This window comes from Cygnus olor, chromosome 1 (assembly GCF_009769625.2).
Source record: "Cygnus olor isolate bCygOlo1 chromosome 1, bCygOlo1.pri.v2, whole genome shotgun sequence".
Taxonomy (NCBI): Eukaryota; Metazoa; Chordata; class Aves; order Anseriformes; family Anatidae; genus Cygnus; species Cygnus olor.
The window spans coordinates 42,924,694-43,068,872 of NC_049169.1; the positions used below are offsets into that span (position 1 = coordinate 42,924,694).

The 144,179-nt window shown below is 40.7% G+C and overlaps 3 protein-coding genes and 1 long non-coding RNA gene across 5 annotated transcripts; 2 read left to right on the forward strand and 2 right to left on the reverse strand.

The window, feature by feature from the left end:
- Positions 1-968: 968 nt before the first annotated feature.
- Positions 969-16,964, reverse strand: LOC121068705. 2 transcript variants are annotated; one of them, XR_005819043.1, is made up of 5 exons: positions 16,756-16,964; positions 13,641-13,697; positions 12,587-12,652; positions 11,466-11,594; positions 969-1,809 (listed from the first exon to the last, which is right to left on the reverse strand). It is a non-coding gene; the product is annotated as an uncharacterized LOC121068705 (long non-coding RNA). The 2 variants fall into 2 exon arrangements; XR_005819044.1 differs by lacking the exon at positions 969-1,809 and adding an exon at positions 8,884-9,619.
- On the forward strand, positions 15,328-17,047 carry MYF6 (myogenic factor 6). Its single transcript, XM_040554089.1, has 3 exons — positions 15,328-16,113; positions 16,266-16,350; positions 16,445-17,047. Exons 1-3 carry the CDS (start codon positions 15,595-15,597, stop codon positions 16,561-16,563), a joined length of 723 nt encoding a protein of 240 aa, XP_040410023.1. The 5' UTR covers positions 15,328-15,594; the 3' UTR covers positions 16,564-17,047.
- A 3,243-nt stretch (positions 17,048-20,290) lies between these two features.
- On the forward strand, positions 20,291-22,891 carry MYF5 (myogenic factor 5). Its single transcript, XM_040548720.1, has 3 exons — positions 20,291-22,202; positions 22,507-22,582; positions 22,694-22,891. The coding sequence occupies exons 1-3, from the start codon at positions 21,696-21,698 to the stop codon at positions 22,876-22,878; spliced, it is 768 nt and encodes a 255-aa protein (XP_040404654.1). The 5' UTR covers positions 20,291-21,695; the 3' UTR covers positions 22,879-22,891.
- Positions 22,892-39,997: 17,106 nt separating this feature from the next.
- Positions 39,998-96,286, reverse strand: LIN7A (lin-7 homolog A, crumbs cell polarity complex component). The gene is given in 8 exon segments (XM_040554116.1): positions 39,998-48,995; positions 51,153-51,361; positions 52,798-52,818; positions 57,247-57,284; positions 57,287-57,419; positions 57,421-57,435; positions 78,631-78,749; positions 95,962-96,286. Coding segments are annotated over 8 exon segments (894 nt in total). The 5' UTR covers positions 96,278-96,286; the 3' UTR covers positions 39,998-48,952.
- Positions 96,287-144,179: the final 47,893 nt, after the last annotated feature.

Below are 144,179 nucleotides of genomic sequence, written 5' to 3' on the forward strand. Positions count from 1 at the left end.
CAAGGAATAAATTCTTTCTCTTATCAGCATTATCCCAGTACAAACAAAAGGCACGGATATTGTCAAGAGATACTGTAGACAGTATCACTGCTACACAGTGCTCATGCTTTGCTTTGTGTTCATCATCCTGTCAGTTCTTGCATCTTGATAGTACAGAACTTGTGGTAAGCAGCAGCTCTTGGTGTGGAAAGTGGACATTAGCTAAAATAGTATTTGCAGAGAGCTTCATTTCTGGAAAGGTTCAAATGAGTACCCCTGGAGCACAGCAGGCTACTTGTGACAAAAGGCACCTTGCTTCTTACTCAGTCTCTGGACATAAATCTCTTGTCTCTGTGTTTAGAATAATAGCAAAATGACAAGAATTAACTTATTTGAGATGCCAACATTTTTTCTAACTTGTGGTCACTATTATGATATACTACATCCACGTGTAGTTTATACCACGCACACACACAAACACATACTCAAGCTCTTAAAGGGACATCTAAATTTGTCAAGTATAACTATCTTCCTTCAGGCTAACAGAGGGAAGTATGACTTGGATTAATAGTTGTCATGACCATTAAGTCTTCATCTACAGAAATAATCGATTTTGATTTTTAACAGATTGCAAGGGGTTAGACTGAAGCTTCATTTTCTTGACTGGCCACTGGAACAAGTGGAAAATTATTCTGATAGAGCTGTGAAATACTTTGTGCCATCATATTATATGGTTCTCCAAAACCAGGAAAATGTTCAGTGGGGTCTTGTAAGGAGACGTTGTAAAATATAAAATTGCTACAACAGCTGAAAGACAGAGAATGGTTCCATTGAGAGAAAACTAATGCGCAAGTGTCAAAATGGACAGTTGGTGTCAGCTCCAGAAGGATTTAAAACTTAGACATAAGCTTGAAGAAACCATGTTAACAGAGCCAATGTCTGTATGAAAAGAACTTTGTACTTAACAAAAATCCATTGTAAACAACATATTTGACACAGCCTTTATTAAAGTGCTTAGGAGAAAAGAATGGTTCATTAATGAAATACTTAAGTACTATATTCCACTGATATTCAACATTATACAACGTTTTCCTTTTTCCTGAAAAAGAAATTCCGAACATAAGTGAGAGTTTGGTATATTGATAAATTTTGGTAAGAAGTTCATGTTTCCAAAAAGGCAAATCTATGAGAAAGTCCTTAATATTTCATTTATAATGAAACTGAGATTACATATCAAATGAAACAAGATTTTCTGTTACTATTTTAAAACAGTTCTTTATGATCTATATAGAATAGTCTCAATCACATTTAGGAAATCAATTGTATATACTGTAGAACTATTTATAGTTCATCTCAGAGGACTGCAAAAATAATTTTAGGCTTTATATTTCAGCAGAGGCTAACCTTGTGTTGCACACGGCTTGCACACAATTCAAATAAAGTTTCCTTGCCAAAGATGTATCACATGGCTGGTCTGCTGGCATGGCTGCATAATCCAAACTCCTGACTTTGGGAGGAAGTGAGCCAGTGGAAGCTGTTGAAGCCAACACCTTCAAAATAGCCCGGACACTCAGCCCAGTCCTGCTTCACAAAGGAGCAGTGAGATCGCAGGGCAACCATTGCCATCTCCTGCATGCGAGCCTTTCTAAATGTAAGCTCCTCTCTGGCTTGTCTGCATACTCGAAGCACTTGTGACTTTTGAGGACATGAAGTTTTCAGTAAACAGACCACACCAATTACCATCCACCCCATGTTCCATGAAGCTGGAAGTGTGTGAAATTCTGTTGGTTTGTTTTTTGTTGTTATTGGTGTTTTTTTTCTTCTTCTTTCCTGAAGGTCAAAGAGAGAGAGGCATTGAGAAAGGAGTAATGATGTTGAATAGGAGTTGGCTTGTGCTCAAGGATCTCAAGGACATTTAAGCGTTACAATGCTTAACTCTGGGACATCCTGCTGTGCAGCAGAATCCTTAGCTGACAAGTGCCCAACCTCAAAGCATACAGAAAAACTGCCATTAAAAAAAGCAGCTCTCAGAAATTGTGGAATTTGGAGTGGAATTTGGGAGACAGCAAGCACTGACAATGGAGACAAAAAGTGGCAAATTACACATGCCCACATAGCTCTGACTGTAACTCATGCTGGCTTGGGAGTTATCATCTCATTATCATTGTTGTCAAATAATAGGGAATTGCCAATTTTGATTTAGCCTCTAGAAGGAATCCAGGACTAAATCTCAAGGCTTGTATTTTAAACATTCAAATAACACTCAGGAGGCACTAATTTATTTTCATCCTCTGCTTGGTTCAGAACAGGGATCTGTTTATCCGCGTTTATCACATCAAATATGCTGGTCCCTGGGCTAAGGCTACTGAGGAATCACTGTCTATCTGCCATACTCCAGTAGTGCAACTTTCAACAATATTTGAATGTCCATTCAAAAAATGATGTAGCCTGAGGGGGGCAGGCTCTCACATGAAATGTGGAAGGCAGCTGTTCACACACTCAAGTACAGTATTAAAAAAAATTACGGGAGCCTGGCTGAATCTTGTCCCATCCTACAAGAGTTCTGATACCTAGACTGCCTTCCTTTTTTCCATCTTAATTTTCCTCAGTTAATATTGTAGAATCCATTTTAATAGGAAACAGTGATAGCATAGATCATGGGAAAATAAGGCAAAAAAGGAATCTTAGGAAGTCCCAGATTCTACCATATTCTGCTTGAAGGCTACATCGTTGCTGGCAGAGGTCTATATAGCTGTTGCTCTGCAGGCAAGCCAGTCTAGTATTTTTCCTTCCGTCAGAAGACTTAGCCAAAACTGCCATGTTATAACTAATTGTATAATTTATTTTCTATCCACATAATCACAAACATCAGTTTACTGCTTACTCAATCACTGCCAGTACTTCCTATTAACATCTCTGTTCTCTAGTCTATACAACATTCATTCAGCATTTATTCAGCTGATGTTTCTAAGCCTCCCAGTTGTTCTTTTTAACATTCTGCATTTTTCCTAGTTGTACCAGCTGTATCTGTTTTGAGATACAGTGCCTGAAAATGGGCACAGGATTGCAGCTAAAGCCTCATCAGCCTAGAACAGGACAGAAGGACAACCTCATGTGCCTCCTGCCTGCTTGTGAATCCCAGTCCCTTCCTTCTTTTGAAGAATTAGCATTTACGTAGTTAGCCTATATTTCTGCAGTTCATTAGGATTTCCGAAGTGCTCAGTTTTGTCCTTGCTCTCATCAAAATGGAATTTATTAAAGAACATATTTCTGATTTGTCACAATCAGCTTAAAATCTAAGCATGCCCTCCAACAAGCTCATAATTCATATTGTTTGGGATACCTGCAAATTTGATGGACATATTCTCTATACCTTCATCTGAGATATTAATTAAGACATGAGTTCCCAGAGCAGAACCATTTGAGAGTTCTTTGAGCAGTTTCCAAACAGTTGAATACACACAGAGGGTTCATTTTCCTGTTTTTCATATGAAAATGTCATGTGAAGCTATAAAAAAACTACATTAAAATCAAGATAAGTGGTTTCTCCTCATCCTATAACCACAAGAATTGTTGACTTGTTACAGGAGACTAAATGGATTTGGCACAGCTCCTTCTTGAAGATTTTGTAATGAGAATAAGACTACTCCATGTTAGCATTATTTACTCCTTTGTATTTTTCCAGGAGTATATAAATATTCTATCATTTTCCCAGCATTTTTAGAGAAACTTAGGTTGAACTACTCACCTACAAGAGCCTTTTTTTTTTCTCCTGTTTAAGAATATACATTCCATTTGCCCATCTATAATCTTCTGCAATTTCATCATCCACAATCTTTCAAAGATATCAGGAAACAACACTGAGATCAGTTCAGTCAATTTTCTAAGTATGCTGAGGCTGAACCAGTTTTAATATGTACAATAATCTAATTACTTTTACCTCTTGGTTTTCCTGTCCTGACTCCTTATCCTTTTGTCACTAATGTTAATTGTGTTAACTGGTTAAACCCACTTCACCTTCTTGTTGTAAATTGAATTTACAGAGGCATTAAGCACAGCTTCATCAGTTAAAGTCTTTCTCTCTATTCAGGATCCCTTAGTTTTCTTGCTACTATAATATTTGTTGAAAGCTTCTTCTTACTTTTTGTGTCGTTTGATTGTTGTTTTTTATTTGTCCTTTGCCTTTCTGATTTTGTCTTAAGATGACTATGCCATTCTTTCTTTCGCAGCCTTAGTTCTGTCTTCTGGTTTTTGTTTGTTTGTTTGCTTTGGTTTGGTTTGGTTTTCTTTTATTCCATTTGGTTTGGTTGGTTGGGTTTTTTCCTCCTCTTACTTCAGCAACATGACTTTAAGAGCAGCTTAAAACTTACCCGAAACTGTCAGCAAGTTCTGTGCTAATTTAACCCAGCATCAGGACATAATCCCAGTATTGAATGGTTAGAATTCTGGAAAATAGTTTACATAAAGTGTTACAAAATTCCTGGAACCATGGAAACCTCAAATTTGAGATGCTTGCCTGAGAAAGCTCCCAATAAGATGTGATAATCTGAGCTTCTGCAGACTCTTGTTTATAAACCATTGCTGCTGCCTGTGTAAAATCAAATTCTGCAAAGACACATCCTCTAACCAAGAGACAGCTAATTATAAGAAGCCATTGGTCATTGATGTTGCTTGATTTTGCTCGTACATTACTTTTCAGCATGTGTAATGAATGATATAGTTGGTAAAGAGTGCCAATCATGTGATCACTTAATAACTCCTTGTTCCAGAAAATACTAAGCCTTAGCATCAGCTGGCAAAAGATACATAGTCAATTTACAATTAACTTCGCTTTTGGATCCAAATGGAGCAACGCTGGTGATCCAGAACCTTCAGGGATCTCTCTTCTCCAGAAACAATTTCAATTAATTAGTTCTTAATTAGTTGGCAATCTTTCTTGGTCATTCTTCACTAATGACACTAATGACACTAATACTTTGAATGCTGATACCTAATTCTCTTGTAATAATGAAAAGTGATTTCCTTGATAAGAACTGTAGAAGTCCATGTAAGGTTTCTCATACTCTCAATTTCTTTACCATAATGACCTTGACTGTTAGTAGACTGTGCGGCATGGATTTTGCAGCTTGAAAGAGATGCAAAAAGAAAATCTTGACTGTTCATGGACAATCGATATCACAGACAACTTCTGTCTTACCCATGTCACTGTTAATGATCAATCTTGTAAACATTTCAGAGCCCTTATATTCTTCACTGGGAACCCTCTAAATATGACAAACTTTCTTTACCCTGTTGTTAAATACATGTTTGATGCCTACGTATGAGAATCTTTGTCAGGTTATTCTCTTTCATATTGTTACGTTATTTTAGTTTATAATGTATAATATAATAGTAATATATACATACACATGCATACTGTGTGCTCAACTGATTTTTTGGAACACTACTCTGAATCTTTAACTTGTTTTGAAAAATGTTAAAGCTGTCCTCCACAACCACAGTTTACAGACTGGTGTTCAGTTCTGAAATACAGGTTCTGTCCTGTGTAGCTATTATTTATTTCTAGTGATCCTGATTCCTCAAAGCAAGACATCGCCTACTGATGACAACAATGTGAGTGCAAGATGAAAGTAATCTGTGATTGGACTTGTACCCTGAAAACTGCTTTTCTGCTGTACACACAACTGCTCTCATTATCTCCACTTGCTATTGAATTTGCAACTTGCTTATTAACATAGCTGCAAGTAACCAATTCTGAAGGAAAAGAAAGATAAGGTGCTCTAACATGAACTGGCAAGTGCCATGCTATGAACTTACCTGTCCCTTACACTACCATCCCTTTTCAGAAACTGCTTGCAGACATTGCTAGTTGCTTTTTAGTGCCGTTCCAATGTTGCTGTCCCAAGCTGAAGACAGTAGTTCCAGTACAAAGCTTTTACATGAAAGTGTATTCTCATAAAATGGCATTTATAATATATAATTAGTCATCTAATTCAAGCACTGGGGTTTTTAGAAATACAAAGTATTCAGTAGCTCCCACTGAAGAGAATGTGACTAGGCTACTATGTGTGGACATATCTAAAATAAATTATTTGTCACTTGGAGCTTGCAGCATACATAGCATCTGCTTATTATTCATGGTGCACAGTTACTTCTGTCTGTTCTGTCTATTTTTCAGTTATTATAGTAATCAATAATACTACAAAATGATAATGACACTGCTTAGCACTTCCAGCCAAACACTTCTGTTAGCCTGCTGTAATGCACAAATGTTGTTTAAAAATACTGGCACTGCAGGTCAACAGATTCTGTTATAAGCCAGCTGTTTCACACTTCACAAGAAAAATATTTTCTCACTATTTTCTTTAAGTCTAAACATAGCTATGTGTTGTCTAGATACAAATTTCAGAATGCAGATCTAGGATTCGTCTTCCAGGGATTCTCTATATAATCAGAATACATTCTTAAGATATTTCTTTCTTCTAAGCTTTTCCTCAATGTTTAATTATCTTTTTTTTTCTAAGAAACATAATTAGTATAATTTCTCTAAAAATCCAAACACTTCTGTCGATTCAGTTTAAGCCATATTTTGGTGATTTTTTTTTCTTTCAGGCAGAGCGCACTTCTGGCAATCTTTTAGTCTATGAAGTTTATCTGAAATGTTCTCCAGCATGGTCTGGTAAAATACAGATATTTTTTGAGTATGATTGTGTAAAGTCTGACTAGAACAAGACGGGTAAGACTCATTTTGTCAGGCAGAATTTCTGAGTACTATTCCTTTTTCATTCCTGTATTGTTTCCTACATGTGAGATGAACTGCATGGGGAAGAAAGAATCTCAACTAAGACAAGGTTCTTCCCTGACTGTGAGAAATTTCATGTTTTCTTTTAGGGTGACCATAAGACTCCTCTGTACTTTTGGAGTATCACAGAGGTGACTTAACATGGTACAGAAATAGTGGCCAGAGACATTTACTTATTTAAAAAATCTCACACAACAAAATTGCATATTTTCTTTGGGCCACAAACCCACAGCATGTTCAAGAGATTGTTACAACCCCTAGGTCCTGTTGTACTTCAAAGAATACATTTCTGAGCCTAAGGAATCTTAAAGAAAGTGAAACCTTGCATATAAAGATGCAGAAGTTATGAAGTGAAATGATGTGAAATGAACAGAACAGACAGATGAAGGAATACAAGATAGACTGCTGTATTCCTTACACTGACAGATCACAGGTAACCTTATTTACAAAGCACGTACCTTAAATGACACACAGTCAAATAACATAATGACCTTCACTGCCTAAAAGAGTTTTGCAGCTGTGCAACAGGTTCTGATAACAACATGATATGATATATGTTGGATTCAAGGTCATTATTGCTATTTAATTCAGAGCAAATTTATTTTCAAAAGCCTTTCTCTTAATGGCTTCTATTTTCCAAAAGAAGCAGCAATTTTCCTTTTGAAAACCTGTGTAGATAAGACATATGGGAATTCTGCATTAACATTTTCTCAAGTCCCAGATATATTATACAGAATTTAAGTTTGCAAGAGAGTCTATCTATCATGTTTGAGGATGTACATCACTGTAACTACAGGAATTAGGAAGAAACTTCCCTGTTGAAACCTTCAGAGCATGCTGTATCTTCAACTGAAGCATCTGATACGCGTCTTTCTCAGAAAATACAGATAACAGATTTGGTGGACAGCAGTGTGACAAGTCATTCCTGGCACCCTGAACACATCTTCCCTATATTTTGGTGGGAGACAAAACTTTAAGGACTTTTGAGGTATTTTCCAGGTAGACTACTGACTAAGTTATAGCCAGGAAGGGACAGACATATATTTGTCTTTTAATGAGTAAAAGAAGCCAGCAGATGCAGGAGACTGTGAGTGACACAAAATGGCCCCAAAATACAGCAGCTTGTGTATCAGCTCTGTCCTAGTGGAGAGGGTAAGAAGATATTAGGATGAATAATGAAAATGTTTGATGATCAGTGTATTCTTCAGAGGTAAAGAAAAGTAGGTCTGTGAAAACATTTTTTTTCTTTCTATACTACAGAAAGAAATTGAGAAAATGATATACATATATTTAATAATAAATATGCAAACCCAGTTGTTTTATTTTTGGATTAAAGCCCAGTAAAGCACAAGGATTTTGCATATGCAGGGAGCAAAAGACTTGGGAAAAGCTGCAGAGAGAACAGAATCTGACTGGTGCTTAGAAAGGAATGGTCACATCAGACTACCCCAAGTTCATGTTGTGAACATCACGTTCAAATCAGTCAGCAACATATTTATGGAAATTCAGATGATGACAGCAGTATGACAATAGCAGGAGTATAAAAATATCCAGCACCAAATATGAGTTAAAAAAAAAAAAAAAAAAAGTACTAAATATCTAAATGATAAATAAACAAAGGTGTAAACTAAAACTTCATTCCTCTGATGGTGGGAAAGAGCTCTTTATAAAAACAAAGAACAAAAGTAATCCAAATGTCTACATGAAAGGGTTAAAGAGAACAATAGCTAGGCCTTGAAATTGACTGGTTCACAGAAGGATTCAAAGGTAAATTTGTAATCACCTAGAGAGCCAAAATTCCAGTCCTAGCAAACATGTTTTATATCTAAGTACACATGAATATACATGTATATTCAAAGTTGAGTCTGACTTAGCAAAGCCAATTGTTGTACCTAAGCAAGAACTTGGAAGAGAACACTTGAGATGTAGCATTTATGTCTGCTAAGGCTGAAAACATGGCAGGACAGAGAAACATCATTCTATATTTACCATATATTATGGAAAGATTGATGACATGTCACCCAAAGGATCTCAAGCAAGCCATAACAATGTATATGAGACAAGCTTTATTTGTTCAGTTGGCTGTAATGTGGGTAGTGGAAAGAAAAAGAGGTAATGATGATGCACGGAGAACAAAATCTCAAAGTATAAATCATGCAGAATGTTCAAAATACAAATCATGGAGAAATCAACACTTCTTCCAAATTATGAGCTAAATTGTTTGTCCACAAAGGCAGAACAATGCTGAAAATATAATGAACAAAAATTTGAAATTATAGACAACAGAGAAAATGTATATTGTTTCATGATGAACAAGGAAATCTACGGGACAATGAAAGGATTGCATTACTTCCAATACGTTATTTACATTTTAGAAAGGGAACTATCTCAGGAGATTCTCGTTTCAGTTGTTTCCGCATTTTAAATCCACAAGTGCATGGAATAACTGAGGAGTATATTAATGCAGCACCAGGAAATAAGTCAAGACCCAATAATGCCTACATGTGACTACAGCTTATTAACTTTATCTTAGTTATCCAGTGCTATGTATCTCTAATCAAGTGGCTCATTGAACTGGCACATCCATATGTCAAAGAGCTTACACCAGGAAACCAAAAAAGTATATTGGCAATGGAGAATGAAATTGTTTAATGCAATTCGTGTATAGAAGATGATCATTCAGCATAAACACTTTGTGGCTTTGTGATGTGCTGTTTTAAACAATCCCTAGGTTATTGCTGGGAAGAGAGCTCTGTACATCCATAACTTCCATTGTACCTTCATGGTTTCCAGACTCCAGGGCACTGTCATCCCATTTTTCCATGAAGTACCGTGGTTCTGCAAAAATCCCTTGTGAGCTCCAGAAAAGAAAGCTGTCATTTTTCCACTGCCTGAACACAAAGCTCTCTTTCTGTCCATAGGCAGCAGGGATATGATTAGACTAAGTGCTGAATGCAGAAACTGGTTATCCTCCAAGCCTTTCTTTACTTTCACTTACAGAATTAAAATTAGTATTTATTTTAATTAGTAGTAGCATCTATAGTTTAATTATTGTCCTTTTGACTGAGTCGGGTTTAGATATCATTGTCATTATGTTCTGAAACTGTATAGTGTGAAAATGCACTTTCTGCTTATAGTCTAGACAGATAAATAAGTATATAACTATAAAATGATCTTTCATGTACTTACAAAAAAAATGTGATGGCAAAAAAAATGATTATAAAGCACATGATGTGTCTTGGACTCATGTCAAATTTCAAGTCCCCTCTTTTTTTTTTTCTCCTTCCTAATCAAAAGTAGAAGATGACTGTAATTTTTATTGCTTTCCTTCCTGCAAAGAATCCCAACTTGTGGATAGAACCACGGAAAATGCCTGTCCCAGCCAGCAACAGTGCAATGGGCTTCTGGTTTCTGATTGGCACTCCCTCCTCCCCAGGAAAACGTCTTGTAGTAAAATAAATGTGTTTGTGCAGTGGTGACTATTTGTCACTGTAGACCCTGACACAGGCATTAAAGCATCTGCCATTTAGAACTGTGTCTCATAACTGCCCAACATGAGAGCTGTAATGAAATCCTACCTTACCATCTTGAACTAGAGGAGTCTGTTTAGTTAGCAAGGTTGCACCTCTCAGATACTAACAGGACTGTAACTGATATGAACACTAAAGTCCATATCCAATCAAAGGAAAACAGCAGTGATTTGGAACAGCAATAGAGCCAAGGCCACTGTGAATGAGACTTTTTTTTTTTAAATCTTCCCCTACAAAGACTGTATAGTTATATGAAGTTGTCTTTTTCATATCTCTACCTTACTGACTTTCTAGCCCCACAGCATGCATTACGATTCACTACTCCACTTGCCAAACTTGCATTTCAGGGATGGTGCTCCCACTTGCTTATAAATTCTCTGAAATGGCCATATACTTACACACAAGCACCAGCATGCAGAGTACACACACTTCCTCTAGTCAGTTCCCAAATTTGCAGTGAGAGTGCACGTGACATTGTGGATACCCAAATAATATAATTTCCTTGGAAAAACAGAATTTGAACAGAGTAAAGTAAATAATAGAATCTAAGTTAGCAAAAGTCAGTATAACAACATATATAAATGAAAATTAGGAATTAAAGCTGTTCCATGTTCCATGCTCCTGCATGCCACTCCGGAGTTCATATAACTTGAGGCAGGAAGACATAATTGAGTTCAGAAAAGCAGTGTCCCTACATACCACAGGCCATGGAGTCTGGTATGCTCCATCCCAGCAGCAGGAATTATTTTTCCATGAATGACAGTTAAGTTCTTTTGCTTAAATTTCCCACAGGCCATTGTCAGCATAATAAAATCTGGTCCCCTATAGAGTCACCATTACTCAGACTTTCAAGAAAATTCATGGAAATTATTTAATCTCTCTTCACCAAGTGTTTATCTGACAAATTGTAGATTTGGGATAAATACATGTTCTTTACCAGCTTGCACGTCTTTTGTGCACCAGCTTTGCCCTTATGATGTCCACATCAATCAGACATTTGAAACATCTCTAGAAAAGAAAGATGTCTCAGTCCTTCTCACCTGCTTAAAACTTCTTTCCATGTTTCATTCTTTTTAGCTTTTGCAATGTTTGGCATAATGTACTATTTCAGCAGTGAATGTCATAGACACATCAAAGTTTTCTGTAGTTCTTACCAGTGAACTGTGACCATCAGTAGATTAACAGATAGTGTAGGTTCATCAGGATCAGATCTGTAGAAATTGGTAGTGCGGGTGACCTAGCATCCACTTCACATTTTAGGGTGCCTTCCAGCTTAGTTTCCCCTGAACAAAATCCAGATGACACATTCTGAGAGCACCCTCTAACAAGTATCAAAAATGCAGTAAGTGGGGGCTATGCAGAGATTTGCTCCATAAAGGCATTCCTGACAAATGAAAATGAGAATACAAACACACCCTATATGGGTATTTGAGTGCACCTCTTGACACTTCAGGAGGAATGGCAAAAAATTAACCCTATAAAAGCTTTGACTGGTGTCTTAATTATACAACATACGGGTAATAATAGACAAAAAAACATGGATGTTAACATATATCCCCAGATATGCTGTTGAGCCTAATCTGAATATACTAAAAAACTCAGGTGAGAAGGTCTTCTGTGTGAATGGGAGGTGACTGAGAACAGGACAGGAGAACGAGCCTAGACGTCTTCGAGGCAAAATTACTCTAAGTGGTTGCCTTGAGACTATAATGAGGACAGTGTATGAATTTTTCTGTTGAGAAGCTAGATGAAAAATTGTAAAATTGAAACAGGAGGTGATACAATTCACACACACAAAAAAAAAAAAAATAAATAAAAAGGGACATATTAGAAATAACAGCAGGAGACCAAGTGAAATCATAGAGTGATTTCAGAAACTTGTTGAAACACAAGTTTCTGGTAAAAAAAAAAAAAAAAAAAAAAAAAAAAAAAAAGGAAGACTAGCATTGTATATTAACAATAAAATATATTGGAAAGGAAAGTTTCTGTTAAGAAAGATGCAATTGAATATGAGTGTAAAAGATAAAGAAAAAAAAAAGGAGAATGGGAATGTGAGCAGAGGCATGTCCATAACCGAAGTGCAAACAAACTCTGACAACCCCAGTAGGCCCACATCTGAGCCTATCCTAATAACCTGCACTTCAGAAATTGATAAAAAGCAACTTAAGAGTCATTGCCTGGTAGCCAAGGTATTGAACCATCTCCCAGAGCAGGAGTGGTATTGTACGAGTAGAATAGGGCTGCAGCAAGGGCAGGCTGAAAATTTCATCCTTACCTAGGTACCCTTTCAGAGTGCTGAACAGGAACAGATATATCTGATCCCCTCTGGTTATTGATGCTGCTGCAAAGAGTCGAAGAGATAAAAGGTTAAAATTCCATCATGCCTGTGGCTGAAGTAAGCGAAAAATAAAAAGGAAGCATTTGGAGTGGTACTCAGGGCCCTATGGGTCCAAGATAAGAAAATATTTCTCTATAATTCCAGACTAAACTTCTGCTCAAGTCATAAGGTGTCCATTCCAGACTAAACTTCTGCCCAAGCCATAAGGTGTCAAGAGCAACCTGGGCAGTTATGAACTCACTATTCAACCATAATTATACAGAATATTTTAGAATTAATTTGGTGGAAAGGGTGATTGAAGTTCTAGTGACGATTGAAGTTCTAGTTCAGCTGTGACGTAAAACCAATTGATTACAGGTAGAGCTTTGCAGTGATCCCCCTTCCGATTCCATGTCCACTTTTTCTTGTTCTTATGCTTTTACTTCCTCTTAGGTCCTTGTGCTTATATCTAACAAGATCTGGCATTAAGGTGTAAAGAGAAAAAGACAAGCATCAACATATGAATCCTCCACTTGGCCCACTGTAATGGAGAATGTTGCTAAGGGCATGTTGTTCACATATACTCTGGTTTCTTGCTAGCTGTGTTATTTTATGACATTGGTTATGACCAAGGAGCAGGAACAGGGCATGCAGTGTGATGGCTACAGCAAAATCAAAGTTGCTTGTGTGGAGGGGGAATGGACAACTTCATCAAACTAAAAATCAGTTGCAGCTGATGAAAGTTCTGCTCAATACAGAACTATGTTACGCCCACATTACTCTGAGGAACTAGGTCTGTTTATTCCAGCTCTTAATGAATGAATGCTGAAAAGACAGAAGTTTTTCTTTTGTTTCCTGCTTGAAGCAAAAATGCTGTTGAAAGCTGAAGGAACATCTGGCTCCTAAACTTCCACTTTTGAAACTCCCAAAGTCAAGCTAAAACTCTCTGAGAGGACAACCACATTTTAGTAGTATTTCTCCCGCAACCTAAGTTTTTATTTGTGCACCTCACCAGTAGATTGATCTTGTCTGTCTTGTTCCAAACACCACCAGAGCAGCAGCAAAGAAGCTAAAGATTAAAAGAAAAAAATAACTGTAGTAAAGGTGAAAAGTTTTAAGCAATCAGCAAACATTATTTTTTATTTATTACCACTGCCATTACCGTTATGGGGAAAACATCCCTGAAAAGCACTGAAAAGCACATAATGCCAAGGGGCAACATGAGAAACACAAGGGATGGGTAAAGGCTGGCATTATATCCCTTTTTAAAGGTAGAAAATTAAATCACAGGGAAATTAAATGACTGGTCAAAGGTCAAACAGCAAACTAAGTACAGAGCGTGGAAACTGTGCCTTATGTTCAGCTCCTTAACTGTAAGGCTACTCTGAAAAGAAAAAAATACCTCAGTGCTGGAATATTAATATCAAAATTAGTTTCACTGAAAACAGGTTGAATTTCTCTGTCTCATTCGAAACTGGATTTTGTTCTGCCTAATTAAAACTGAAATGAGATCCATTTCAGCAATACTGATTTGGTCAAAACAAAATTGCAGCTACTCCGTAATATATTTGTACTCATAAAAACTGGTTTGCAATCAGTTTTGGAGAAAGTCAAGCTAATAATCAAGGTAATTGCAGCTTTTAAGAATGGAACAAAAATGCCACAGTTCCTTTCAGAAAGAAGTCACATGCTAGCTTTGAGAGAGACCCTGGGATTCCAGGGCTATATGCTATATATATATATACATACATATATATATAATATATATTTTTACATAAGCAGAGAGAAATTACATGTGATTTAAGGAAAGCAAGGCAACCCAGGGAAAGAAGCAGACAGGACCTTTTCCCATAGCTTCCCTTCCATGAGGTGAGAGAGGCCTAGACATGATGTGACATTACAGTATATGCTAACAGAGAGTGATCACAAGCTCCGTTTCTGTCTCGGGGGGCCAGGAAGCTCTGGAAGTCTTGCCAGGCCCTGGGGATTAAACTGCAGTTAGAACAGATGCCTGAGCTTCGATTGCCCTAAACACTGTCAAGGACAGGGGCTGTCCGGAGAGCCCCATCAGACCGTAACCCAGTCACCTGGAATCACTTCTGTCACCTCATGGGCAACATGGGAAAGTTCAAACGAAAACGCCGCACCGAGGTGCACTAACTGGGTGCTTCGACACCGCAGCAAGGCTCTGCCTTGGCAGAGGCACTCCGTGTGTGTGGAGGAACAGTGAGCTTGGCTCCTAACCTTGGGCTGGCCCGGGCAGCGTGGGTCACAGGAATGGCATGCCTCAGGGGGGGGGGAAAGGAGGGGGTGAATAGCAGGGGCTTCTTCTCAAAATATTAACCCTTCTATTTGGAGAGCCATGGCTGCCTTTGAAACCTCTCCTTGTAGACCTATACTTAGCACTGGGTAAGAAGCGTGCAGCGTGTATGTGTGTGTGTGCATGTGTGTGTGTGTGCATGAGTGTGCGTGTCTGCGTGTGAGCCAGGGAGGGCCGGGGGCAGGCTCCACCCGCAGCCCCCCACCTTTGTCCTGCGGCTGAGCCCCTCGAGCTCTGCAGCCGGGCCTCCTGCTGCGCCCAGACACGGCTCCAAGAGCCCCCTCCACATGTCCCCTCGCACATCCCACACTCACCGGTTTTGGGGTGAATTTTTCTACTTCATTTGTTTTCATTTTTTTAAAATAATTTTTTTTTTTATTTGCCTATGCCCCCTTGTTCTGCCCCCTTTCCTCCCCCCTTCTAAATTGGAGATGTTCTCAGGACAGCGCCCAGGAGACTGGCTGGAATCAGTTTTGGAGGGTGATGCACCGCGACAGCTAAAAGTTGGATAGGGTTTCAGCAGCTCCTATATATAAAGCAGGGGGGACTTATGTCACTGCACTAATTAAATTCCAACTGGGTTGTTCCTCGGGGTGTTTTCGAGCCTGCCACCCAACTCGAGCAGGCAGAGGGGCCGAGGGACAGCATGATGATGGACCTTTTCGAAACTGGCTCCTATTTCTTCTACTTGGACGGGGAGAATGGAGCCCTGCAGCAGCTGGAGATGGCGGAGGGTTCCCCGCTGTACCCAGGCAGCGACGGCACCTTGTCCCCGTGTCAGGACCAAATGCCGCCGGAGGCCGGCAGCGACAGCGGCGGCGAGGAGCATGTGCTGGCCCCCCCGGGCCTGCAGCCCCCTCACTGCCCCGGCCAGTGTTTGATCTGGGCTTGTAAAACCTGCAAGAGAAAGTCGGCCCCCACGGACAGGCGGAAAGCGGCCACCCTGCGGGAGAGGAGGCGGCTGAAGAAGATCAACGAAGCCTTCGAGGCGCTGAAAAGGCGGACTGTGGCCAACCCCAACCAGCGGCTGCCCAAGGTGGAGATCCTGAGGAGCGCCATCAGCTACATCGAGAGGCTGCAGGACCTCCTGCACAGGCTGGATCAGCAGGAGAAAATGCAGGAGGTCGGGGGGGACGCCTTCAGCTTCAGCCCCAAGCAGGCAAATGTAAGCACGGCCGCCCGGCACCCGGCTGCGGGGCCGCCGCTCCCCTCCCTCCCCGCCCGCCTCCCTCCTTCCCCCGCAGCCCCGGGGCACGGGGGGGCTGCCCCCCCGCTAACGCAGGCACCTTCCCCTCTCCCCCCGTCCCCCTGCCGCAGGGCTCGGACTTCCTCGGCACCTGCGGCTCCGACTGGAGAAACCTCTCCGACCATTCCCGGGCGCTGGGAGCCAGCCCCAGAGCAGGTAACACCCCACTGCCCCACTCCCAGCCCCACCGGCCGCAGCCGCCGTCTCCACGAGGCACCCCCCCCGTCTCTCTTTTTCTCTCGCCTGGCAGGAGGCTCCGCCGTCGAGTCGTCGGCTTCCAGCAGCCTGCGCTGCCTCTCCTCCATAGTGGACAGTATTTCCTCCGACGAGCCCAAGCTGCCCGGCGTGGAGGAAGCGGTGGAGAAATGAGGCAGGGCCCGCGGGGCTCGGGCCGAGGTACCGCCGCCCGCCCAGCCTGACGGAGCGGCCCTCGGCGACCCGAGCCCGAAGGACTCCTTCTGACCCCCACCCCCATTTCACCCCGAGTTTTGTTTTCTTTACGCCTCGTCGCATAGACCAGCCTCCCCCCCAGTTTTTCCGTTTTTAATTTAAGAGACTTACTCGCGTGCCGGTGATCCGCTTTGCCCGAGGCTCACCGAAACGTCCATTCCTGTCTGAGTGGAGCTGCCGGCTGCCTTCCGTGTTAGTGGCGTTCAGAGAGGTCCCGCCTCGTTGCGTTTCTGTAAATACTTTTAGTACTGTCTTTTCTTTTGTAAACACGGAAAAAAAAAAAAAAAAGAAAAAAGAAAAAAAAAAAAAAAAGAGAATATATATATATTTAAATGGTGGGATGTGATATTGTATATAAGGACGGACGGATTTCCCGGGTTGTAAAATAAAGCCCTTTGTGTTACAGTGTCTCTCCTCCCGGTCATTCAGTCCTAACCCGAGCCTGGAGCCCGAGCCCGCCGTGCCCTCAGCCGGACGACCCCGCAGAGCTCGAGCTGCGACAGCGGGAGGCAGCTGTGGGGACACATTTCTCTCCGCTCCCTCCTCTAAGGACCGTCTCTCCTCGCCCAGGACCGCCCCGGCGGTGCTAATTACCCCCTCCCTCCCCTGCCGTCTCCCCGGGGAAGCGGGGTCGGGCGCTGGGAGCCGGGGGGAAGGAGCCCCCCAGCAGCGCCGTGTGCCCCTAAACGGGCGGGGAGAGGGCACCGCTGGCCGAGAGGTGGGGGCCTCGGCGCCTCTCGCCTCGTCTGCAGCACGCTTTATGGGCCCCGAGGGGCAGCGGCAGGCTGTGACGGGAGCCGGCTCCCCCCGGGGCCGGAGGGCCGTGATTTCTCCCGAGGAAAGGCGACTCCCCTTGGCTTCCCTACTCCTTGAGGGAGAGGGGTCCCTCGGGGAGGAAGGAGTTAAGCGGCGAGAGGAGGGGGGCAGCAGCAGACGAAGCCTCTCACTCAGTGATGTGAAAAAAAAAAAAAAAAAAAAAAAAAAAAAAAAACAGCTTCTCCGAGGATGGCGGAGCGGCAGCTCCTCGCGGCCAGGACGTTCCGGTTTGTAAGGGATTGTTTGTAATCCCAGGAAGGGGCGACCACCGGGAAACCAGCGCGCCCTGCCCTGCGCGCACACACAGCGCGCTGCGGGACAGCTGAGAGAGGCACCGGCTTCAACTCAAAGGCTCTGCTGCAACTCTCTGCCCGTGGGCGCTCTCCTCGGCAGCTCTAACCCCTGATTTATTTTTTGTTTTTGTTTTTGAAAGGTCACAGCCACGTTTCTGGAAGGTCTCACCCTTCCCGGCCACACTGGCACGGCTGCGGCAGCCCGAGGGGGAAGCCCTTGAAGGAGACGCGCGGTGCCGGTGCGGTCCTTTCTCCCTTTTTGTTCGCCGTGGCCAGCCCGGTTTTAAACCTGCTAAGTAATTGCTCTCCGCTGAGATATTCGTTGGTAACACCTCATTGCGGAGGTACGGTGCGATGGGCATGTAGTGACAGAGGACATACGCTTCCCCACCTTTTCTGGTTCCAAATAAACCCTTTGCTTTGGGGAACTCACGGCCTGCTAAGAAAGCGGCGCCTCGGGGAGCTCGGGCTACTTTCTGCGCGTAATTTGGAGCTCTGGAGAAAGAGCGACGAGCCGAGGTCCCGGGGGCCCGCCCCAGCGCCCAGCACCGCGGCCCGGGGGGCAGGACCCCGGCAGGACCCCCCCCCCGCAGTGCCTCCTTCGGCGGCCGGGCAACTCGAGCGGTTACTGGGAATAGATTTGCCCCAAGGAAGTTTTTTCGTTAAATAAAGAAAATACCTCCCGAAGAGACGCTCCGTGACCCCCGTGCGGCCGGCGTGCCAGGCTTCCCGGCGAACTTCTCGGTGTGTTTGCAATTAAACTGTTTGCGTTTGATATTAATAACGATAATCTTCGCCTAAATCCGAAGCCAAAGCAAACAGGGCCGTGGAAGCACAGAACCAGAGGGCAGTCAGCGGGTGAGGCTGGGGATTTAACCCAGCCTTTCTCCCCAGGCGCCCCGCAGGGAGCCAGCGGGGCGGACACGGGGTGCCGGCGGGCACTGCGGGGCGCTCCCGCAGCTCGCCACCTGCCCCGCTCCCCTCGCCAGCCCTCCCCGCAGCCAGCCACCTGCTCGCCCGCCAGGGCGACCCGCACGGAGCTGTCACTGCCCTCCCCCGAGGGGAACCCGCACGGTGGTTTTTTTTCAGAGCTTTCCTTCCTGCAGAAAACGAGCTGCGGGAACGGGAGCGGGGGGCAGGGGAGAGAGGGGGGTGAGTAATTGAGCCATGTGCTCGCCGGGCCGCCCCTTCGGTAGCAGGAACTAGCAACTTTTCCCAGTCTCAAGGCTGCTAAAAATCCCCCTCGCGTCCCTTTGATCTCTCCTGGGAGTCCCAGAGTGCCAGCAGAGGCCAATGCCTTCTTCAGCTGTCTTCCATACAAATCCCTCTGGCAGGTACTAATGTGTTTACTTAGGTGTGCGCCGTTCCCAGCGCTGGGGGGAACCAAACGTTTCGCACCCGGCTGCAAGCGCCCGTCCACACGAGCCCAACTGGGAAACCGCTTTGCGGGGAGCCCCGAGGGGTCCCCGCCGCCCCCGGCCCCAGCGCTGCGGTCCCCGCAAGGTCAGGGCACAAAAATCGCCCCCGCAGCGCCGAGCCCCGGCCATGCGGGCCCCCGGTGCGCCCCAACCCCCCGGCACCGTGCCCGTGCTCCAGGTCGGATGCTCCGGTTTCGGCTCGGTTTGTTTCGGTAGCAACTCTGTGGGTGTGAAAAAGGAGATTGGAAGCGCTGCAAACGGGCCGAATCCATGCAGAAACGGGAGCAGCGCGGCAGCGGGGAGGAAAACCCTCTGAAGAGCTCCTGGGCACCATTTCCTCCCCGCCGGTGCCCGGTTGCTCCTCTTGAGCTCCGGGTCTTGAGGCTCCCGTCTCCTGAAATGCAGCGCTGTCACACACCCGCACCCCATACACACACCCCGCGACCAGCAGCCTCGTAGCTGCTGTTTTCTCTCCCCTGTCTTCAGTTCCGCTCGCCTACCGCACTTTTGCAAATTTGTTTTGAGATCACTTTACCAGAGGAGCTGGGGGCTCTTCAGGGACACTAATTGCGGATTTTTTTTTTCCCCTGAGTGACAGGCTGCTCCATCCTTTCTTCTCCTTCTCTCCCCCACCCCCAGATACTCAAGGAAAAGGAAACAAATTTTCCTAGGTCCTCAAGGACTTTTGGGAAAAGGCACGTTTCTTCCTAGCCCCAACCCCGCGGGATTAAGCGTTAAGCTACAAGCTAAAGCCCTGCCCGCAAGGACAGCAGGAGCTCGGCGGCTGGCATTGTGATCCACGGGGCAAGCCTGGAGAGAAAGCCCTGAAAGGTGATCGGAACTCTGCAACCGGCACGGTAAAGAGCAAGTTTATTTGTGCACAAAGCATAAATCTGTAAACAGGTCTATTTTAGCCGGCGCAAACGTGGTAAATCAAAGTGTGTGTGTGCGTGTGGCACAGCCCAGTGAAGAGTTCAAGTTACCGCCGAGCAGAGCCCTCCTGACTGGCGGCTTCTTGGGAAAACAATAGGGCACCGCCGTGTTTCAGATGTGGCCCAGCTCGGCATCAACCTGCACCTCGGAGCGGCAGAAGCCTGACATTCTGAGCTTTCCCCTTTCTGTAACTTTACTCCTTTTATCAACTTTCTGCTTTTCCTACAGTATTCATTTCAAAGGGGGCTCCCCCCGTTTATGGCCCCAAATAAACCAAAGCAGCGCAGATGTAGCTTTCCCAACCCTTCAGATAATCAGGCATCCTTTCCGCCGAAGCAGGGTGCGCAGCCGCTTGCATTTTCCTTCAGGCTGCCCGGGCAGATGCGAGGGCTCCTCGGCGCCGTGCTCCCCTCTGGGGAAGTGTCCCCAATGGCAGTGTTCACCGCAAGGCTCCTTGAGCTGAATTTCCCAGGGCTGGAAATGCCCCGCATCGCCTCCTCCCAGTCCCAGACGCCTTTCCCTGGGCGCACACACCGGGCGTTTGAACCGCTGCTGGGTCACGCTCCCTCTCCGTCTGAGTTAACCCAGGGCGCAGGATTTTATTCCCAGGTAGGGAAAGTTTCCTTTGCCCTCTCGTAGTGTTTTCCTCAGCTACAAAAGCCACCTGGATGAAACCAAAGGATTCCTGCGCGTTAGCAAATGCCTGTTAAATGGCTTCATTACCACTCTAATGACCCTTGCACAGCTCCACTCGGCTACTGCTGCGGCTGGGTCTCTGCAAAGCTTTTGTCCCTGACTTGTGTAAAGTTACTTAGGGATTGCGGGGTTAGAAATTTTACACTTCCAGGAGGGGTTTGTTGCGCTGGCAGCTGGGACGCATCTGTAACGGTACAAGATTGCCTGAAAGCAGAAAATTAGCAAGCTCAGGGCGCTGCTCGACTGTTGTGTCTCTTGCAGCACCGGGTCACACGAGTAGGAGAAGGAATGGGAAGGGGATTTGTCTCGGAGCAAACGCGTACATTTTCCTTTGTGAGTACTTTTTCGTGTGACCCGATCCCAGAGCACCCAAATCTGTGTCCCCCCCGCCTCGCCTCACGCAGCCGTGCATTTTTGTCCCCCTTGGTGAACTTAAACAGTCGGTGACACTACTTCAACCACAGGACAAAGCAGCCGAGGGCCAAAGAGAGGAGCAAACCCTTTCGGCCTAGTACAGGGCTGCGGGGAGCGTTTTCCCCTTTCCACCCCCAAATCGCAGGCCCCCAAGGCTTGGCCAAAACGTCTCCAACAGCTTCGCTTTTTCCCCAGAAGCGGCCGGCCCAGCCGCCGGCCAGAGGCGCGGTGCGGAGCGAATTTGTCCCCTGGGGGCTGGAGGGGGCTTGCCCAGCCAGCCGCGGCAGGGGATGCGGGGGGATATGCTAATGCCGGCCGGCCGCCGCGGACCAGCCCCCCGGAACGTGGAGATATAAGGGCCCCCCGCATCGGGGAAAGGACACTTCGGCTCAGGTCGCTAATTAGGCAGGAAACCTCCCCGGCCAGCTCGCTTGCCCGAGCTCGGTGGCTGCCGCCCCGCACCGCCGCCCGGGCTGCAGGGATGGAGGTGATGGACAGCTGCCAGTTCTCCCCGTCCGAGCTCTTCTACGACAGCTCCTGCCTTTCCTCCCCGGAGGGCGAGTTCCCCGAGGATTTCGAGCCCAGGGATCTGCCTCCCTTCGGCGCCCACCAGCCCGCCGAGCCCGCCTGCTCCGAGGAAGAGGAGCACGTCCGAGCCCCCAGCGGCCACCACCAGGCCGGCCACTGCCTGATGTGGGCTTGCAAAGCCTGCAAGAGAAAGTCCACCACGATGGACCGGCGGAAGGCGGCCACCATGAGGGAGAGGAGGAGGCTGAAGAAAGTGAACCAGGCGTTTGAGACCCTGAAGAGGTGCACCACGGCCAACCCCAACCAAAGACTCCCCAAAGTGGAGATCCTGAGGAACGCCATCAGATACATCGAGAGCCTCCAGGAGCTCTTGAGGGAGCAGGTAGAAAACTACTATCACCTGCCGGGACAGAGCTGCTCCGAGCCGACCAGCCCCACCTCCAGCTGCTCCGACGGCATGGTAAGAGAGGGGCAGGAGCTTGGGGCCGCAGGCAGGGCCCCCTCGGCAGCAGGACGTCAGGAAAAGGTGGCCGCTTTGGGTTAAAACAGGCCCTTTTCTCGGAGATAGCGCCGAGCGTGCCCGGGGACCGTCGGGGCAGGCAGGGGGCCACCGCCCCGCCAGCTCCCCATGCCCCCGGGGATGTCCCTTGTGTCCCCCCTCCCCGCTCAGTGCAGCCGGGGGGGGGCCGTGCATGGGGTTTGGGGACGGGGGGCGGCCGGGGGGGGAGCGGCGGGGCCGGCACTCGCCCCTCGCTGTCTTGCAGGCTGACTGCGGCAGCCCGGTGTGGCCGGCGAGAGGCAGCAGCTTCGAGGCCGGTTACTGCTCCGAGATGCCCCACGGTAAGGCCGGCAGCGGCGGGCGGGGGGACAGGGAGGGACCGGGGGCCCGTCGAGACCGGGTGGCGGTGCGGGGGGCTGCGGTAATGCGCCCCTGCCTCGCCCCGGCCGCAGGGTACGGCGCGGAGCCGAGCAGCGCCCTGTCCAGCCTGGATTGCCTCTCCAGCATCGTGGACCGCCTCTCCCCGGGGGGGGAGCCCCTCCGACACCCCGGCTCCCTCTCGCCGGGAGCCAGCATCGACTCGGGGCCCGGGACGCCCGGGACGCCACCGCCCCGACGGACCTACCAGGCGCTATGAGGGACGCCAGCGCTACCCTGCAAACCTCGCTGCAAATAAAGCGTGCTACAACACGGCCGGCTCGCCTGGTGCTTCTTTGAACGCATCCCCCGGCGTTACGGGGGGCGGCGGGGGGCCCGCAGCCTGCGCGGGGACGGGGCCGCATCCTGCCGGGCTGCGGGGGCTGTGCGGGGCGGCCCAAATCTGCCCCCGCTCCCCTCCGGCTGCGGGCACTTTCCTTTGTCTCCTGTGGTAGTGAAAATAACATTTCCTAGTTATCATCTTTATTAATATTATCATTACTACTACTACTACTACCACCTCTACTACTACTACTACTACTACTACTACTACTACTATTACTATTTCTTGCAAAGCCCTCGTTTCTTTCCATGGACACAAAGACCAAATAAGTACGTCAGGATTTGGCCCTAATATTGCCTGGTCACTCACCTCTGTAAAAGAACTGCACGATCCAGGTCTGATACCCTGTAGGGGAATTTTGATCCCAGTCACTCTTGGTGCTCTCGCAGAGACAAATTTAGTAGATTTGGTAAGAACAAACCACAACTATCCCTTTCGCAATCCACAAGGTACATTTCACAATATTCAGAAAGCGATGTAGAAGTATTTGCTCCTAATGCCTCTTGGTCTCACTATGCAGGATGAAAATTCATGACTTAGTATTTGTAGTTGTGTGGATCTAGAAACAACCAGGTCAAGTCTTTGTGAGTTTCAGGGTTAACAAATACTTCCTTCCAGGCACTATATCTAACTATTTCTACCATGAAAAATTTCCAAACATTTACACATTTTACAGCTGTAATCCAAAACTTTTCTAACTCCCACAAAACAGGCAGGGATGGGAGGGAGAAATGGGATCCTTCAGTGCATCCAGAAATGTCTTCTCCGATAAATACTCCAAGTGGGAAGGGACGTACACTTGCGTGTTTGCCATTTGTGTTTATGCTGCTATCAATGGGTGGCCAAGGGGCCTGGAAGCAGTAATTCACCTCTGATAAACCTTCCACTTGAAGCCAGCGCAGCTCAGCCACGTCACCAAGAGTTGCCACCCGCCTGCTCTTTGGCAGCGGCTGCGAAATACGGGCGAGGGGAGCGCAGCTTGGGACGGCCCTGTCCTCACAGCACACCCCTGGCAGACTGCAGGAGGCGAGGCGGCACCTGCCTGCCCCACTGAAGTGGCTGGGCTGCTGGCCAGGACCCCTCTAGCACAGCTCCCCCCAGAAAGGCTTTTTGCTTGTGCTATGTCACCTCGAGGTAGGTGTTTCCTTTCCTGCAGCGTAATTCAGGAAGAGCTCTTTCCAGAATAGGCTTCCGGCCTGTGTGGGTAGGTCCCAAATAATCATCAAGCCCGAGAAAGTGGTTTGAAAGCCCTGGACTTAGGCTATGCAGAGGCACAAACAAGGCGTTAGCACACTCTGGTCATCAGGAGCACACAAGTGCCCAACTCACGTGCAGTCTTTCTTGGTTATGGGTGGTAACATCCTCAGCCCTCTGTTCATAGAAATCCCTACACAAGACCTTGAGTGTCACAGGTTTTATTCACTACCTCTCACAATTGCTGCACTGGTGCAGTGCTTGCTCCTCTCAAGCAAAATACTGTCTCAGGGACTCCACTTATGGCTGGGACACAGTGCAGAGCATTTTAAATGACGGTTTAAAATGAGCCAAGTGGGGAACTTTCTTGCATTTCATTCTGCGTAGTGCTGACCTTGGCAAGCAATCTCCTGTGAAGCATGCAGAGCAACACCAGCAAATCACATGTTGGTAATGTACACCTCTCTTTGGCTGGCAGACATTTTGAGAGTTGCAAAAAGGTCAATACTTCTGAGAACTGGCTTTTCAGAGAGTGAGCAGAAGTATCCAGCCTGTGGGATGTTTGTCCATAGCCTCCCCAGCCCCGCCAGACTCGATTACAATCTCAGACATTGTTAAACACAGCAAGAAGATCGACTCTTGGTTATAGTACATCTATAAACAAAGCTCCTACGAACCTAACCATGCGATAATCCTCAGGAGTGGAAGTTAGCACTGTGAAAACATCTTCGGCCTGTGGATTGGGAAAAACAAGGTGTAAAAGGCTGCTGTCTTGGGAGATAGGCTGTTGTGGTCAAATTTTGCATAGTCAATAATAATGGCAAGTGCAACTGGAAAGAAAGATTAATGTTCTATGTGAATCATGCTCACTTAAGGATGGAAGGCTGTCCCCACAAATACTTAAGAAGATGATGGTCTAGAGAACCTGAGCTCCATCTCTCCCAGCTCCTGCTGCCAGCTGAGTGTTGCAGCCTCGGGGAAGGCATGCAGAGACCTCACCCACAGGCAGGCAGGTGGAGTGATGCCTCATGGCCTCAGGTTAATGTAACACAGAAGTTGGAAGTTTTCTGACTGTTACTCACTGCAATAAAAGGCATAATTCTGTGCATTTTTAAAAATAAAATTCATGTTATATTTGAATTTTAACTCTGAAAGTCATGCTTTCTTGGATTATATTCTGACTGAAGGAGGCAGCTGGGCTTATTTTGGTGATGAGTTTCTTGTATCTTTCACTAAGAAACCAAGCAGAGATCTTCAGAGAAATACTTATTTTAAACTCAGATCAAAATGCCTGCTGTACACTACAAAGCTACTACAGGAACCTAGCAAAAATCTCCTAAATATAACATCAGGAAAATTTCTGCCCAAGGGAGTAAGAGATGTAAGGAGCACTGAGTGAATCCCCATGTGTGTGAATCCACTTCATGTGAAGATCTCCTTATATGAAGTTACAGATATCCAAAAAAAAAAAACTGTCATGGATTACTTTTCTAACATCAAAAAAGATGCAAAACTGAACTTTAGGCTTAATCCTAGGAAACCCTGCCTTGCAGGGCCTGTGTATTCAGGCCCTCCTCTCTCTCTTTAGTATGCTTGCAAGTTTCTGGAAGATTTTTGTTGTTGTTGTTATTGTTTTTTGTTTGTTTGTTTGTTTGTTTGTTTTGTTTTGTTTTCTGTGTGATGTCCATGTGTTACTGGTGTGTAGATGGCTGATAATCTGTCTGTGCTTTTTATACCTTATGTGTTATGAGTATGTTTGTGAATCACTGGGTGTTAGAAGTGCTAGTGCATGCCGCCCAGAATTTCTAGCTGCTGTTTGTGTAGCTGTGTGCCAATTTCTGGAAATCTTTTCTACCTGATATATATATTTGTTTTTCTAGGAATGCTTTCCCATCTGAAGTGTGTGTCTGTGTATTTATGAGAATCCATTCTGTGCATTCGTGTGTTCTGTAATGAGCTCTTGCAGAGCTTCCTATAGCAAAGGTTGAAAAACAAGTGTCATCATGATGTTTTTAGTCACTTGCATCTTTTTAAAATGTAGATCATGTGAGTTTATGCATTTCATGCTTGTCTCCAAGTAGGAAAAATCCTGTTTGCTCTATGCTTGCATTTCTGAAGGAAAAGATCAAATCTTCTCCTTCTGTGATGAGGCTTGAAAGTGATAAACTTTTAGTAATTAAGGATGAGAATGAAAGGATCTTAATTTATAATGTTTGTTAAAATGCATATTTTTATGGAACTGCATATTTTCCAGGAATACCCTGAACTCACATCAGCAGGCAACTCTCCTCTCCCCACCCCAGGCCTGCTCCCTCCCCTTCTCCTCCTCTGCAGAGCCCCTGGCTCGCTCATCACTTCTCCTTACTCCTTTCAGCTGGACCTTGGTGTGCCCCAGGAGGACCTGCAGCTGGCCAGCTGATGACTGCTGACCTTTGGCAGGCTCTGTTTGGGGTATCAGCCTTACAGCTGGCCACAACTGCCTTCCTGGCAACCAGAGCCCTAATGAGCATGGCCAGATGGAGCCTGGGCTGGGATCCTGCTGGCTAATTGCACCCTGTGTGAGGAATGGAGGAGCTCACCCCCAGCCGTGGAGGGGTCGAGCAGTGCATCCGGGCACGTGCTAGGCTCCTCCTGCAGCCAACTGGATGAGTGAAAAAATGGACAAGTAAAAAAGGGACTGCAGAGCTGTTTTTCTTGTGATCTATTTGAGTTTTACCTTGGGTATTAGTTTAGGCTTCAGTAGTGGCCTTCTTCTCCCTCCCTCACTTCACGTTCTTCTCACCATTCAGTCCAGGAGAGATCCATCTACCAGACCAGGATAGGACTGCAGGAATTATTTCCCTTCCCAGATACAGCGTGATATATTTTCTCTTCAGTCAGCTGGTGTCCCACTTTCCTTCCTCCAGGAGCTTACACATCCCAAATGCTCATGGACCTCATGCCAAACCCACTATACCAAAGAGTCCAGCTACTTTCTGAAAGGTCTTTTGCTTTCTGCTCCCCAGACCAGCTGACAGGGACCATCTAGTGCTGGAGGCTGGCTGTGTTTTGAGCATTAGTAACATTTATGGACTGCCTGGCAATCTGCTGGAAGATGTTAGTGGCTATGATGCCAAAGGCATTGCTGAGCTATGCTTGAAGAAGGTGATAGCGGGCATGATATATGAGGGTCAGCAAGCCCAGTGAGAGATCACAAAGGTAGCTCAATGTCTGCATTAAACCAAGTGCATTTGAGTCTTATACTCTCTTATACTCTCTGATAGGCCTTCAAAACTGGAGTAGCAGCAGAGAATAAATGTGTGGTTTTTCTCTTTATTTCTCTGACCTTCCTCTATTAGTGTAAGCTTTTTAGCTGATATTATTTTCTGCTTTAAAAATCCATACAAAATGTATGCTGAGCAAAAGATAAAAACAAAAAAGAAACACTAAAAGCTTGAGCTCTGATTTTTATTTTTTTTTATAGTGCCAAATCCTACTGCTTGCACTGGGACTCAGCCACCTAGCAGAGACTCCAGTACCCAGCAAAAGCTCAAGCTAGTGTGCCTGTCATACATTATAGGGAGACAAAATGTGGATTTAATCAAGTCTGAATTCAGCCTATTGCCTTTAATTGTTTGATTTCACACAATTTATTAAATTAATAAATGAATAACTCTGTAATTAATGGTAAGCAAACAATGATTATAGCTTCAATTACACCTGGGTATGGCTCAGTGCAAAGACCTCATTAACAAACGCACCACTGCTCCAGCAAGAAAACCTGCTCTGCTCCCCTCATTTTCACCTTTTAACTAACCATATATGCCAGCTGTGGTCATGTATTGTTTTCGTTTGTTTGTTTGTTTTAGCATGGAAAAATATTGTATGTTTGTTTTCCTTTCCACTTCATAATGTTTTGAGGAAATAGACAAACAGTATTCTGAATTTCAGAAGTATTTCTTTCTACAACTGCTCTTTTGGAGCATCTTCCAGTTGAGTTTATAGTGCAATTCTGAATCTTGTTGTCCGAGTATGTTGAAAAGCAGAGGGGGAAATGTCTCCGCTGGACATGATGAAGGTATGTACAAAGTATATATCTGAAATCCCTTCCCCAAATGTAAGGCTTATGTAAAGAGTTGTGGCAAATATAGACAGCAGCGACCATTGCAAAAATTCTTAGATTTAGCTGTTATTTCATTGAAAAAGTAGCTTTAAAAACATCACAGGCCTATAGAGGTGACTGGAGTGGAGCCAGTTGGTCACCTGGGAGGTGGGTGCCTCTGCTCTGGTCCTCACTCACCTGATTCTCTCTTCTTTGGATAATATTGACTTGCTGTTAGGAGCAGACCACCAGGCTCCCTTCTCTCCTGTGTATGCCTCTCAAAGGTTGTCTTTCTGATCATATGACTCCTACATTTCATTAAAGTTGTGTCTTAAGCAGCTAGGGTCCTTCTTTTCAGGCAAGTGTAATGCTGTGAGTTCCCCTAAGTGCAAGTGAATGGCTTATCTGCAAAGCTTCTGCAAATGGGTGAGGACCATCCTCTCGGGCACCTGCAGGAGTGAGCAGTATCTAAGGAGTAAGATGAGTTCATAATCCATGTATTAAAACATAGTGTTTTGGGGGGCTTCATCCTGAACTTTAAGCATTAAATCTTGTTTCCTTGCAAAACACTAAGAGCCTGTCTACCTGGTCACAGCAGAAGGCAGGAGCTTGCCCCTGTCATAGGAGTAGCCAAGGAAGACACAGCCTGTGGCTGGGATGATGCCTCATGCGCTGGGAAAGGAGGCACCTCGGTCGTCTGAAGCTTTTTGACTGCTGGAAATGTAGGTGGCTTAACACCCAGTGACTGTCTCATAACTTGGGAATTCCCTTTGGAAGATGCACCTGGTGACAAGAAAAAGGGCTCCTGCAGAAGCCAGAAAGGTAAGCACTGAAAACTGGGAGGGCTGTTGTTGGATACATGGATGCTCATAGGGAGTAGAGGACTTGTGACTCCAGGCAACTGGGAAAAAGTTTAACAACTCTAAAATCCCCCATGCCGAGCATGAAGTAGAGGAGAAACCAAGTAAACAAGGGCAAAGACAGCTGTATCCTACTGGTGTCTGAAATGCACATTTTTCACAGGGTACAAATTTCTCACATGTTTATCGCCCGGGTGAAATCCAAAAATGACTGAACTCTGAAATACGAAACTTATTATTTCTGAAATTCCTAATAAGTAGGGCAGCAAAAGCTTGTTTTAGGAAACTGCTCATGAAGTGGATCTTCTCCAGCAGAAGTGGTCTGCTCTGGGGGCTCTCCTGGCCACATCTGCTTGTCACAGCCCGTGTCCCCACCTCTCATAGGGCTTATCTCACCTGCCAGACAGAAGGATCAGCTGCACACCTTTACTGTCACCTCCCTACACCAAGCCTCCTCCTCCCGTACTCCCACAGGACGCCTGTTCTATGTCCCCACTTTCTAAGTCCCCCCCGCAAGTGTTGCTCCCACTTGCTGCTGGTGTGTTCCCAGCCCAAATTTCGGCACCGCTCCTGCCAAAATTCAGAGTGGGGAACATGCCGAATCCCTCGCCAGCTGCAGCAATGCCTGCAGCAACTCTGGCTCTTGGCGACGGTGGTGGCCACAGCCTTGCAGCCCACCTGCACAGTCCCTCTTTTCCCAGGCAGTGGTTTTGAAAGCCCAAAGGCAGAACCAGCTTCTGTGGGAGCACTTCTGCAGCAAAACAGAAAGAGCTGGGTGTTGTGGGGAAGAGAAAATTCCAGAAGAAAAAAATCTCTGCACTCTCTCTTGCTTAACATTCATCCTAAAGGTACAGATGTCTATTCTGCAGTTTACAGCACTGGCTTTTAGTGGCTAAACTGCATGTGTAGAAGTGGCTAAATTCCACATTTACAGTGGAAGATAAGAACTGTGAGAAAAATATGTATTTTGCTGTACAGTGTTGCTTTAATGCATTATTTCACCAATAACATACATCCTTACATTTGCATTTATAAAATAAATAGTGCTATTGTTATTACTGCTCTTTATTCTCAAATTTTTCAATCTATAAAATGTCTTCATTGTTCATAAATGATGAACTCAGTTACATGAAAAAGATCGAATGCTATTTTGGTTTCATATGTATGGAAACAAATCTTTATCTTCATGTATATCCCCTTTTAATCAGAAATAGTGCATTATAAAGCACAGATAGGCAGTGAAGTTTATTCCTGACGTAACTCTACTGAAACCCCTGGAGTTTCACCAGGAACAGATTCAGGCCAGAAGGCCTAGAATATAGTTACAATATATTCATTTTCTCATGCCTCAGAAATGGACTGTTTATGTGCCAAGCTGTAAAGTGATATCCATGATGACTGAAGCCCGAACAACATTAAAATATCCAGATCCCCCGCTCCAAATCCTCTGGTATCCGAAACTGTTCCTTTCTTTTCAAAAGGAGGGGGTCCGGCTGCCGAGGGCAAGCGAGGGCAGAGCACGGCCCGGCCATGGGCAGCGCTGGTTGGCGCGGCCTGCTGGCGCCTGCCACCCGTCTTGGTGGGCTCGGCCTCCCCGCTCTGCTGCCCCTCACACAGCCACCCCAAAACCTGGCCTGAGCGTCTGAATCTTGCTTGAAATTACAAGTGCTGTGGAAAATTGCTTTTTACTGTGATTGCAGTAGTTCACACAGCTTGCTAGTGCACTTGAGAGCCAGGGCCTGCTCTCAGCTCACACGTGATGGAATACCAGGTACAGTCATGTTTGCTGTTTTATTTGGCTGGGCTTTCCACAAGTACGAGCTTGAAGCTGCACTCACAATAACTGCAGTAATTTTTGAACAGTCTTCAATGTCAGGCAGCCCCTACTGAATACCAGCAAATTAAAGGAATTCATGAAAAACTCTTGTTTTGGAGACTAGTTTTTTTGTTTGTTTTTTGTTTTTTAAAACTTCATCCCTCTGTGTAGGTAAGAATGGAGAGAATGTTTTGCTGAACATAAGATAAAACCACTCACTTTTTAAAAAGAAATTTTAGAACCATTAAAAAGAAATCAGTGTATGAGATCTTAAAGGGAGATGTAGACAAGCCTGGTTTTCTACGTCCTTTTGAAACAATGAACCTGGAGTCCTGCATTCAGCCCCCTTATGGGCAGGGATGCCACCCACTAGCTCAGGCTGACCAAGACATTGTCCAGCCTGGCCTTGAACACCTCCAGGGATGGGGCATCCACAACTTCTCTGGGCAACCTTTTTCAGTGACTCACCACACTCTAAAGGAAGAATTTCCTCTTAACGTCTACTCTAAATCTCCCCTCTTTCAGTTTAATATCATTCCCTCTTGTCCTGTTATTATCTGCCTGAGCAAAAAGTTGCTCTCCATCTTTTTTATAAGCCCCCTTTAAGCTGCAACGAGGTCTCCCCAGAACCTTCTCTTCTCCAAGCTGAACATCCCCAGCTCTCTCAACCTTTCTTCATAGAGGAGGTGCTCCAGCCCTCCGACTGCCTTTTTGGCCCTCCTTTGGACCTGCTTTAACAGAGCCACATCCTTCTTGTGCTGGGGCCTCCAGACTTGGATGCAGCACTCCAATTATGACCTCACAAGGGCAGAGCAGAGGGGCACAATCTCCTCCTTCACCCTGCTGGCCACTCCTCTGTTGATGCAGCCCAGGACACAGTTGGCCTTCTGGGCTGCAGGTGTACACTGCTGGCTCATGTCGAGCTTTTTCTCCACCAGAAACCCCAAGTCCTTCTCTACAGGGGATGCTCTCAATGAGTTCTTCTCTCAGTCTGTGCTCGTGTCTGTGATTGCCCCAACTCTGATACAACACCTTGCGCTTAGACTTGTGGAACCTTAGTAGGTTCACATGGGCCCACTTTTTTAGCTTGTCCAGGTCCCTTTGGATGGCATCCCTTCCTTCTGTTTTGTCGACTGCACCACTCAGCTTGGTGTCATTGGGAAACTTGCTGAGGGTGCACTCGATACCATTGTCAATGTTATTGATAAAAATATGCATGGGCATATTTTATATATGCAAGTTTTATCAAGTTCAAGGCTTAAAAACAGAGGAGAGGAGGTCCTTCTTTATGGCTATAGTGATTTGGAGGAGGAAGAAAAGCAGTATATAGGTATTGCCAGATTGTTCATATAAACTGACATACGACAATTCTGGTGGAGATTAGTCACCCTATGCTTGACTGATTCTTCAATGCCCAATTCATTATTATGATAAATAATCCTGGCATGTAGGGAGTCAATAACCATAGCACCTCTGGGAAAACCTTCCCACAGCAACAGCATTATGATACTGCTGTGGGCAATCATCTTGGAAAGCTCAGGAGCTCCATCGAAGGAGCCAGGGGCTCATGGCAGGCAGTACTAAGCTAGGAGATGTTCTGTATGTTTTAGGCACATGAAGGGCTCCATTTGGTTTGTATCTTGAAGGTTGCTTGGCCTAAGGCTGTGGGCAACACCTACAGCTCTTTACCTAATTCCAGAAGGAAATGTGCCTGGTGAATATTTTGTGTTTTATGAATGCTTTTTAGGCTCCTGTTTCATGCTTCCTTGAGAAAAAAAGAGAAAAGCAATCTACAACCCAGTTGAAAGCACGAGTTGCGTGGGAGCTCCTGGCACAGCAAGAATTAGAGCAGCAGATGGGTGCTGTTTCAACCTTAAACAACCCTGGGGCTGGCCCAACCCCTGGTCACACACAGTTGGAAGCTGCTGAGCATCTGCATGCCACACAGGCTTCCCCACTGCCGTGCTGTCGGTGGGTGCTTACCATTATGCTACTCACCTGTCACTGGGGAGTATTTGGAAATGATAAATCTATTCTGGGCCCAGCAGCAGCTCTAATCATGGCAAACATCTTTTTAACCTGAATAAAAAAAAAAAAATAGAAGTTCAGGAATAGGCCTAATTTGGTCAAGAGTTCTGAAGTTTAAGGGACAGATTTTCTGAAGAATGTAAGATTATTTGAAAAATCCTATTTTTCAAAATGTTGCAGCACAGAATTTTAAATATGTGACTTTTATTTTTTATTTTTTTTAATCAACCTTGTTATTTAAAGCCTTGAAATCTATAGGACTGGCACATTTTTCAAAATCCTGCAGCAGGCGAATGTTCCAACCCTCCAGTGGGATTATGTGCTCAAATATATTTGAGAATCAGACTCTAGATCCACAGTGGGGATTTACAGATCCCCAGTGCCAAGTGTGTTGCATAACTTTACAGAACATTGTAAATAAGGGAAATTCAGAGTATACAGAGAGGCTCCTGGGTTCCCCATGTAGTGTCTGGGTACACATTATGCAAAGCAGGACTCTGCCTAAATACAAGAATATGATGAAGCACTTGTTTTGACTTAAATGTCTTAATCTGGTTGGAAAACAACATCTTCCCCCAGTCAAGATTTGTATTTCTTTCGTCTCCCTGAGCCCTTCATTTTATGGTCTAAGTAGGACTCAATACTTCATGTAACCAGCAAAAGGGGTGTGTGTGAAGTTTCTCCCCTTTTTTTAAGCAGGTTACCACTTAACAGCTCTCACTCATGGTGCAGAAGACAAGTCATGGCCCTTTTCTGCCTGTATCAGATGTAGTGCCTTGATTAGGAGAGGAAAGGGTGTCAACAGCAGTGACAGGGAGATCTCAAACCAGCACTGCTGCCTGCCCAGTGACTTTGGCCTCCTTGCTTTGTAGAGGAGGTCTCCTTGCCAGACCTGATTCCCCTGAGGCAAGCTGGAGCTCTAGGATGACCGTGGCAAGGCTCCTGATAAATATCAAGATATCCTGATAAATATCAAGAATACATACTGGAATGGCAACGCATGACAACTTATTCTCTGCCTTTGCCTAGTATTGGAGGAGGTGTCTTTCCAACGGTGACCAGTGGTGTTTGTTTATTACATGCAGTATCTGCTGCAGCAACCCAGACCACTGAATGAGAAATGCAGAAAGAAAAATCTGTTTTACCTCCACGTATTTGTAGCATCTGCTGTTGAATCAAATGGTGGCTATGTGAGAAGCAGATCAATGAACTTAGGGTAAAGTGGCATCAGTGGTTGGCTCAGGTACACACACTGGAGCATGTTGTGTTATGTCTGCTACACCACTGGGAGAATGCAGCTGCAGTGCTGCTGGGGCTTGCTGTAAGGACTGGGGTGCGCCCTGTGATCCCGCAGCAGAACACAGCATGCATCAGTCTTTTTCCAGTGTTCAAGCTACTTTGAACACCCTCTGGATAAATGTGTGTGGGCAGCTGTTCACAGGGTATAGCTGAAGGGAACTGCAATGTCCAGGCAGAGCTTTTGTCCTCTCTGCACCACAGAGGGTATAATTTGGCATGATTCCCTATATGCCTGTATTTTCCTGGTGCCAGGTTTCTTTTTTTTTTTTTTTTTTTTTTTTCTTTATTTAGCCTGTATCCTTTAAAATCCTGTGATGCAATGATGAAGGGACTCAAAGCAATGGCAGTCACCCACATCAGATTCCTGGCATGCTCAAGGATGCTAACGCAGCGTGGTTCCTCTTGCAGTACACAGGATGCTTCAGATGCTTGTAACTGCCTACCCTGCTGCTACCTGCTTATCTCTCTCCTTGGAGGAAAAACTGTTTGAAAAGTGTGCGCTGCCTTAATAAATCCATCTTCCATTACTAATGCCTGACAAAAAGCCAGGCTGCTGTTCATACCTTTCAGAGGCTGTTGTGATGTGGAGTGGCAGCAAAATGCCCAGAACAATTTTCTGTCTGAGTCACTGAGGAAACAGTCTAATGAATGTGGATGATGTCCTCATGTGTTTTAACTGAGCCCTTCTTTCTGCTGTTCTCAGTCTTCTCAATTATGAATAATACCCATACACCAAATGGTGCCATCTCTCCAAATTATGGTTCCATTCACGGTCCTATTTTGAAATTTTGGACCTCATTGGGTGGAAACGTCCTTTAATCTCATTCTCACATTTTCCAGGACTTTGTTCTGCAAGCATTAGGAATTACACTGGAGTAAAGAAGGGCAGAACCAAGTTCATTACATGGATCCATTCTCACTAGGAAATGTCAGCATCTACAAATAACTTAACAGTCAACCCCCCAGATGACAGGAATATTTGAAAGAACAACCACCACCAACAAAAATCTCACCAACCCTGGCTGTTTAGATTATATATATATATATATATATAATATATATAAAAAATATAATATATATAATACATATATATTATAAATATATAAATATATATATTTATATATTTGTATATTTATATATAATATATATGTGATATATATATAATATATATATATATATATAATATATATAATACATATATATTATAAATATATAAATATATATATTTATATATTTATATATAATATATATGTGTTATATATATATATATATATAAAATCTAAACAGCCAGGGTTGGTGAGATTTTTGTCGGTGGTGGTTGTTCTTTCAAACATTCCTGTCATCTGGGGGGTTGACTGTTAAGTTATTTATATTTATTATTATATTTACATATTAATTATTATATTTATATATTATTTATTATATTTATTTATATTATATTTATATATACTACATATATACTATACTATACTATACTACATATATACTATACTATACTACTATATATATACTACAAAAAGGAAAACAGTTAATAATGGACACTTTTCAGGGAAATAAAGAAAGTCACATTTTTTTTTGAATGGTGAATTAAAGGGCATTTGCTGTCCAATCCCATCTCCAGATTGTTCTAACCATCTGGCTTGCTGCGGCCCATTGAACTGTAATTGACCAATTTAAGAATTCATATTTGCAATTTCAGTCATTGCCTTGGTAAATCTGTGGTCAGTTCTACCGATATTGTCATCCACAACTTGACTTTGCACCCAAACTTCCATAAATTGTCTTTTCCCATGCACCTTACATTTACTGATTTCATGCCAGGCTATTAAATAATCATCTTTGTAATAGATAGAGCAGTTGTCCGCAATAGAATTGCCTAAACAGTAGCTGTTTTAGCCAACCAACCTTTTCCTGGGCTGTGTAATAGTAGGACAGGGTAAATCACGCCACACTTTGCAAGCGACGCTGTCGCCCAAGGGGTAAAAGGGCCACACAAAGTGGCTATGAACATGGGCTGAAGTGGCCACTTGCTTCTTCTGGGGAGGTGGGTGATGTGGGGGCTTCTGTGGTTGGGATTCAAGGTCACCAGGGAGAGTGCAGCAACGCTGAGATGAGACAGTGTGCTGTCAGGAGACCAGGCTTCCAGGAGTGTCCTCGTGGAAACTGAGATACTGGTAAATGCTGGTACCCTCAGGGTTATCAGCAGCTGGATCGTTATTCTGAAAAATCTAATTTGGGGTCTTAGATTGTTCAAAGGAAGGATTTTCCTAGCTCCTGTAGGGATCTAGTCCTTGGATCTTGCCTCTACTTACAGACAGATTAATGTCTTAGAAAATCTGTAAGACCTCACTCAGTTCAATAAGATATCATGGTCAGCTTCTATTGGCATGCACTCCCTGGTGAAGCTCGCATTATACATCCAGGTGTGTGGTTGTGTATTTGGGCTATAGATGGCAATCATTTCTCCTATTTTTTGTGCTGATCATTGTAATGAAGATTTGGTCTGTGATTGTAGCTTTAAGAGATAATCAGTATCTAATAAATAAGAGCACTTCAAAAGTGCTAAAAAGCACAGTTAGTCATATGCTGGTTGCATAAGTGTAATTTTGTTACCTTTTTTAGAGTATCTTAAAATCTGTACATGAAGGGTTTCTGTGATAATTTGCTATTGTATCTGGTTTTATGCTGGTAAACTTTCAGCAGAATAACTTATGGTGCTATGTGCCATCTGCTGTGAGCTGTCATAAAATTAATTTATTCTGCCTAGCTATGGATACTGTCTTCTGTAGGAAGTTGGTTTCTGGAGTGCTTTCTTTTAGCGAGAGGCAGGTGGTGCTTCCACCATCCAGGTAGTGGATTTCAGATAGAGATGTCTTCAGAGGATTTCAGGATTTAGCTGCAACATACAACATTGGGTTGCCATTTTGTGAACAAATGGTTCTCCAGGCACAAACCCTGCTCACCTGTGGCTTTCTTAGAAACTTCACAAACTCCTCAGCTTAAAAATACAACGTATGGTGACTGCAGGTGTCCTGGAGAGCAGACAGTGCCCTCTGCCTGTTGCGGTGGCATCGGGATGAGTCTATGGGACAGAAAGGAGGAGGCTGACGCTGCAGCAGTACTGGGCAGCACATGTGCACATGCTGTAGGTGGGTATGTGTGCGCAGCACGTAGAGCACCCTGGGGGCAGCACTGCTTTGGTGGCTCCCAAGGGGACACCTGCCAGGGGATTGGGACACGGCAGCAAGGGTGCTCCCAGGCTCCCAGGTGACACGGTGACAAGGAACAAAGGCACGTGCAGCCCTGAGAGACACCGGGTGCAGCAACACGTTGGTGACAGTGTGCTGTGGTCTCACGCTGCTTGTGGTGGTTGCCGTTTTTCATCATTCCTATCGGTTCTTCTTCAAGCAACTGCTGGAAGGCACCACACAAGTGGTTGAAGTAAATCGAGTATTTTTGGCAATAAAAACATTTGTTTTGCTGAAGTTTTAATGAAAGAAGTTCTTATTTCTTTTGGCCATATGTCTCTTCGGTCTGTAAGACTAAGCAATGCTTGTCGTGTTTGTGTTGTGTTGCTGCTTCGCAAATAACAGAGGGAAATGCCCATTACACAAAGCAAAACACGTGTAAAATGCAGAGAGCTATTTTGTTTACTACAGAGATTGCCTTTGTTTTAACAAATCTTCCTTTCCATATTGCTTGGGAAACTGCCAGGTAGCCCAGTGACACACAGGTCTTCTTCAGCCTCTGAAGAAGGAGCAGGAGCACAGCAGCAGGGGCTGCTAGAGGAGGGGGCAAAAATTGTTCTGCCCAGTAAGTGAGCAAAGGAGATATTTTCCCAGCTTCTTCAAAAGCAGAATTAATTTGACATTAAGCAATTCAAATCTTATTTAGGAATAAGGCCTGAGGAGAAGGACACCTCCCTGGAGGTGTTGAAGACCAGGTTGGACAAGGGCAACCTGGTCTAGTGGGTGGCAGCCCTGCCCATGGCAGGGGGGTTGGAACTAGGTGGTCTTTTAGGTCCCTTCCAACCCGAGCCATTCTGTGATTGTATGACTCTCTGAATTGGAGACTGAAGCCCAGCCTCCCACTTGAAGCAGAGCAAGATGGGAGTAACCAAGCTGGGAGGTACCAGCCATACTCCCCACACAGAAGCAGGAGGAGTTCAAAGTCCTGCACATCTCCTGGGGTGTTCAGATGTTCAGCCAAGCCTCAGTGCCTCTGGGAGCTTCGCTAGTGAAGCCCTGCAGGAACCTGCACTGTATAACATATTCACAAGTGATCTGGACTGGCAAAGAAACAATGTTTATTGATGTTAATAAATCAGGATAGTAAAAATAAGGCCTGGCTGTATGAATTGCAGGAAGATTTCACAGGACTCAGTGACTATGTGTTAAAATGGCAGATGGAAGTCGATTTTGATAAACGGAAAATGAGGCACACAGGGAAAAAAACACCCCTAACTTCACACACAAAATCGTGGTTTGTTTTACCATTTACCACTTGGGGAAGAGATCTGAGAGTTGTAATAAATGGTTTTGTGCAAAATTCAGCTCTATTCTCAGAGTGGTCAGAAAGGCAAATTAGATTTTATGTATTATAAAGCAGGAGATAATGAAGAGTCAGAAAATATCATTATGCTATTATGCAAATCCCAGTGTGCCGTCAGACTGCATTGGCACCTCCGGTAATCTCATCTGAAAACTTACGTAGCAGAATGGGAAAAGATTCATGGAGAGGCAACAAAATGTGATCAAAGATTCCCAAATGGCTTACTCTACTACAAGCAAGGTAGCTTGCAGAGTAACCTAGAACTTTTGTTTAATTTTTAATTCTTACCATTTTTCTAACACCAGAAGAGTGATAACTCAAGGAAAATTTGGTTCTACATCAAAAGCCCTAGATAAAAGATAAAGTCTCATGAATGGCACAGGAAGGTATAGAGGGAATGATTGTTCAATGTCTGCTCCAGTAGGACAACCAGAGGGCACCAAATTAATTAATTATTTAAAAAAAAAAAAAAAAAAAAAAGTAAGTTCAAGCTTTTTACACTTAATGAGCAATTCCCTTCTGTTCTGAACATACTGTGAAACTCTGCTGCAGGACAGGTGGATGCTGAAAAGAACTGGCTTCAAAAAAACTCTAGAAAAATTAACGAAAGAGAAATTCATCAAGGGCTCCCAAATATAGTGACACCAATTTTTGGTTCAAGAAGCTTCTGAGGAATCTCCAAGTTGCTGGAAGCTGGAAGAGAGCTATGGGGGGACCTCAGTGCAATGCTTGCCCCATCGTTTGCTCTTCAGAGGTGGATTACAGGGCTCCCCAGCCCTCTGGTTGCACCCTGTGGCTCCCTCTTTCTCTCTTTATGTTCTGTTCTCTTGAAACCAACGGAAGACCTATCACTGGATGTTTTTATGGCCAGGCAGCATGCTATTTCCTAGAATTATATCCATAGCAGTTGTTGATTCAATAATGTCTCTGTGTTACAGAAAATGTGCAGACATAGTTCTTTGTCTTAGTTATTGCCCATTGGCTTCACGCAGTCTATCAGTTTGCTTAGCTTCTGTGCTCTAATCCCTGGCAGTTACTGCTTTGGCAATAAGCATTTTTGTGCTATTTGTCAGCTAGATTGTTGCATTATGCAGCATTTAAAATGTAGGCTTCTTATCTGGCCTATTCATCTAGGTTCCCTTTGTAGTGAATAAAGAAAAATAGTCATTTCCCATAAACGGCTTTATTCTGAGGTGGGGGAGATGTAATAAACCAATTTATTTTCTTCAGTGACAAGTTGGGAATAATACATTCTTACAAAGGAAAGATGAAACCGTGGTGCTTCCTATGGGGAAGGCGAAAATTTTTATGCTGCTTCAATGGACCTAGCAGAAACCTGCAAAGCTGAGGTGGGAATAAAGCCTGGCATTACAGAGGGGAGAGGGGTGAAAGAGGATGATTAGAAAATTCTTCTAGTGTCTTCACTGAAAAAAAAAGAAAAGTATTATATTGCATCAGTAACCTTTACACAGATGAGATGAATCACCCTTTGGAGATAATTGTCTCTCCATTAACTGCAGAGGTTTACACTTGGATTAGACCAGAAACCTCAATTTCAGACAGCTAATGTTAGCTGTGATGAATATCACCTTCACTGACACTGGCCTCTGAAAACAAAAAGTCAGGTGCTCTGACCGACTTCTGAGTCACTTCAGCCACTTTGATAGTTACTGTTACAGTCAGAGAAATCTGTCAAATCTTCATCTAGCTTCACATTTGGAAGTGTTCTTTTTTCCTCGTTTCTCCAGCTTTGAGGATTGTCATCTTTGACTCCTCGCTTGCAGAGCAAGTTTGTGTTGATTGCAAGACAGATCAGTATTACTCTTGAGTAGCTGAATAATAAGCTGAGTGAGCTACATAATTTACTAACAGCAAGATGAGTGCTTCAAAACCATGCCTCTGAGGTGTACTCATTGTTATGCAGATAGCTGCTAAAGGTTCCTTAATTCAGCAAAGAATCTGGTTGGAAACTCTTCAGCATCTCATGAAAGTCACTTGGCCTTGCATTAGAGCCAATGACATTTCTCATCTCCTTGCTCTATTCAGATGTAAGCTAAACATCCTAGGCTTTGACGGGGCACATGGAGAAGAAACTGTACCAGCCTCAAGGAAGACCTGTTTATAGATGTCAGGAGATTATTATTTGAAGCTTGCAAGCAAACAAATTGTGTTTTGTCAGAATTTGGGTTTGGCCTTACTTAGACTTAGTCTTGGGCTTTAAATTTGTCCAACTGTTACGTAGTCACATTGGTTCAGTTCCAGGATAAGCATAGCTCTCATTTTACCCCTCTTTGTCCAGGACTGTAGCCCTTATCAGAGTGTTTTTTCTAACAGAAGATTTGATCCTTGCCTCCTGTGTGCTGCCTTTGCACCTTTTATATCATGGAGCAAATGTGAAGGTTGTTGGTGCTTGGACTTTACCACTGGAGCTTGCAGAAGGTAAGAATGAGTTATCATCCTGGGGGATGTCTTTTTTTTTTTTTTTTAATACTGCTTCCAATTATCTAAGGCTTCCTCTATTTGTCAAGCTGGTATTTCCTGAATATTGTCTTCTCCCAGGTATTCCAGAGAGGCAGCTGCCTGAGAAGGCAAACCATCGTGTGAGGAACCATATTCTAGCTCCTAGCTTGTCATTCCTACTTAAGGAAAAAAAAAATTAGCTGAACACAACAAGCTGAATATCAAAACCTTTGTAAGAGTTTGGGGCAGGGGAAAAAAAATATATATACATATATATATATAGACTCTCCAGAAATGGAGAAATAAAATGTCTCTACAGCTAGTAGATACAGCAGCTAGATCTAATGATCTGTGACTGTCTGGGTGTCACTCTGAGTAAGGCAGTGCCAGGCAGTGGTAGAGACCGCGAGCATCATTGAGAAAATCACAGCTACAGGGAAACCCACTTTGATGCCTGTTTTTGGCAACTTTCCCCCTGAAAGCAGAGCAGCTGCTGCAGTGTGAAAGTCCTTACTTGCATCAAACTGCAACCACACCTGGTCACGTGGCTCCCTTCAGCAAGGCACAAAGACTCGTGCTTAATGTTTCATTTACTTCTAGTAGGGCAAGCACTTGCCTAGCAGTCCTTTGCGGTATTGCTCATCAGCACAAGCATGAATTGAGGAGCAGCTGATGAGGTATGATCAGACCTTGACTGTGCGCAGCCCACTGATCATACTGAGCAATTTTTATATTACCAGAGAATTCTTTCCCAGGTAAGAATATTGCTGCTATCCTACCGCTATTCACCATTTGGAGGGCACAGAGGGTTTGCTCATTGGTATAATGGTAAATGGAGCCTTTTGAACTGTCCATTCACTGTGAAATGTGTGGAAGTGTTCTGAATAAGCATCACATACGTCCGTGCACATCTGAATTTTTAACGCTAGCAGAAAGCCAACTCTAGCACTGGTAGGGATAGCCAAAGATGCTATGCACATCGTTAAACACTAGGCGTCTCCCTTGGTGTATTTATTCATCTCAGAGCTGTAGGGTGCCACTGTCCAAGGGAAATGGAGTAGTTGTGATAGCCAATTCACAATTCTACGCATAGTCAAATATGTGTAATGATAGCTAGATTTGTCCATACAACAGACTTCCGAGTTTGCTGTGCATACAGAGGAATCCAATATAACATGTCTGGGATCGAATTAATTATACTGCAGTATTTGGTGCAAAACAAAACAGTAGAGATAAATAATGCTACATAGGAAGTTACCAGCACCCACCTGTTAGTCTGAGTTAATTGATGGTCAGATCCCCTTCCTGTAAAAGAGTGCTCCAAGAGGTGGACCTGGCTAAGTCTGAATGCTGCAGCCGGCTGAGGAGATTGTACATGCAGGAGATGGTATGCGGACAAGTGTCAGTGCTCAGCTGAAAGAAAACTCACGTGAAGGAAGAAGAGGGGATTTCTGCAGTGGTAGAGTTGTAATAGCATGGTGATAGTGAGGGGCTAGTCAGAGGAAATTTAGGTGACAAAACTGGGGGAACTGGGAGTAGATTTGGGATATGAGAAAGAAAAATAGTGGGAGAAGTTTTTCTAAGAGATACTCTGATTTGAGGTGCACTCACCCTTAGCACTAAATTGTCCACAGCTACCTTACCATACAGTGTGGGGCTCTTCCCACACTGTTCCTTTTTTTTTTTTGGCTAGGCCTCTTGCCTTATTCCTACCAAAACCTGCTACTAGACAATTGGATTGTCCTCCCAACATTGAAAGGTAATTTACTTATATAGAGAAAAAAAAGTATTACTGAAGAAGATTTAATGAATGTGAGAAAAGTCATAAATATGACCCCCTTTCTGTGGCATTGCACTGGCTGCTCTCAGTAATTCGAAAGTTACACTTTGTGTTTGTCTTTTTCATTTCTTTCATCATGACAGAAATATTTGAGAAGTGACTCCTGGGATAAAGTTTTTACTTGGATCAGTTTAAAAACAAATCCTAGTCTCCCAGCTGGATTATTACAAGTGCAATAGTTGGTCTGCCAAAACGAAAAGGCTGGGAAAGACCTATATCTTCAAGCTTAACACAGAGTTTCCTTGAAATAATCAGGAGCCTGCAAATCTATAAAACACATCTGCTTTGTTGAAACTTATTGAGAAATGCAGGTGTGGAGGAGCTGCTAACAGTGGCTACAGTAGACAAAGTATCAGCAGCAGGTCAGGAAAGGTGATCCTTCTCCTCTGCTCAGCACTGGTGAGGCCACACCTGGAGTGCTGTGCCCAGTTTTGGGTCCCCCAGCACAAGAGAGACTTGGACATACTGGAGAGAGTCCAGCAGAGGGCCACTAAGGTAACAAAGGGACTGGAGCATTTCTCCTATGAGGAGAGGATGAGAGCTGGGACTCTTCAGCCTGGAGGAGTCTCACAGGGGATCCTGTCAATGTGTATAAATACCTGAGGGGAGGGTGCAAAAAGGATTGAGCCAGGCTCTTATCAGTGGTGCCCAGTGCCAGACCAAGAGGCAATGGGCACAAACTGGAACACAGGAGGTTCCCTTTTCCTCAACACCAGGCAGCACGTCTTTTCTGTGCGGGTGACGGAGCAGTGGCACAGGCTGCCCAGAGAGGCTGTGGGGTCTCCTCCTTGGAGACCTTCAAAAGCCTCCAGGACATGGCTCTGGGTGGCCTGCTCTGGGTGGCCCTGCTTGGGCAGGGCTTGGTCCTGGTGGACCCCAGAGGCCCTGCCAGCCTCAGCCACTTGGGGGAACTGTAATTTGACTAATGAAGAAACTTTCTGTAGGACTGGGATGTGTTCGGGTGTTACTTTCTTGCAGACAGAACCTAGCCTTATGCAAGTCTCAGAGAAAGAAAGGAGGAAGGAAGGGAAGAGGTATTCATCTACTCTTCATCTACTATTCATCTACTATTCATCTACTCAGCTCTTTATAGTTTAGACAAAAGTAAGTGCAATTGCTGAACCATACGCTTCCCTTTTAGTCAGATGAGTTAATAATGAAACTAACTGTAAGAAAATAAATTAAAGCAGATGGGAGATTAAATTCCTATAGTTTTGTGTTTTTTTTTATTATGATGATTTTGGCTGCTCCTTATAGACATCTTTCTTTTTGTCACCTTTTTAATTTACCCTGAATTGCTGCAGGTTTCTAAATTTCAAAAATGGTTATGCTTTGCTATGAATTTTGGTATCACAAATTCCTACGATTGATGGATTTGATTTTTGTGCATCTCTGTCTGTAACCAAAAATCAAAAGCAATTGTTCATATTCTGGACTGGAGCTATTATAAAATACTAGCCCAGTGCTACTGGTGGCAGTATAGACTTCCGTTATTAACACTCAAAGACTGGATTTTGGTGTAGTCTGCTGCTGGATATAACACAGACCAAAACAATTGCTAAGGATAGCCCTGAGCTCTCAAATTTCTCTTAGAATTATTGCATATTGTTATGTTGGGAATTACATGAAACATTTCTGAACGTTTCAGAACAGACAACTGCATCAACACGAATCTGCTTGCAAATCAGATCACACGTAAGGCGTATTAGTCATCTCAGCTACATGGGTAGAAATTTTAGACTAGGGAATTCAACACAGGCAGCTTGCTTGCTTATTTATTTATTTATTACATGAAGCTGTGCATGAGCAGAGCAGCAAAGAAAACAAAAGACACTGCTTACTCCAAACTAGTTAGTCATTTAGGCTCTCTGTTCAGTCAGGGGATCTGCTTGTAAGCCCTTTCGCAGGGCACATTATCCTGTTTTAAGATAGATGTCAGAGACAGGTGGAATGAATCACATTCTAGGGATGCCTCTAACTCTCCACTGACCATAGAAACAGTCAGCTTAAGCTCCACAGCTTGCTTTTAGACAGCTGAAGGTAGAGGCAATTAATCCATCAAGCATATATCTAAATCTTTTTGCTGGTTCAGAGCACAAGATTACATTTCCTTCGTGGAGAAGCAGGGTGAGCTTGGGCCTGCTGGCAAGACTGTCTGAACGTGTCCCTAATTCGTCTCGACCTTCTCCTGGTTAAGCGTAATGGGTTGCATTTCTCACAAGACATGTATTGTAGCATGCAGCACATTCTTGCAAACCATTCCAGAATGCTCTCTGCTTTTGAAACCTGTAGTTTTGTTTTCTTTAACGCTAGACACAGAAATGGTTTTACTAATGCTTATGCAGGGACAGTACTACTTCTAGCTGATAATCCTCTGCTTATATATGCACAGATTCCCTTAGCTCTTCTAGACACAATTCTGCATTAGAAGATTGCTTGGTCCTTTTTTTTTTTTTCTTTTTAAATCTCATACTTTTTAACATAGTTGCTACTTTCTGAAACAGTCTCTCATCTTGTAATGAAATACGTCTTGTATGCACACAATAACTATTTTTACTACTGTAATTATGCTTAAAATCCTGCATTATTTCAAGCACAGGCAAAAATAACCTTCTTCTTATATGGCATTTTTTATTCTAGAAACCTTGTTTGCTCATAAGATCTTAGATTTCATATACAACTCTAAAATCTCTAAAATCAGTAGCTGAATAAACAGGTTCTTATCCAGCAAATGTGGCATATATTTTTGTGCCTGCTGCAAGAGTTCCCAAAGGTCAGATTTGTCACATTGGCTGTGACAAATACGTACAAAAGGTACAACACATAGGACTAAGAGGTCTGCAGTATTATTCACCAAGGAACTGCAGACAGATTTTTATGTCATTGCTTCCACTCATGGGCGTTCATTGACCTTTCATCTATGATTTGTCACTGTAGAAGGAGAAGAGGCAAATGCAACCTGGTGAGCTTTTCACTTTGTCAAGGGATATAAAATCATTAAATCTCCTATAAACTGCCAGTCAGATCAAATGGCACAAATAGAAAAACTATGGCTAGAACAGCAGATCCATCAACTTCCGTAAGTAAATGACGCCAACCCTGAATGTCTATTATTATCAGTTTTTACATCTGAATCTTTGGCATAGGTGAACATAATGCAGCAGCTCGTAAAAATCGCAACACCCTTTTGGTTACTGTAGTAATGAGACAGAAAAGACTTCTTGGATCTCCTAGTTCGATTTGCTGCCAGTGCAGGGAAGCACATGAGGGAGCCCCAAGGGTAAATGTGAGCAATAAAAGTCACTCAGTTGCCCGAAGGAATGTCAGTCTGTGTAGTGAAACAGTAAACTCTGTGTAGTGAAACAGCAAATGTCAGGAGACCAGTCAGTTAAAATGTGATGCACAAGTACCTGCAGACCTGCATGTGGTAAATGTTGTCCTTCCTGCACTACTTTTAGGGCCTTTGAAGTACCTGTGTGTAAATGCCTTACTGCATCAGTACCAAAGGCACTGAAATCACAAACAGAAAGACTGTTTATAACAAAATGCAATGATAGTTTTAAGAGACACAGATTACTCTGTGATGAAGTGGCTATATGTTTTATTGATCAGTAGGGGGCATGAAAAGTAACCCTTAAGGAGTTTTTTCTCCCTGCTTCTACTTCACATTTGTTAATGGTTATATTTTACTTGCATTTGTCTTTCATCTTATTTTTAAATGCTGGCAAAGACTGGAGTGTTAATATTAGTGTGCATAAATAATTTATTGAATAATAATATATGAAAATGAATTTGATATGCTTCTCTATATGAATGACATTCTATTATTGAAATTTATTAATCAGCACATTCCACTCCATCAAACCTAAATTTTTTGAGGAAGAGGAGGGGAGGAGGTGGAGAGGCAGTCTGGAAAAATGCAGTACAGTGGGCTGACTAAATCTGAATAATATTTGGTCTCTGAAAATGCACAAATATCAGTGTAACTCAAATCATACTGATGAGATACAGAACAGTTTTATGAAGTCATAATAACAAGTTATATACTGTCAGTATTAACAGCAGTGTCTGTTTGAGAAAACAGCTTTAAAATAGGTACATACAATTTTATTAAGTATAAAAAGACACTGGGCAGAGCACAATACAATATAATTCTGGTAGTGCTCAAGCTCCACTGTCTTAATTGATATTGTCACCAACAGCCACTGGATAGAATTACTTTTCTGTATAAAATGAGCTTTTTCTGCATGTATTCATGATGTCTGGCTTTAAAAATACAGTAATTTCTTTTCAATTGCTACTTATACTAATAAAACACTGTCAAGACCAGTGGCCAGCCTCCATCTGTTTTTTAACATACATATGATACTGCCCATTACCCCTGCTTTGCTTTGCCTCCCTCTGAGAGTAGATCCTTCAAAATAATATCTGTTGCTGACTTTTTTCCAAGTTCAGAACCAGAACACTGGTTCAGACTATTTCTACTTTCCTTGCATTGCTAAACGTTCACTAACATCAGCTAGAGTTTTCAATATGCAAGGGCTGTAGGGCTCTGCCCTAAGCTCTTTTCTCCCCCAAGTGTTTCCTAATGTAGCACAGAAGGCATGCTTTAAATGATCATTTATTAGAATATGGGGATTCCACTTTCTTAATTTCTTGAAAGTAGATGACATTTAAAGCCTTCCAGCTTTGACTATTTTCTTTGGAAAAGCAGACATGTAAACTTAAGAACTTAATTATGTGTTTTGTTTGTGCATTCCAATTTGGTTTGTTTAAAAAAAAAAAAAGTCAGAACTATTAACTTCAAATTGATTTAAACAGTAACGTGAGGGTTTTAAAAGAAACAAGTTACACTTCCTCCTCTCTAAAATATATTAACATTAGACTGGAAAATAAATTAAATAATACAAAAAAAAAGCTTAGATTATGCTATCACAAGAATATCTGCCAAACAAAGCTTGGTCTTTTGCTAACATTAGCTTACTACATTTGCAATACATGCTAAGCAAAGACCCTACTTCTCTAACAGGTACATTCAGACAATATATATTTTATGGAATAAATATATAATATATCCAGTTATAGATTTCTGAATAGTAGCTATAATAGATACAAGCAATGCCTACATTTAAAAATACAGTTCTAGGATTCCCTAACTTTACTACTAATAAAATTAAAATTGACCTAAAACTTTCTCACTCTGTTGATGCATAATAAAATATATGGAAACACCAAGAGTAAAAAGCTAATTGCTTCTACAAATGGAATACTTTATAAATATAGTAAATTGCTATTTTCAGAGGGAAAATTGAAAATTATAAACAGGAAGTTAGGTTAAAACAGCTCTACAATATAAATTACAAAGTGGCTATGAAGCGCAACGTGTGAGTTTGATGTCTGTGGCAAAATTCTGAAATGATGTAGTTTATTTCTGGAGATAACTGTAGAGAAAGATTTTGTCCCCCAGAGCAGCCAATCTTGATCTCCTTAAACCAAAACTTTCACTGACTAGAGAAAGCCAACTGGCCAATTTGTAGGAGTAAGGAGTGCAAGATTAGAACAAACAAAATTATTTGGAAGCCCTGGACTTCTCTGTCTCATAGTGTTTACTTACCATGCTGTTCTCATTAGGCATAGAGTCACAGAAGTAGTATGTACCTGTGACTGCCATGTTCTGAAAAGCCTTATAATGAAAGTACCCTCTGTATGGCTGTCTTAACTACATTATTCTTGAACTGTACGTTCTCCAGATGAATTCTGTTTTGTGTTCCTGTAGTTGTTCCCTTTTGCTGGAATACTGAAGTACAGCTCTGGTTGCTTGATTACTGCATTCTTGATCGAGGCTTTTTTTTTCTTGAGAATAACCTAGAATTAAAGAAACGCATTTCTCAGAGCAAGCACAAGGAACTGAGGAATTAAATTGCTGGCTGTTTCTGCCTGCCTTCCTTCCCTTTCAGTTAAAAAAAAAAAAAAAAGTAAAATCAGGAAAAATACCTTACTTGCTAAAAAAAGATCTAAGTAATTGGAAAAACTTTATGCGAGACTGCTGTTTTGGCTCCTGCAATGGGCCTATTTTATACAGAAACCCAAAACTTACATCACAAAACACTACTCCTTCCTGAGTTAAGGCCCTGAAGTAGTATTGAGATCCCACTTAGAATCTTCATAAGCACTTCAGTGTCTGTTTGCATCAACAAAACTGGAATTCTAATAGTCACAACAGGCTGTCTACATGGTTGTTTTTTTTTCCCCCCTAAATATCAGCAGAGGTCAGTGTCACCATGAGTAACAACACCACCATCACTTGGAGCTTCAGTTTCTCATCATTTAATCACAGAATGGTTTGGATTGGAAGGTACCTTAAATATCATTCAGTTCTAACCCCCTTGCCATGGACACCTTCCACTAGACCATGTTGCTCAAACCTGTATCCAATGTGGCCTTGAACACTTCTCAGGATGGGGCACCCACAACTTCTCTGGGCAACCTGCTCCAGTGCCTTACCACCCTCAGAGTAAAGAATTTCTTCCTAATACCTAATTTAAATCTACCCCTTCTTTGGTTTAAAGCCATTACCCCTTATCCTATCACTACACTACCTGACAGTCCCTCCCCAGCTTTCCTGCAGGCCCCCTTTAGGTACTAGAAGGCCACTATAAGGTCCCTCTGGAGCCTTCTCTTCTTCAGACCAAACAACCCCAGCTCCCTCAGCCTGTCTTCACAGGAGAGGTGCTCCAGCCCTTTGATCATCCTTGTGGCCCTCCTCTGGACTTGTTCTAATACGTCAATGTCCTTGTGCTGGGAGCCCCAGAGCTGAATGCAGTACTCCAGGTGATGTCTCACAAGAGCAGAGCAGAGGGGGAGAATCACTTCCCACCATCTGCTGGGCACAATTCTTTTGATGCAGCCCAGGATACGACTGGCTTTCTGGGCTGCAAGCATACATGTTGAGCTTTTCATTAACCAGCAATTCAGGGACTTTATGAGTTACCTGTAGACTACTACTGATACAACTGATACAAATGTCCTGCTTTGGGAACAGCTGGTATGAGATGTGGAAGATTAGGATTTAAGTCCTTGCTTTACCACATGCTTCCTATCTGATTTCATTTGGGAAAACTGAGCAGATCTGTAAATGTATTCATGTCACAAGCTCTCACTGATTTCAGAAACCATGCATCTATGGAGAATCTGGGTCTGAACCTCACAAGCTACCTGTTTTGACTACACTGGAAAACGTGCAAGCCTTTTGGAAGCTACTGTAATACTGAATGTCAGTCATGAATAAATACTTCCCATCAAACTGTAGAGGAGAAGTAAGCACTTGTAGGGTCCCTGCAGAGGAACCATGGGCTGAAGTTTGGGGTTCCTGCAGCAGGATAAGGATTAGAAAGACTTTTCTTCACATACCAGCAGAAAATATTGATGCTCTGTTGCCCAGTAGTAAAGGAACAATTGAAAATTTGTTAAACTATGTCTAAATCTGGTAGCATTTTCTTACTTGTCACAAATGTACCCAGGAAACACAGATTTTGTATGCAGTCTTGCTTGCACATAAGCCCATGCTGCATAGTGGGTATTGATCTACGGGTTATTAATGGGAAATTGGCTCCAGAATTTGTTATTTTCAAAATACATTTCTAATGGGACAGACCACATGGAAATGTACCAAAGAATGACCTCTCCTCATCCTCACTGTGCTAAGTGCTTGCGGGACCCCAAAGGCACACCCAGCCCTGTCACTGCCCACCTCCATGGCTCCCCCACCCGCCCCATGCCCAGGACTCCTCGTCACCCCCAGGGCTGCCAGCTCCTGCCCTGTCTGGCCACGGGCTCTGCTCAGCTGGGCCCACCCATGGGCCATGGCCTTGCCTGGCCGTGGCCTGTTCCTGTCCCCAGGAAGGTGCCCGGTGCCCGGGCTGGGGCTGCCCCGGTGCCCCTGGCTGGTGGTGGGACAGGCCCTGGTGTGCGGCCCTGCCCTGCCAGAGGGCCTTAAGGAAGACAATGAATACTCTCACCTACGACATGTGATTTTGCTGTGTAGTTTGCTGCTGTTGCTGCTGCTGAATGAGCAATTGCTGCTGTTGCCGGCGCCGTGCTGTTCTCAGTTTTTCGAAACGAGCCTCCATCTCCTCCAGCACCTTGGGAGTGTAACGCACCACCAGCTTGACGCTGTCCTTAGCCGCCTTCAGCAGCTCCACTGCCTTCTCGTGGTGCTCCCCTTCCACACTCTGGAGGCAAGGAGCACAGATTTAACAGCGAAAATGCTGCTTTGTTCTAGAACTCTGCCCTTTATTTTATACGTGGTGCCATGGAAAGACTGTCAGTGTTTCAGGAAATTTACAGACCGTACAGTTTTCAAGGAGCCATTAAGGCAAAGTGTGGAATTAAATAAGATTTCTGCGCTATTGTGAAGTGTATTCGTTTTCATATTTTAAATAACTCAGATCTGTTTTAGGTTGCTTTACAAACCTAACCTATGATCTATGTGAAAAGGAGGGTAAATACTCTGCATGCTTTATGCAAACAATGTCAAAAAACAAACCAAACCAAAACAACAACCTCTGCAGTAAAAACCCAACCAATCTATTTGCAAGGTAGAAAAATAAAGTGTAATAGAGCGAACATAGAATCTTATTTGCATGTTGGTAAGAAATGAAGAAATTGCAAGTCTGAAATTAGGATGTCTTTCTTACGCCCTGGCCCTGCCTGGATCCTGCTGTGAATTGCACTTGGTGATTCAGCAGTCACATAGCTGCAGGAAAAGGAGCGTGGCCACTGCTCCCAGGGACATCCCGTGTGCTAGGAAGTTAATGGGACTGCTCACACATTCAACATAGATACAACACTGGTTCTGTTGGAAATAAACCAGTCTTTATCTGGTTAGTTGTATGCAATCAAACGCTAACAACTGAAACATTTCAAGTCCTTGCCTAAGGAACGTATTTTCCCTCCCTTGCTGGAACATGTTTCGTAGTAACGTGGTATCTGCTGTGAAGTCAAGCGTATACCCAAAGGGGCACAAGCTTCGATTTCTATGCCAGCGTTGTTTGAAACAGTAAATTTCCAAAAGGGGGAGGTGATTTGGCTGTGAAAAGAATATTTAATTTCTATCATTAAATGGATTGACTGGAGTGCTTTTCAGGCATGCTGATTGTTCCACACCTTAGGAGCAAGGGTGACATTTTCTAGTGGTCTGCGATTGCCCACGTGTCGTAGGATGTATTCCAACAAACAAAAGTATCTCTGCACAGAAAAAAGCCTGCACAACAGAGATCTTCAAATGGATTTTAGACCATTTAAAAAATAAGCCAATTTCCTCCCACATAAAATAAGAAATCAAAGTTTTACTGCATGCTGTTTTAAAACTTCTGTGTATACCATGCTATTTATAATGAAACTATACCCATAAGCCTCCAAAGAGAAGCAGCAGTGTTCAAAATATTTGATGCTCAATTCATGCTAAAAGAATAACTTAGCATTGTTATAGCAACTGTCAGATGTTAGAAAAAAAATCTATTTTCATCTCACCTATTTGACTGAGTAACATTGTGCAAGAACAGAATGAATAAAAATTACTTCTGCTGTGGCACATTACGAGCTAGCAATAATGATTTAAAAGTTTCAAAGAACAGACACAATGTACTTCTACATAAATAATATAAACAACACCATTCAAGCTTATCACCTTGCTGTTTATCTTCCTGCCTCTTGTTAAATGTCCTTCAACATACTCATCCAAATAATTATTTCATATGTCGGTCAAGTCACTGGAACCATGTTTCTACAGAAACATAAGATGCTTTAAAAACAATGCAACTTAGAGAAATAGTCCTAGGCAATGTGCTCCAGGGGACCCTTCTTGAAAAGGGAGGTTGTACTAGATGATCTCCAAACGTCCCTTTGAATTTCAGACAATCTGTGATTCTGTGATAATGGATGTTATTTCAAGTGCTGAAACGACTACCAGAAACAGAGGAAACCCTGAAATAAATATCCATTGATCGCTGAGAAAAATAAATGGCATCATGTTTTTCAACTGTATACTCATGAAATTCCTCCAGTAGGTCTATTAAAAGACCTTCAAGAGAATTCATTATTTGTGATAACCAGATGTGTTAGAAAACGTGACTGGGATAAATCTGCTCAACAAACACTGCCACCCATAAGTAATTTGGTGAAAAAAGAATTTTGTCAAAAATATTTGAAGAAGAAGAAATTGTTGCTGCATAAGAAACAGTGAGTGTATCTGATGCTCCAAAAAGAGCTGAAATAGGAAGTTATAGATGCACAGAGTGTTTTGTGAAATTGCTTTCATGAAAAAGTCACAGACACAAATTAAAGTCTTTTCCCCACGTCCCCTAACCCATAAATGCTCAATATTGGAAGAGGAGATCATAACCAGCACTTACTGTGATTAGCTATTTTTGTAACTCATTGCTTTGTGACATGGTAATAGTGGCTTTTGTAAACCCACTTCTCGTCATTAAAGGAACTGTATAAAACTTTGCATTATTCTGCATTTCATTTTCTCTTGTGAATCACAGCCAGTACGATGTGGCATGGACATTCAAAGGAAATGACACTTTATTCCATGTTGCTGTGATCAATTTCGTTGTGGAACAGTAGGGACTTAGGCTATGAAAAACAAAGTAAGCTCCCCAAGCTAGGCAGAGAAGCTAAAATATTCCTTTGCTTCAAAGATTTGGATGGTTTTAACTGACATCAATAAGCACTGTGATTGTGTCTGTTCTTTAAAGGAATTACAAGATGGTGTACTTTAACACTTCATCCAAATTAGTAATCTGTATTAATTTAATTCCTGATTGCCTGTTTTATTTCCCATTCGCCTCCGGCCTTGTTCTTCCAGTTTACAGGCAGTACTTTTTAATTAGAAATGAAGGATTTGATTTTGTTGCTATTCAGGTCAATGGAAAACTCCCATTGACTTGAACAGTAATGATAAGAATTAAGCCTAAAGCTCTGAACCATAATGAAAATGGGGAAACTAACAAAGCCAAAGTAAAGATCATGTTGCTAATATGAATCCTACTTACCAAACTTACCCAGCTCAGATCTTAACAGCCATTTTTCAGCTGCTTTTAAATATCGTTGCTATACTTGCTATTAGCATCTTCACCATTGCTTCTACTCATATTTTCAAGGCCTCTGAAATGCTTTACCTGCATAGCTGTAGCTGCACAACTGAAATAGAAGAGCGCCTTGGAGTAGGGAAAAGAGGTTATACCAGCAAAGAAAGTTGTTTTGCTGCTTGACTTTCCCACCTCTGCAAACCACTGAGGCTGTGCTGACAAAGGACTCCTGCTGGTTTCAAGTCACAGCTGCACAAGGGATTTTGCTGGCCTGGATTACACTGGCTGGGGACATGGCAAGGATCTGACTCTCACGTTACTCTAGACCCGCCCATCAACATGGGATTTAATAAATTTGTTCTAGAATATATTTTGATTTTAATACGTAATTTTTGGTTATATATATTTATTTATATTCATGTTATTCACATATTTCTTTTCCCTTATTGCATTGGCAGATTGCATCAAAAGGAATGACAAAAGACTTCAGAGACAGGGAATAGCTAAAAGAACTGCAGATATGGTGCAGGAAAACAACAATCTTTAAAGTAGCCAGGCACGCATATCTGTCATACATATAAACAAAACAAAAACCCATTCCTTTGCAGACAAAAAAGAGAATCTGGTGTCATCCAAAAGCTGAGAAACAGAGAAGAATTTTCTATTAGGTAACTGCAAGAAAATGTTTGTGGTGGAGAAATTTGCCATACAAATCTATTTTGCATCCCTGTCCGTATCTGACTCACACCAGGTATTTGATAAACACAGAATCTTTGCCAGGTAGTGCACAGTCACCAGCAAGAGCCTTTGCTGAGCCATCTGCAGGGCCTACTGCTTTCAATTTCCTTTACTTTTAGGGGGTGTGGGACAAAAGTATGTAACAAAATCCCCAGTGTAATGAGAAATCAAATTTTTTAATATCCTGTGAAACAGCTCAAGGAATAGTCGTCCCAGTCATGCTGGGATATCGAATCTGGATTCTGAACACACAGCTCTAATTTTATGTTGATAACTATAAAGTTGGATAACCACCAACTTCTGAGTGTAAACAAGTTACAGATATTTCATTTTCATTCCATGTTCCACTGCTGAGCCTTCTGTTGTATTGTACATACTGTATATTATTTGCTTTTCCTCCAGTTAAATTTGAGAGAAGCACAGAGTGAACTAGTCCCACTGAACAATGTTAAATTTAGACCTTTTTCCTCCTGTCTCAAGCTGTCTGCAAACAATTGCTACTTCTATAATTTTTCTCTTTTATATTGTATGGGCTTAATAAGCCCAAGATTGGTTTATGAACAGTTGCTCACAGGCATTATTTCAAGTATGCAATTGTAATTCAAACTTCAAATTCTGTTGTTTAGACTCCAAACACAAAAATAGCCCTGCTGTATCTCAGAACTCAACTTTCTTGCGTGCCTACATGCAACAGGAAATTTTATATGGTGTTTCTGCTATATTAGCTTAATCCACACTGTAGAGCACATTTGTGAATTTTTTTGAAGCGTATCATGAAATAGAGGTGACAATAGAGTCAAAGTCAATGTATCTAGATGTTTGAAGGTTCACCACTTTCCTGCCCAGTATCTGCCTACATGTGGTTGAAAGTAAAAGGACTTTTTGAGAATCATACATCAGTTAGAGTATATAAACTCTTTTCACCTGCATCTTTAGTCACCTACTGAAAGCTGAACAATCACGAAATTATTTGATCTACTTCCAGGCAGTGAAGTTCAGGCAATTTACTTATTAAACATTCATTTGATTTCTTTTTCCCTGAGACTAAATAATCTTTGTAGTGACTTGTCTTTGTTTGTTTGTTGTCTATCTTCTCCTCTTCATTGTGTACTGGGGCTACCAAGCTTGCAGAATTATTGTTTCTTTTTTGAGAACAAGATTGTTGATAGTGAAATGGCAAAAAGTCTGTCTGAAGTGTTGCACTGATACTGTTTCAAGATAAGGGGAATACCTATTGTTTGAAAGAAATAGATGACAACATAAAGCTTATAAAATACAGCATTTTCTTCATTCTTTACAAGTTTGCAACAAGCAGAAAATTTAAGTTGGAAAGTCTTATAGTTATGACTGGATTTGGAAATTGCTCATAACTCCCCTTGGTGTATTTAAATATAAGGTTTAGATGTAGGTTTTGCATGAAAAACTATTAGTTTTCATTAAGAGAAGTGTGGGGTTATATGAATGAGTATGCTTACATTTTTAGTAGTTTACATTCCCTTGTAAAAGGGAATAAAGGCAAAATGAAAGGTAGAATTTGACCCACATTATAGGTGGAACCTGCTTTTCCTCTGTTACAGCAGCCTTTTATTTTTACCTCCATATTGACATTCACTTCACTGTAGTAAAACTACAGCAAAACACTCATATGGCAGTACTGACTTAAATGCAGAATGACTATGTAAAAATTTACCTTTTTACTGACCATACAGGCTCCCTGTATGTGTTCATCTGTACAGCTGATTCTCTGATAAGGTTTCATAGATGGATATATGTCATTGAAAGAAATCCGGAATGTACTTTCCACAGGAAATCAGCAGCAAATGTGCATATCAATTTCTTTTATTTTATGTTTTCAAATTCTCTGAAGGTCACAAGACTACTGCCACTGAGGTCATCATTGTACTTAGAAAGATCTGTGTGCCTCAGAGGATATGGAGTGCAAAATGACAAAGCCCGTTTTAAATGCTCTTACCACAGAAGAAATTTGCAGAATTAACAATTAGAAAGACATAGCTTCCCTGTAAATTCAGCATGTGGTGGTGAATTAAACTAAAGTTCTTCAGCAACCTCCACTCCAACAGAAAGTTCTGTGGCACAAAGTTGTCCATGTGGCTTTGCCTCACTGCACTGCAAATGCACACTGAAGGTCTCTCGCAGAGCTATTTCTTTTATTTCATGTATTGCATTTTATATCATGGTATCAGAACAATTGTGAAAAATGAAAATCCAGATGACAATGAAATGTCATCAATTTCAACATACCACCTCCATTAACGGAAAGCAGCCTGGTCCCCTCGTTTGAGCCCTCCATGCCTTTCTGCACTCCTCCAGGAATGATGCGAGAAATATAAATAGGTGAATTTTGTTCCTTTCCTCTCCTATCACATTAAAGCCCAGAGCCTTCATCAGTCTTTGGCAGCTCACCACTCGCGGTGTGAATGCCTTCACTAGCAAGAAAGAGCAGCAACTGTTGCCTGGAGAGAAAAAAAGAGCCATTGCTATGCAGAGAGAACATTGATACACTCTGTTGATCATTTTGCAGGAAGAATTAAGTCCCGTGAAAACATTCAAGTATCTTATTCTGCCTTTTTTCTGATTGTCTGAAAGCACTTTGCAAAAATTAAGTTCCATGCCAATGCTTTTGAAATAAAGGAAAAAGCAGAGGAACAGAGAATTTAAGTGACTTATCAAAGATAACGCAGAAAGTTAGCAGCAGAGCCAGAAGGAGACACCTGGAAGCCTGACTGCGCGGTGGTGAACATTTATGATCACTAGTGAGCTGCTTCTTTGCCCTTTCACAGGGAAAAAGTGTTACTGTTGGATAAGATGATGTGATCTGTACTGCGTTCCTAGCTGAAATATAAAGTGGATGAACTAAATTGTTTACTCTCTGCTCTGCTTTTGGATGTGTAATTGGTTATTTTATTCTTTGAGCACAGAAAAATTCCTTAAAGAGTATTATTTTTAAAAAGTTTAATTTTAATCTTCATGAAATCTCACTAACTAAATAACTCCTGGAACAGGATATGATTTTTATAATATATCAGATCAAAACTTTATTGAAAAATTAGATCTGAAGACAATAGATTTATAAATCAATTTAAAAACAGATTGTTATTATAGAAAAAAAACATACAACTGTAAAGCTTGCACTCGAAAATTATGACACATTGTATTCATTTTCACTGTGTTTTCCTACTATAATTATAGTAAATCATTAAATAACATTAGGAAATCTCTTATCCTTTTCAACATATGTTTGTAGCCCAACCTGCTAGTACACTTTCTGCATTACGCTAATACTTTCTGAGCATCCTATAATGCTTATGCTTACATAGAAGCTAGTGGATGATGTGACATAAGGTCATGCTCAGTTACATGTTTTTGCACATGCAGACCTTGTCATCATGCACACTTTATGTCAGACATGAACGCACTAGGAGAATGCAATGCAGACAGCCCAGAAATAACCAGGAAATTGCGATATTGAAACATTGCTCTGTAACCCTGCTGTTCTATATGAATAAGAAATGAGAATGGCAAACACTAATTTGGATATTTCCCCCATTACTATAGAACATAGTAATAATTTCTATGTTTACCTGCAGTGTAGACAAATCAGGACTCCTATACACAATTTCTCTGTACAGTAGCATAGACCTAAAAATTTACATTGTCCATAAAGTTTTCTCTCAGAACAAGGTTAAAATCAGAACAGCCTTCAGAAAGGAATGTTCTACTTAGTAAGGAAACATCTGCAATTTTGTGTGTATATGGTATTTTGCTGGCTCCTATTGGGCTTGCTTCTATAAAATCCTGTAGCAAATCTTTTTATAACATCCTCCCGATCTTCATCTTCCGATACAGCTTTAAATGAAAATCCTAATGCAAATACATAATGGTAAGATCTTAGTTCCATTAAGATTTCTGGAAGTTTTGTCACTAAATTCACAGGATTGGGACCCACATGAAATATTTCTAACATGGATTATGCTTTACAGGTTTACCTGTTTTGCATAGTACCTGCTTTACCATCCAGAAGATAGTCTTGAGCACAAAATGATAATGGGAAAAAGAAAGCCATGGTGGGTGGACGTCCCTGTTTGGAAGCATCTATTTTTGTTCATGTTATGAAAATACAGAGCACACTACATGCCAGCACATAGAATGTATTCCTCCGTAGTTGTGTGGATTTCCTTAGAAGATTATCATTTTAATAGTAGCAGTAAGGTAGCTGTCATGGTCTAAGGATATGAGAAAGGCAGGCTCATATGGATAGAGAGACAAAATAATTTATTAAAACAGGCAATGCATTAGAAGAAGTGGGCTTGCTTTTGGCTGTGGAGTCTCTTGATCTGGCCATTTCTGTCAATATTCATCCTCACTACTTGCTCAGCACCTATAGTTCCCATTAGTTTAAGTGGAATTTTGACTATATACTGCTACCTCCTAAATCATTGTGTCCTCACTGGATGAGCTGTATGGGAAAATAGTCCATTAAAATATAGGTTGTTGCAGGCAGACTTCTATAGAACGAACCAGTAGATTTGCTTTTGCAAAGCGGCTTTTCAAAAAACATCAAATTCCCTAAAATCATTCTCTTTTCTTAAGCTACAGAAGCAGCATAAAGGTTTAAATTTGTCCATTATGATTGTTACCTGGGAAAGTAGCACGGTTCTAGACTTGGGCTGCCACTGATGTCTAAATTTTCTTACAGTGTACACACGATACCTGAAACACACACGCGCCACAGTCTCAATTACTAGGTCACTTTGGTACCACGTACTTCAACAGTGCACGTACTCCTACCTTGCAGTGGCCCTGGCTCGGAACTCGGGGCAGCCATTACAGTTATGGTTTCATTCCTGTAGTATGACTACACCTAAAATGTTCATGAAAACAAATGATTATTATAGAAAACAAAACAAGGACTTTATAGTTAATGAGACAGGACAGTCCCTTTCCTCATAAGACAATGTGAATGCCTCATTCATGCAATCACATAGTGGAATGTTCTGCTAAACATGTTCATGCTTAAGTTTACAGAAAACAATCAATCTATATTTCTCACGACACTTTTCAGTCTTAACTATACATCTTCCAATGCTTTTCCTTCACTTCTCTAGCACACCATTTCACAAAACGAGACATTGTAGTTCTGTGTTATCCAAAACCAGGGTGTCCCTGCAACTGATCCAATTCAAATGATCTTAACTGATCGGAGTGGTATCTTAGTAGCCTCCACCCCTGCTTCTTTGTTCCTCACCTTTCCGGTGAAATAAAGATTTAGGAGGCTATGCTTAAAAAAAAAAAATTGAAAAAAAAAAAATAGTAATTTGCTCAGCATCCAGATTCTGAAGGAATGGAACTGAAAATTACATTTGGAGAAAGGTCATAGTACTAGTTTTCATCAACCACAGCTAGGAATAGGCAAAAAAGGCTGCAGTCTGGTAGGTCAGACATGGAAAAGGTGGTAACATAATCCTTGACAACAGAATTGTACTTCATATAAAGGGCATAAAATCAACACTGCCACATAGACAGCTTTCCCTGTGTTGTCTTTTCTGGTATATACTTTTGGCTCCTGTCTCTGGTCCTTAACCTTCCTTTTTAAACATTTTCAGTAGGAAAAACAAAAAGACTCTGCAGGCAGGAAACTGGTAGTGTACTCTAGATTTGTCTCACTCTTAGATGAAAAATATAAAAAAGTGCCTTGATACTAGCCAGTAGTTTTGAAATCAGCCTTAAAAATAATAATAGTTATATAAGACATATGGACAATTTTTTTGAAAGACAATGGTGAATGCATACAAACAAAATCTCTATTTAATCTTCCCATAAACCAGCAAAACTGTATGTCATGGATTTACTCTGGCATTGATCTGACCACTTCATCAGACAATTTCATCTTTTCATGTGTTTTACTGTTGAAGTTTTATTCCTCAGAGAGAACCTTTGCAGGTAAAGTATGTTAGCATTTTGGCAATCTCTTGCGTTGGGGTCCTTGAGGATTTGCAGATTCATTGTACTTTACACATTAATTTACCTTTCACTGACCTGGTGATACTGTTAGCAGGAATTCCAAACATCCCTATTTGGTATGTCAGTTGTTACTTTGGTCAGACAAGGTGTCAGATTCCGTACTGAACTGACCTATAAACAACAAGCTTGTCCCATTGATAGGCAAAACTTCCCCACCACTCTGGGGGCCTGGCTGATGACATGTCATACACTATCATATTATGAATCTCTCCCATTTCTATATTTGAAATGAACTCTTTCTCCAGTGGTAGAATTGACACTGCTTTCAGTGTGAGGCCATGATTTTGCCCTTAATTAAAATATGGAAAAGATATTTTACAGCTTCTAAAGGATCTCTGTTTGCTTTAGCTTTTTACTGGGTTAGCCATCGTAAAATGGGTTGAGTCTACATCTCAGCATAATCTGCTAAGATCAGTTCAACATTTATTGTACGTAGATTATGGTTTAGGAACAAATAATTCATTATATAAGCAACTACTGGGCAACTGCAGTTAGAATCATTAAATACTTGTTGCTTCAAAACCCATACGGCATCGACCATTGGTAATGCTCTATTGTATCATACTGCAGGTTCCCTTATCTTAAATCATGAGAGTAGGCTGTCCATACCATTTTTTCTTGCACAGCCATAGTGTGGCTGGCTAGAATGTCTAAAAGCGGGTATTTAATTATTGAATAATTATGACCTTGATTGTATTGAAAACAGGTCACAATATTTCACATATAGGAACATTACTGACAAGTTAAGATATTCATTACTGAGGTAAAAGCTTACACAAAGGCGAGCTGATGATACTTTATGGGATTATTAGCTAGGTTTGATGTCATGTAACACATATTGCCTACATCCTACTAGTAGGTAACTAACAGGCTTCATAGCACCCAATATCCTGGTAGCTAATTTGTATTCTGGTGAAAGAACAAACTCAGTATTGCTCTTAGGAAAAGAAATCTGTCTATGTTAAATCTCACTCTCTGTAAGACTACAGGTGCTACCAGTCTTGAATATCTGCTTGAGGCTACCGTTAACCTAACTCTCCTACATAATGATTGTTACATAACGTTTAATATAATTTGAGATAAATAAGCATAAAACATACACCTAAATGACTCTTTCTTATTAACTGTGTTTAACAACCAAGCACAGACTGGTTATTCCGCCAAGTCCCTTAAATTCCTTCTAAGGTTCATATTGCTCATTCTAGCAATGCACAAAAAGCACACTGAAGCCTACGAATAATATTTAGAACAGAACAGATCAGTTGGAAGGGACCTTCAAAGATCATGAAGTCCAACTGCCTGACCTGCTCAGGGCTAACCAACAGTTAAAGCATGTTATTGAGGACATTATCCAAAGACCCACTGAACACTGGCAGGCATGAAGTATCAACCACCATCTAGGAAACCTCTTCCACTGTTCGGACAATGCTCATGGTAAAGAAAATCTTTCCTTATGTCCAGTCTGAACCTCCCTGGTGCAGCTTTATGCCATTTCACCTATCCTGTCATGGTTATCAGGGAGAAGAGACCCAGCACCTCTGTCACCTGCTTCCTCTCCGCGAGAAGTTGCGAAAGCAATGAGGTCAACTCTCAGCCGTTCCTCGTAAGGACAACGCCTTGCCAGCCCTTTTAACCAAGGTTTGTTGTCTTCTCAGGATGTTTTCAAGGACCTTACATCCTTTCATTTGTGGAGGACCAAAACTGCAAGCAATATTCAAGGTAAGGAGCACCAACACTAAACATAGCGGGAGAACACCTCTTTTGACCAGCTGGCTAGGCTGTTCAGCACACCAAAACGTAGTTTAAACCCTCTAGCTGCCAGGGCACGCTGCTGCTTGTGCTGAGCTGCTGCTGACCGCACCCCCACGTCCCTCTCTGCTGAGCTGCTCTCCAGCCACTGTCTCCTTGTCTGTGGTTGTGTATGGCATTACTCTGTCCCAGGTGCAGAACCCAGCATTTTTCCTTTGCTGAACTTCATGACTGTTGATTGCCCAGTGCTCCAATGCATCTAGATCCCTCTGCAAGACCTCTCATCCCTGTAGGAAGTCAACAGCACCTCCCAGTTCAGTATCAGCAGCATACTTCCTGAAGATGCGTTCCACTCCAGATCACTGATAAAAATGTTCAACAGGACTGGCTCTAGACTTGAGCCCTGGGAACACTACTGGTGACTGTCTGAAAACAAACCATTCACTATAACCTTTTGAGCTCTACCACCAAAACAGTTCATCACCCAGTGTAGCATGAACCTGTTTGCACATGGCTGGACAATTTGTTCATAAAGATGCTGCGACAGACATATCAAAGGCCTTACTGAAATTCAGAAAGATTACATCCACTGCGTTCCCTTCATTCACCAAGGCCAGTGATCTCATCATATGAGAGGAACTCATCCCATTTGTTCCTCATACTGTGTGCATTGGCATACAAACATCTTAGAGGTGCTTGTGAATCCACTGCACTCCCTGGAGTGGCATAGATGCTCCCATTAGCCTTGCCTCCCTCAGACAGCACCATCCTTTGGCATAACTTCAGTGTTCCTAATGGCATCGCCCGCCCTGATCAATCCTAGTTATAAAGCCATCTCAAATCAGTTTCGGCAGGTTATGGGCCAAGAAACATTTCCCCCATCGAGATAGGTGGGTCCTGTCCACAATTATAAAACCCAAAATTCTGGTGGAGGAACCAGGCTTGGAGCCAGCATTGATGACCAGGCTTGCCTATTTCTTTCCCTGTCTCTCCCCATTACTGTGAGGACTGAAGAAACAGTGTGCTCCAGAGTCTTTTAGTTGCCTCCCTAGGGCCAGTTAAATCTTTCTTGATTGACCTAAGGCTTTCTGTAGCTATATTGTTGGTACCCATTTGAAAGAGGAGGAACATATAATGGTCTAAAGGCATTATGCTTGAAAGCTTCCTGGTAACATCCCTAATCTGGGGACCAAGGGAGGCAGCAAACCTCTGTGAAAAAACTCTGGTCTGCAGATGAGAGCCTCCATTCCCTTGACAAGGAGTCACCTCTGAATAACAACTCAACACTGTTTTATCACAGTAGTGTCTTGATGATGCACTTGCTACAAGGCCTCACATGATTGACCTTGGATGGAGACTTGCATGGATGCCTTCTTCCCTCTTTCACATCCCTCACCTGCCACAGCCCAGGCTTTGTACCTACCCAGTAGTGGAAGGTGAGCAGACAGACAGGGGCTCCTCTCTTGGCTCCATGCAGTAACTTTCTTCCAGTCCTTGGTGTCCCTCAAGTTTCTGCCTTTATTCTGATGCAGACCAGATGCTGGGTCTGCTTCACTAGTGGCCATGACAGCTTGGCATGTGCATATCTGAGAAGGCACAGCATGGCTCACTGATCTATGGCCTTTTGGACTCCCAGATGAACTTTTCATGCTCCCACCTCTTCCTGAAGCTTGGCCACCAGCTGAAGCAGCTCATCTACGTCGGCACACCTCGCACAGGTGTGCTTGCTCTTGCCCTCCAGCTCAGGGAGCAGCAGGCACACCCCATAGCCTGAGAGCTGGGTGGGTCACACAAACTGCCTGGAGCTCTGTCTGGCTGGTTGCATTAGTTCTACTGGGTGCTGGCGGAACAGAAGCGGAGGGCACGGCTTCCTGTCCGAGTGGTCACCATGTCAGTGCCTCCTCACTGGCCATGCGCCTGACAGAGTATGTGTTTAAATGCATTGCAGTTGGTTGGGGAGGCCATCAGGGCTGCAACCCACGCCTGCTGGAGAGCAAAGCAGGCATGCAGAGCGGGCTGCCCACTGACAGAGCACGCTGCCCCGCCTCGCATGCCCTTCCATGCCAGCTGATGCACAAACAGCCGTGGGCCCTGGCCCTGTCTGTGGCGTGCCCTGGCGCTCTGTGGCACCTCCTGAAGGCAGGCACCATGTGGCTTCCCGCCATTTGAATCGGCCAGGCGCTCAGCCACCTCCGCACAACACTCGGCAGGCCTTCTTGCCTTCTGTGCCTCCACACGCACAGCCCCAGAGTGTTGGGGCTCAGAAACCCTCAGGACAGCCCTGGGACCTCGCCAGCCTCGTGCTCTGCCCAGTGTGCGGTGCTTGCTGCTGGCCGCCACCACCACTGGTGAGTGAGAGCACTCATAACGCACCTGTAGTCCCACTGACTGACCCCTTATCCAGGGTGTTCTCAGTGACACTTTTTTTGTGCACAAAGAATCCATTCTGTTCCCTTGGTATGTACACAGAACAGATAAACTGAAAGTGCTCTTTGTTCTCCAACTAAATGAGGTGGTGTTTGAATTCTCCTAGCATGGAGTATAGCTTGTTGTACAATCCATAGTACATGACAACTAATAGAGATGGTTTATAAAATCTTTTATTTCAGTACCTACTACTGCCTGTACATTTGGATGTCATCCTTAGGTCCCTATCACATCTGTAGATTTGCTTCTTTGGACAAAATATCACTCAGCATGGAAGATGATAAAGGTGCAGAATTTACACCTTTAGAAAAACTTCTTTAGGATATTTACTACAGAAGACTGAAAACAGTGACCTCTGTTGACCATGAAAGATGAATCATTTGGAAAGACATCATCGTGTATATTAATGAGTTGAAGAAAGAAAAGTAACATATATGTCACTAATTTAGAAAAGAGTTACATATCTAATTTTGACACTTTTTACAGTGTCTGAAAGTCTACATGGGTGTTTTTTATAACATTATTTGCTGATAATACATAGTCTGACTGTCTAGTGCTTAGAGAAAAGAGTTTCCACAATTTGTTAATAACAGAGATGAAATTACAGGTGAAACGTCAACATTTCAAGATGAAAAGCTGCAGCGCTAAGGTAAATAGTGACGTTTCGAATAATTTTCCCTCACAGCACGTTGTACCCAGACTGTCAGCTTCTGTATGCTGTATGTTCATTACGTAAAACCATGCTGCATACGGGGGTTTGTTTGTACAGCTCTGATTTGTGCTGTGAAGCCAGAAATTCTCATCTCTGTTTTCCTTCATGAAGCACTGAGATTACAGCACTCTCATCAACACTGAAAGCACACATATAGCTGTCAGACTTTTTCAGCTGCTGCAGGTCGTCTTCTCAGAGATCATAATCTAAAGTTCCTCTCCCCCAGAACCAAAAAAATACAAGAGGACCGAGGGAGGAAAATTAAAACTAGAAAATTTGAAGTTGGAAATGAATCCTCCTTGTGCTGTGGCAGCTTGTACTGGCACAGAGAAGCGCACTTTTTATTACTTCTCCCCAGCAGGCGCTGTAGCGAGTCAGATGCAGCAGGTATTATTGTCATGACGATGGTCCTCATCCCCACGCATTCAGCTGGGAGGCAAAGCAGCTGGTTTAGCGTTACTGAAGCACAGGAACGGGGGCTGCTTTACAGGTACTTTAGGAGCTGGCTTCTTAACAGAAATTACTCCATATGGACTCATAACAAAACAGCATGTACTGGGCTGGCCTATTTACAGCGATGCGAAGCTTTAGTAAGAGGTTCAGGGGTAGCAGGGCACTTAGCAGGCTGCTTTATAAAGGTGGCTAGAGGAAGCATTCTGAAAAAAACCTGCATGATGCAGCATATTTTCCTGCTGGATTCTAGAAGTTACAATTTAATTAAAGAGATTCTGTTCCATTAACTTCTGTAAGAGGTATTCAGTGTTTCCTCCCCTGATGCAATATTATATTATTCTGTGTTCAACTGTACCTACTATGATAATGCTCAACAGATTTTAGGACAACCTGGTCTAAACAGAGCAAAGAGGCAAGAGGCAGAAATCACTCTGCAACAATGAACAGAAGCAATTCAAAAAAAAAAACAATAAAACAAGCCAAGACAGAGTAAACTGCAATTTAGATCTGTGAAGTAGCAAGCCCAGATAAACTTTGCTGAGATTTGCAAGTGAGGAAATAACCTCTCTGAAAACGCTGGGGCTTTCTCAGCACATAAGGTAACGTATATGTAGGAGGTAGTAATCAGCTCTGTTTCTATAGTGCCTGAAGTATCACGCTATATAAATAAAGACACAAAAGCCTTCCTTCAAGAAGTCACAACCTAAGTGCGTGCCATAGATAAGCAGGGTAAAGGGGTGGAATGAAGAAACCTGCAAAGAGATTGGCGAGTGATGTTTAGCACAGATTGACATTGTTTGGATTTAGTTTCTTTAGTTTGTCTGCCATTTTTGTTATTGTTTCAATGTGGAAGGGAATTTTATACTTTTTTTGGAAGAAGTCTTTCAAGGAAAGGAACACAGGAGCCTGACAGACTGCATAGAGGTGAGAAACAGCATGAAAATACCCAGCGCAAGGAAGACATAATTGGTTTCACTGCATTTATGCAGTCATGTCAGTGGAACAGTATACCTGTGCACCCTTGCAGAGCTGAAGGTAAACTATACAAGAGAAATTATTATCTACTTACACCTCAGTATGATGCTTCTGCCATATACCCATATATCACCTGATGGGTGTGGGCCAGTCCTTGGGGCAGAAGGCTAGCTGCTTTTGTGACAGGGAGAAGTTGCAGTGCAAAGCTGCACATGGAAGCTGCTGACTTCCACTGCAGTGCCTGTGAACGCCTTGCTTCTGACAAAAACTTCCACCTGCAGTACAAAACCATCCTATCTTTTTTCCCCTCTACTTGGTTTTAGTTTTTACCTCTTCAGGTTCTATTCTGTGTATATTTTTCCTTCCCCATAACCTCTTCCTTGTATTTTCCATTCTTAACCCAATATATTGTATGTCTGTGGAAGTGGATGCATTAGTTCTTCTACCTGAACAGACTCCCCTAGAGCTGTATGTTAGCACTCAATTCAGATTGTAAGCCTACCATGCAAATGGACAAAGATGTTTTAAAACACTACAAAGACCAGGAGAGACTCTGGTCTCCCTTAAAACTCTTGTGCACCATAAACCATGGAACCTCATTTGGTAATTTCTTCAACAATCCATAACTTTTGGTTGAACTACAGAGCCATTAGAAAGGCCTGTGAATTCAAAGCCTCCTGCTTGCTTCGGAAACTGGTCTTCTAGTCAAGAGCGTTACCATTAAAATGGCCGACTTCTAGGCTAAATTTGTCCAGTTTCAAGTTATAATTGTTGGATGCAGTTAGGTCATTTTCATCTCTTTCAATAACCTTTCCTTCTCCACCAGAAGTGTTTAAGGTTGTTGATGCCTGAACTGATGAACGCATAAAATAATGACAAAAGAGAAAAATCGAACACAGCCAGAAGAGTATGCAAGCAATGTGGAAGTAAGCAGCTTACCAGACTACCCTTCCACTCTGATAATGACTTTTTACCTCTGTAACCTTACTCAAGATCAAAACTAATGTAATGGAGCACTGCCATTCAGCCATAAAACCGTGATAGCTCAACGAAAATGGAAAATCTCTAATGATGGTGTGTTATTTTTTAGTTTTCTCTCTCTTGAGTACCATGTGGAATTTCTAGTTTTGTGCCTGTGTTCTGCTTCTTTAAATTACCTCATGTGATAAGCATGCTTAGGAAAGCATGACTACATCTTAGAAGTGTATTTCTTCATGAGAGCTGCAGCCTCTCGCTATGATGCTGTACTAAACACAGTCACACACCCCAGTGCAGAAGACAGCAGTTCCATCAGAAAGTTTAATGCAGGCTTATTTTCTTTTTCAGCTACCAAGTTGACTCAAACCAAATTTGTTAATATTGGCTTATTTCTGCTGATAGTTACTTTTATCTTTAGTAGTTAATAAAAAAATGGGGAAGTGAGTATTCTGGGTAATTGAAGAGAATGAGAATTTGACAAATTATTGGCAATCTCATAGAACCACTGGCTGTGGACGCAATGTATGCATGGGACATCTGGGTAACAATAAACTTAGATTCTTCTTTAGCACAATTATTTGAGCAAATGAATCACAAGGGCTCATTTTGTTATACGCTTATGCCACACGTTTGAAGAATTAGATACACACATATTTACACTGTACAGTTTACATCATCGTCATTCTGACAAAAGGTCCTTTTAACGATGGACAAGCAAATGGATGACTGTGAGTACTGTGATGTTGAAAAGGTTGACAATACCTTTGAGGGGAAGACTTGATATATTACAAGGCTTACTGGAAGTACCAAAAAGTCTATATTATGTAAGTTATCTCCTGCAGCTACTTCATTTGGACAACTTGCAGAAAAAAAAAACACTTTGTGACAATTTGTCTATATTTATGAGCTATTTATATCTGAGAGAACATGGTCATTCAAGGTTCTGGCATTTTGAACAAGGTGATATGATAAGCCTTCATTAGCCTATAAGCAGTTAGATGTTTGCATCAGGAAAACTTGGTGTTTATCTTCAAAATCAAGTATCTGTATCATTTTCACAATTGTCATAACAATCCTTCTCCATGAAGTAACACTGTGTGCATGCGCCACAGGCTGTAGGGAGGATATGCCGTTAGAAAACTCAAAATTGTAAATGAGCTCAGCCTCATTTAACAAACTGAGGAGATGGGACAGTTTTAATTTCAGAATGTGTGGAAGAAATATTGCAAATGTTGGCTTTTACATTTTCATAGAGGATATTTTACTTAAAAGTTTTTTTGTTTGGGGTGCAGGGATTATGGAGAAAACTAGGTCAGTTTTATTAAAGTAAAAAACAAAACAAAACAAAAAAAACCACCACAATCCAGATCTTGATGCATTATTAAGCTGTCCTTAGGCAACAGGAAAAAAAAAAAAAAAACACTTCACAGGGCTGAAACATTGTGAAAAATAAATGAAGAATAATCACTGTAAGGGTATAGTATTTTAACTTAGAGTAGAACACTGTATGGAGGCTCTAGCTGAAATGCCAGAATACTATTTGCTCCAGCTCTTCTTTTTTTCATTTGTGTAGCTCTCTGAAAGCTGAACAAAGTTTTGGTCCGTGAGTTCTGGCCATATGAGTGCTGCGCCTGTCCAAGAAACAACCCAACAGGGGTTACAGGCTGGGGCCAGAATCCCTTTCCTCCCTTCTGTGCTAGCAGAAGAACACAGCAGATGTACCAGCGGGAAACGCATGCTGTCACATCCTCTGCTCTGGTGTAAGCACTGACACATAGCGGATCATCCCGCTGACACATTCCCGGTGCTGCTGTTAGGACACACAAGCCCTCCCCGTGCCTTCTCTCTTTCCCTCCAACGTCAGTTCTGTCTGAAAATGCCGCTCTGACACTGTGAAGTCAATAGGAAGTTGCTTGGCATCCTCTTAAGAATAATGAAAAATGGACTTTCATATACAAACTGGAAATACTAGAAGCAATAAAAATATGGTTGGGTCATTTAGTTTATTTTATGTCCCTTGCACACTGTTCTGTACTGGCTCGAAGTCTGGGACAGCTATGATCCGGCACCTTTGAAGACAATGCTATATGTGTCTTTGAAGTTGTAAGCTTGACAGTCACTGAACTTTAGAAAACTACTGTCGTGGAAGTCTTTTTCGCTGCTTCTACTTCTACTGCACTGGGATCAAAAGCAATAGCAACATGTGTCATTAGATAATTCCCATAAGGCTACTTGGAAGTGATGGGTCATCATTTAAATCTCTCTTTTAGACCTCACTGGCAGTTACTTTTGAGCTCAAAAATATGCCAAGCAACACTTAACACTCATTTCCTTCGCTTTATTCATAAGTTTGCATATGCTGTTGGGTCCGCAGTATGCAACAGCCATATTCCCAAAATTAAGAACTTTAGCAAAGCCTTGTCAAAATCAGCACCCGGATAAAAGATGACATAATGGGAACCACTTGTGCAACTTTATCTCAAATGTTCCTGTTGAGATGAGAAGGCAAGGAGAATGAAGGAAACTGCTGCTGTTTCTTGTTTTAAATACTAACAAAAATGTACCTAAATGGAGTTTTCAAATAGTTTTATATCTTTTCTTTTCTGAAGGCATATTGAAAAATGGAGATTGAGGAGCATTTCTCAGGAGTCTCATCAACAACTTCTGTTAAGTAGAAGCGGGGGGATGCTGAGGCTCCATCAAGGCAGAAATGAGAGCTTATGCAGATGCTACAGGGGCTTCCAACAAACTGTCAGCATAAATATTCCTCGGTAGTTCACCTAGCTGCTGATTTCTCTCAAGAGGAAGAAGCAGGCTTGAGATGAACTGCAGCAGAGGCTACACTGTTTATCTCTAAGAGCGTTATGTAATGAAATTCGATACTGCAAAAATAAACTAAAATGACAATGTGAAGAAAACAAAAAAGATGCCGAGATGCATCGCCATCGAGCCATGAGAGTGACCTTTTGCAAGACATATGACCACAGCTCTGTATGGTACTAAGAACCACTCATCAGCACCACTGATCTAAAAGGTTTAGTAAACATCAACCAGCAACCCAGATAAACTGGAACATGGACAAGATATGTCATTGCTTTGATTTTATCTATTGCAGGACTCTTGTTGCACTCAAATATTCCACTTTTGTGAAAAGCACAACTAAGCAAGCAGAGTGCAAATGCAAGTAGATATACAGCCATCAGCTGATTCGGAAAATTGATCTTTAATCAAAGCCAATGGGAGAAAGCACTGATTAAAGATTAGTGATATGGTATGGCCCCATATTCTGGGGTACTACATCTGTGAAATCAATGTACTTAGCTCTAGGCAGCTAAAAGAAAAAGTGACAACAGCAGCTGTTTTAAATCTCCTGCAGTGAAGTCATGGAACTCATAGGGACTTAGTAATTGTATAGAGACTTAATAATGCCTTCTCTCAGATAATGCTTGGGCTGCCTGGTAAATTCATATAATTGCCATTAATGAAGGCCATCTGCTGAATGACAAGGTAATCATTCCAAAAGTTCTCATTCATGCCATCCAGGGCTTGCAAGCAACTGAGCAAAGCTTCAATCACTTATGGCAAAGTGGTAATTGCAACTTCATTGTTTTTCAAAATTTGTGTAATTTCTGGTTACATTCATAGTTAAAAAAAAAAAAGCACATATTTGAACACAGTGGGGTAATTTTATAAAAAATATATTTTCTGTACTTACTGCTAACTTCAGCTTTTCAAACTGCTGAACTTTCTAAATGCCTAAATACAGCATGGTGACATGACAAAAAACAGTCAGCCCTTGAGGTTTTTTCTGCCCTAATTTACATAGTTTACAAATCTCTTCCTCAACTCATCATTATAGATATAACACTTGTAACCAGGAGAGGGAAAGCAGAACTTGGCAAAACATGAAAGCGTTACCATTTTGCCATACCATCACCTTTGAATGAAACTAAATAATACCCTTTCCAAACAGGGATGGATGCATTTAAATTATTTTTATCATTATTTTATGTGGCTTTTCATTGCTGGGATACTGGTCATGCAAAAAGGACACAATGGTGCAGCAAAAGATTCTTGCAAATGTTACCCAGCCCCAGAATTAAGGTAAACCGGACTGGTTCAGCTGACATTAGAACCTACCTCAGTATTTAAAAAAAGTAAAACACTGAAACGTTACAATTAGCAACCAGGAATGCTATTTTTAATGAAAAGCACAAATCTATCAATGTTTAAGCATGTGAAAATCTGAATGAATTTGGTCTATTTGGACAAATCCCTATTTGCTACTGCATTTATGCTACTGCCAAATTATCAGTGCAGCGATTCTAAGTAAGCCATCTGTAATACCAGAACCAGGTATCAGATTAGCCTAAGGAGAACTTTGCTTCCCAGCCAGTCTAATAGGGCACCATGCTAATATAACTATACTGCTGTTGTGACCTGAGTTACAAATCTGAGCTGACAAATCTCACTTGCTTTACTCCTATGAGTTGTCCTATTGGCCTTTTGCTTACTAATTGCCTTATTAGGAAGTCCAATATAGCACTTTTGCTTAATCCTGACTAATACCACCATTTGCATGGGTAAATGTGACAGTAGGGGACCCTGGATGTCAGGTTTCATACTGAACCTATGTCACAGTTCTGTGCTGTGAATTATAGCATCTCTAGAGGTAAGTCTTTTCGATATATATGTATATGTGTAGAAGTTGCACTTTCTATTTAAAAACTTATTTTTTAAAGCTGTGCTTGCCCTGTGGAGGTGAGAGACTGAAAGAATTCTGTTCCTCCTCCTGTAGCAAATACTCATCTCCCAGTGAAAAGAAAGAGTAACAGAGGGCAAGACTTCAACTCCGGGGCTGCCCTCACTGCCAGCCAAGAGTTTGGCCTAAGGAACCTCTATTTTTACTGGGAATGGGATTCATCAGGCAGAAAACAATGAAACTGCTTTCAGAGGCTAGGTTTGGGAGGTGGAGGAAATTCATTGTGTTATAAATTGAAGAAACCAATCTCAGAATCTCTTGAAACACAACAAAACAAAGACTCTCAATGACTCCTGGAGTCCTACATTAAAATTCTAAATGGATAATTTTAACAAAAGCATGAATGAAGAGTTTTGCCTGAGTACAGCTGACAGCATTACTGTTACATTTAGTACAGCCTGTTAAAATGGAGTAAACCAGCATACTGGATTATTTGAAGTGAACAGCCAAGGGTTCTGGGTGTCATAAATAGTAAAGTAATAAACATAGGATGTTTAGGTTGGAAATTAGGAGAAATTTCTTCTCAGAAAGAGCAGTCGGGCATTGCCACAGGTTGCCCAGGGAGGTGGCAGAGTCACTGTCCCTGGGGGTGTTCAAAGAAAGTTTGGACGTGGTGCTTAGAGACAAGGTTTAGTGGGTAATACTGGTGGCAGGGGTACGGTTGGACTAGATGATCTTGAAGGTCTTTTCCAACCTTAATGATTCTATGACAGTATTGCTAGACTCTGCCTTCACCAACTAGCACTCTTCTTCTGGTTCTTTAATACTTGCAAAAATACACATCAGGGTTAGTTACAAAAAGCACAGACAGCTTGAGAAAATGACCAGATAGTAACACATTGTGGGACTCCAGTCATTCTGATTGCTAAAGCATGAAAATGACAATCATTAATTAAAGAAAATCATGCCGACTTGGCTTGCAGAACAGTATTACCTGGCATATAGTGAAGCTATGTTTTGAATATCATAAAATATAATCAAATATATCTCAGAAGTAAGCGTGGGGGGGAATATCCAGACCTCCTCAGAAATGGGTCAGAGTTCTGCCACTGCCATGTTTTTACCTGGAAGTCACTAGTGGTCTTTACATTTTTAGGATGCTCTGTCCTTAAGATAATTTTATAGTAAGTATAAAAGTTTTAAATTACCGAAGTAGAAACCGAACTATCTTCAAAAACAACATGCTGTTCCACAGACTGTTTTCATACAAAACACACAACAGTAGAGTATTTTGTGTTGACCGTTCCTCCTTTTAAGAAACGATTGTCATTGACCCAGTCTTGCAAAAGTGCTGTTGTGCAACGACCTGATATTTTGGTGGGAATCATAAGACAACAGAATAAAGTAACGGCTACTGTCGTGCTTCTGGCTGCCACACAGCATTTTATAAAGGCCTTCTGAACAGATTATATTTGGTATTGAGAAATGTTTCACTATTGGTATATATCAGTCAGATTTATTTTAAATAATATCCACAGAGAAATACATTTGATTTAATCTTGAAATGAAAATGGAGAAGAGAAGGATGGGTAGCAGGAAAGCCAGATACTCCTGAACATTACACTACGGTTGAACATACAGAAATAGAAACTTCAGAAACAACCCGAAAGAAAACCAGCTCATAAGGAGACGCATGGGCTTATCAACCTGTATCATTACTCTCCTGGCATTTCAGTACTGATTACCAAGTGTTAACAGTAAATAAAATTCTCATAATCTCTTAAGGCATGCCACATTTTCTGTTGATGATTTAGTGTGTTTTGCTCAATTGTTTAGTCTAACTTCTGTGCCTACAGCTCTCTTCATGGTTTATTGCCATACCAGAAGTTCATCTTATTTTACAGTTCACCTAACTTCCTTTTCACTGACTTACAACAATTAAAGTCACTTTATCAATTCAGGTTGCCTAGTTTTTTATTTATTTTTTATTGTTGTTGTTCTACATGAATATACCTTCTTAGTATTTCAGTTATGTGTTCGCTCTTTGTGCCTTGCAGTTCATCTCTTTTAGTAATCCCCCAGGAATCAGAAGAATACAACATAGCAACAACTTTGAATAAATAGCAAAAACACATGGAGGAAAGGACTTAATAGTATAGTGGATGAGATTCATGCATCTTTTGCTGGGTGACAAGGCTATAGAAGCTTAATTAATTTTCATGCAGCTGGAGAGCTTTTGAAACAAATAATTTTAAAATGCAATTACAATTTTTTTTCAAAATTCAATTTCCCTGTGACCAAACTTGGGTTACCTTGTCTTCTGGACTATGTGGTACAGCTAGGGATCTTCAGACAAAAAAGGAAATACTGAGGCCATTACATACTTCAGTTATTTCCATTATTTCCATAGCTAATACGAATTCCTTCCTAGTGCCAGACAGAATATTTCAGTTGCTGGTACTTATATTTAGCTAATTGAGAACCATTAATCACCATTTCCTGACATAGTATCCTAGAAAAATGCCAAAGTACTTCTATTTAAATTTCATTCACTCAGATGCTTTAAAAATATTTTATTTCTGTGGGATATTAGTTTGGGGATTTGAATTTGTGGGTTGATTTACCAAATAAGTTCCCATAAATACAATTCATTAGAGCTATTTAATAGATTCCCACATATTAGACTGGAATGTATATCATTAATAAAGTATCTCATACTTTTAAAGGCTAATTGATCATAAAGGTGACCTACTGCTTCTGTAGTTAAATAATTCCTAGTTATAGAGGGACGAGTCACAGCCAATCAATATTGCGTGGATTATAATTTATCTTCAATCATTTCATCTGCACTCAGTACAACATTAAGTCTCTCTGGGACATCCTTTAACAGTCAAACTCACTGGATAGTTAAGTGCCCATAATTTATTAGACTCGAAAAGAAAATGTTTATTTTCCTAAGCTCGCTTATTATGGAATTTATAGGACTACAGGCATCTGCCTTAACCTGCTTTATTAGATTTTCTGATGAAAGAAAGTTAGGCTCAGACTTTGCATTATATAATGTACACACCACAATGCAAATCTGAATCTCAGCATATATTTAATAAGCAGCCTCTTCCAAAATTTGCATACTAATACACAGCCTGCCACTGCTCCTCATTCCATTTCAATTACTCCTACCTACTGCTGACACCCTGCCTACTGCACTGCTTTCACCAGGAAGGCTTCTGTGCTCCTCACAACTTTTCACATTACTTCCTGTCATACTTTCTCTTGTATGCTCAACAACTCTTCTCCCCTTCTTTTTGTAGGTGGCTAAGAGAGGGAATAAAAAGCTAGTCTCCACACTTTCACAGTTTACACTCAGGCTAAGAGAAGATAAACAATGGGAAGGAGCATTTGCAGGGGAATTTTTGCCTATCCTCAGCTATATCAGGCTTGAATATGCTTGGGGAAGACTGCACTCCTCAATAAAGTAGCTACCAGTCTCTCATGAACTCCAGTGCACACGAAGGACATGCAAGAAGAACATCCCCGATTAATTGCAAGGCACAAGACAAATATTCTGCAAGCCCTTCCTGCAGAGCTTGGAGATGTCTAACAATTCAACAAGGCCAAAACACTCCATGCTTTTAAACTATTATTTTTTAAATTGAAGAAATTATTTTGCTGAAATTTTCCAACATCTTTTCAACTGGTGAAAAAAAGAGTTACACTCTAAATGTCTGCCAAAGGTAAGTAACTAAAAAGAAGAGCCACATTTTGAACAACCTTAAGTATTGCCAATACATATATGTCAATTCCTCTGCCCTCCTTGGATGAAAGGTTTTGCTATTGGACATTTTATATTGAAAATTCTCTTCTAAGAAAATATTTTTATATGTCATTCTGAATGGCTTTAATAATTTTTTGTTCTCCAATGTTGTTCTCCAATAGTGATGTATTAGATAGACAGGCTATATGTATGTAATATATGCTAAATATTTAAAAAGAAATAAACGATTTTGTTTACAAAGTTGGTAAAAATGACCTAACTGCTCATTCATCATACTCAACTCTTGTGTGACACCTAGCTGCAGGCTTACCAATTGGCCATTACCTGGCCGTAAGACTCTAATAGCAATCAGATTCTCTGGCATTTGCAGGTTGTCTTTCCACAACACTCTATAAAAGACCTTTCATGCTATTGAGACGGTTTTGTCAAAATCCACTTTCAGTTTGCTGAACTGAGAGTGCATTTGTCTAAGCCCACTTTCCTTCCTCCTAGGCTCTGTAGCCGTTCCAAAAAGCTTCGTGTCTGTTTCTGTTACAAATATTTTCCAGAGATGAATGTAAATTTATTAAGATTTAACTAATGATGCTCCAGAGATTGAAAATTCCTGTAACAATTGGAATGCCAAACTCTGCTGTCTGAAGAAAACTAACTTTTCAATGCTCTGTGGTCAATTAAAGAAGCATTTAGTTAGTTAAATGAAAGGACTAGTCAGAGTATCAGCTTTCCAGGGTACATACTGACATTATTTATTGTCATTGAACACTATTCCCATTAAAAAGCCTTGACAACAGCCATTCATTTTAGTGGAAACCTCTCTCTGTTTTCTCACATTGAAGAATATATTCCATAAAACAAAGAGCGTGATTGCATTCTGCTTATTAAACTGATGTCTGTTCTTCTCTTTCTTCCTTCCAGCCACCCAGCAGTCCACTCAATCAATGTGCTGCTGTTGCCTAGTTATCAAGAATTCAATCCTGCTGCCATTGAGGTAACATTAGATTTCCCATTGATTCAGTGTGGGAGGATTGGTTCCAGGCAGTAGATAGACAAACTGAAACAATTTCTTACAGGTTTTCTGGAAAAAAAAAAAAAAAAGATGTTGCCTTCAACAGGGCATTTAGAGCTGCTTCAGACAGGCAGGCTAACAACGTTCAGTTTACTAGGTAAGAAATGTGACACCAGATCTATGGTTTTTGTCTAAGAAACTTCTTTTAGAAGTATTTATAATGTAACTGCTTTAAAGATACTACTAGTATGTGTGTAGGAAGGGAGGTGCTTCTTCTCTATCTTGCCTTGAAGAAAACAATCATTTATCTACTGCTGGGCAGAGCTTAGGAAGGACCCTGACCATGCCTTGCAGTGTAATGATCACAGTTCTTAGCAATCTAACAAAAATTTCTGACATGTGGAGCAACATCCACTGGGACCTGACCACTGACTTCAAATGCAAGATTCCTATTAGCTCCAGTTAGCTTCCATGCTCTGATTATATCTCACACCTGAGTTCAAAGAAAAGGCATTTAAGCTTGCACTGACCCAACTTGGCTTGTCCCCATGTGCTGTACAGGTTAGCACAGACCCTGAAACAGCACGAGCAGAATACTAAAGTACTAGTTAATCACCCTTTCTCCTCAGCAAGGCTAACTGCCTCAGGCTTGATGCTGACGCAACTGTTCCGTGTCTGCTTTTCAGTAACTTCAGCTTCCTGCACAGTACAGGCAGCTACAGACACATCTCAGATCCATCGTCTTATATATACGGCACTCCTGCTTCTCCAGCACTGAAAGTCAAGTGGACTTTCATTTTTAGGATAGGAATGTTACTCTGAGAAATAACTAAAAATCTTACTTCCATACCTCTCTGATAGCTGTACAAAACTCACTCTGCAGCACCTTCTTTAGGGACTGTAGCTTGTGTACCGGTACCTCTCCAGATTCTTGCAGTTTCTCCAGTAACTCAATTGCTCTTGCAACATCTGAGTGAAAAAAGAAAAGGAATACAAGTCAGTATAAACAGAGGTTGTAAATGGAACGGCGACTAATAAGTGACTAAACAGAGCACAGTGATGGTGAATTTAAATCCACTTTAGCAATAACTATTGTACTAATCTCATGTTATACCAGCCTCAGATAGGCACCAGCACTGCAGTCCAAAGATTCAAATCCCTAAGTATAGACAAACGGTGCATTTACTTCTACAACAAACACACACACAATGCTACATTCTCAAATGCAAAACTTTTCTGGAACAAAGCTAACAGTTCAAAGCAGCAGACCTAAAATATTTCTTACTTTTCTGCATACAAGAAAGCAGCACTGAAACACTGGGGTCTACTTTCGGAAAGTCTGAAAGAATGAGGCTGACTCCTTATAAGTACACTCTAACAATGTTCAAGAAAAGTATTTTATCTTTCCTTCTCTTAAATCTAAATATAAATTATGGATAAAGAAAATCTAGAGGCAAGTAAGAGTCTGCTAGTGAAGAATGAGAAGCCTGCTAATGAAGAGTAAATGAGAGTATATGGGTAAGGCTCCTGTCTAAGTCTCCAAAGACCTATGCTAAGTTTGCTGATTTGCCATGTAAAAATCCTTATTACCAACAGAACACAGAAGTGCAGGAATACTACTTTTGGTGGCCTAAATTCTTCTTAAACCTGCATGTATTGTCAAGGGCAAAATCTAGGTGTTTCTGAAGAGCAGTCCAGAGGGCTTAAGTGAGTAGCCATTCGGAGTGGTGAGCAGGACTCTGGTCCGGCTGAACAGTCCATAACCTCACTCACAACATTTTTCATCTTTAACACCACTGCCTAATTCACACACTAATTAGTAAGATACATTAAAAAAATAAAAATAAAACCACACACACACACACAAAAAAAAGAACAAAAAAACCCTGTCCATGAGATGCCCAACAATCCTTTATGGCTGGGGACACAGGAGCACAAGAAATACTAGCCTGTCTGACGGAGGCTAGCCTAATCAACAGAGACACATTGACTCATTTGGAGGAGTGAGCTGAGCAATATACATCCCAGTCAGCCTTCAAAATGGTAGAGCTTAATAGAGGGTTTTCTCCTCCTGTGCCATTTAATGCTACCTTGAGGCTCATACTGTACATTTGCAGATATAGCTGAAACTGGCAATGCTGTTGCCTTGACTGTGTGGTCATTCTCACATCTTCTGGTGTATTTTGCATAGCTACCAGAGCCACTATTGGTGAACTGCACTACTCTACTAAAAATAGGTCTGTATCCTAGCAATTAAATGAATTTATAGTACTAAATGATAAATGAATAACTGAAGTATTTTAATTCTGTGCGTTAACTGCGCTAAAAAGAAATAAGCTCCCTCCCCCCTGCCACACCACTCCAAAATATCTACAATGACTAGATGCATCTTTGTATAATTCTCCCGGCTGATGACAAGGATTTTACTGTTTGTGACTGGGAGATTATGCTAATTGAAAGAGTTCTTACAATCCTTGGCTTGTAGCTGAGCTATACTGACCAGATGTCTTAGGCATAAAAGACATGAGAAATTTTCTGGAAATAGAAAAAAGATGACAGTAGATGAGCTGTAATGGGAATAAAACCATAATAATGTATTTGCATTTGTAACACAATAATTATTATCCATCTGCATCAGCGTTAGGAAAAGAGAAGATGATGCCTCAAAGAATTTATAAGTAAGGTGATTTACAAAGGAGGTAAGCAACTGGTTAGCACGGTAGGTTATGCCACAGCAGCTCAACAGCCAAATAACTCCCAAGCTCTTTTACAGACCTCTGTCAAAATACATCTCTAAATATGAGAGGAAACATGGCAGAAAGCATGCAGCGTTTCTTTAAGAAGGAAGTTTCCCCTTACCAGGCTTCAGTTTACATTACAGAGCAGTCTTGGTGCGCATGAAATTTCAGATGAAACTAAACCTAAACCCATGCTCAAAGACTGTGCCCATGCATTTACTCCAAGCTGTGCTTCAACTGCTAGTGGGCATCCAGTCCATGTCAGTGGGCCACAACCAGTCTGAAATAACCTCTCCATACAACACATGCAATGCGGGCATGCGGTCCTCAGCACCACCTGCTCTACTTCGCTGATCTTCCCATTTTTCCACTGCACTCTATTTGCTAGCAGCCAGTGTCATTCATAAGGGGTCATCTGAGACCCTCGAGACCTTGGTGTGATGGGAAATAGGCTGTATTTCCTTCCTGTAATAACACTAATGAGAAGCTTAAGGAACACTTAAAAAATGAAATTGCTCAAAGCACAAAAACTTAAGTGCAGCAAAGGCTTTTTGCCGATCCTTTATACAAGGTGAGTTCCAGCTAAAACTGAAGTTAAGTGCTTACTCAAAGAAGTGATGTCACTGGCAATGAGGCAGATTTCAAAGTCACATTGAAGGAAAAGCATATAGCAGAGAATCCACCCCTGGTGAAGTCAGATAGGTCACTGCCATATGTTTCAGAAGTACTGGTATTCACCCGCTGGGATATTTTTCTTGTCCCAAACCCTCCTTTGATTACAAATGTAATCAGCTTTGCTTGCAAAAGTTATCATCAAGTAATTGTTCTTAAATACCATTTTCTTACATACTTGTGGAAAGCACAAATTTATGAAAAGTGTGGGTGTAAGAAATACTCCAGGAATTATGTTAAAACCAGTTAAATTTTATGTAAATAAAATACTCTTGCTTTTCATTTCTGATTTGTCCTTTCTTTAATCAAAGGTATTTTTGAAACACAACAGAAAATGATTTCTTGCCTACTCTTAGAAGTACATTATAAAATATGAACTCCATTATATTAACATTAAGCTGATGGTAATGACACTGAGATCCATCCTCATTTCCCATATTTATATCCCTCATAAATTACCAGGAATTTTGAGTAATGATGTGGGTAGAATTATTCCTCTGTATTCCATGATGCATACACTTTGAAAGGAATATGCACTTATTTGCCCTCTTTTTATATCCAATTCTCTTTTCTTATTATTTTTTTACCTCTTTCTTCTTACTTCCTCCTACGTACACACAACTCCTTTCTTTCCCATTCTGCTTAACATTCACTTCCCTTTTTGTCTTCTCATCGTGATGCTTGCCTACAGCCTTTCAGGAAATAATAACGTTTCAGTGTGGTGGGTCACGTTATCAGTGAAACACAGAGAAGGCAGGGGGCTGTGGGTGGAACACATTTTATCAAGTGCGCTCATCAAAAGAAAAGCATGGCTCTCGGAAAAAAAAAAAATCTCATTTCAAGTGTTCTTTCTGTTTTCATTTGAATGAAGTTTCATTTGCAACGCTAGTGGGACAGAAGCAGGAGGTTACTATATAGGCATTATGAAAGAGAAGTATCACTAGAACACAGAACCAGCAAGATACGGTACTGTGATACAAGAGGAACATTCCCATGCAATACTAAATTAATTCTGAACATATAGAAATATATCACAGTCCAACTGATAAAAAGGTCTTCCTGCTTAGTTATCACTTTTTTCTTCATGCTTTTGTTCTGGTATTACATACTGTTTTCACTAGCTGATTTTGTTCACATAGCTAAGCAATAAACAATGTAGACTGATCTGTTTAATTAGCTGGATGTTTTGAAAAGTAAACGTTATTTCCAATGTTTTGCAATCCAGCTTTTACGACTTGATAATTACGAATCCACGCATTACAGAAAGAATCCTGGCTGGTCTCCACTTGGTGGTCCTTCCACAGGACTGTTAGCTTTGGGCAGATGAGATCCAGAATTCTGTGAAAGTTATCCAGACTGTGGTTTCAAGCTGGTATATTTTGTGAAGGCTTTAAGTTTGGTTCAGTTTCACCGAATCATAGAATCATTCAGGTTGGAAAAGACCTCTAAGATCATCTAGTCCAACCCTAATTTAGTCAGATACGTTACACATTACTAGGAAAAAACATAGAAAATGATTTTAGTTTGTTAAATGCTCCCCATCTAATACCAGAGTGACTCTTCAAAAAGAATGTACTTGCATGCTTTGTAATGCAAAATATGGAAACTGGTTTGTATCTACCAGTGTCCATCCTTCCTCTCGTGCTCCTCCTCTGTGAGCAAGTCAAATGTCAGTATGCAGTCCTTAAAATAAATATATTATCCTCTGACTCAAGAGACAATTAAGCAGAAAATAGTATGTTCTGTAATACTAGCTTGGGTTCAAACAGTAATTACTCAGAAACATAGTATTTCTGTACTCAGATAAATATTCTAGAATCATATTGTTGGGTTGCTCCTGAAGCAAAAAAAATGGTGATCATTTGTTTGTTAACAAGACATGAGGAAACAGACTTCTCACATTCTCAAGGTCATTCTACTGCCTCATTCATGTTAATTGTGGAGAACTTCAATGAGTTAGTATGCCAGTTATTACAAAAAGTAAATGTGCTGAATAAACACCATGCTTTGGTACCTCACAAATTGACAGCAAGGACACTCAGTAAGCCTTCGATACATTCGCTAACTTCACTGTGGCATAACAAAAAAATAATCCTGGCAATTTTCAAGCTATATACCTTTGTATCCAAAGACCTTTAATTAGGCTGAGGGTGAAGAATTTGCATGACATAACAGGTCTTTATAATTGTCGGTTTTTGTTCCTCCAATGCTTTTGTTAAGGTATAGTTGTTCCTTTACAGCTCATGAAAACATATGCCCGAATTTTGTTATTCTGTCAATTTTTTATCATCATTTCCAAAACCTACTTAGGATGCTTATTATATTTAGCAAACTTATTCAAATACCATCAAATGACAGTAGGTGATCAATGGTCAGGCAATTAGAATTCCATAGTGATTAGCAAAGTTCATTCATGATTCATAGCCAGTAGCCTTAATGCATTATATCAGACTCTCTATCTCTGTGACTTCCTCGTTAAAGCACAAGGCTTTAGAAAATTTCCAGCATGTATCTTTGAAAATTTTCTGTATTACCAGAGCTCTGCTGTCAGTTGCTGCTTTGCATAACATGACAATTCCCACCCTGGCATCAAAGAGCAGACTGCCCCACGTCCCTTCATTCAGCTCTTTGGTTCCTTGCTAACGGCACAGTGCTCTCCTGAAATACATCAACTTAATACTTTTAATCTAACCTAGAGAGTTCAGGAAAACTGAGGCAGAAAGCAGACTTTTTTGCCAATTTGAGTTGCTGTGTTTGTCTTGCCCAGAATTTCATGGCGATCAGTAAGCGTAGAGGTGTACTTCACCACGGTAAATCAGAGTCGATGTGCAGGGAACAAAAAGCTAAGCTGTTAGGATACAGCAATATTATTCAACACTTGATCGTGTATATCTGTGAGGTCTGCCCAAATTAATTATAGCAAGAATAATAATATCAGTGCATTCGTACTCAAGTTTAGATGACACGGGTAGCAGTTAGAGATTTACTGCAGTGTCACTTCATACTCCTGTGGTTAAACATCCCTATGAATGCACAAATAAATGTAACAAAGCACAACCAAACAGAGCTCTCATGATTCATCTGGTGGTGAGGGTTTCAACTCACCATACTTCTGACGCAGACATCTACAGCTCAGCTTCTCACCCTAGACTGTCGCTACTTTTGATGAAGAAAAACAGACACTTTCAGGCTACAATTCATCTGGCCTAATTTAGATGAGATGAATCATGCTCTGGGAGTGCCTGTTCTCTTTGTTGACTATAAAGGGAGAATAGATGATTAGCTCAGATGTACATGCCTACACCCTACATATTAAATGGTATGATGAAGCCCACTCTTATTGTCCAGATACATTGTGAATGACTCAAGCAAATTTACCTCCATGTGGTCTGGGTGACACCATACTTGAGAACAGCCACATTTGACAAGAACAGTGTTGTCAGCAGGCAGGCCAATATGCATGTTAGTTAAAGCTTTTAAAAATGTCTTAATCAAACATTTTATTGATTTTTTTTTCTTGATGTATCAACCATGAAATAAGATTGAGCACACTTGTGTGTGTCTCATTTTGCCTGATGTGATGTGACTGCTCCCTGGGACACGGGTGAAATTTCCCTACGGGTTCCTACATACATTCCTCCACTGCCTCGGTCACAGAAGCGTAGAATCATTCAGGTTGGAAAAGACCTCCAAGATCACGTCCAAGCGCCAACCTAGCACGTTCATTTTCTGTGGCCACTCATCAGACTCTGTTTGGGTCTATATATATCTATTTCTGCATGTTTGTGCTACATGCAGGCTTTGTCTGGCTCTAGCTCCTCAGACACGCCACAGCCACACAAGTCCTCAGCTTCACTTGGTCTCCCAGAAGTAAAGCCCATGACCCAGCTGCTGCACGCCCCAAGGCAGTGCTAAGCACCACAAGACTTCCCAGCAGCTTTGGCAGGAGCACCTGAATATGACAGTAAAGGTCTGAAATGTTTTGCAAAATAACTTACAGAAAGGACAGAGTTTATTTGCAGGGAAAGCAGAGTCACCTTTAATCCAAAATACAGACAGAAACTGTGTGGAGATCTCTCCGTCCAGTATCCTCAGCACTACAAAAGACCCTTATGCTTCTCTTCAGCAATTTCAGTCACTTTTGCTGTTGCAGGCATACTGCCTTAAACACTGCCATTTCAGGCATGCTGCTCCTGAATACTCTGCTTAGCTTGTTCAAACTGAACACTCAAAAGGTTCCTTTAAATGAAAAAATATGCTCCTTTATGTTCTCTGAACCTCACAATGTCTACAATGACCAAGTAATCTTCCCTGCTCTCAAACTCCTAAATTTTAACTAGTGATTTCCATTCTTCAGCTAGGGATTTTTCATAGCCTTAACCTACCATGAAGGCCAACTGGGAGAAATGCATTTGCTTCACCTTGGTCAATCTTCTTAGCCTATTCATTACTGTATAAGGGTAAAGCCACTCCTCAAACTGTTTGAGATTGTTAGATGCTTTGAGAGAGTGGCTTGGTACTGTCACATTCCCACTACTGTTTTTTAAAGGAATAATAATAAATAATGAAACAGAAAAACTTGAATTAACAGGTAATTGAAGATTGTTTCAAGATGATGAGTTTCACTGGCTTAGTTCTAGGCCAGAAGAGCAACAATACAACTCAGAATTTTCAAAGATGGGGATATAAAATTAACCTTAAAACCGAACAATTTTAAAACAGTGATGTAATTTTTATTCTTCCATATTATTAGTTTCATTACTATTTCTAAAGCAAGGCAGGTGATGAGGTGCATAAATGTGAGTATGAAGATTTCCACCAGATGATTTTACCATCTGTGAGTAACTAAGACATTACTGATACACCAGCCCTCTACATTTGACAGCACCCACTACTTTTGCATAGAAGGCATTCAACACAGCAGCAGTATGAAAACAAGTTCCCACATTATCCTTCAAGAGAGAGGGTTAAAAAATAAAGCTGAAAATGCAAAGAATAGAGAAGAACTGAAAACACTGATATTTTCTAACACAGTACTTAAAAAAGAATGCCGTGATTTTTTCCCCTGCATTAGCTATGGAGAAAAGAGAAGGGAGGGTAAAATTTCTTTTATTTTTTTTCTCTGTATATAGATTTAATTTTATATCGTTCAATCATGCCTGCTCTTTGTGATCAGAACTATGATTTATAGCTAGCCACTAACTGCTGAATAGAACAGATGAGACATGATTCTGGTGATTTTTCTGACTAGGGACAGTTAGCTATGAATACGACACAAAAAGAACAAGATTTGTTAGACTTTGAAAAAAATAATTTTGTATTGAAGTAAATATATGTTGTATATATTTTGAATATATGTGTACATATTAATTCATTAAGTAAAATAATTAAACCCTCGTTTCCTGCAGGAAGCATAATATGTAAATATTTCTTAAGAAAAAAAAAAGTAACAGTGTTTAAAGCAGTTATTTGCCTACCCAAAAGTGTAAAATAGCGTTCTATCTTGGCTTCCTGAAACTATGAAATAATGGCAAAAAAAGAGCCCTCCGAAGCAAAGCTATAAATCCCTGAGAAATTGTGAAATTCAGTAGGGTAAGGACCTGGCTGTAATGAAATAAGTTCTTGCAAGTTGAAATTTGCGAAAGTAGGAAAACTGTATATTCTCTCCTGTAGCCATTAATATCTTTTAAAGAGATGCCTTGATAACTCTACCCGTCTCAGCGGTCTCCTGATCACATCGCTTGGTTTTAGTAGAACAGCTCAGCAGAACCACTCTCATGCTGGAGTGGAATTGTTTTAAACACCAGGCAGAAGTGCGCTGGACACCTTTCTGAAACTGCAAATGTCAACGCTTTACAGGTTCTGATCCCAGATTAAAAAAAAATAAAAGGCTGCTACATTAAAATACCCCAAGGAAGGGTCTTAATAGAAACTTAATAGAATGCTTGCTTTTGTGTTTTAGTCTGCAAGCATACAGAGAAAACCATTACAACGAGTGAAGGAATTAAATGTTTGACTAACCTAGAGAAGCAGAAAACAGAAACAATTACAATGAATAGGCTTGTGTGAACAAAGAAAAACAGGATGAAAAACAACTCTATTTCTAACTGTCATATAGTTTTCTCTTAGCTGAATTCCATCCTCTCACTCCCCTCCCTACGCAAAAGCATGTATTTACGTGTCCTACGTGCGCACTGCAAAACAAAAGCATTGGCCATATGGGCAACCTCATGCGTTACCCACACGGATGCTTGCAGCCTGTCTTTAGTTTGCAGCTGAGAGATTTTTGTTGGCAGGGAAGCTGACAGGAAGAGGGGAAAAAGGCACCAAGAGGTGTCTCGCAAAGGGAGGCAAGGTTAACTTAGGGATGCTAATTCTCTGTCACAACAGGCACCGCGTTGGAGCCAAGGCAGTTGCTCCCACTCTCCTCCCTGCTCACGTGCCATTACCAGAGTCTCCTGCTGCCTCTCCTCAGTTCTTACCTCGCCAGCTAATCTTAACCTTACATCTTTTTCTGTTATTACCAGAAAGATGGCTGTGGGCTACTGGCAGTTGTACCTAGCGGCAATGCAGATCATCACTGTAAGTCGAGCATCATGATTTTATCTTCCGTTATTTGGTATGCTTTCTTAGGTGGTTTGAGACGACAGCAAAAAGATGACATTTGTGCAATACAGTGGATGCGATGCAGTCATTAAAGACACACACCTAACATAACTTTCCCTGTAGGGTCAGGTAACAAGAAGAAAGTTAATATTCTCTCTTCAATTTTAGTGGATTTAAGGATATTACTTCTTGCAGATCGAATCCCTCTGGTAGCTGGCTACAGCCTAGTCATTTCGCAAAAAAGGGAAAAAAAAAAAAAAAAAAACTTTCCTTGAAGATGTGTATGCGAAAAGCTACAACAGCAGAAGGCAGTATAAATAAAATCCTTTGGCAGTACAACTGGGTGGTACAGACATGCTGCTGGTAGATCTCAACAACTGCTCACTGCTAACTTTCAACTCTGAGGTGGCTATGACCTCAGAAGAAAGCCATGACTATCTTGAATTGCTGCTGCAAGTTATGCACAAAACTTTGAAACAGAAAACCCCTGTGAGAAAGAGAGCTCATGGCCACCTTTGTAGTGCCATTGTTTGGTGTTGTATGTGTGCTACAATGCTGAGAACAGGAGCAGGGAACTGGAACTCATCTCAGGTTGCAGCCTGATTTCACAAGGTAAGTTATCTGCCTAAGATACAAGGAGCACACCTGGCATCTTTTGACGTGGCTATACTGTTAGGAAGCAAAAGACACTGTATAAATGAGCCTAAGTTCCACCATCGGATTACAAGACTATCAGGCTACAGAGGGGACCAGACGTACAACCACCTCTTTTTCCAAAGAGTGCTTCAGGGATTTTAAAAGTCATCATGCCCTCTTAAAGTTTCTCTGGTCTGGCTCTGTATAACAAAGAACAGATACGCTATCCTTTTATTCCTGTGATGATTCAGTAAACAGCGTTTGACAGAAACACTACTGCCAAATCTACTGAAAAGTGAAGAGATGATGGTAAATAAATTTCTGAGGGTTAAAACTGCTGCTGATGGCAACAGTGATCCACCTAAGCTATTTCAAGTACACTCTTCCCCAATACTTAACTGGTTCCAGAGGGACTGCTACCTTATGGTCTAGGAGATTTATTATTTTTCAGAAAACATGGTTGAAAAAGAAAATTAAAGAGTTAGTGAAATTGGAGGATTAGTGCTTAAACTTGGGCTCTCATTAAAAAGAACCAGTAAAAATGTAATTTAGGTTAAGAAGAAATAAATTAAGAGTCTATTTTGGGCCCCATTCTTCCGTATTCGATTATCCATGTTTACACAGAAACAATTAAAATCAATGCTTTGATGCTCTGTGTATTCATGATGCTCATGTATTCATGGATACTTCATTGTTCTATCTTTTAAATTGTAACAATTCTCCAATCTCTTCTGGAAATCAACTTTTCTACTATATATATTTTAACTATTACTAGTAAAGTAGCACTCATTATGAGAAGCATTTCCTGGTGACTTAGTGGAATTGCATTTGAGAAGTTAGGGGTTTATTTAACCATTCTGTTTTGGACCACAGAAAACCACATTCTCAAATATATACATACATCTTCTGTATTTAACTTATCTGAGACCTGAGCTTGTGGTTTAAATACTCATTATTAAAAGAAAACTGCTAGTATGCAAATGTGCATTTCTGAATCAAATCATCTTATCTGAATAGAGAATTAACCATTAAATGTTTCTCATTCAGAAGGTAACTCTCCAGCAAATATCACAAAAGAAGATTAAGCTGACTTAGATTAACTTTGAAAATCCTTGGATTTATACATATGTGCAGTTTCCAGCACATTAGTATTATTTTTAAATGTCAAAAATACATCATGTGAAACAAATTAATTGTGCATGATGGAAAGCAGATTTACAAATTTACAGTTAAGTGCTCTCAAAATGCTATCTATCTGCCTTTCCTTGGTTTCCTCTTAAATCCTCAACTTTTAATTATTTGTGCTTCTGAGTAAGAAAAATCAATAGTTTTACACAATTCATATTTCAAATTCTAGAGCTTTACCTACAAGAACCTCATTTTGTATCAGAATGACACAAGTCACCAAAAGCTTGTATTTCTTTTCTTGCATGTGCGTGACTGTCATCCATGTTAAGGAGAGATGTGAATATATGTGTTCTGAAATGGGGAACAAAAAGGACAAATTATGCTTGGCACAAAGCTGATGACTTCAGTAATTTGTCACTTTTTTTTTTAATTTTCTGTGTGATAACATCATCAGAAGAGTCCAACTGAAGTTTCAGGATGGAATTAAGCAAATTGTTTACTAACAATTACATTAAGAGGTTAATCCTTTTTTCATTAGTTACACAAATGCCTCTCGGACATCAGCGTGCAACTGAAGTGTGTAGAATCCAGCATAGGGATATTATTTACAAAAACAAATCTTTCCTTTTCAACATTGTCTATAGACAGAGAGTATACACTTACTATACACACACACAAAAAAAAAAATACAGCATCCCGTGTTCTTTCTGATCATTAACACTCTCATCTTGCAACCTGCTGCAAATGGTGAATCCCACACCCACCCAGGGGCTTGTCACAGGCTCCATCCACTTCACCAAGCTTCAGGAGCAAGCCCCTTCTGGAGAACAAGCAGAAGAATGTACACGTATTAGTTGTGTTTACCACTTTGTTCTATGCAGGATAAATTCAGGTAGGTTACAATGATTATTTTATTGCTACCATCTCCAAAAAATTTTTTCAGCCTGACAGACCAGAGGGAATGGTAGGAACAGCTGCTCTCACAGAGGTGTCTCTCAAAAATTCCCTGACTTTGAACACAGCTTCTGATCAGTTGCATGTTTCTGAAGTAAACACGATTGGAAATTTAAGATATTTCTCCTCTACGCCCCACAAAGGTGGCCTAGCGTTAAGAACGCCACTACTTTTTGGAAGACATTTCCGTGTCCACGTAGTGCCAGCCGTGAAGGTGCAGCTCTCTGAAGAAAGGCAGCGCCGGAGGGCCGCCGTGCCTGGTGCACGCAGATGATGCAATGAACTTTGATTCATTTCCATCCCCTGCGACCACGCTCAGTTCCAACATCCACATCATCACGAGCTGCTTCAGGCCCGAGGACAGAGCCCTGTCCCTCAGCGCGCGGCCAGCTGAACCCGAGCCACCTCGTGAGGCAGAGCCCCCCTTGCCACAGCGAACCCTGGCACCTCTTCCAGTTCAAGCTTCTACTGCCAGAGGTGTTTAAGTTGTACGTCAGCATCTAACTTTTCAAACTATCTATTTTTGCATCCCTGACTGAAATCAAAGATGACATTCGGGTTGGGACTTCCTTTTATTCTTGCTACAGAGCTCCAGGAGACGCAACCGAAATGCATACTTAGCTAAAAAACCTCTTAAACTGCTCGGATTTTCAGAAAACATCCTTATATGTAAAACATCAATCGCTGGCGCAATCTGCTTACCTTAAACCATCCCTTCATATAAATACACTGGAAAAAAATATCAAATAAATGTTGACAAACTGATGTAAAACAAAAAAAAAAATACATTTTGGTCTGTGACCAGAATTGTCAATTGTTTCTCATCCTACACATAACAGGCCCCCCCTTTTTTTTTTCCCTTGGAAGAATGAATTTGGTTATTTATATGTCATCAGCTGGCATACCAAATAGAGTAATATTAGACTTAAAGTGTGTGGCACTTGCAGAAATATTTTTCTGCCTTAACATGCTAGGCTGAAGAGCAGTACAAGAAATCTCTATGACAGATAGAAACGCTTTGTTGAAAGCCATGCAGGGAGCAGCATAACCGCTTAACACTGTTTTGAAGGGCTTAACCGCAGAGTAAAAGATACTTGGCCTTATGTTGCACCTCTGCCAAGGAGTGTATTTCACACTTTATAACTCTGATTTTCTCTTCCTGATGAGTATGCTACGTATTTTTCTCCAAAGATAATATACAGAAACTTCTATTCAAAACAATTTCTATTATGTACAAATAAATGGGCACCGATGGGGAAAAATCCCTATTTATGTAGGTTTTGAGAATGAAAAGAGAAATGACAAGATGAGAGAAGGAAGGGAGAGCACCCTAGCAAACAACAATGAATACTAACAGTCAAACATCATCTTGTATCACATTTCATAGAGTACACCTACCACTGCTATCAGCTGATGGCGATACCAAGTCTGTTCGAATTCTTATTCATTGTCACTAAACATGGTGTTTTATAAAGGATTTTCTGGAAGTTATGGGACACCTACTCCACTAGAAAAATATCTGTTTGAATTGTTAAAAAGACAACAGAGATTAGCTATGTGTTACAGCTCAAGAGCAAGAAGTCTCTCTAGTTGCCTAGGATATATTTGAAAACAAGAGAAATTTGGTTGTCAACAGCCAATAGCTATGACCTTGTTGTAAAACTTCACAGGGATTAAAATATCAGCACTGGATATTCAGTCTATTCAAGTTTAATCTTTCATCCTTAATCACATGAAGAAGTGAAACCATCAGTGGCATGAGTGGTGGCTATATAAGGAAAAATGTAGCAGGACCTGGATTATTAATAATAAATCCCCCTTCACATGAAAAGATATTTCCATACTCTTAATCATGAGATGGTCGTTGCACAGGCTAATTGTATAATATGTTCAAAAGCAAGAAGAACAGTCAAGAAGTACTCTTTTAAAGCTACTGTTTCCATGGTCTTATGGAGAAAGGAAGAGAGACTGAAGTTTCACATCACTCCAAGTAAATAAATGGTCAGTTTTCTGTCAGAGCAGATTTTCATCTTGGAAGGAAGAGCACAGGTAAAATTTTATGTAAAACCAGCTTTATGAAAAATTTGCCAGATTTTTAGCAAAACAAAAAAGTTCAGATGGTGAACATCTGTTAAGCCTTACTAGCACGATGCCTGCTACAAACTGCATGCCTTCATAGGGCCACTCCTAAAACAAGCGCCAAGGGAAGCACAGAAACCTATTCCTCCCAACATATATCTGGGAGCACAGTGGCATTTACAGAAAATGCTTCCATCAGGCTGTGCTAATGCACCCTTCACGTGCTTCACACCCACAATGAGCTTCCTACAGCTGTGCAGCATGACGGGCATTGCGAGGAGAGGCACAGGCAGCGCTGCTGGCCCAACACAGAGAAAAACGAGGCACAAGGTGCAACAAGTGGTACACATTAAAAAAATAAAAATAAAAAATAGTATGGGCATTTTTAAGCATTTTCCTTTTGGTTTGGACTGCCTGTTTTGTTTTTTAAATGGAGGGAGGCAAATTAAACTGGGAGCATAATTTAAAATACATAACCTTGAATATAAAATGAAAAAAAAATCCCAACCTTACTCTTTTTGTCATTTTATGAAACACAGCATTGTAGCTGTTCATCTCAACACGGAAACAAGTAAAGCTTTCAAAGTTTCTATCATCATCCCTGAATCGGCCTAAAATATTCCCACAGTGAGCTCTGATGGGCACTGGGGATTACTGATGGGGTGCTTCCTTACCGACAGCGTGCTTCCAATATTGCATGTGTCTTATATGCTGAAAAGACAGGAAGGGTGCACTTTTTCTTTTTTTTTTTTTTTTTTTTCTCTTTAAGTAAGAGACTTATGTGGCTGTTAGAAGATGCCTGGCAGAATGCTCTTCCCCCTCACAAAGCTCTCAACCACTGGGCCCGTGTGCCCGCAGCAGCCCCAACGTGTAGCTCCACGGCTCTGTTTCCACCCTGCAGCAGTTGCTGATTCCTTCCCCTCCTCCCAGCAGAGCACCATGCAAAGGTCAGGCAAAAGCCTTGGAGATTAAATTGTAAGTGATTAAAATTTCCATTATTTTGTGAACTTGTTCCACATATTAAAAAGCCCTAATGGAACTTGCACACATTCGTGCAGGTAGAAAGGCACATGATGACAGGAATTAAGGAAATTAATTCCTGCGCTTTGGACTGAAGTAATCTTCCAGAATGTAATTGGCTTTCAATCATTCACACACAACGTGCCCTTCACCTTTAAATGGTAATTCATTTTACCATACAGATTTTGAATTCCGTTTGTGTCAGGCTTTAGGAAAGCTCCATCACCATACTGGAACACAGTACATGTTTTGTCCAGGAGCAGACTACGTCAGAGCGTAACTTGGATTTCTGATGTATGCATCCATACGGTGTTTTACCATTTCTGTGCCCCTTAGCAGGAGGAAATGCAAACACTCCCTGACCAGAGATCAAGCAGCCATTCAAGGCTCCGCAATGCAAGGTTATTAGTGCTGCCGCTCATGGAATGCTCTTTATTTTTTCCGCTGCGCTGCGCTCTCTGTGGGACACGACAAAGTGGTTACAAGCCTACAAGACTCTCCTGGGCTATGCCTAGATCACAGCAGAGCTGCGCAAAGCACAGTGACAGTAAACATAGCCATGTCTGCTTTAATAAAAGCAAAAGAAATGTGCAAAATCTCACTACATAGCACTTTCCTTCTTCCACGGCTGTGAGAGAAAGACTACAGAGGAAGTATCTGGAAGCACTAGGGTTGGAGTTGCTTCTGGAGTGTCAGCCCACCCACTGCAGTTAACGTAGCAGCAACCTGTTACGGGTGATGAAGTACACCTCACTGACAAAACAGCCTTCTCAGGCCAGGTGCAGTATTTAAATCTTTCTCCTTGCCTGTATTTTCCTTTTGCACGTCACATCCTATAATTCCGTGATGTTGCATCTCCCTCGCACTACTGTCAGCCCTGGCTGACGACCAGGGAGACCGTAACATTGGCACCCCTGCCAAATGGTTAGGCATATCCAGGACACAGCAGACAACAGATATATATTATATTTAAATTGGGACTAATTTGCATTTTTTGTGTACTGTGGATTTTTTAAAGCGGTGTTTTTGTGATGAAGAGGAATGTGTAATTCTGAAATAGTAATACTTGCCTCAGAAAAGCCAGGTTTGCTAATGGATTGCCATCTGTTCAGCCCTTTGCCAGGAAATAGATTTGTCCTGCTTACTGAAAACAGTATTAGGGTGAAACTGTAGATTACACAGTGGATTGCTGAGCAGTTTAATTTAAAGTGCATGCTAGCACTTTGTTATTTCAGTAAGAATAATTTTAGATTCTCCTTTTCTACTAATGTTTGAATTTAAGCCCTCTAGCAAACTGTATTTAGAGTACTTTGGATGTTGGGAAAATGCTGTTCACCAAGAGGGTGGTTGGGCACCGGGACAGGATCTCCAGGGAAGTGGTCACAGCACCAAGCCTGCTGGAGTCCAAGAAGCGTTTGGACAATGCTCTTGGACATAGGGTCTGATTTTTGGGTGGTCCTGTGTGGAGCCAGAGGTTGGACTAGTTGCTCCTTGTGGGTCCCTTCCAGTTTAGGATATTCTGTGATTCTATGATATTTTGTGGGCTGTTTTGCTCTCAGTTGAGTTCCAGGAAAGCTGCCCACATCACCTTTATCATGCTGAAACTGTGCTCATCAGGCTTCTTTTGCACAAGATTTACAGAAGGCACTCTCTACCTTGCTTTGAAGCACATCTTAACCCTCTAGAAAGAATATGTTAAAAAAACAAGGCAAAAAAAGAAACAAACAACACTGGCCTAAATCATGCGTTCAATCTAGAAGATCTAACTTCACATGCTGGGAGCCTCTCAGAGCTCCTCAATGCGAGTCAGGAAGAAAAATACATCAGCAACTTAAAATGCTGGTTTGGGAACTGTTTGACCTCTTTAGCTCACGGAGCCCGAGAAGCAAAACAACTCAGACATCAGGTAAGTTATTCTCCCCGGCAACCCACAGAAACCCAGCGGCCAAGCCTTGCTAGGGGCACAAACGCGCTGCGAGGGAGAGGTCCGATTTTTACATCCCGCAGGCGAAAGCCGAATTTAAACCCAACTTCCAGACTCCGGCACCCCTTCGGCAAGGCTGCCGACACCAACTCAAAGCACCCGGCGGGGTGACAGGTCTCCGCAAAGCAGCACCCCGCCACCGGGAGCCACCTCCCGCAGCAACCAGGCCGGGCTCGGGGCCAGGCGGCGGGGGCGAGCCGGGCGGAGGCGGCACGGCCGCGGAGCCCCAGCCCGGGGGCTGCCAGCCCTGCCGGTGGCCGGTCGGCCGCTCGCCGCCGGCGGACAAAGTTTTCTCGTCCGCCTCGCAGCCCCTCTCCTCCCGCCCGCCGCGGGGCCGCGCCGAGCCGTGCCGAGCCGCGCTTACCTCTGTCCAGCGTGAGCGGCTGCACGGCGGCCAGCGTCGCCATGTCTGCGGCGGGGCTGGAGCCCGAGTGACGCGCGGCTCCAGCAGCGGCGTGGGGCGCGGGGAAGGGCGGGGAGGAGGCTGGCAGGGAGAGGGGGCGGAGGAGGAGGGTGGCTCCGTGGGAGGAGGAGGAGGAGGAGGATGAGGTGGAGGAGGAGGAGGTGGAGGAGGAGGAGGCGGACAGGGTGCCCAGGGGAGCGCGGCTGGTTGTAGCCGGGGTGCCGCGATGCTGCGGGCGCAAGGCGGCCCGGCGGGGCCCGGCGCGGGCTGCCGGCATGGCTGCGCCGCCGGGCCCGGGGCTGCCGGGGGGCTGCCGCCGCGCCGGGCTCGCCTCGGGGCTTAGTGCCGGGGCCCTGCGGGCCGGGGGCGGTGGAGGGGCGGGCCGGCTCTGGCCCCGCCGCCCGGGGGTGCCGCAGCGGAGGGAGGGAGGGAGCGGGGCGAGGACGGGGCCGGGGCCGGACAGCTCCGCAGCGCCACGGGGTGGGCAGGACGGGCCCGGCCGGCCTCGCCTGGGGATGGGGGAGAGGAGCCTGGCTGCCTGTCAAGAAAGCTGGGGGGGACGTGGCCTGGCAGGGCGCTGCGGTGGCTGCCGCCTTCCCATCTGTAGACAGCGGTGCGGAGAAATGGCTGGGTGAAAGCTGTCCCTTCTCTTACTGCTACCCTGTGCAGTATCGGCATTTCTGTGTTTGCCCAAGAAGAGCTGAAACTGAGGGAATGTTACGGGGGAGCATGGTGCTCTCTTCCTTGCCCATACCCACTGGGGAGCTGGCAAAACAGGATGAGAAAGTACAGCAGCAGCAGGCTGCACCTCAGTAAAAGCCTTAACTGCAAGGGTATTTAAACACTGGTATAGATAATTAGGGAAGCTGTGGAAATTCCGCCATTAAAAGTTTTAAGAGGAGATTGAAAATGCATTCAGCAGTTTTAAAACTAAAGAAGCTTAAATAATAAATACGAGCCACCCACTTCTGATGAACTCAAATCAGCACAAATTTCTCTAATTAGTAAACAATAAACAGTAGACCATTCAGATATCTTGACAAGAAAATGTTTCATTTGGCTAAAACACTGAAGTCGAGAAAGCAGTTCCTGGTGAGCAGTCAGTTTTTAAAACTGAAATTAACGTAAAGATTTTTATTATGCAGATTTTATGTACTTGCAGAGCAGCTGGATTGACATAAAGCGTAACAGCGCCTCTAAAGTAGTCACATTACTGTATATTGGATTCAGGTCTGAGCAGGGAAGAAGTACGCATTTGGAGCTATAACAGCCTAATGTGACAACTCTCAAACTATTATGACACTTTAAAAAATCTACTACGGATATTAAAGTATGTTTAAATAATAGCAAAAGCATGGCGCCTAGTTAATGAGCCAATCAGGTTGTTTTTCATATAGGACTTCGTAAGCCTCAGGCTTGCTCTTTTAAACTGCCATATTGCAAACCGACATCTTGAAGCAAAATGCAGTTATGACAATAACTTTTCTATTAATATCTATGTAATGTTAATGCCAAATATATAGCTTCTCAGAAATATCCAACTTTAGAAATTGCAATGTTTGGGATTGAGCTGGGTGCCTGTGGAAAGCAATAAGCTTATTCTGACTTTATCCTTTTTTATCTACCGCTGGTCAGATTTCATGTGCTCTGCCACAGGGGCTAATTGGCACTTGGAGGAGAGACTTGAATGTGAGTATTATCTGCACTCAAGGAAGATGAAAAGCAGCATTTGCTGAAATTAAACATTTCCTAATCAGCATAGCTGCACAGCTAATGCTCAAGGACATTAAAGAATTAGCTGAAGAATACTTTAAGCAACTGAACTGGGAAAAATTTCAGAAATTGTCCAGCAGAATTCTTCTGCTGCAGAAGGAGAGGTGGAATGAAGCAGGGATCTGTGAAATGGCTCTTGCTTTCCAGTGTCAATTCCCAGTAGAAATAGTGGACTCTAACAGCACAAGTTAGCAAAGAGAAGTGGCACCACTTTCTTAGAAGGTGGATCGTTTTAGAAAGAAGTAACGGGTCTGCCTCCCAGCCTGCTATTCCTTGGGCTACACTGGACCGTTTAATTCAGTAACGTGTGATGTTTACTGAACCAACGAAGCTAGACTGAATTAACAGAAACTAGGTCATATGGACTGCAGACTGGCTTAGTGCCAGATTTTCAACATGTAGTTAGCAGTCAGATGCCAGCAAACAAGACTATTTCTAATAGGATGCTTGCAGACTTTGTCAATTTAGTATTTTATTCAAAGATCTAAAATGTAGATGTAGAGGCTTTGGTCGCTATCCTTTTAGATGACACAAGTTTTGTTTTGTTTTTAAAAAAAGAATCACCGTGAAAGTGAGTAAATATTAAAAGAAGTTGTCCTTGAAAGAAGGAATCTCTGTCCTTCAAGATTTCCCAACCTGATTGGGCAAGGACCTGGGCAACCTGCTTTTGCAGCAAAGTTAGCCCTGCTTTGAGCAAGAGGTCAGACTGGATGTTCTTCAAGTCCTTTTCAACCAAAATTATTAGAATCATAGAATCATAGAAAAATTAAGGTTGGAAAAGACCTTCAAGATCATCTGGTCCAACCATCACCGTATTACCAATGTCACCCACTAAACCATGTCCCTAAGCACCATGTCCAACCTTTCCTTGAACACCCCCAGGGACGGTTATTGTATGATTTTGTAATCAAGTATCCAAATTGCTGGTAAGAATTATTTGAATAACTGTACTGAATTATTACATTCCCAAAGTAGTGTGTTTTAATGCTGCTGCGAGCAAGTAATGAAGAATGCAATGGGTACTTGCAGGACTGGAGATTGTCTTGGGGAGGGGTGTTCTCACGTAGCAGTCTCAGCATATGTTCTTGGTGCGATGTTGCCTAGAGGCTCATGTGATCCTTGAAAATATAGAAAAAGGAGTGGCACATAGAACTAGGGAAATGATCTTCCCTGTGTACATAGCACTGAGAAAACAACTTTCTGGAATGCTGTGTCCAGACCTGGTGTTTGTCTTTCAAGGTGGGAAATCAGCTTTGACGTGAGATTTAAGGAACTCAGTCCAAGCTTACCGAAGAAAAGGGTAAGAATGAACTAAATCACTGTGTGTAGGTAGGCCAATGTATATGGAAGAGGCGTAATGGTGGAGGGTTTTATAGCCTTAAAATTTATTGTCTTATGACATAAGGTGGCCCCATGGCTGGAAGTTTAACAAATTCAACCTTGAATAAGATGTACTATTCTGGCAGTAAGGATAACATAGGGACCAATTACTCACTGTTGCTCGTAATCTGAACAAAATTAGATGTCTTTCTAAAAGGCTTGCTTTGATCTAGCTTCTAAAGAAAAGTAGAATGGCTGAGGTATTCAGGAGGTTAGATGAGATAATGATAGTGATCTATTACTCTCAGGACTTTTACGACCTTTTGGCTTCCCTCATGAGTTGGTGTTGCAAGGGCCAGAAAATTATTTCTACACAGCACGGTGTAATGGAACGTGGCAAAAAAAACCCAACACAGCTCCAAATAAGTTCGCTGGCTGCCTGAGTAGCGCATCTCCACTTGTCCTAAGCTTTGCGTGGGATAATTAACTCCCTGGAACTAAGATGCTGCTGCATGACTGGAATACTGCAGTAAATGCAGCTATTTGCTTCAATGCCAGAGCCACCTTTAACAGGTGGAATCCCTGCTTTCTGGTGGCTACAGAGGTTTGTGGCAAGAGGCCGTACCGCACTGGCATAGTTAAATCTGTTTGGGTTCTACAGCACTGTATTATGCCTTTTAGCCAAGTTCTAGATGTTAGTCACTGGACTAAATGTCTTGTCATGACTGAATTTCACCTTGGGTACTTGCATTTGGGTTCCTACCTACCTCTCCCATGAAATTTCAGCTTGCTGCAGGACTCTTCACATCCAAGTTTACATTGGAAAGTTCGTTGGGCAGTTGCTTTATTTCACCAGAGGCTACAAAATGGATTATTTTTATTATATAATATAGTTTTATCCTGCTTATGCCCCTTTTTCTTAAAGCATTATGTTATCCCATCTCTTGTATCGACTTGACAGCACTGGGGAATGCTGCACACTCTATTTGCAGGATGATCAGCTGTATCAGGCATTCCCGCATCAAACATAGTTTGATTATATTTGCATATTGCATGAAACTCCGGGTTATTTCAGTGAAGATCCCAGGTACAACAAGCTTTCAAAATTATAGATCACGCCTTAGGACTGAGTCACAACACACAAATGCAATTGCAATAGCAATAGCCTTTTCTCTTGTTTGTGCTGCCAAATGGTTTCACTTGCACCTTGCACTTCAGTACAACTAAAAGCAGATTCCAGTAGTGTTGTAATATGGACTGTGAATTCTCAAAAGACTGAGGATTTTTTTCATCATTCAAATTTGCTTTTTGAGTGGCATTTTGCCTCTATGGGGGAAAGAATCCTTCCTTTTTTAAAACCCATCAGTTATTTCCATGCAGTTTCCATGGCAGAACTTGCTATATGAGACGTCTAATGGTTTAACAGCAGTTTGTTTATTGGGCAAAGAACTGCATAAGTTTCCCATAAGAAGTGTAATGTAGTGCTTTCTGAGAATTATAAGCATTACTCACATGTACATTCTAATATCATGTAATAGATTACTTTTTGTAGATAACACAGTGGCTGTTTTCCCTAACACCGAAACTAATCTGGCCTTTAAAAATACTTCTTTACCTTTTTTTTTTCTTTTTCAGTTTTTGTTTAAGACTCAACTCCAGTTGGCAACAGGGATAACAGGATCAAGCTTTGCTGAAAGATTCTGTTTGGACTCCACTGAAATTCAGATGCAGGGTCTACTCCTCAGTCCAGTGAGTTTCAACATGGGGTCTATAGCAGCCTGTAAGTCTACGTACTCTCTAAAAATAACTGCTGCAAAAGAAGAGCAAGCCTGCTGGGCAGGGCCCACCCCTTCTTTTAGGCCTGGAGGCAGTTTAAAAGCACCTACAAATCAAACCTTTTATCCTTGATCACCTTTGGATATCCTTGGTATCTGAAACTTGAATCTTGTTCCCTTTGTTACCGTGACTTATTGTGGCTGCTTTAAGGACTGAGTCTCTATGTGAAGTTTTGTCTGTACTGAGGCCCTTTGAGAAGAGGGCAAATTGCCCTCTATAAGGCCACAAGCATCTTCAGCTGGCTAATTCAATGCCAGTTCAGGTTTCATCTACAAGCACCGTACCTGTAGCGTCAGCATATCGACAATACGTGAATTCACACAGATCAGAGCTAATGTTTTTAGTTATTTGAAGAACTGAACAGTAGCATTATCCACCTACCTTCTTTGTCCAGTGTATGAATATATACGTTGAATTGAATTTTTGGATCAACATGATTTATTTTAGAAGAACTCTATGAATGAAAAGAAAAAAGAGGAAAAATGCAGACCTTTCTGTGGAAACATGTTTATTGATTATGCTTTACTGGGTTTCTCACTGTTTACATCAAAAGATTTCTATACAGAATAAAGGAGGAGAAATAATGTGTGGTCATGAAATAGACAAACTTGACCTTAAAGGATGTTAAAACAGCAGAACGTATTTTAAATTGTTCCAGAATTATCAGTGGTGAACTAATATGCAGTGACTATGCAGTGGTGCATGGTCAAATGCGTAGACATAGAGGAAAAAGAAAGTGCAAGGGCAAATCATGATTCCATAAAATTGCAGCAGCTAATTAATTTGGGGGTGTGAACAGTGCAACAGATAACACTGGCTATCAACCTTATATTTACTGAAGCTGTTAGCCCTGTGTTCATTTTCAGGTGAGATCAGTGACGTTATGATATGCATCTGAAAATGGGTGGGACCTTGATTACAAGGAGTTATTGTAATTAACTCTGATTTTAGTATACTCTGTAAGTATCTTTTTGAGCCCTAAAAATTAAAATATGATTGAAAAGCCCTTTTGGAATCTAAAGTGCATTTTCAAATTTTAATTAGGAAGTTGAGAAGAGCAAGCTGTTTACTAAGCTAATGTGTTTATTAAGCTAACGTGAGACATATGAGGTTGAAGTTAACCTTAAGTCTGATCTGAAATCATCAATGACATGATGGAGCTACACAGATAACCAGGTTTGTCAGTCTGAGCATCACAAAGCAGAAACAAGTCACTGAAGAATAAAAAACTTCACCATTTGGAGAAACGGTGTTGTGACTGAAATGAAACTCAGCAGTATTTCTGTTTTAGGCCTGCTTATTTAAAAAAATAAATTAAAAAAATACTTTTCAGAAGGCGGGTTATGATGGTACTGAAGCTTTCCCCTGCTTTTTTATTGACATGCTCACAATAAATGCACTGATGTGGGCCTGAATATGAGGACTGCTTAATGATTGTTGTTGTAAATAATACTTTGTCTTCAGAAGGAGAGAGAGACAATGGGAAATATGATTAAGTTGTCTTGGGCTAAGAAGCAGTTTAATAGTTGTCACCACATCTCCAATCAACATCACTTCAGGGCTGATCCGCGTGACATTGCGAACAATTAAATTACATCTGGTCACTGCAATGCAGTCACTCTCACTTGCCAAGTTATTCTGTTTCCTTGTGCATCCCAGTGGCAAAACCAGCTTCGGGATATGTGTGCAAATGCTGGGGTATCTGTGCATAGTCCCAATATTTTAGTAAACTTTCTTTTCTACAGGCAGTTTGAAGTCATGCTTCCTGAGCTGGAGAGTCTGCAGAACTAATCCTGCAAGCATCTGGGCATAGTCTCTCTGCTGTCACGGTAAACTTACTTGCTTCAGTGCAGTTAACTTGTGAGAACAAGTGACTGAGTCAATTCAGAATCTAATTAAATGGTGTATACAATATTTACTTCATGGAAGGCCTTCAGGGAAACCTGAAATGTAAAGATTAAAGGTTCCTGGCTGATTTCTGGATAACTTATTTTTAATAGTCAGAGGAACATTTCCTCTTGGCGCTACAGGAACAGCATTTTCCAACACATGCTGTTGTCCATCTGCTCAGAGCCCTCAGATGACACCATTCTGGTAAATTTGCTCTGCATTCACATTTAGAGACATCAAATTTGCCTTCAAGTTGACCCAAGTTCCATTCCAGGCCAGAGAACAAATTCTCATTTTTTTCCACGCTAATGACTGCAGCCCTGTCAACACTTTATATCTAACTTTTTCTTTAAATAGGCAGATAACAGCTGGGATTAACTGCAGGGATTAACACCAGGTCACAGGGGTCTTGTGACCTGCTTTGTCCCTGGCCACAGATGATGATCAATGCCCCTGAAGCAGCACTCCAGTGCCATTAACAGCTATCATCAAGCAACCATGAGCCTCCAATTTTTCTCTAAGACTGTGTTAGTTTCTGCAGTGACAGTCAGGACCATCTCATCTAGTCAGTGACTCCAGTGATATTGTAAGCACAGAGAGTTCTCTCTGTTCATGCTGGAGCTCTGTTCTCTGGTGCCATCTCCCAGTGTTGGCACCAGAAACCATTTCCCGTTGCATCTCTTTACTTAGTCAGACAAATTCCCTTATGGAAATGTAGTTACTTGTGCTCTACTAGCAGCCCTTGGAGACAGTGGCTGTGGTCATAGTGACCACCGTACAGCTGCCAGATTGTGCCTGACAATAATTCATGTGAAGGAACCCCAGACAGCACCCTGCGTATGCCTCCCCCAAGAACAAGCTCAGTGTGTCAGCAATTCACAGGCCTCTTTAGCATCTTTCCAGTAATGCCCTTCTGCTGAAATACACTGTGGGGCTAGATTATGGACACTCGCTGTGTAGAGGTCTGTGAGACAAAGCAGTCACTCCCAGCCAACTGGGTGATTCTTACTTGAGTTGGGGAACTGCAGTGGACTCAGTGGACTCAAGTGCAGGCCTAGGGACAGACCTGGCTTTACCTCATGGTCTGATCACTACAGTAGTACAGGAAAGTGGGCCATAAGATTATCCCTAACCAAAACCTTCTGCTTTGTCAGAAATGGAGGTGGCAGGGTAGAGGAGAGAAGTTATGAGAGAGAAATAATGTCCTGGTTTGATTCTGCTCTGCCTATTTTTGTTGAATCCAGCTTTGTGCTTTGACTTACATAATCCTTTTTTATAACAATGATTGACCCAATCTGCTGCCCTCCAGTGAGTACTGGATATACTGTAGTGCAACACTGAAATGGGGCAGAATGTAACCCCATTTACAATGACATGCATCTGGAAGACAGTTGGACCACCTACAGCTTATTACTGCAATCTTGCTGTTGTCCTGTGAGCTCCTCTTTTCATCACCATATGATATCTCATGTGCTGGGAAAGAAGGAAGAATGTGAGAAGTCTGGGTAATGAGAAGACATTTGGGTTCAGCAGCTCTACCTCCTGGCTAAAAGCCAGCCCTTCCAGACCCAACCAGACCCTGTTCTGCCTTGCCAGCTGGGGAGAGTCCTCTGACCTTCCCTACCAGCCCAGGTTACTAACCGGCGTGGAGCATGAGCCCTGTACAATGTCTGTGATTTACCAAGACTGAAATAATAAATGTTGCAGAACGCAGTGCACTTTACAGGGTCGAATGTCTCTGTGTTGCACTCCCCAGTGCTGTGTGAAACCTTCATGGGCAGCTAGGGCTTTATATGATTATGCGTGACTAAGATAATGTCCTTGGATTTCAGTCGCAACACTGGACAGTCCAGAAACTAAGCAAGAACAATAGCAAGAGAAGGGCACTGCTATCAGCAGGCTGTGGGATGGGAATTTGCTCAACTTGTCATTTTTTTCTTTTGCTCTCTGTCCTCAAAAGGTCTCAATTTTGCAGTTCTTTTTTTTTTTCTCTTTGTTTTTTTTTCTCCTCCTGAAATGAGACTGAAGAGACTATTTTGAGCTTGAGTTTTCTGGCAGCAAGAAGGGAAACTCTTTATCTCACAGATGTGCCAGTGAGAGATTTAAAGTCTGTTTTCTTTTTTCCCTCTAGAGATACCTGTGGGTTCTTATTACCCCTGTGAAAGAAAAGCTGTGTCTGTTTTCCTTGCTTGTGAGGGATTTAGGAACTCTCTTTATGTAAAACTGCTGAACCTGGCTGTACACCTGGGTATTTCCAGGAAAAAGAACTATTATTATGAACAGATAACGACTTCAGAAGAGCAGAGGACTTCAGGATCTTGGTTCAGATTCATCTTCTGGTATGGGGATTAAAGCCGGGAGGTGTGGAGCTGGAAGGATTTCCTCTTTGTATCCAGACCTTACAAAACCATCCCCCATCAATTACGTGTGCTTTACATTTTCACTCAGTGCAGCTGCTAAAGGAGAAGCTTTTCCCACAGCAGGGCCGATAGTGTACAAGCAGAGCTGGCTTCAGTCACAAGCAACGTGGGGAGCAACACGCAGAGAGCATCGCAGTGTGTCGCTACCCCAGGGCTGCCCTCCTGAGCTCCGCTGCCAGGCCAGAGGTGAGCGCTCCCTGCATGCAGGGAACACTGCCTCATGGCAAGAGACAGCAGTGCTGGGCGAGCTCTGCCTGCCCATGGCTTTGGTACACGACAAAGTGCTGTCTGCTGGCAGGGTAGATAGACCCTTCCTGCATTTAGGAGCAGGAGGAGGTGTGGGCATCACTACCTACCCGCAGCCCCCAGAAATGTTCCTGGACACTTGGACCTGTGCTGGGCCCCTACACTTCCACAGCTGCTGCTCTGCTTTAAAACTGAATTTTGTTGCAACGCTGAGGGCCGGAGACACCAAAATTAAAACGTTTTCAGCTGTCAGCAAGCTCTGCACTGAAAGTAACAGGTTCATCTAGTATACCATGGTATGGTCAGGCTGTAGGGCTGTATGCACAAGGGGGCAGAGCTGAGCTGCAGCGGGACTCCTTGCTTGTGGTTCTCGCTAGGAACATCCTAAAATTAAAGGCGAATGTCTACAAAGTTTTGGGAGAGCCCTCGGGGGTAATGAAGCAAGCAGAAAAGCTCTGTTACAGGCCACAGAGGCTCCTCAGCCAGGACCCAGCTGCAGAGCCTGAGAAGCAGTAATAGCCTCTTTGTGCTATGAGATTCCACCTTTTCGTTTCCTGGGAGCGTAATGCTCAAAATACATGTGCTGACTGGCCTTGCTCTCTAAATGGGATTCCCACCAGGAAGGAAAGGAGCTATTAGCTTTCTCCTGTTTCTGCTGAACCACCTTTCAGGGCTGAGGAGTGAGATGGTTTACAGTTGCTCTTGGTGTTTGATACAAGGTTTGATAAAACAGGTATGAAACTTGAAACATTTGGAGGCTGGAAAGTAGTTATGGCTCAAAAGGTCTGGCAATAACCAGTGAGCTTAAAAATAAATGCTTTTTATTTAAAAAGCCATTAAGCCATTTTCTTTCTTTCTTTCTTTCTTTCTTTCTTTCTTTTTTTTTTTTTTTGTCACAATAAATATCACTTGGCTAGCTCTGTCAGGTCTGACAACTTGACACAGTAAGACTGTATCACTGCAGACAGACTCTAAAAGCTTGATTCCCTCCCCCAGTTTCATGATAGTCATGCTATTATTCCTTGCTCCCCCCTCCCCTTTCTGTTAAAATAACGTGTTTCAGGTACGAAGAGGTCCCAACAACAGCTCTTCATGCCTGTGTTAGTATTTCTGATAACAGCTTAAAGGTATTTACATCCATGAATCAACTACAGTGTATTCAATAGAGTATTTAAGTGAATTTTGTACTGTGAGACTGGCATGCTAAGGGACTTTGTTAATAATAATGCAGAAAATGCTTTTTAACTGTGTTTCTATGGCATTCAAACCCTGAGAAATGGTCTAAAACCAGTTTCACTGATACGTACAGGAACAGAGTCTCTGCATATATGTATAATCACCCAATGAACTGCAGTGAGGCATGAAGGCTATTTTAGGATACAGTGCTGCAAGATATTGAGCTGTGCTAATTCCCTGGAAAGTTGAGCAGGGGAATACTTCTGTGGAAAAGTCCCAGGCTTTTGACTTTGCTTTATTCAAAGCCACTCCCCTGTGCCCCCATGCAAATACAGATGACATGGAGTGCAGCTAAAGACAACACAACAGGCATTGTTTTACAGGCTAGCTAAACAAAACAGCATTGTGGACAAGCTAAGAACAGTCAAGCATTATGCTGAGCATAGCAAGCACTCTCTGAGATAATTTAGCAGTTGCATTCATTAGTTTATAGGGCTGTCATTATTGTAACAGGTTAGATTGTCAACACAAGGACAGCAGAAGAACTGAGGAAATCCAAGGAAATGGGCAAAGCAGAGAGACGTGTTTTGCCAACTGGTAGCTCAGTAAATATTTCAATACAGAGATGGTCAGCTCTCTAGGGCAAAGCTGAACTGCAGGTGTTCAGAGCCTCCTGGATGAGGCCTCCATCACCAGCTGTTAGATATTTTAAGGAGATTACCTCATTTTTACTAACCCCTAAGCAAAATGTAAGTGGCACTGGAATGCATTTTAGCTTTGTGTCACTGAGAATTTAAAAAAGAGAAAAATTATTGTTTCGTTCATACCAAAATGATTGTTTTGGAGCTTGTTTCATTCACGCTTCAGCTATCTTAAAAATGGGAATGAAAATGTTTCTACCAGTGCAGTCTTGGGACACTGCAGGCATTAAACTGCATTGATCAGGACTTGGGTTCGGTCATATAGAGCCCCATAAACAAAGATGGGCATGTTCCAGATGTTAGGTGTAGCAATTTAAAAGGGAAAGGGATCCTACCCCCATTTTTATGAACACTGCTTTCCTAATATAAATGAAGCAATTTCAGAGAGTGGGATTATGAGTCAGCTACAAAGCTGGCCTTGTTTAGACATGTACAGAATATAAATATCATAAAGCTTTAGAGAACAGATGGTGAGAGATTTCAGAAATGATGAACAACTGCTTTCTCCTTTGGACTGGTCAGTTTTAGGTACAGGTTGCATGTGTTTGTGACCTTCTGTTTGCCCATGCTATTTTTTTTCTTCTGAGCGATCTTTGGGGATCGAGAAACACTGAATGAATCAAAAAGGATTCTTTGGGTGCAGACAGACTTAAAACATGGCAGGAGAGATTATCAATAGTGGATGATGTTTTACAGGAAGCAAATTGTTCAGAACGATTCCCTCTGTACACTGCAGAGCTCAAGCTTTAGCCAACTGCTGTAACATTTGAGGTTGTCAGATTTTGGGAAGCATCAAGATATATGAATCGTACTGCTGTCTTCACATAGCTTATGGGAAGTAAGGAAAGTCTATGTGAACTCCTATGTGTTTTATGCTGTCAGCAGTCTGACTAGGTTCCAAAAATGTGGGACAGATTGGGGCAAAATTGAGCAAAGACTCAGGGAACTGTGTGGATGGGAGCTCTGAAAATAAAAGGATCATTCCAAAAGGATCCAAGTCATTTCTGAAGCTTCCCAGGGAAAAAAGAGAAGCATCTTGTGACCTGTCATAGTAAAAAAAAAAAAAAAAAAAAAAAAAAAAAAAAAAAAAAACATATCAAGGAAATCCTTGTGGGGCTTTCTGTAATTATCTTTGGACTGTCTATTAGCAACATATGCATGTTCATAATTGCAGGCAATAGCAGACTGATTGGGGATATGCACCTTTAAAACATATTTTGAGTTTGTCACCTGCTATCAGAGGATGATGTCATCTTACATGTGGCTTGTGACAACAGCGACACAAATTGGAGTATTTTCTTTCATGCCCTGCTCTGCTCTCACAGGCAAGAGAGGTTCATCATGATTAGAAAACTAAGTCACTGCTCTCACTAAACACTCACAGGATTAGAAAAGACACCAACAAAGACATCAGTTATTTAACTGTAATTTACTTGATTGTGTCCAGAATAGCTGGCTATAAAGAAAATATAAAGAAAATTTATTTTTCAGCAGTGCACAGAATAATTTATGCATTGCAGTCAAAGTATGTGAACTGCAATGATAATTTAGCATAAATATGCAGCATTTGAGGAGCCAGGAATCCCAGGGAAGGAACAAGCTCTTTCTCCTTACCTTTCACTGCCTGTAATCAGCTCTCCTTGCTGGGCAAGTGCTGCTATTCTTGGTGATTGGCAGAGCAGGCTGTGAAGCTGACTGTCAGCAAAATGACGCAAATTATGTTATCACCTCTCTCTTTCTTACAGACCTCTTCATAGTTTATCTCTTAGTTTTTAATGTTGTTATTAGGTCTGATGTTTTTCTTCTCTACAGTTCCTGAAGGAAAGGGTACGTTTTCTTCAGTACTTGTTACTTTGGCACAGTGTATAACACCTTCCTCCTTAATATAGGTGTATATATATACAAATATTTTTACATATTAAAATGAGCAACAAAAGTTATTATTTTGAATTTGAAAATGGAAGCTCTACTTTCTTCCTGTAACTCTGTGGCAGTGCATTGATGCAATTTATCTTTCTTCCAGCCACTCACCCCTTTGCAATCTCAGACTGTCTCAATCTGTTCCCAATCTGTTGCATCTGAGTTACAGAATAGGTGGCTTGAAGTCCCACCAGTTTGTTACACTCAAAATCTTGTTATGGGAAAAAGGAAGGACCGCATAGGCAAAGCCAAGAAGAGCTTATGGTTAATCTAATTGAAGTCCTAACAGTCTCATCAGTCTCATCAGCAAGGTATCAGCATCCCAAGTCTTTTCCTGGGATAAATATGATGCTAACGGCATATCATATCAGATGTTAATGGCATCTTTCTCCTAACTCCTGGGCTTGTTTTTGTAGTTGCTAACACATGCTACACCTTGTTTTACTTCATTGATCTGCAATGTGTTATTACATCTGGATTTGCTATATATGTTGTGTTACATGTGCTCGATATGCATGTGTTTTGTTAAGCCTAACACTGGTTTTGTGCAGCACCCAAGGCTGCACTCCTTAGATAAACAGAAATTGACTGTTGGTGAGTTGTTTATAGCCCTGTGACTCCAGTGTTAACCTGTGCTGTCATCTCACTCTTGCACTCTTCCATGCTACATTGTTTTAGTATAAAAAGCAGTTTGCACCATGTGTGTTTCACCTCACGACTGTGTAAATCCTAGCGAAAACTGAGAGAATAGTAGCCACCTGGTTATTCAATAATTGCTGCTACAGAAACAAAGTAAACCATAGGTCCATACAGGCCTGGACAAGACAAGACAAAGCCTCACAAGACCTGAGGTCTGTGTTGGTAGCTTAGCGTGATGCCTTCTGGTCTGCTACAAGCAGGGACATCCCATATTTTCTGGACTGCAAGGCTGCAGATCTGTAGCAGGAGGTCGAGAACAGAGTCATTAGAATGTCATGTCCTACTCCAGGAAGTTAAAAGTTGTATTTGAGCACCGTGAAATGCTCAAAGTCCCAGCTCTGTTGAACCTCGCAGGTGCCCAAGCCTCTGCTGGTCATCCTGACATCAGCCACAAGTGTGCTGGTACTGCATTGCTTCTTAGAACACATCTTAGGCTGAACAAGTCTCCCAGGTCAGGTGTGGGCTGGCCTCTCACCTTTAGGGGTTCAACTGTGCACGTATTTTGAGTGTATCTACCAGGCTGAGTGTTGGGCCAAAGACAGGTGAGAATGTGCAGTTTGGGATTTGGGGAGGACGGATTGTATAGATCTCTCTGTGTTAAAATATTGGATACCCAGTTCCTGCATAATTTTAAGTCTTGTTTAATCTGCCATTTGTAAAACTCTTCCCTAATTGTGGAAGTTTTTAATAACAAAGATCACAGCTATTCAAAAATGCCAAGATAAATAAATGTTATATATGTGTATATGTACACATATATAACGACTTGATCTCTTCCACAATGGATTGTGTTATTATTTTGTAGTTTAATGCAGATCTTGTATGGGGTTTAAAATAGAAGGTCAGTGGCCATGGTTGTGCAGATAGCAACTAGTAAAGCAAACTTGTCTAGTAAAGCGAAGGTCTGGAATTGGTTCTAATTTTCTTCCAGATGCCATGCTTATTTCACTAATTTATATACATGATCAATAAATTGTTAGTTCTGAACTATTTCATTTTTTACCGCTTGGTAACTTTTCCTCAGCTTTCAATATGATTTACTTTGGGGATCAAAGTTATTGGAAATAGAAGCCTGGTAGATTTACCTCCTCTGTGCTCACTGAATACAGGTCCCTCTAAGTCCTGACCCACAGGACTTGTTCTTCAGTTCTTGTTAGAAGGGAACAAAATGTCATTTCCTTATTGGTCCTATTTATATTATTTCCTCATAACAAGTAGCTGTATTAATTATTGTGGTGTTTTTAGTCTTGGGTATTTCAGATGAAAGCTTTGTTGAGCTTCCATTATCAAAGTATTTAATTTTTAAAAGTGAGGGAACTTGAAATATAAAACCTCTGTGTGCTGTCTCTGCTTAAGATTCAGATCCTGCATGATCCTTTCCTGACAGAATTTATTATAACACTAAAATGAGTGAGTTTGTTTGTTTGTTTGTTTTAATATAGTCAAAGTAGTGTAGCAAACATCTGAAGAAAACTTTCTGGTAGCAGGGAATTTTCTGGTAAGAGGATGAGTCTGACGTATGTTTACATGGCCCTGAAATCAATATGAATAAACTGCTACTAAGCTTGTCTCTTAAACGTATCCAAATTTATTGTTCTAGCGAATATTTCTCTCATAAAATTGATGTAATAAAGAATATCGCTTCACCACAGATAGGTTGATGCAGTGGGTATTTAAACAAAACATTGACAGATCTAATCTGAAATGCATGAAATTCCAGTTTCACTCATTGCTATATTTACTGACACATTGCTGACAAAGTTTTGTCTCAGTGATCTAAATGTGATAAAAATCAGCTAGGCATTATTGAGCATTTGTGGGGTACAAGGCAGATTAGGTATTCCCAGCTGGCAGGAGATTATTGAAACCTTGACAAATGATTTGAGGATGATTATCTGTAAGCACATATCATGGCCATTTGCCTAGGCATTTATTAAATTACATAGATGTCCAACAGCAGTCCTCAAAGAAGAAAATTCCAAAATGGTTTGTTTTTCGGATCACTTGTTTCCTGACAGTTGCGTAATACTCATAGGGCTGCATTTGGTGGCTTTTAGTGGAAAGGGTTAAGATTTCTTTGTACACAAGATTTATCTTACTTGTTTGTTTACATGTTAATTTTGCAAGCCTTTTTTAATTGTGTCCAAGAATTACTAAGAGTTCTCTGCTGTGATATACAAGTGTGAACCAGGAGCTAGTCAAACTCAAGTAAGCACACAATTTTCTGGATAAGCAGAAAAAAAGAAAAAAAAATCTTACAGGTTTCACATAGACCATTCCTCAGAGTTCAAGAGGTTAAATAGAAACAGTTGCTGGAGAATTTATGTACCTGAAGATGATTGAAGTAGTCATTGACGTGAATCTTCTATAAACTTAGGAAATCCAAGAGGTAAATGTCTGGGAAAAAATGTCTTTACAGAAGAAGAGACAAGGGAAATGATAGGAATGGTTGGCATGACCAATAGGTAAGAAAATAAAATTACTTCTCCCGATAGGAAGAGACTTACAAGGATCATAGCTGTCCAGATGACAACCTTACAGAAGCAAAAATGAAAGTTCCAGCGGTGAAAAATATAGTATTGAATTATTCAGCAAAAGCTTAAACCCAATGGTAGCACAGAGCATGCTGACACTGCATAAAATGACACTAAATTCAGCCTAACTAGGGTCTTCTGACTATCTCTTTTCTGTATGAAATATAGATATGTACATACATTCAAAATTACAGGTGACGGGTGAATATACCACACAGTCTATTTTATTAAAATTATTGCTGTCAATGTATCGAGTACAGTAAATAATAAATAAATAAAGATTGAAAGAGAAATTTAAAAATACTGGTCCTGAGACCCAGAAGCACCAAATCAATTTCTTATCTATAGCACATCTGCTCTGCAGAAGATGCTGGTATATGTTTAAAGTGCGAAATACTGTAGAGTGGCTCACTTCTCTACTTAGCAATGGTGAGGCCACACCTGGAGTACTGTGTCCAGTTCTGGGCTCCCCGATACAAGAGAGACTAAAAGAAGTTCTTAACTGTCACAGCAGCTAAGAAACACATTGAAAGCATAACTCCTAAATGCCCCAACAACAGAATTAAAATTATTCTTGCAACTAATGATTAAAAATTGCAGCCTCAATCAAAACTATGATATCTGAATGTTTGGGGCTGTGTTTACTGAAATAAAGAATTTAAACCCAACACAGAGGTTGAGGTAGGGACTTATGAACTTTAAAAGTCAGGTGGCCACAGAGTACATAATTCCTAAACAAGGCGTCTTATGGGGAGGAAGTTCTATGGTGCACAGCATATACTAAGCCACAGTTGGGATCTCAAGCTGTGATCTCAGCTTGACTGGCTCATCAAGTTGGAGGTATGCAGAAAAATGTTAAACAATGTGTTCCACACTTTTTAGCTCTAATGTCTAATCTGCGGTGGTTTGCAAAGGAGTTTATGCACTGGTAGGAATACATTAAAGTAGTTTTGTGGCAATGCAATGTATTTTTGGAAGTTGTCTTGCCCTTCTATACATCTGCAACCTCCTCCCTTCATCGAGAGGAGACATTATAAAACATTATATTATATTATATATTCAGTCCTTGACCTGAACAGTGAGTGAGTATCCAGATCCTGGCATTTATATGTGATAGTTTATATGCAGCTGAAGTAAATACTGTAGTCAGAGGTCATAGGGTTAGATTTTGAAAGGTCCTGCATAAAATGTGTCAACTGTGTTCATTCAGCTAACTCCTTTGGAAATTAATGCACAAATACCATGGAGAGCCTGGACAGAGGTGCTCATCTTCATCCTCAAACGCCGCAAAGCTGTAAGATTTCTGAATCTGAGTTGAAGCTTATGGTAGCATGCAGCAGAGGAAATTGGTTGGGAGTGCTGATATACTGCAAGCAGGTGTGGATCAGGAAAAGTAGCACCAACAGTCATTAACACAAAACAGTAACAAAAAGAGAAGCAGATTTCAGAAAGGAATGAGACAAGATTTGAATTTGTAAATTTAGAGGAAGTAGAAGAGTTCACAACGAAAACTGCTAAGTGTACCAGAACAATAAGTTCTTTTACTGCAGATAGAGAATAAACACTGCTATGTTCAATTTCCGAGGGAAGCACTAGGAGTTCAAAACTTGATATTCCTATCTATTGATCTACATTTAGCTTTCAGAAGTCCTTGTCTTCTATACACTTCCTTCTTCATCTCCAGATTTATTTTCCTGCCAATAAAAAAAAAAAAAAGTAGAAATGCTGAGACAGTTGATGATTACAGAACATAAACTCAGAGTGTTTATGCAGCAAGGAGAGCTATCAAAGAAGAGGTATTCAGACCTCAAATTATTGAGTTCACCACACACTTTGATTGGATGCTAGATAAATATGAAACTTTGTAGAACACAGTACATTAAGAAGCAGTACAAGTCATTTTGTACTTTAATACACCAAAGCTCCTCATTATTTGGCATAGGAAGCCTAACAAGATAGCAGAACATCTCTATAGAAAGATCAGTATGGCTTACAGAGAACATTTATTTTTGAATCAGTTATTAAAACTAAAAGAATTGAATATATTCTTTCCAAATACACACGAGGTAGAGAAGCTCACCAAAACCATGGAAGGATAAATTTTCTCACCTATCTAACACGTTTAAACTTCAGATTACTGAAAGACATGGAGAAATGTTTCTCTGATAATTAATTAGCAGGATTAATGCTAGTTTTGTCACAAACAGTAATCATGAGGCAACATGAGGCCTCAAGGTTGGCTAGTTGGAAAAAAGTCAGCTAGTATGTCTGTAATTTATGTAAGACTTACTCAACAACAACAAAAAAGAAATAGAAAAAGGGTTCTTTTGATGAAATCAAAGCTACCTGCTTCTTTGCACAGCTGTTCACTTTTTGGCTAGCTGCATTTAAAGGCAAAGGCCAAGAAACTAAACTTTAAATAAGTATTTTGCTCAGTCTCCCAGTAGTTGTTATATCACCAAGGAGAATGAAACTGCAGACACCTTTGTTCAGTATTATACAAAAGCTTTACAAATTAGAATCAGCTCTAGATCCTCATGCCATCTCTAGCTCCCTTGACATTCTTCTCTGAAAAAAATAAAATAAAATACAGAAAATTCGATTTTGTTATACCATTTTTCTATCACAGAAGGAGCTATAATATAGACAACTAAACCACTAAAATCCCAAAAGCGTGAGGTCCAAATGTCTTCAGTAAGGAATTTTATATCCAATTAAGAAGATTTTATTTTTTCTTTCAAAATAGAATGACTTACAAGTTGTAATGCTCATTTCTTTAAAAGTGAGTGATATATACTTTCATTTTAACTGATGCTATGGTCTGAGTCATAAGTTTAGTCTGGAGCCATTGCAGAGGGCAGAGAAATGGTTGGATGCAGTCTTATTCCCCCTTTTTTCTCTGGTTTGCTGTTCTGAAACAAAGATGCCAGGCAAAGTACAAAGGAAAACCAATCACTGTGCTAATACTGTTTTAGGATCTGCTTTAGATAATACAAGAGTAACAACCAAATTACCCTGTAGGTTCTGGTAAGAAGGGAGAGCGGAAGGGTTTCAGAAAGCACTGAACTACAGCATTTCTTGAAGTCTGTCCTAGCCATACCTTCCTGTGGTCTCTTATAATTGAAAAAATCCAGAAGCAGTATGAAAGATGGAAATAGACAATGCTTGTCAAATTCACAGAAATGCTAATTACTCTGCTGTGAGGAAATTCAAGCTAAGGTTAATTGGTACAGAGCATAAAACAGAATTTTACTTTTTGGAGGAACAGATCACCCCACAGTTCCATCTCTTATGGATGAAATTCTGGCAAAGACATAGTCAATCTCCAGTCTGACTTTTCAGGTGCTTCAGCAGCTAACTGGATTTTAGTGTGTTTGATATACTCCCCACATCAGAAGAACAGCAAAACCCTTAAACAGGGTGCCAAATTGATGAGTCCTTATTTTCGCAAAACTGGCCTAGGATGAACCATTTTTGCAAGAATTTGCCACTTGCTTCTGTTTTCCTAGTTCATGTCTCAGTTAAATCTATCTCATGATCAAGCTTAGTGATTTATATGAGTAGATTGACATCCTGTTCCCACAAAATAGCTATCTGATCATTCAGATTTTTTTCTCATTACAGAATTAATGAAAGTGAAATACTTTTCCTAATAGTTTCATAATTGTGTCTCAGTGTTTGCTTAATTTTCCTTTAAATAAAAGTCTGTAGTTCTGTAGGATATGAATGCCAAGTATATTCCAAGCCTCAAAGAAGGAGTTGCAAAAAAATAATAAAATTTAGGTGAAGGAAAAGTTCCTTCTCTGTTGTTGTTGTTTTTGTTTTCTTTTCCGTACAGTCTTAAAATGAAGGTCCCATTTTCTGGCTTTTGGCAGATTGTAAACATGCCGGAACACTTCACATTAAGTAGATCATATTTGTCTGAAATGATAATATCATACCTATAGTCTGCTGCAGGCTGAAAAGTAGCCTATGCCTCAGGTACTGTTTTATGCCTTTGCTTTTGTTACTACATCCTTGTAAGTCTTCAAAAGGGAAATGAAATTATCCTATTCAGAAGAAACACCATCCAGAAGAAACTTCAGTTGTGAGGGCCTGAATTCTTGCTGATACCAAAAATGGGTATAGAATCATAGAATAGCCTGAGTTGGAATGGTCCCGTAAGCATCATCGAGTCTAACTCCTGGCACCACACAGGTCTACCCAAAAACTCAGACCATGTGACTAAGTGCACAGTCCAAACGCTTCTTAAACTCTGACAGGCTTGGTGCAGTGACTACTTTCCTGGGGAGCCTGTTCCAGTGTGCAACCACCCTCTCAGTGAAGAACCTCTTCCTGATGTCTAGCCTAAACCTCCCCTGCCTCAGCTTGACACCATTGCCGCGGGTCCTATCACTGGTGACTAAAGAGAATAGATCGGCACCTGCCCCTCCACTCCCCCTCGTGAGGAAGCTGTAGACCACAATGAGGTCTCCCCTCAGCCTCCTCTTTTCCAGGCTGAACAGCCCAAGTGACCTCAGCCACTCCTCATACCTCTTCCCCCCTAGGCTCTTCACCATCTTTGTAGCCCAATATCTTACTGACTTGAAGAAAGAGGCTTTAATCTATCCTGGTTTGTTTACTAACAAAGGAGCACGAAAGAGACGCATGTCCTTGTCTCTGAAGAGGAGGTGAAGGAACAGCTAGCGCAAGGAACACAAAAATCAGTTGCACCAGACTAATATGTGGTTGTATCTGAGCTTGGAGACTGCAACCCTCTTCAAACTTCCAGATCGAGAGGAACACTTTGGCTGCAGCCTAAAAGCCATGTGTACATAAGCTCCCCCAAGCCAGCCAATCTTCTTCCCATGACCTGCCAGGAAACAGCAATGTAGGCATGTAACCAAATTAAAGCCCAAACCTTCAGCCCAGTCCTTGACCTGAATAGTGAGTGAGGATCTGGATCCTGGCATTTAGACGTGATAGTTTATACGCAGCCAAAGTAAATAGTGTAGTCAGAGGTCACGGGGCTAGATTTTGAAAAGTCCTACATAAAGAAGAGATCTCAGAAAAGCAAATTTAAATAACATTAACGTCAAGAAAAGTAATTCTGATTGCTATGTTCTTTATCTGTTGTGACTAGACAGATGGAAATCTATGATAGCAATTTTGCCTTTAAGGTCATTTTCTTTTTTCTTTTATTTCTTTTATTTATTTATTTATTTTAACATGCTCTGTACTAATTTTCCTCACAGAATGACTAACAGAAATATGACCCTTGTGCACCTTTTGTAGTTAATTAATTAGGTCAACTCTAACCACTAAGCCCCTTGTCAGGTTATTTCTATTAGTGATAAGGAGCAATTGACCTTAAAATATTGAAGCCAGGTAGATGAGCCTATTCCATAAGGTCTTGCTTATATTGATTCTAAGATCCCTTCCCAGTCCTTAAAAAAATAAAATAAAATCTCAGAAGCCCAAGTGCATACAGGTAAGCCTGACTTTGAAGACTGTTCTTAAGTATTTGTTAAAATTGAACAACAGGCTGTGTGAAAAAGGTGCCTTAATATGAATTCAAATTTTGCCTTATGGTAAGTAGAAATAGATTTAGACAGGTCAGTTTCAGGTTGGTCGGTCAGTCCCAGGTCTTTTTAACCATAAATGGTCAAACCAAAGAATTTCTAGTCAATGATGGTGGCTGAAAAAATTCTGGATAAAAGCAGTGTGATTTAATACACAACGTTAGGAATATTTTGAAGGACTCCTTTGTATGATTACCTGAGAAAACAATATAAGACCAGAGATGTCTGAAATTTTTTAACTTCCTAAACAAGGCAAGCTAGAGGTGATATTAGAAGAGGATAATAAAATTCTTGCACTAGGAGACATCTTTTCAGAAAAAAATAAAAATCCTCATACAGCAAACTATCCCATTGATTTGTCATCAAACCTTTAAATGATTAGAATATGGTGTATTCAGCAATAGGCTTCTGGAGTCCATAAGACCCTCAGAAACCATGGTCATTTTTCTGAACTGTGAAAGAGGCACACGTACCTGTCTTTACTGTTAATAGGCATTTGCATTTCTAATTTGTCTTGCACTGTGCCGAGATTTCAGTACTGGAGTGGCAAAGCACAAAAACTACTTAACTATATTTTGAAAAAAAAAAAAAATCTAAGTCCAGTCTGGTAACTCAACAAAATTGTAAGTTCTCTCAGCTTCTGAGTAATAGTCTCAGCCTGATCCCAAAGGCTGCATTTCAGTCTTTTGATTAGCAGAGCTTGAGAGCACTTCTTGGCTGGCAAATTAAGTCACTGTGGAGCAAACTTTGCATTCTGACTCATAAATGCTCTTTGTAAATATCATTAACAGGCATTGGAATAAATCCTGCCTTCGGTTTTTCATTGCATTTTTTAACCCTCAAAAAGGATTGAACATACCAAGACATTTTGTACATGTTACCAATTTTTTGATGTGAATAATTTCCTGTGGGACACAACTGTCATGCTATATCTGATCAGCTCTTCTGAATAAATTTAGAAAATCCATATAGACTAGAAAGGTTAGCTTTCAATATATCTTTTTCTTTTGTGATGCAAGACAACTGCAAATCTGCTGATTTAGAATAGTAGGAGACCTGTTCCATGGGCAACACCATTTACAGCACACACTAAGTTTAGAAGCCTAATGATGTCAAACACAATCAAGCTATATAATGAAAGCAATTAAAGGTGAATGCTGTAGGACTCACAGACTGGTATACTTAATTAAATAGATTTAAGTTACTGCCTGCTTTGTCATCTTCTATATGATAATGGTTAAGTCATATGGAAGAAAATAGAATTCTGTTTAAAACGCTCCTCTTCATACAAATCCAATGATAACTTTGCAATTTCTGGGTAATACAGAATGAAGTACTTGTATAAACAAATACCATAATTAATATTTATTTAATGGAGAAAATGTCAAGTAGTAAATGAAGTAAAAAAAAAATCTTGAAAATAAAACACCAGTTTTGTTCTGGGAGTTATGAATTTCATTAATTTCCTGTCAGTATTTTATTTTTGTAGTACTCATTTTTACTTATGAGTGGGTGGCTCTTAAGATGAACAGCTGAAACAATTTAACTGAGAGCCTTGAGCTGGAAATTACAAATGTAAACTATGAAAGAGGTTCATAGGGAGCCAGAGTTCAGCAGAAGTGCTGCTTTGACACACAGTCCCTTTGAATTCCAGATAATCAAATTTTCTATCTGTGGTGTTTCCTTTTGTTTCTAAAGGAAAGATTTAAAAAAAAAATCACATGGCGATGGTAGCTACCTGCAGTTCAGGTCTCTCACTTGCCTCTGATAGTGTAATTATTAATGCAAATTGGCTTTGTTATCCTGTGCAGTAAGGAAGATAGGGTTAGCATTAATCATGGGTAGTACTGTGAACCATTATGTTGTGTGCTCAAGTTGTATGAGTATAATGTGAAAATCTCAGTCCTGATCAGTAACCAAAAATCAAAACACATGCATAAAATGGTACTGTTAGATAAACAGATGCTGATCATAAGACTGTAGACCACCCTGGTGATACTAAACATATTGGCCTGGTGCCAAACTTAATGAAGAAGTGTAGGAAAGAGAGAGAGGAAGGGGTTGCCAGAACATGTTCAGACAGTCTGCTGTTGTCATTTCCCATCTTGCATGTATTCAACCTCTCTTTTGATGGGTTTCTACTTCCAAATCACAACTAGTTTTAAAATCTATCTGATAATTTTAAAACTCTCATCACAGAAGAAATCCCAGATGAAATTATTATTATTATTGTTATCATCATCATCCCCCTCAAAGTTCAGCATCTGCAATGTCTTTCTTGTCTCATTTTATCACTGTCACTCATGCTTTTGTTTTACATTGTCTGAAACCTATTAATGGTTCACTGCAATAGTAATCAAGGTTTGACTACATTTGTATTGACATGGAAAAGGTAATAGAGAGAGAATTTAGTATATTATCTGCTCATTGCACTAAATGGTGTTACCTTCGTTATCAATAGAAAATGCAGTTTCCTTCCAGCCTTTAAGTGTCATTTTCCTTTCCCTTAACATCTCTGCTCTGCTCTCTGAATGGGAGACCAGATGCATTTCTTTCTCTACTAGAAATTCATTCCAGGGATGCTCAGACATAGCAAGGGCCTTTTTTTCCAGTCAATTGCCATGTTATTTTATATGTTATTCAAGTTATAATAATGTGCTCTCCTTTACATGTTTATTCTCTATGAATACAGAGGTTCCTTCTGTAACTTATGTGATCACTAATATAATATTGGCTATATCACCTGGAACAGCTAAAGATGTGTCTCACACAAGATTTTAGGTTTATGAGACAGAACAGCACTCAAACTAATATGGAAGTGCCTGAAAATAAAAGGCTAAAAAGAGTTAGAGGTTTCTAAGAGGTGATAAAGAACGGGTGTGATTTATTTTATATATATATATATATATATATATATATATATAAGGCAAACAGAGAAAATCTCTGGCACAAAATTCTTATGAAAATACAAACTAGGATCTCAAAACAGAGGGAAGAAATGCATTGTTTGAAAAATTTCTGCACTCAAGGAATATGGCAAATCTTTGCTTACTGGACGTTTTTGAATGCTTGAAATTTTTTGAAAGAGTGATAGGTTGTCATGCAGGAATCTTTGCACTGATACAAATCTTTAAATGTTTTCTATATTGGCAGTCATAGGAATAAAGTGAAAGTCACCGCATATGGTTCTCAGAAGTGAAAAGTAAGATAGAGAGCATTTTCTGATAGTATTGTGGGAATTTTTGACCTAGCAGCACTAGTATTAATAATTGACTTAAAAACAAAGTTGTAATTTCTGTCCTTGAAAATGGTCCCAAACAATCAGATATTTCATGCACAAGGGGAGTATATATGGTCACTACCTGAGGCAAACACTGGCATATAATGCACCTTTATCCCTTTCACTTTTATGATTGTATTTCTATTTTTTTAATTAGAAAGGAAGTCATGAAAGTTATTGTAGTGAAAAAAATAAAAATCTTAATTTTCCTGCATTTATACATTTTTAATGGCCACAGGAAAGTTTTTTCAGCCTGTATCACAGTAGATTTGTCTAGACAAATGGATGAGTAAGTGTGTGCTGTGAAGTACTGAGTTATCTAGCACTTGTCAGCAGCAGTGAGACTTCTGCTGTTAGTACATTAACAAGGAGTATGACTTCTTGCTCATCATGAATATACCTCCTGTCTAGGCTGACAAACCTTGTAACCATAGCCAAGACTGAAAGTGTTCCCTGAACAGCTGGAGAACGGTAAACTTTGCTGCTCCGAATTGCTTAAGATGTTTCTCTTCCACATGCAGGCTGAAGGAACAGGCACAATTGAACTTGATGAGAGTCTTTCCGAGAGTACTCTCTGCAAGCTGAAGAAAGAGTATGTAATGGAAATTTTAGGAAATGGTATACACTCTTCCAAGTGGCCTCCTCGAATCTTCCTTTTCATCTTTTCATCACCTACATACTTCCCTTTTCCTTTCTTGGTTCAATGATAAAACAGAAGGGTCTTGATTGTGTTATAAAACCTTGTGACTTTATATCTGTGTGGCAGTGTTTGAGTGCTTTAAAAGAAGATTTAATGTTAGTTCTAGGTTCTTGAAGTGGAAACACCAATCCTTAGGGAGAAATGGTTACATTTTCTTTTAATTTCAAAACAAATGAATGTCATTTAGTCAGTCCCCTTTCAACACTCCTTATATCATTACCACAGCATATTGCCTTCTGTGACTGAGATTCTTTTGGCTGGATATTGTGATATCTGAAATTCTTTCAATGAGTGAATGAAAATTCAGTGGGTTTTTTTGGTTGGTTGGTTGGTTTAGTTTTGTTGTGGTTGGTTGGTTTGCATGAACTTGTCCTGGTAGCCTTCTAATATCATCTTAATGCCAGAAATTATCCAAGGGTTATCTTAGTACTGTAAAAATATTTAGGAGATTCAAAGGTTTGGGTATTAGTAAGATGATCTGACCAAATAGAAATAGCAGAATAATGTAACTCAACTGGCTGTGCTTTTCATTTGAAAAACTATTTTATTTTTAAAAGTAGACAGTCTGTGTGAATCTGTCTGTCTCATAAATTCCATATAATATTAACAGCAGCAAATACATTAGCCTCCCATTTCAGCCTACATCTCATGTTAGGCAACAAAATCCTTTTGTGTGTTTGTGTTACTGCTCCTGTCTAAATGTTCTCTTTCACCCACTCTGGTTTTGATTCTTACATGCTCAAGCAGAGCTAAAACTGTTCATGGAAATCCCCCACAATGAAACATGTATTGCTGTGTTTTGAGGAGAGAAAATCTGTGTTAACGATTTCATTTTCTTTTTCCAGCTGAGAATATCTATTAGCAATACTTGTGCTGTTGCTTACCACCAACAGATACCTAGGTTCAAAACAGCCTGTCTTGCTTGTCCTGTTTTTCTTTCTTGTGCTTTTAATTTGAATAAATTGTATTACTGCACAGGCAGTAGTGATACTGAGGTTGCAAAGTGTATTCTGCTAAAAAAAACTGATTTCAAATAGTGAATTTGTGATTCATTAGTTTTCAGATTGTAATTTTCTATTTCTAGTTTCTGACCAAAGAAGAATCTTGTCAGTCTGCATTGAAGCAGCTCAAAGCAGCTCAATTACTTTTGAGTCAAGACCATGCAGGGAAAAATGCTGTCCCCAAATATAAAAAATCCTTCTACCATTCAACAGGTGCTACCTGGGGAGACCAATGTGCTATCCCATTGTGAAGATGTTAACTGTTGATGACACTGGTGAAAAATACAGAAAAGAGCTTTCTTTGGGGGTTATCTTTTTGCAGTTCTTTAACAAAACTGGAGGTGCCCACCTAAAGAGTGTTATGGTTGAAAGGTATATGAAGCAGGGTGAACAGTGAAACGTCGAGTCCTCGGGCCAGTTGTAATCTGATCACACTACTCAACAGAACTGGATGAAAGGGTTACTTGTGCCATTTCCATGGCCCTTTTACTGCTAAATCTTTCATTGTAGTCATGGAGCTAATGGCAATGTATAGGTGTGAGGATGGGCACAGCAGAGACCAGGCATCAAGGCACTGGCTTTGCAAGAGCATGTGAAAAATAGATGCATCATAGGAGTTTTTCTGTCCTGGAAAGACAGTTCTTGTGAAGGGGATGAGAATAAAACGAATCCTTAACAAGATAGGTGTTTTCTTTCATTTTCAACACCTATTACTTACACTTATGGTGTGAAAGCATGTATAGGAGTATCTAAGTAACCTACTTACAATATCCATTCTCTTTTATACTTCTAACGTTTTTTTCCTCTTTGACTTATAAAATTCACATCTGTTTATAGCACACTGCATCCATTTCTAGTGACTTTTGATGCTGATGATATTGCAGGTGAAAGTATATATTTTAATTCATATAACGCAATTTCTTTATTACTATCTTATATGCTATTCTTAGTATTTTCTATCTATTTTTATACATGCTTATACATTTATAGCCATAGTCATTTTCTTTTTACTATAAAATTGCAATGCATAAAAGTGTTTTTTCATTTTATATTGTGTGGATATTATGATGGATTTGCTGACATCAAATTTTGCCTATTATTATTTTCTTATACACTAGAGTTAATATTTGTTGGAAATTCTGTCATTTTCTTATTACTTATTTGTTTTTCCTAAACAAATTAAGAAACTCAGGTATTCTTCTTTCTCTTCTCAAGGAAGACAAGGACTCATCTGTCAAGACAGAGGTGAGACAGTATGTGTGAGTTCCAGACAGCTAATACCATAGTTATCCAAATAGTTAGCCTATTAATTGGCAAGTCCCAGTATTTGTGTCTGTGCCACTAAATAATAGGGGCAGGGAATGAATTTTATCTCTGAGCAGTCCTCACTGCTAAATTGTTGGCAAAGTTCCCCATATACTTTTTCCCTCTGCCAACTAACAATCTTCAAGATAATGCCCAGGCATGGACGGTGCAGGGGATAACCCTTGCCGTGGACTAATCCTTGCAGGTAGAAAGTACAAGGTGCCTCCCTGCACCCTCCCCACTCTCCCACAGTATCTGTTTTTCATCCTCCAGTATGCCCTTTTGCCCATAGCCAAAGACCTGCCTCACACTCTCCAAGGTTCATGCTATGAATTTATTACTCTGATAGGCTGTAACACAGTCCCCACAATATTTAACATACATTGAGCCAAGAAGGCACATACAGAAAATGAGTTATTCTTAAAGCAGAAGAAGTATCGCATGGATCCCAGAACTAAGAGCTTAGTGTGGACTCAGCCAGATTGTACCACTTAGCCTTAAGGTCAAGGTATTGTACAGGCCCCGTTTACTTTGTAAGTATATACACAGGTATGGCCTCTCTGTCCTAGGATGGTGAGAACCATGAGGTTCCTTTCTTTGAGGAGTCTCCTTACTACAGCTCATTATTATTCTCTTACTTGATGCATAATTTAATGAGCCGATCCCCTTTCTCTACCAGTAATTTTGCTGACCTTGTTTCCTGATTCAGCTAAATATGTGTTAAGATGCAATTTGTAGGATGCTTGCCACCAGATTCAAGCAATACACACACACACACAAAAAAAAAAAACACCCTGTTACTCCATTCTGTATTTCACATTGCAATTGATTGAACAGCACATGCTGCTTTTCCATTTTCTGTTTGTGTAAGTTTTCTGACATCTTTTTAAACAACAGAAGCTCAATGGCTAACGCACAAATATACCCAATAAGAACAAACTCTTTTTGCAACTCTTTTCTGTAATGTTTATCTTCTCTGTAGTAGTTCAGAATTTGCTGGAAAGAAAAACACATTTTCTCTGACATAAAGATAGTCCTTGTATTTTGCAAAATTGCATTTCTTATGTATTTATTTATTACAGTACCTGATGATCTTTAAGAGGTCATATTAAAGATTATCTGTTGGACCTTGTTTTTAAGGCTTGAACAGTCATGATGAAGCCTTGAGCAGCTGCTGTAAGGGAACCTGCTTGAGGGCCCCGTGCCATCCTGTGCTGTGCTCTGGTGGACAGTATGACAGGGAAAACATAGTCCAGCCTGTCAGGAGAAGAAATGTGGTTTTGCTTGTTACAAAAAATAAAAGGTACAACAGCATGGGGCAAGGGAGGGACGAGAAGCCCCTCCATGTATGTGTGTCAGGGAAAAATCTATCTGGTGTCTGTCTGATGCTGTGGCATTCTCAGCATTTAAAGGGATGTAAAATTACTCACTGTCTACACTACTCTTTTTATTCTGTCTTGTTAAATCAGCTATTTTACTATGCCAGTTGTCGTTTCTGGGTCTTTCCTCTTGGGGTCCCCAAAACCCACCTGCACCATCACCCTCTTCCCTCTGCACTCCCTGGAGCAGAACATTCACATTTGTAAAGAAGGACTTCTCTAAAACTTAAGTCCTATTTTTCACACAGGGAATGGGAAATAAGTGTAGTACAAAAAAATAAGACTATTAAATGCTGTATGATATTGGTGCAAATGAGAAGGGGAAAAAAGACATGGATGATAAATATTTTACTGTGCTTGATACAAAGAAGCCTTCCTCACCTCTTCATTTGAAACACCATAACTATTTTGGACACAAAGACAAACATGTAGATAAAATGAAGAGTTCTAAACAGGGCAACAAGAATAAAAGGCTTATAAAACACGAAAGCAGGTTGAAAGAGTTGGATTTGTTCAGTCTTGAAACCAGAAACCTGTGAGAGGACCTAAGAGCTGTCTTCAAACATGTGGAAAGCTGTTACCATGAAGGCGGCAATCATATGGTCTGTATGTCAGCGAGCATGGTGCAAAATAATATCTTAAAACATATTTTTTAAACTGGTTATAGTTCAGCAAATTAAATAGAGTGAGGATGAACATTAAAATAGGTTAGTTTTGAATGGAGAAAAGTACATTTGAATTGCCTGAGTTCTGGTAATTTTATCCTTAATGGAGGGATTCAGTTATTATACTTGCATTTCAAGGCTTTGTGTTTCTATTTTAGTAGGTTTTTCCAAAGCAAGACCATCCAACATTTTGCCTAAAGAAAAGGGAAAAAAAATACCCCATACAACAACAATAAAGAAAACCAACCCAACCTAAACCCAAACTGAAAGAACCTCACGTATACGTTAACAACAGAATTGTAAGGAAACTTGAAAATAAGACTAACAAAAGTTAACAGGGTCATTTTTTGTCCATGAGAGTTTAGGCATCCCAAGTGAACCAGAAGACATGAACAACTGCATCTGTATTCCAGGGATATTTAGAGAAAATCTGGTTTAGGTCTGTCAAATATTTATGCTATGCTGTATATATAAAACAAGGCAAAGAGCAAAAATATCTAGAAAGTGACGAACAATAAAACATATTGGTATTTTTCTGATGACCTTAAATAAAATTCTCTGTAAAAATAACATGGAGTGCAACATGGAAATTTATAATTGGGTCAAATACATCACCAGTGAAACATAATACACAAGACTTAGAAAAAACATCAGAAGAAAACAAATACAAAATTGTCCAATACCACTAAATAGAAATTAAGTACAGTATTATGAAATCAGTTTACTTTGACTTTTCTTTAATGATTTCAGAAAATAGATACATTTCTATATTAATTCTTGTTGTATGTCTTGCTGGATAATACAATATATTTTAGAAATAAGCAAGTCTAATTTTTTATTTTTCTACTTTATTGCTCTATTATATTAAAAGATTTTCTGCTGCATTAAATTAAAATCGGAATATTTTTCAAAAAAAGTTGTTATACTTTAGAAAAAAAGTTTTTAAGGCTTGAGTTCTTTGCTCAAGATAATTCTCTGAATAAGTAACAACATTATCAAAGCAGCAGGCCAGTCCATCCTTAGAAACACTTCAAGAATTTCAAATGAGAAAAACACTATCTCAAAAGTTTTTATTCTTTTTGAATGCAAATACATGAACAATCTAATTAAAAATGTATGGTTTGTTGACACTATTTTTTTTCAAAGTTAGATTTTATGCCATTTTTAAATGGAAGTCTTAAATAATGCCTGGTCTTTATGATAACTTCATTTTTTTTTCATAAGGAGAATGTTGATTATTCTTCTGTTGATTTAGTATGAACAACACTGTCATAAAGTACATGACTATTCTATTTAAAATAGGGAAGGGTAAGTGCATTTTTTCTATCATTCTAAATGTAAATTAATTTTGATAGAAGTTTGTATATTTTTCTTTCCCTTTTTTTTTGAAAGAACTACAAACATACAACTTCTACTTTTAAAAGTAGAAGTTCCGTTCCTATATCCTGACTACCCTGAATAGCAAGGATTAAAGGGCTTCTGGCAGAGAAAACATGACTTTTTTTTCACTCCACTCTGTCCGCTAGGCATGCATCCTATTCTTGTGCCAAACCCAATCTGATATAGCTCGCTGATTTGAAAACAGACCCTTTGGAACATCATTGGTATGGGATGGTCCTATGTTTCTTCTGCAGGCAAGAAATTCATTGACCTACATGAGCAACACAAAAATCACAGATGACCCTTCTGTGTGTCTTGTGTATGTCTACAAACAGATCAAATGCAGCTCCAGTAACTGCCAGTGGCACTGTGATTACTAGAAAGCTGCTGAACCCTGTGAACGCCCAGCTGTAGGAGGAAGTGAACCAGCTGAGCATCCAACATGCGACACTGGTTGCCCTGAGACACTACTGCTCAGCTCTGACCTAGCCTTCAGTGGAGTGATGGGCACTAAGGTCCTCACTTGCTCATGGATAACTCATGAATTTTCTTACCTCAGTCTTTTTGCATAGGATGTACGCATTTTATGATTATTTGGGCATGTTCGGTGTTTTGTTTTTTTTTTGTTTGCTGTTCAGAAAGGCTCATCACATTCTTCTGAAGTTCTCACATCACAATTGCGATAACAATATCACGGGAATCAGTAATTTGTAACTGAGACAATGCAATTTATTGCTGTGAAATGATGCAGAGTGCTCAGTGAAGAATTGATGGGAGACCTCATTTGGTGAGAAAAGCACAATAACATCTCATTTTCCCACTGGCTGAACTCCACGAAGCAGTACCCTATATCCTTGGCCATAAAAGAGTTAGCTGGAATACATAAACAGTTGTGACCAGTATTAATGTGTTAGAAAGCTGAGCTCTCTTTGCTAGCACAGTGCACCCTAGGTCTTGCTGGGGAAGTGAGCTAGTGCCTTGGAAAGTGCCCAATTTTTAAGTCAGGCCTGAAATATGAGAGGAAAGATTATGACATCTGATTCCTTATGTTGCACATAAATGTGTACTTTTTGCAGCTTTGGGCTCCACAGAAGTCCTGTGTTTACTCACTACAAGGATTTGTCTTATAATTGAATGTCACATCTAAAGTGAGAAAAAAAAAAGATTACTTTTTGTAGATGTACAGGCTTCACATTACTTACATTTGGATTAAGTGAGATCTTACAGATATTAGCCAAAGGAAGCCTGATTAGATAAAAATTCTCCTGGTCACATCACTTCATCAGGACATTTTTAGGAATAAAAAATGCTTCAAATATAGCCTATAAAAATGTCAGGGAGAAAAAAAAACAGCAGAAGATGATTTAATGTGAGTGAAATAATTGCCATGATTGGCTATAAAGCTATCTTAATATAACATTCAATTTTGCAGTTAAGCATTTCCTTTACAAACAGGAATCAAATTGCATCAGTTTAGATACTAAAGTCATTGATTGCAAGAAAAAAAAAGTCATTTCTACAAAAAGCCTTTTGAAGTTTATCTTTTTATTTGAAAATGCGTTTCAGGAAAAAGAAAAAGCCTATTTCTGATTGTGCTAATTTTCATTGTGGTTGGACAGATTTTTATGGTACTTGCTGAAGGGTGACTAAATGAGTATTTCATTTCTTCTTTTTTTTGCTCTTTGGAAGGGTAGTCAGATGTACTCTTGTTTGCGACCACACAAGATTCACTAAGTTTTTCTTCTGTATCAGTACAAATAAATACATGCAATTATCCATTCTCTTAATTAATGACTTCTCAAGCTTTAGCTGCCTGCATTGTCAGAAAAAGTTCTGGTTCTTGCTTCTTTGTCACTTTCTTTTGTTATTCCATCAGAACTAGGAGAGATCAACGTATCTCTTGTTTCTTGCACTGTTTAAAAGAGAATTTATCAAAACTAGGGCAGCTATCAAATAAATGCTCTGTTACTGCATACGGCTGCTGGTTTATATAAAACCAGCTCAGTATTAGCAAACGTGAGGAAAGTGGGTGATAAAATAAGCTGCAGAAACAAACTGCCTTTTGTTATCAGTCTCCTTTTAAAGAATTGCACTGAAACAGACTTTTATTTACTAACATTATAGTTCATGTTAAACACATGAACAGAAAACACACCCTAAAATTAATAGCTTTTTTAACCTTTTTTTTTTTTGTACAACCAGAGGAGTATTTCTTAAGCAATCAGAAAACAATTCAGTACATTCAAGTCCTTAAATTATTTTGGCAGTGTGCCTTTTGATGTTGCGCACTTGAGCAGTGACTGAGCACAAGTAGGCCAATAGTGTATTTAGCAATTGTGCTTGGCCTTGGACAGTATTTCTGTTCTGTTAGAGAGAAGAAGGCTGGTACCACAAAACCTTTCAAGACCTTATTTTAACATTTGTTGCAAAGCCACAAGCTGAAGTTCAGAACATCTGCAACATGTTCATAAAGAAATTCAGCACGGCCTGTTCCGTGACAAACAGTTCCTGGAAGTGCACAGTACAGAGCAGACCTTGAACAGGCAAGTGGAATTCCACCTCAGGTGGTGCTGGAGTAGAAGACACAGTCCCAGGTGTACTTAATTTCAATTGTTAACAGCAATTTAGATCAGTGTAAAGGCAATCAAAGTAAGATTTCTGTATATTTTAGCCATTAATGTTCTCAGTGCTGAATTTTTCCTTCTACATATCCACTTCTGTTATGCCCCATGACTTGCTAATTTAAGTAAAGCCTCTATTGTCTGAGACAGGTTGTCCTAATAACTTGTAATAGCACGTTACATGTTGGAATACTTGTATGCATTGCCCTGCACACATCTTATAACTTTTTGCTCCTAAAATGAAAACACTTGTAATTGCAGATTGTGTTTATATTTTCTCACATCACTTACCAATACCCATGTAATATCTATTAAAACTTCCTGACTCCCAGACAAGAAATAGAACATAATTTTGGAGTCAAGCTTCCTGTAGAGGATACTCAGCTGTGTAAGCAGAAGGCTGGGTTCCTGTCACACTCAATGTATTCTGATGCTTTTTCACTTCATGTTAGTTAATGCAGCTGGTTCTAGGGAAAGTGATGGATCTGTCATCTAGTTTGTGATTGAATTTTCTTGGCTTCAGTTATTTGTCAATTGCACTAAATTCTTGCAGAAGCAAAAGCCAGTTAATATGATAGCTGAGAAGTCCTTTTGTCATTACAGTTATCCCCAAGTCTGGCTACATTGCTATGAATAGGATGGAAAGAAGGGGAAAATGGTATATCAGAAAGCGCCATTAATGTAAAAACAGCAGGAAGACAGAAAGCCAAGCAGACAGAGAGGTATCTCAGCTTGTAGCATTATCTTACTCATAGTCTTAAAGGCAGTGGCCCCTGTCAACTTTTAGCTAGGGGAACCAGGAAAGATAAGAAACTCAGGATCATGGCTTGAAACCTGTAGATGGAGGGCACAATGATTGCCATGCAGCTGTATAGAGCTAATGGTTAATAACTCAGATTTTACCAATTGCTCTGAAAAACAAACAAACAAACCCACAAAAAAAAAATCTTTCAAGGGAAATTATTGTCTAGATAGCATTTTATAGAGGAAGAAGCAAAAGCATGGAGTTTAAATGACTTGCAAGCAGCTCTGTGCTAAACATTGGTCCCTGGAGTCCTATCAATTGTCTGTTTGTTATACTACTGACACTGCTGTGTCTTGTCTGGAGCTCTCCAAAGGCTTACCCAAGTGTGGGAAGCCATGACAGTTATTAGACGTAGGCCTGGTAATGAAAAGCCCTTTTCAGAAGTGCATTGCACACAGGTATTTTCATAACCACTTCCAACAATGGTAAGGAGCCCTGGGGCTAAAAACCTTCCTGCATACTCTGCATGCAATGTAGGCACTCCTTCAGCCTGTAAATTACAAAAACCTGACAAGGTCTCCAGGAACTGGGGGTGGTGCAGAGGATTCTCCATGTTGTGCTTTTCTAAGGCTGTGGTGCCTCTGCTATCCTTTTGTCTACATAGACACATGAGCTGTTCCAGATCTACATAAAACAGGAGGTGACGTTATATGACACATATGTCATTGTTTCAATTGTTCTTCTTTCTGTTCACTTATGTTAGCTATTTTTGTTGGATCAGTATGTGGATGATGTGGAATAAAGGCCTTTCTCTCCTGCCTCTAAATGCATAATTATGCAAACCCTTGTTATTGACCTGAAAGGAGGTAGTGAAAGTTGCACACTAGATCTTACATCTGGCTTGAGTAATATCCAAAGCTTCCATTTGTCCTTCATAACATTATTTATTCAGATGCACGGTACCTGCCTTCACTGTGCAAAGGAGAAAGATGTATTCAGTAACCCAGGACAAGGGGCAGAATAGCTTCAGTTTTACACTGGTTTACTGAAGGATTAGAGAATGTGAGAAAGACCCTTCAGCAATACGAAGAGGTAGACAACGAAAGGAGTAGGTGACAGAATATTGTATAGTTGATTTCATTCCATTCATTTTCAAAATTATGTGTCAGAAGGAAACAGGAGAAGCTGTAATAAATTTAAGAAAAGCTGAAGATACAGCATGAACAATGAAACTTTTTGCCTAGTTGTCAGTAGAGATAAACTTTAAATTTCAAAGGCGGCAGGATGAGAGGCCAGATTAACAGTGGAGGAAGTGACTTTTTTTTTTTTTTTTTGAGCCTTCAGTAATGCAGGATCAGAGGAATTTGCTTTGATAAAATATTTAACCTACGTTAGAAGCCAATTGTGGGATATTTTATGGCACTACCCAGATCAGAGAGGACTTCAGGAATCCTAGAAGAGAGTAGAAATAGAGAAAACTCTAAGACATTGTCTCAAAATCTGTTTAGGTTAGTGAGAGAAGGACTTAAATATGAAGTCTGAGCAACTGGTATGAAGATGTAGATTTTAATTTTGTGGCAGACTGGACATTCTCATTTTGCATTTTTTAGTCAAAAAAAAAGTTATTGAGTTCTGTGCAAACACAGTTAGATGAAATGCTGTGAAGAAATCAGAAAAAAATTATAAATTTAGCACTGGGAGAAATGACCAACAAATTTTACCAGAAGAAATAAGTAGTCAAGAGAAACCTGTGTTTTCCTGAATAAAAACAATTGAAGGAGATTCATTCAATTCAAATTATGATATTAGGCATCCAATTCAAAAATGAATATGGCAATATTGGGTTTCATTATGTCAGTTGTCCATAGGAGTTACCATGACAAAACAGCTGAATTTTCTGAAAGTCAAAAACCTGCCAATACATGGAGCTGTTACACACATAAGATGCTGGGTAGGGGGCAACCATTTCAGTTTTGGGGTTTGTTTTATTGAAATGTTTAGCTACAACATGGTTCATTTAGAGATATTAGGTAAGGAAATTGTGTAGAATTAGGAATAAATGTATCTCAGTCAAAAATGAGGCACGTCATGGCAGGACTATCCATTATCATATGCTTGGAAAATAGGTTTTAGCAAGTGGCTTACATTAGTATTCAGACAGTTGTTTTATATTTTTCCTGTTTTTACAGTGCTATCCCCTTGAAACTCATTAAACCTTTTTCTGCAGCAGGCTAGCCACTCAGGCATGAATAATCTAAGGGGTAAACAGAATATTGTTATAAATACACAAGTGTCCATGATAAGAAGTAGCAAATATAAAGATGATTAAAAAGCAACAACAAAGCACGAACACTCTCTCAAACATATACAGCTATCACATACGCAGTATGTGTTTTTGTTGTAAGGGATTTATTAGAACATAAGTCTTAGAATTGAGTGAAATAAAGAACATCCTGATCAGTGGGTGAACATTAATCATCTCTATATCACACTCTCAGAAACAACAAAAAAAAAAAAAAAAAAGGATTTATTTGTTATTGCTTTGTGCTTTATTTAACCACAAGAGACACATGCAAAGTAGGTGTACAAATGCTGTACTGTTTATAAATGAGGACACATTCTTACCTGATAGTGTTGTGTGCCTTCTTACAGGTCTGCTAAGAGCTCCAGTTCAACAGACCATCTCAACAGTTACCCCTCTATTTAGAAGTCCTTAAGTTGAACTGACTTAAGTGCAACTACGTATGGGCTATACAGGTTTAAAAAATAACAATAAAAAAAGGTTGAGATGTCTGAATCAGATGTCTGAATCTAGGCAGATGAGGTAATTAATTCCAAACCTGCAGTCTTAACTTCTTCCACTCCAAAGCTGGGGAAACACGGGAAGTGTTGCGAAGTAAACCAATGCATCTCCAGCACTGTGTCTCACAAGCATGAGTGTGCCTTTTGTGGGCAAGGGAGTAGGTGGGGAATGGCTTTGTCCCTCCTGCCTGTAGTGGCTTTTATACAAAGACCGTATTTGTTGTCCAACCCTTGGAGAGCAAAAGCAGGGCTCTTTTTCCTCCTGTCCTGTCTCCCCTCTGCAGTGCACAGGTCAGCATTAGCAACCAGGGTGCTCTCCTAGGAGAGAGGAGGTATGGGCTGGAGCCGCTTCAGAGTGCCAAGGGACTGATTTATTTATTTTTGATTTACAGAAGATCAGGCTTCTTTAATTGAAAGTATTTAATTGCCTTTGTCCTAATGTCTTTCCTTTCTTCAGACAACCACCAAAACAAAATAGTTTCCAACAGAAAGCCAAAAGGAAATAATGAGTAGCAAAGTATGCCTGAATTCCCTTTCCCTCCCCATTCCTGAAATTTAGACACCCAGGTCAAGGTTGTAGGCTGATGCTGACATTGTTTTTTGACCCTCAACTCCTGTCTTCAAAATCAACATGTGCAAAAGTTATTTCAAGTAACTGAACAGGTTACCTAGAGCCTTTGAGAAGGGTGTAGGTCTCCTATATATATAGTGTCATCAGTAACCATACTGGGCAATGTGACAGCACAGTTTATGGACCTTCAGGGTTTTGTTTGATTGATCTCTTGAGCTGAGATGCAGAGATTCTGCTTAAATATTTATTTGGATACATACATAAATGCTTTCTTACACATAATCCTTCCTGTTTGATTTCAGCTAAGGAGAAGTGCCTGATTTGATTTAGTTTGTGATGCTTGTAAATTGGGAAAAAATCATGATGCCCAGTGAAGCTATATTCATATAACACCACAGTATTTCATATTTTACTTTACCCTAGTGTAAATGTGGTTCTAATGCATATTTCCTAACTCATAGGGCTACTGAGAAAATAAATTCATTATTGTTTATAGGTTGGTTATAGTCCTCAAATGGGAGGCATTCAGAATGGAATGTTACTATCTAAGATAACCTTGACATTTAAAAATCAGCTGACAATATTTTGGTGTGTCAAATAGGCAGTTAATTTTGAATATATGGAAAGTGTTCAGAGGCATATTCAAGCTTTTGCATTTTTCTCTGCACTGCAATGGTGACCATTTGCAATACATTAAAAAATAAATAAATTAAGACAGGTTCTGTATAACTGAAGGGGTGAAATTTGATCATGAACAAGTCTGTCGTATGGAGCTTTCTGTTTGTAGCTTCAGATGTGTAAGGATTATGGGAAGTGGAACTGGCATCTCTTTGCTTTAATGGTAAGTTTGTGACAGAGAACAAAATTTCATGTTTGGACAGCTTGTTAGATTGAAGTTTTACTAGAGTCTACTTTTTATTCTTTCATTGTTGCATGGCACTAGCTAATCCGTATGATATAGAAGTACCCTGAAAGAAACCATAATCTGATGGCCGATATCTGTGAAGACGTGTAACAGTGGAGTAATTTTTCCTTTGGCTAACACGAAAACAAGGTATTAAGAAAGCTATTCCTTGTGATTTTTCAACTTCTTTTTATGCTACATATTACAAAGCCTTTTTTTCCTCATTAGGATGTGCTTTTGCAAAATGTTCATAGATCTGGAGGTAGCCTTGCAAAAATTCTAAAAGCCTTGAAAATGCATGCAAAAATATTCAGCATATAAAGAGGAAGGATTTTTTTTTTCCAAATTATCATCATTGAAATTACAATAGAATTATCATGAGCCTTTATACTGGGGAGTAGGGCTGAGGATATTGACCACTTCTCAGCTGTTTAGTGTAGGCCAGCCTGTTGCTTGAACTGGCTTTACAGGTATTGTGACATAAATCAGAGGTGATCAATCCTTACCCTATCAAACCCTTGATCTGACAACTGGAAATAAATCTGTTGTTTGACACTGAGACTGTGAGTTTGTTCTTATGTTCGGAGCTGCCGTGAGTATGACTGTTACCACCACAAATCATTAAGCAAAGTTTATAAAGAAGTATTTGTTTCTCTGTTTTTTGTTTGTTTGTTTGTTTTTATAGATTTTGTTTTTTAAATACATTCATATATTTTACTGTCCTTTTGTTCGGTCAGACTGATAACTAAACTGTAAAGAAATGTGTATAATTGGAATGATTTCCCATACCTGGGGATTCTTGGATCTGAGGACATTTAATACTGGTAAAACCCATAACCAAGTAGGTAGTGATTGTCCAGAAAACCACCCTCTACTTGTCCTACAAAAGATAACTTATACATGCATGTTGTTAGTTCTGGGAGGGAAGATGATTTGGTATTCATCGTTTTTTCTAGTTTTCAAATGGAAATGATGGAATGATCAAATTAGACTCAGAAAATATCCATAATAATTTCATCTTCTCTATAACAAGTTTATTCTTACAATTTAAAAGGTAGTTCAGGTTGGTCAGGGATTGTGTAGCTCACGGTGTCTTGACTGTTTGTATAGGTATTAGTACTGAAACTTTTGATATTTGATTATGGTCAGTTAGCAAGCAGAAATTAGCAAACTTTTCTATTTATTTTATTCATGATGTTTTACCTACTGTCACTTCTGTCGCTTAGTGCCAGAATGAGGAGACAGGTTTTTATCTCTTGTTTTCCAAATTTACCTACACTTAAAAAAAATGGAAAGATGACATTTGGTAGCAGACCACAAGTGGTGTAAAAAGTGACTAATTACCGTTATTGGGAAAACAGAATCCCATGATTTCATTTTTCATTAACTATGTTATCTGTTCAGAAAATCAGTCAACTTTGGGGGAAATGAATTTTCTAGAAGATGCTATCTGGCTTCTCCATTTGTTACAAAGCAGGGTGCTTTTTTTTGTGTGCGTGTGTGTATGCTTTTTTTTTTTTAATTAAATCATAGTTTTCTCTATTGGGATAGCTATACTTCAGAGTGGCTCTTTAAAAGAAAAGAGACATTTTAAAATATCAAAAAAAGTATTAACTGCATCTGAAAATGTTTTTCTGCTGTGAAACCATGTAAAATTTTAATGTGAGATGAAAAACAAATGCATATCAAAAGAAAGAAGAAAGCTTTCACTCAAATATTTATTTTCATTTTCACCTGGCACAACTATAAAGAATGGACATTGGTTTTGCTTGCCTAATATTCCCCCAGTCCAAGAAGTCAATCTTTGGACTCTGGTTTCTAGAGACCATTATACACAGGCACCATGATTTAAATGTGCTGTTTGGGTTTAACAGCTGATAAAGCAATTTGTTTTGATGTAGCCTATAAGACTTGGCTCTAAAATTCTAACAAATTCCCCACCTCACATTAGATGCTGAAGCTGCTCCCTGTAATGCATATCCAAATATTTCACATAAATATTCATGAATTTGGTCTTCACAAAGGCTGAGGTAACAAATATAGGGCTTAAGAGAAGTCCTTCTTAAGAAGAAGAGATTTAGACCTTCAAAATGAATGGGAAACTTACTCTCTGTTATTAAATTACACAGTTATAATATAAATTGTATATATAATTCCAAGTAGGTACATGGGATAATTGAGCAAGAACCAGCTGAAGGCCCTTGAGGTTTATAAATAAACCAGCTATTCCAGTAAACAGAAATAGAGTATAAACCTCCCAAAGTTTTTACTGAAAATTAAATACTGAAGATCCACTATTGTGCACAATTTAAAACACATACCTAGAAGTCATTCACCACTTTCTCTTAATAAGAGTAAGCAAATATTTGAACATGCAGAGTGCATGTTGAAATTCTTTCCTTTGACCCTGAAAAAGCAGAACTGTATAGATATTTTGAGTAAATTTCGGGGTGCTTGGAGAAAAAAAACAATAGGACATCAAGGATAAGGCAAATGACCAGGTTTTAATTTGGGGTGTCTGCCTCATTGATTTCCACTTGTTTGATATTTATTTGACAGAGAATATTTTTTTTCTGCTTTTTTTTTCAGATCCAGAGAGCTTACTTAAGTTGATTATCTGATGTCCTTCTTCATTGCCTTTTGCCTTGTGCTCCTCCATAAAGTGTGGAAAGTAGGTATAAGCATTCATGAAACTGCTTTATTCATTATAGACTAGTATAAAGGGCTATGGGGGCTGAAATTAATAAAAAAGAGTATCTTGAAGGTGGGCATGCAGCCTCATCTCTATTATAATCAATGACTTTTGGCCTCTAGCTTTAGTGAGTCTAGATTTTTACTCTGCATTCTAAAATGTACTGAGCTTTTCTGGAATTATATTTCCATGGGTGAAAACATAAGTGTCTGGCAGCACCATAGGAGAGTGAGGTGGACCTGAATGCATAATGGAATATATTTGGACATATGGTTTTGCTACTTGCTTACCAGTAAGAGTTTTTCTGCTCCTCATAATGATTCTTGGGCCTGAATCCATACCTATTTTTCATATTTAGAATCTCACAGAATCCTGTGACATGCTAATTTGCAGTATGAGCTATAGAAAAAGCTATTTCTGGAGTTTATTACTGATGTTATTTGGGGCAATCTGAGTGACAAGCTACTATTTCTTCCCAAAGCTGCTGTGAAATTTCATCCACAGTCTGAGCTGCTCAAGACTGGGATCATTCAAGACATCCACAGAATTGTTTGTCATAGAGCTACAGATGAACTCTCATTCTTAAAAATAAAGCACACATTAATAAATGACAGTTGTTATGAAGTACATTATTGACTTTGCACTGAGTCAACTTAGGTGTTCATTTCTGTTTTGCTTGCAAGATAATTCTGCAGTTGAACTTAAACAGCACATTGTCACAATGTTTGAACATTAGCTTTCCTTGTCATGCAGTGAATATAGTTATGTAGTGGAATAAGGATCACGAAATACATCACAGCTGTTAAGAATGGGATTGCAAGAATGAAACTTTGGAATATAACTAGAAATGAAACAGACTTAAGCAAATGTCAGTTGTGTAAAAATAGGCCTTTCAGTACACGTTAAGATGCTGCTGAGCCGTAATTTGCCATGGATCAGGTTCATATGCAAGTTTGCTGGTCTTGTAATATGACTGATAATTTCTTGCAGAGGGATGTGACAGGAGCCTAGACAAACACTAAGGCTGTGCCAGCTCCTTGCTCCTATGTCTGCCTCACAGGAGTCCTTAGCCCAGCCAATACCAATAGCACAGCTCTGCATTCCTCATGTGCTCAGAGGGAGCATTCCTCATGTGCTCTCTTGGGAGAGAGAGCACAGCGAGTGCACAAGCAGTTCATGATGAGATTTGAGGTATTGTTTTCAAAATATCAAGCATATGGTTTTGTGGTTTTTTTTTTCCTTTTTCTTCCCATCTTTAGCTACATAAAACTCATTCCCACCTCTGTCCCCCCAAAACCCATCAAGAGAGGATACAGAATCCCTGTACCTTAGGCCCAGATAAATCTGGATATTCTGGGGGGGAGGAAAAAAAAAGAAAAAAAGAAAAAAAAATCAGCTTTCCTGTTTAATCTTAGGCAAGGAAGGTTGAAAATACAATTTAGAGTACTTGCAATTTTAAGTATAGAGTTTCTCCAGTAGCAGCTAACTGCCATATGCTTCTTGATCTGTATTCTCGGTCTGAGAAAGTGTAATGAATGTACTGATAACGGAGATCAATATTATAGATAATTTAAAAATGACTTTATTTGCATGCCAATAGTGATATTAACACTTAGATTGAGTGCTAGTGGAACCTTTCTTAGTTCTGTGAAAATGAAAATATTCTGAGTAAAAATATGGTTGCAAAATCCATGGTTATTTCTGTTACCAAGTTCAAAAATAATGTCTACAAGAATGCCAGTGCTTATGTCCTCTTTAAAGAACATATATACTGAATGCTGACTATTTTTTAACAATAGTGCTTGTGCTTGTGGTTGTTCTAATGCAGTGATCTGGAAAACAGTGGTAGAGGCATATAAAAGAAACAGGAATAGGTTTGGAAAAAACAGCAAATTTTACTCATGTAGAGATGATCAATAACCTGTTATTTCAGGAACCTGGGGAGCTCGGGGACATGGATTACATCAGAATCAAAGTTCAATGCCAATCTTTATAAAATTACATCATCTAGTTTGTAAGTTAAATCCACAACAGCAGAAACTCAAAGCATTAGCTAAAATGCTACCTGTCCCCCATAAAGTTTACCACAGGTTCTGTTTTTTTGTTTTTGTTGCTGTTAGGTTGTTTTGTTGTTGTTGCTGCTGTTTTAAGAAGATCCCCATAATCTCTCTGGTTTTGTTTCTCTCATTTTCAAAGTCTTCTTAGAACTTAAAAGTATGAAAGTTTATTGCCCAGAAGAATTTTATCAAAGCTGTCTGAACATTTGACTCAGATTTAGCAGGGTCTCATGTGAGTACAACTACTCAAATGAATAAAGCTAAGCACATGACCAAGAAGCTGTCTGAAACTGCACTTAAATCTGGAAAAATATGGATGAAATACAGGTCGGCCTGAACCGTAAGACCTCCTCGGGGAGGAATCAAATGATAACATCAGTAATAATTGATATTAAAATTGCATTTTCATCCCATAGGATCTCTAAGTCATGTTATGCCTCATTCTCACCTGGATTGAGTCACAGGCTTTCATTTCAGCACTTTCCACAAGTATGTGAAAAGTGGCTTCTCCCTGAGGAGACAAATGTTTTAGCATTTTTATAAGTTCTCATCCTCTGTCTCCCAGCGCACTGCATACAATCATTTCTGGAAGACAGAAATAAACAGAAGGTTGTGAATTCGGTGGGCAGACAGGTGACCCACCATGGACACATTGGTGCAGATGTTGATTTGAGAACTGATCTGAGTGCTGCAAAAAACTAAGCATACCTAAGACCTATGACACAAAGGCAGCTTTAGGCTAGAAGACAGCAATCAAGCAGAGTGGTGAGTACAGGTATTTCTATGGGCTGGTGTGGTTTTTTTTCCTCCTCTATGGCCAGATCTTATTATTGTAGAACAATATTGTAGAACAGTAGCCTCTTTTATATTCACTAAAAATAGCCAAAATATCTACTTGAAGAGTTCTGTCCAAATATGTATTTTTTCAAGCCATATCTTAATTATTTTCTGTGCAATCATTCTGTGCAAGATTTTTGGTTCATTTCAAGTAAAGCTGTGATATGTTTTAGATTCTAAGATGGCTAGAAAACTGGAAGAATAATTGTATGCATTTATGTACATAAGAAGGTGCCTACTTCCATCACCTTACAGGAAAAGTTTATTTTGACTTAAAGTTAATTCTGTGGACTACTGCATATTGTAGAAAATTGACTGCCTCTATTTGTTAGATATTTACGGCATGTAGGACTTTGAAATTATTCGTAGTCTTGTTCACATTAGAGTGTCAGTTCTTTGGGAGAGATGCTGCTTGAGAGTTGGACAAAAGGTGGTATAAAACCTTAGCAAAGTGGTTGAACTTACATCCTAATTCTTTTAATTCTTTTACAGTTCTGCTCCGTGCTTCTGAAAGGACTCTTGAACTGCAATTTGAATTAGCAAGGTCTGAAGGTCTTGTACACTAGGACGGTCAGAACATTTCAGATACAAGAAATGATATTTATAATACTTTTTCTGCTAATCTTTTTTTCAGCATATATATAATCTTCAAGCTTGCACGCCTTGTTTGAAAGGATACAGTTGTGGAGAATGTTATTTTTCAAGCAAAAGAAAGGCTTCAGATAAATTATGTTATAATGGCAGAATTAGCTAGGCCAAGATTCATAGTTTGTTAGTTACGTCTATGCCTAGAAACAAGCATGTGTTTTACAATGAAATCTGCAGCTACAAGGGTAATTGCTACACACATCACTAGATATCATTTCAAAATTCTGTGTTGAATGTGAGTTTCAGGAGCATCAACTTTTGCAAAAAAAAAGAAAAAAATCCTTGGAGGGAAAATTCAACAGCTCAGAAATCTGCTATAATGGCATTTGTAAGTGAATCTTAAATTACTAGCATACAATTGGGAGAGTTTGCAATCCCTTCTTTGCCCTTCAAATATCAGTATGGGCTGCAAGTAGTTTAATTAATGAAGTATATTCCACAGATACTCATTGGAAACATTCCTTTAGGAAGCAGATATTAGTATGTTACCTAAAATAGGAATTTAATGCACTTCATGTTCAGATTAAATTCATTTGTCTCGTCTACATCTCTGGTGTATTATTTCTAGTAGGCCATATAATAAAAATGAATAACAGAGCGCTTGCTGTTGCAATACTAATTCCTCTGCCAAGTGCTTATACCTTGATATTAAACATATAAAATGGGCAGAGTGGAAACATGGTTAGCATTGCTTTTCAACACCGTAAGAAATATTAGGCATCACCAGACACTACCCATGAGGTGTTTAAATCTAGGGATACTTCTTTCAGTGTTCGCACCTACAACTAACACGTGTTACAGAACACACATAATTAAATATTTCAGACAGCCTTTGTCCTTGGTAGTTTTATTTGCAGCAGAAAAAAGGGAGATATTGTTCTGGCTTACAGACAGTTTTCTATCACCACTCAGAGGTTGGCTACATTCAATTGTTACAGGTTTCTTGCAAACCGTATGAGCATCAAAGTGTCAATGATCTGAAGAATGTTGCTTGTAAGGTAATTAATAAGAAAGGTTATTCCTTGGGAGTGGATATAATGTACAGCTCTAACAATCTGATTTGGGGAGAATGGGCTTCACAAATTGTGCAGAGGCAATTGTAAGTCCACTGGCAGTGCACCACAGGTAGAGAGGTCATTGCACAGCACTCAGCCATGTGGTGGGCTTATGGACAGCCGCAGGTCCAAGGCCAGTTCGTTAGGTCTGAACAGGTGTCCCCAAAGGGGGAAAAAACATATTTCCATGTTTCTATAACTGCTTTCAGTCAGAATTTTCAGTCACAATGAGGCTAGTCATCTTAAAAGCAGGAAATACAAGATAAAACTCTGGGAATATTTTTAGAATGCTACGAGCAACTATGTTTTATCCACGAAGCAGTGTTCTACAAGCATGTTTGTACAGCGCGTGCCATACTGCCAGGCACTCAGCAGTAGTGTCTCATTTCAGGGCTATCCAGGGGGTCACAGTGTTTGCAACCTCCGTAAGCTCCTCTCTCTGTTCATACTTTTTTTCTTTCTCTCTTTCTTTTCCTTCCTTCCTTCCTTCTTTCCTTCCTTCCCTCCTTCCTTCCTTCCTTCCTTCCTTCCTTCCCCACAAATGATTTTGATTTTCCAGCTTTGTTGGCATGCTGTAGGGAAATTTTCATAACTTGTCCGCTTAGTCCTTTAGGTGTTTCAGGCTTCTGGGGAGGATGAACTTATTCCATATGAGTGTCTGATGCCAACATGCTACATCAGTGCTGTGTGTTACTACAGCCCTGATGGGGAGGAGAGCAAGCTGAACTGCGGTGCAGTGTGGGGCAGGTAGTTCACACAGCGCTGGGCAGTGCCAAAAGCTCCTGCAAGCCATGGGAAACTGTCAGAGAGAACATTATTTTATTTGCTTTAGAAACAGAAGCAGCAACCAATCTTTTGCTGAAAGACTGTTAATGATTTCGGAGTTCTAAAAGTTCTGATGAATGTGAATTCTATAGGTCAAATCATTCATGCCTTTTTTCTTTTACTTTTTTTTTTTTTTTGAGGCAGGATAAGAAATTGAATTAATGTATTAAACCTATTGTAGCGAGTAAACAGACTAATTCTTCTCATCCCCGTATTCCTTTGCCAGTAATGTGATACACCGTTATGTTCTCATTGTACTAATTCCGCGGTACTCAGGTAACAGATGCCTAAATCAACTATGAGTACAAAACGTATCTTCTCTGAATTACAGAGTTCCTCTTAACCATATAACACCTTTTATAATGTGATTGCAGGAAGAATTTCCTGAGAGACTTATAATGGATAGACCTATTATAGCACTGAAATAATTTCATAAGGGACAAGACATGTCTTTGAAGCTGGTGTATGTCTTAGCTGATTTGTGCATTACAACATTCTGAAACATTACCATTGAAACTTAGGAAGGGTTTCTAAATATATGCCAAGATGTGCAAAACAAAAGACCCACTACAAATGATGGAGGTCTTCTGGAATATGGAACAGACTTTTTTTCGTGATACTAATAATATGCCTTAT

Bases quoted from the DNA above. Each gene is read 5' to 3' on its own strand.
- MYF6 (XM_040554089.1), top strand. From the start codon at position 15,595: ATGATGATGGACCTTTTCGAAACTGGCTCCTATTTCTTCTACTTGGAC. The intron at 16,114-16,265 runs GTAAGCACGGCC...CCCCTGCCGCAG, and splicing joins TCAGCCCCAAGCAGGCAAAT to GGCTCGGACTTCCTCGGCAC. The intron at 16,351-16,444 runs GTAACACCCCAC...CTCGCCTGGCAG, and splicing joins GGGAGCCAGCCCCAGAGCAG to GAGGCTCCGCCGTCGAGTCG.
- MYF5 (XM_040548720.1), top strand. From the start codon at position 21,696: ATGGAGGTGATGGACAGCTGCCAGTTCTCCCCGTCCGAGCTCTTCTAC. The intron at 22,203-22,506 runs GTAAGAGAGGGG...GCTGTCTTGCAG, and splicing joins CCAGCTGCTCCGACGGCATG to GCTGACTGCGGCAGCCCGGT. The intron at 22,583-22,693 runs GTAAGGCCGGCA...CCCCGGCCGCAG, and splicing joins CTGCTCCGAGATGCCCCACG to GGTACGGCGCGGAGCCGAGC.